The sequence below is a fragment of the Pongo pygmaeus genome, chromosome 18, assembly GCF_028885625.2.
Source record: "Pongo pygmaeus isolate AG05252 chromosome 18, NHGRI_mPonPyg2-v2.0_pri, whole genome shotgun sequence".
Lineage (NCBI taxonomy): Eukaryota > Metazoa > Chordata > Mammalia > Primates > Hominidae > Pongo > Pongo pygmaeus.
The window spans coordinates 31,083,686-31,185,638 of NC_072391.2; the positions used below are offsets into that span (position 1 = coordinate 31,083,686).

General features: G+C 52.7%; 5 protein-coding genes across 13 annotated transcripts in view; 1 reads left to right on the plus strand and 4 right to left on the minus strand.

Annotated features, from left to right (window-relative positions):
* SPNS1 (SPNS lysolipid transporter 1, lysophospholipid) overlaps nt 1–4,986 on the minus strand; it is a 9,874-nt gene extending 4,888 nt beyond the window's left edge. For 2 of the 3 annotated variants that reach the window (XM_054454395.2, XM_054454393.2), the window contains exons 1-6: nt 4,850–4,986; nt 4,321–4,612; nt 4,153–4,218; nt 1,643–1,779; nt 381–532; nt 216–282 (exon numbers count right to left, since the gene is read on the minus strand). In XM_054454395.2, the coding sequence (XP_054310370.2) occupies nt 216–282; nt 381–532; nt 1,643–1,779; nt 4,153–4,218; nt 4,321–4,612; nt 4,850–4,933 (798 nt within the window). In that variant the 5' untranslated portion in view covers nt 4,934–4,986. The remainder of the gene's footprint in view (nt 1–215; nt 283–380; nt 533–1,642; nt 1,780–4,152; nt 4,219–4,320; nt 4,613–4,849) is intronic. The other variant, XM_054454394.2, reaches the window with a different exon arrangement.
* Nucleotides 4,987–10,067: 5,081 nt separating this feature from the next.
* Nucleotides 10,068–26,223, minus strand: NFATC2IP (nuclear factor of activated T cells 2 interacting protein). Of its 2 annotated transcripts, XM_054454396.2 has the most exons (8): nt 25,801–26,223; nt 24,996–25,068; nt 22,503–22,620; nt 21,133–21,213; nt 20,854–21,040; nt 18,311–18,455; nt 18,072–18,181; nt 10,068–13,484 (listed from the first exon to the last, which is right to left on the minus strand). In XM_054454396.2, exons 1-8 carry the CDS (start codon nt 26,185–26,187, stop codon nt 13,326–13,328), a joined length of 1,260 nt encoding a protein of 419 aa, XP_054310371.2. In that variant the 5' UTR covers nt 26,188–26,223; the 3' UTR covers nt 10,068–13,325. The 2 variants fall into 2 exon arrangements, with proteins under 2 accessions (XP_054310371.2, XP_063510298.1); XM_063654228.1 differs by lacking the exon at nt 21,133–21,213.
* An 11,512-nt stretch (nt 26,224–37,735) lies between these two features.
* On the minus strand, nt 37,736–50,912 carry CD19 (CD19 molecule). The gene is made up of 16 exons (XM_054454414.2): nt 49,960–50,912; nt 44,972–45,419; nt 44,447–44,713; nt 43,947–44,150; nt 43,549–43,827; nt 41,494–41,604; nt 40,847–40,895; nt 40,448–40,536; nt 39,911–40,024; nt 39,672–39,776; nt 39,524–39,592; nt 39,367–39,423; nt 39,222–39,278; nt 38,314–38,406; nt 38,104–38,210; nt 37,736–37,941 (listed from the first exon to the last, which is right to left on the minus strand). Exons 2-15 carry the CDS (start codon nt 45,057–45,059, stop codon nt 38,119–38,121), a joined length of 1,674 nt encoding a protein of 557 aa, XP_054310389.2. The 5' UTR covers nt 45,060–45,419; nt 49,960–50,912; the 3' UTR covers nt 37,736–37,941; nt 38,104–38,118.
* A 52-nt stretch (nt 50,913–50,964) lies between these two features.
* Nucleotides 50,965–72,330, plus strand: RABEP2 (rabaptin, RAB GTPase binding effector protein 2). Of its 4 annotated transcripts, XM_054454411.2 has the most exons (13): nt 50,965–51,208; nt 51,673–51,885; nt 56,324–56,481; nt 61,892–62,002; nt 62,088–62,438; nt 65,503–65,598; nt 65,696–65,794; nt 67,987–68,142; nt 70,553–70,730; nt 70,871–70,882; nt 70,990–71,045; nt 71,237–71,353; nt 71,707–72,330. In XM_054454411.2, exons 1-13 carry the CDS (start codon nt 51,148–51,150, stop codon nt 71,806–71,808), a joined length of 1,710 nt encoding a protein of 569 aa, XP_054310386.1. In that variant the 5' UTR covers nt 50,965–51,147; the 3' UTR covers nt 71,809–72,330. The 4 variants fall into 4 exon arrangements, with proteins under 4 accessions (XP_054310386.1, XP_054310388.1, XP_054310387.1 ...); XM_054454413.2 differs by lacking the exon at nt 71,237–71,353; XM_054454412.2 differs by lacking the exon at nt 70,871–70,882.
* On the minus strand, nt 72,279–98,137 carry ATP2A1 (ATPase sarcoplasmic/endoplasmic reticulum Ca2+ transporting 1). 3 transcript variants are annotated; one of them, XM_054454397.2, is made up of 22 exons: nt 97,924–98,137; nt 97,589–97,606; nt 97,122–97,204; nt 95,695–95,799; nt 94,114–94,252; nt 92,061–92,141; nt 89,439–89,524; nt 88,991–89,288; nt 87,757–87,923; nt 82,474–82,562; nt 82,110–82,212; nt 81,764–81,895; nt 78,601–78,726; nt 78,275–78,493; nt 75,831–76,166; nt 74,659–74,879; nt 74,356–74,558; nt 74,077–74,162; nt 73,831–73,964; nt 73,595–73,712; nt 73,302–73,419; nt 72,283–72,571 (listed from the first exon to the last, which is right to left on the minus strand). In XM_054454397.2, the coding sequence occupies exons 1-22, from the start codon at nt 98,039–98,041 to the stop codon at nt 72,546–72,548; spliced, it is 3,006 nt and encodes a 1,001-aa protein (XP_054310372.1). In that variant the 5' UTR covers nt 98,042–98,137; the 3' UTR covers nt 72,283–72,545. The 3 variants fall into 3 exon arrangements, with proteins under 3 accessions (XP_054310373.1, XP_054310372.1, XP_054310374.1); XM_054454398.2 differs by lacking the exons at nt 97,122–97,204; nt 97,589–97,606; nt 97,924–98,137 and adding an exon at nt 96,433–96,690 and having other exon boundaries at nt 72,279–72,571; XM_054454399.2 differs by lacking the exons at nt 97,122–97,204; nt 97,589–97,606; nt 97,924–98,137 and adding an exon at nt 96,612–96,659.
* Nucleotides 98,138–101,953: the final 3,816 nt, after the last annotated feature.

The window sequence follows — 101,953 nt, forward strand, 5'->3', positions numbered from 1 at the left end:
CCAGCTACTTGGGAGGCTGAGGTGGGAGGATCACTTGAGCTCAGGAGTTCAAGGCTACAGTGAGCTATGATTGCACCACTGCACTGCATGCAGCCTGGGTGACACAAGACCCTGTCTCTTAAAAGAAAAATGGGCATTGGGAAAGGGTCCAAAGGTAGGAAACAGGGATCAGTGAGAATGTCACTGACCCACCCCCAGGCCAAGACCAGACTCACCCTCAGAGCCCAGTGCCAGTCTCCAGCCATATCCTTCACTTTGGAGCCTGCAATGTAGCCCAGACCACTGTGGGAGGGAGAGAGGGGAAAAAGGGGGGACAGCCAGTCAGTCCAGTCCCCCACACCAGGCCCTTCTGCCTTCCCCCAGGCCCCAGGCCCACTCACCTGCCCACCGGAATGGCAAAGTAGAAGATGCTGAGCATCCGACTCCGCTGGTCGGCCACAAAGAGGTCGGCAATGAGAGTGGGCGCGATGGTGGAATAACTGGCCTCCCCGACCCCCACCAGGCCCCGGGTCAGGAGGAGCAGCCAGAAATGCTGGGGAGAGAGACCGGGGAGAGGTGGCACCCCAGCCTGCAGCCAACCTCCGGGCTACCTCACCAGCCCGCTCCCAAGAGGCAGCAGGGATGGCAGGAGATGCCTGGGTTTTAGAATCACACAGACCTGAGCTTGCATCCTGGCTCCACCACTTACTAGCTGCGATTTGGGGAAAATAACTTAACCTCTCTGAGCCTCAGTTTCCTCATCTGCAAAAGGAGGATAACAACAACTTTTCACAGAGCTATTGCAAGGACTAGACAATAAAAGGTCTAAATAAGACAACCCCTGCTTGCCTGGTAGGGGCAAGTTTTTTAATTTTTTTTTTTAATGAATAATGACCTTAGATGGGAGTTTATGTGTCTACTAAAGACACCTGAAACTAAGGACGGGTACAGTCACCCAAGGAAAGTACGTAGGTCCTGGGGCTGAGGACAGAGTTCTGGGGTGGAGTGAAAACAGACAGAGGAGGCTTCAAAGGAACAAAGAAGCACCAGCCAGGGAGGCAGGAGGAAAACCAGAAGAGTGTGGCATCGCAAAGGGAGGAGAGAGTTTCAGGAAGGAAGAGTGGGTTAACAGTGCCAGAGGATCCTAGCATGAACAGGACCAGGAAGTTGGAGCTGTGTTTAGCAACCAGGAGGCCACTGTCGACTTTGGCAAGAGCAGAGTCCATGGAGTGGTGGGAGCAGAAGTCAGCAGCAGCACTCAAGGGGTGAGCAGGCATGAGGAAGTGCAGGCAGAGTGACAGCATCTCCCCGGCCGCTCTTTTACCCACACTGGTGCCACGCTCTTGGGGCCCTTCAGGAAGTCTGATCAGGAATGAGAGGAGGGAGAGAGGGCAGGCCAGGTAGGGTTTGGAGTGTTTAGGTATGGAGTAGAAGGAGTCAGTGGTCAGGGGAAGAGGGGATGATGAACAGAGAATGCTCTAGAAGAAAAGGGGAGAGGGTGGGGTGGGGCGGGTTAACTCAGGCAAGGAGGGGTATAAAATGGCATGGACCAGGGAAACTGCAGGAGTCCCTGAGGCCCAGTCTGCCATGGCTCCAAGGAGCAGCAGCAGAGACTGACAGGGAGGGGGTGTGGGCAGAAGCGGGAGCCAGCTTGGGGCCTCACCTCTCCAGGGATGAAGGATGACCCCAGTGTCACCAGGGACCAGAAGGCAATGCCCCCGCACATGAGATACTTCCGATTGTACCTGTCACCCAGGTAGCCAAACACAGGTGCCAACACCATGTAACTGGAGATGAACACTAGGGGGAAGGAGAGAGTCACAGCTCAGCCCAGGTACCCCTACCTCCCACTCCCATCCCAGCTGGAACCACTAAAGCACAAGAGATGCCTGCCTTCTCCTCACAGAATTCACAACACCCCCACATCCCAGCCTGAAGCCCATCAGAGCTTCCTGCCAGGCGGATGGTCCAGCTCCACCTTGAACACCTTTCCAGACTTCCCATTGTATAATGGATGGTCCCACTACTTGTCAATTCCTTCCACCTAGCCAAAACAAGCTCCAAATTCCATACATACCATGGCTCACAATGCCCCTGTCCGATCTAGCCCCTGCCTACCTCTCTACACTCATGGCCAGCCTTTTTCCCTTCCTCTGTCTGCATCCCAATGGCCCAATTGTCAAGGCCAATACCACTAGGGGTTTAGGCACCTGCTGTCTCCTCTATCAAGGACAGTCTCTCCTCTCCCCCTGAAACTTCACAGAGCATAGTTCCTTCAGGTTCCAGCTCAGATACTTGCCCAGGGCCAAGGGTCAAGCATGCTGCCCAGGTGAGCACACATCCAGTACCTGACTCTCACATTTACAATTTTCTCTCTTTTTTTTTTTTTTTTTTTTTTTAGACGAAGTCTCGCTCTGTTGCCAGGTTGGAGTGCTGTGGCGCGATCTCAGCTCACTGCACCCTCCGCCTCCCAGGTTCAAAGCGATTCTCCTGCCTCAGCCTCTCAAGCAGCTGGGACTACAGGGGCGTGCCACCATGCCCAGCTAATTTTTGTATTTTTAATAGAGATGGGGTTTCACCATGTTAGCCAGGATGGTCTCAATCTCCTGATCTCGTGATCCACCCGCCTCGGCCTCCCAAAGTGCTGGGATTACAGGTGTGAGCCACAGCGCTTGGCCTGTTTTCTGTTACATAACACTTATCCCTATGGGAAAACTGTCCCACTTTAGTTTAGGGTTTTACTGGCTGTTGCTCCCTCATGCATAGCATACTATCAGCTCCCAAGGCAAGGTCCTTGCCTGTATTGGCCATGACTGTGTTTCTTTCACTTACTTAACACACAGCCTAGTGCAAAACAGGTGCTCAATAAGCATGTGAAGAGAGTGAATAAATGCGGCTGCCTAGAAAGAGCTGCTGCTCTAACTCAACAACTCTTCAGATGTTTGAAGACCTTGCCCTACGATCCCATTCTCATTGCTCCAGACTTTGCCTCAAATACCTCCAGTTCCTCATTGGCCTGGAGTAGAGAAAAGAACACTGCAAGACCTGGTTTCAAATTCCTGTTCCGCCTCCAACTGGTGGTGTGACCCTGGGCAAGTCTTAACTCTTCTCCAAGCCTCAGTTTCTTTATAAGCTGTAGATATCACTACCTACTTCCTCTATAAAATAGGAACAATAACACCTATTTTTGGCTGATAGAAGGATTAGAAGACAAGGGGCATAAAAGTTCTTAGCAAAGTCCTACAGGTGTAATCATCACTTCCTCCAGGCCTGGCACACAATGAGTACTCAGAAATGGTTGAGAAATGAATGAAGGAGGGAAGGAAGAAAAAGGGCTTGGCTCTAGCTTTGCCTCTCCCACAAGTCCCAAAGTTGTGAACAAGTAAAACACACCTCTCCCCATTCCAGACACCCTCTCCTGCCTTTATTTATTTATTTATTTATTTATTTATTTATTTATGAGATGGAGTCTCGCTCTGTCACCCAGGCTGGAGTGCAGTGGTGCGATCTTGGCTCACTGCAACCTCTGCCTCCCGGGTTCAAGTAATTCTCATGCCTCAGCCTCCCAAGTACCTGGGATTACAGGCGCCCGCCACCACGCCTGGCTAATTTTTGTATTTTTAATACAGATGGGGTTTCGTCATGTTGGCCAGGCTGGTCTTGAACTCCTAACTTCAAGTGATCCACTCATCTTGGCCTCCAAAGTGCTGGGACTACAGACATAAGTCACCACACCCAACCCTCCTGCCATTATTTACTGGGTGTCTACCATGTGCCAAACACTGCACTAGGCCCTTCACAGGCAATCTTTTAGTTAATCTTCACATCAGTCCTAAGAGATGATTCGTGTTATTACTTGTTCCATCTTATAGACAAGGAAAATGAGGCTTAGAGAGGTTGAGTGCCTTGCCTACCATCACACAATAAGTGGAAGAGCTGAGATTTAAACCCAGGTCTGTCTTCATCTGGGTGAAGTTATACTTAGTTATACTAAACTGACTCCCTCTTTAAATGTGGTGTCCCGCTGACCCCCGAGCGACATCAGGGCCATCACCTCCCCTAACTGGCCACAAAACCTCCATTAATGAGCCCCCAGACAGGCCAGCGCGTGGCCCCAGTTGAAACAGAACAGAAAGAGGAGCGGCTGTGTGACCAGGAGGGGTCCCCACTCACCGGTCTGGATGAGCCCAGAGCTACTGTCCCCGATGTTGAAGAACTGCTCGATGTCGGGAAGGACGCCTGAGAAGGAGAAAATTCAGGACGGTCCGGCAAAGCAGCGCCACCCTCGGGACCCTGGCTCCCCTCTCCTAGACTATCTTCCTCCCAGAAGTGAGTCCCTACCAGCCACGGTGAAGCGGTCCATGTAGTTCAGGAGATTGATGTAGCACAGCACCGCCACTATGAGAGCCGAACGGCCGGGAGACAGGCCGGTGATGCGCTGCAGCCCCTCCTGGTCCGGGACCTCGGGCTCCTCGGACTTCGGGTTCCCCGTGGACCCTGGCAACCTTGGGGTGCCAGGCACTGGCCTGTCGTCCGGGTCATCCGCCTGGCTGAGGAAGGGCGCGGTGTCGGACCCGGCCATGGTCCCGGGGGGCCGCGCCCGCCCGCGCTCCGGTCCCACCGACGATCCCACCTGCGAGGGGAGGGGGCTGGAGAAAGGAGGATGGACCCAACACAGGCGAGGGAAGTGCGCCCGGAGACGTGGAGCTTGCCCCGAAGCACAGAGCACCACTGAGAAGGGACCCGGGCCCTGTCACGCCTCTCCGTCTCAGTAGACACACAGCGCGGAGGGGACGTGCGGAATACACGTGATGTCGGGGACAGGAGCGGGCTGAAGAGGGCACGATCCCACGCGAAGGCCACCCCTCACCCGAGGTAGGAGCCCGCTGCACTTGCTGTCGATCAGCCCGGGCGCTGCACCACGGCAGCCGCCATGTTGCTCAAAGCCGGTCATGTGACGCGGGAGCCAGGGTGGAGGGTGTCCCCGAGGGTAAGCCCTCGACACGTGACCTGCCGCCCGACTACGGAAGCGTCTTGGGCGTTCCGCCCGGGCTCACACGTCATGTGACGGCCGGCCGGTCGCCGGAGTAACCAGGAACTTTCCCAGACCCTGCGGTCCCTGGAGCGTCAAAAAGGGCGTCCCGGTGACTAGGTGGAGTCGCCTGCCCTTCCGAATCTCAGCTGTCTTATCTGGAACCCCCACGTGGCAGACTCCATCTTCATCAAACGGGATAATGGGGTCTCAAAAGGTTTTGGAAGTAGTAGATACCTCTAAAAGCCAAGGAGCAGCCCTAGTTCTCGGGAACCATCCTGCCTTCCTCCCAGGGTCTGGCTGGCGGCTTTTTACTCTCAATAAGGGATGGATGGATGGATGGATAAATGGATGGATGGAGCTCGAGCAGCGCGATGGATGGAGGGATGGAGGGACGGAGGGATGGACAGACGGACGGATGGAGCTTGAGCAACGCCCCGCCCTTTGTTGAGATTCCCCAACCCTGCTAGCCTTATAAACTCCTGAGCCTTCACCGTGGACACTTAAATACCTATTAAAGGAAGCGTCTCCACCCGCCGCTCCTGGAGCATGTTCTTCCTCACTCCAATCGGGAATGGAGCCCTTGCGCCCTCCGGTGGGCTTTTGTAGGGCAGGCAGGGGCTCCTAGCCTAAGGAGACTCCCAGCTGCAGGACTGGGGTCAAAGGGATAACTTGGAGTGGTTCTTTAGTGGCACCCTATAATCTCCAAGCTACATCTAATAAAGCACTCTAAGTAAAATTAGTATAGTTCTGTGCAAATACAGCTTCAAGACCCATCTTTCAACCAGCCCTTGAAGGCCCTCTACTGAAATTCTGGAATCTCGTGGGGAGAGCATCCCCCCACCCCAAAACGCCTTGTTAGAAACTATTTCAAGTCCGAATACCCATAATTGGCTTTGACCCCCCCATATTAGGTGCCTCGTGTTTCAGAACCTTAAGCTTGGTTTCCCCTGGCGGACAGGAACTTCAGGTTGCAGCCATTTAATTCCCTCAACAAAATATTATTGAACATGTATGTGCCTGGCATTTTACCAGGTTTCAGGGAAAGGCAGACTTACTCCCTTCCCTCGTGGAGCTTATCTAGAGAGTGATACGCATTGTAAATTGCACCTGTGAAGTGAAAAGGCAAGCCACAGGTTGAATGAAAATATTTACAAAGCATCTATCTGCCAAAAGACTTGTATCCATGTAAAGAACTCCTTTTTTTTTCTTTTTTTAGAGACAGACGCTTGCTCTGTCACCCAGGCTGGAGCTGGAGTGTAATGGCGTGATCTCGGCTCACTGCAACCTCCACCTCCGGGGTCCAAGCGATTCTTGTGCCTCAGCCTCCCAAGTAGCTGGGATAACAGGCACGTGCCACCACACCCGGCTATTTTTTGTATTTTTGGTAGAGATGGGGTTTCAGCAGGTTGTCCAGGCTGGTCTTGAACTCCTGACCTCAAGTGATCTGCCCGCCTCAGCCTCCCACCATGCTGGGATTACAGGGGTAAGCCACCATGCCCAGTGTCATTTTAATTTTTATGTTTGTAGAGATGAGTTCTCGCTATGTTGTCCAGGCTAGTCTGGAACTCCTGAACTCAAGCAATCCTCCCACCTCATCCTCCCAAAATGCTAGGACTACAGGTGTGAGCCACTGCACCCAGCTCTTTTGTCCATTTTAGCCAGGCGTAGTAGCACATGCCTGTAATCCCAGCTACTTGGGAGGCTGAGGCAGGAGAATGGCTTGAACCCGGAGGCGGAGGTTGCAGTGAGCCGAGATCGCACCACTGCACTCCAGCCTGGACAACAGACTAAGACTCCGTCTCAAAAAAAAAAAAAAAAAAGAAAGAAAATATCATTCTGGCTGCAGCATGGAAGATGGATTTGAGAGGCCAGAGGGGAAACAGCCACCCGTGAAGCGGCTGTGGCACTAGCCTAGGCTGCAGGCAGTGGTGGCTTGGCCTAGGACAGCATGGAGAGGGGCAGAGGGAGCTGATTCGGGAGGGAGCTGGGGCTATTAAGTTGAATGGGTGATGCAGTGGGTGTGGGGGATGAAAAGGGATCAAGAGTGAAACTTTTCTGGCTCATGCAGAGATGGATGGTGCTGGGATTCTTTGAGACAGTTTAATCATTCAACAAACATTTGTTAGGACACTATTGTGTCAAGGTGTCAGACACCAAGCAAGAGACTTTTTTGAGATGGAGTCTTGCTCTGTTGCCCAGGCTGGTGTGCTGTGGCACAATCACAGCTCACTGCAGTCTCGAACTCCTGGGCTCAAGTGATCCTCCCACCTCAGCCTCCTGAGTAGCTGGGACTACAGGCATGCACCACACACTTGGCTAATTTTTTTATGTTTGTAGAGATGGGGTCTCACTAGATTGCCCAGGCTGGTCTGGAACTCCTGGCCTCAAGTGATCCTCCCACCCCAGCCCCCTGAAGTGCTGGGATTACAGGCATGAGCCACTGCGGCCCAGCCAAGAGATTTTTAAGAAGAGTTTATTTTCAAGGAGCTTACAGTCCCATAGGGAAGAAAAACCTGGACGCGTGGATGGGTGTACCAAGCCAGACTCCAAGCAGAGGTGGGACACACAAAAGACAATCTGACCAGTCCTATGAGGAGCCTTATGGAGGAACTGACCCTGAGTTGGAGGGGGTGACGGGTAGGGAGGTGGGAGACAGTAAAGGCATAGAGAAAAAAAGGCAAAATGGTATGTTGCTACTTCAAGTATGATCAGCTGCATCGCATCACTTGGGACCTTGCTGGAAATGCAGCATCTCACGCCCCACCAGAGCTGCTGATCCAGCATCTGCACACTAACAAGGTCCCCAGACAACCTGTGTGCACACTGACAAGAGATAGTCTCTGGTCTCCTTGAGAATTTTGAGCCATACATCAGACCCACCTGCATCTACACCGGGCTGTGCAATGGGAGGCCCTGTGGTCTAGAGCAGGTTCATTCATCTTTCTAAGCTGCTGTTTTTCTTTCTTTCTTTTTTTTTTTTTCCCCGAGACAGCGTCTCACTCTCTCACCCAGGCTGGAGTGCAGTGGCATGATCTCAGCTCACTGCAACCTCTGCCTCCTGGGTTCAAGCAATTATCCTGCCTCAGCCTCCCAAGTAGCTGGGACTACAGGCGTGCGTCACCATACCTGGTTTTTTTTTTTTTTTTCTTTTTGTAGAGATAGGGTCTCACCATGGTGGCCAGGGTGGTCTCGAACCTCTGACCTCAAATGATCCATCCGCTTAGGCCTCCCAAAGTGCTGGGATTACAGGCGTGAGCCACTGCGCCCAGCCCTAAGCTTCTGTTTTTCTTCTGTAAAATGGGAATAAGAACACCTACCTCACAGGATTGCTCTGAGGACGAATGAGGTTATGAAAAGAGCCAAGGCTGGTATGTGGCACTGAGTAAAGACGCATTAAAGTTTCAAGGGTCTCTAATCAGGAGAGTTTGAGGAAGATTATCCAGAGCCAGCTGCAGTGGTTCACGCCTGTAATCCCAGCATTTTGGGAGGCCAAGGCAGGAAAATTGCTTGAGGCCAGGAGTTCCAGACCAGCTTGGGAAACCTAGGGAGATTCCATCTCTACACAAAAATTTAACAATTAGCAGGTGTGTTGTCATTCACCTGTAGTCCCAGCTACTCAGGAGACTGAGGGGAGGATTGCTTGAGTCCACAAGATCGAGGCTGCAGTGAGCTATGATAGCACCACTACACTCCAGCCTGGGTGACAGAGAAGACCCTATCTCAAGAAAACAAAACAAGGCTGGGAAGGATGGCTCACACCTATAATGCCAGGACTTTGGGAGGCAGAGGCAGGCAGACTACTTGAGCTCAGCAGTTCAAGATCAGCCTGGGCAACATAGTGAGATCCCGCCTCTACAAAAGATACAAAAAAATTAGGTGGGCATGCTGGCATGCACCTGTGGTCCCAGCTAACCAGGAGGCTGAGGTGAGAGGATCACTTGAGCCCGGGCGGCAGAGGTTGCAGTGAGCCGAGATCACACCACTGCACTCCAGCCTGGGTGATAGAACAAGACCCTATAAAAAAAAAAAAAGAAGAAAAGAAAAAGAAAAAGATCACCCTAGATATTATTTTAGACATGTGAAAGGATGAACAATCTCATCATAAAAGATAAAGAAATGTAGTCTTTCCCATACCCTTCCCAGATTAAGTCAGGGGAGGGTATGAGGAAACTGTAACCTTCCAGCACTTGCTAGGGGACATGTAAAAAGGTACAGGCACTTTGGTTAGCAATCTGACAGTATTCAAGAATTAGTGACCAGTCATTCCACTCTCAGATGGAAGCCCCCGAGAAAAATCCCACACAGGTACCCCAAAGGGAACACTACATTGCTTGCAATAGCAACATCCTGGAATTTGAACTGGGTTTGGTTATAAGTGATAGAAACCCTAAAATAAGTGATGTAAAGAGGGGCAGCAGTCCCTCCTTCATGTAAAAGCCGAGTCAGCACTGCCAGGCCAATGAGGTGCTACACGGATGTGATCCAGGTGCCTTCCCTCACCATCCTGGCCCATGTGGCTTGTTCCAGAGGTCACCTCAAGTCAGTAGGGCTGCTCCACTTCCAGTAAGCAGGCAGGAGGCAAGCAAAAGAGATGGGACAAGCTGCCTGCTATGCACACTTCTGGGAAGTGATACCCCATTCCACTTACACCCCAGGAGCCTGTATTGGCACTTGGCTACATCTAGCTACAATGGAAGCCAGAAAGCACTGTCTTAATTTTTTTTTTTTTTTTTTTTTTTTTTTGAGACAGGGTCTTGATTGTTGCCCAGGCTGGAGTGGGTTGGCACAACCATAGCTCACTGCAACCTCAACCTCCTGGGTTCAAGCGATCCTCCCACGTCAGCCTCCCAGGGTGCTAGGTAGGATTCCAGGTGTGAGCCCCCACGCCTGGCCACTGTTTTTATTCTGAGTGTCTCTGTGCCTCGCTAAAAACCATGGGTTCTAGTACCACAGAAGGAGGAAGAATGGATGTGAAGGAATAACAGTCTCTTGTCACAAGGATCTTAGTGGGCGTCACATGAGGGCCACAAAGACAAAAATCCTCCAGTATACACAAGTTGAACATATTGCCATTTATTCTCTTGAGGTTAAACATATAATTTTAACGTATTCAAACTTATTAATGGACATTTAAAAAGCTGAAAAAGTGAAGAGCTGTACCATGTCGTGGATTATTTTAATGTCATAAAATTCAAAGGAATGCCACATTTCAATGAAACATTTTGAGAAGCTGACGTACTTTTGTTAAAATCATGCAAATATCACAGAAAGGTTAATGGCTTTTTTTTTTTTTTAGTAGACATTACTGAGAAAACTGGCTCATTATATCACAAAAAGTGAAACTTGGATCTCATATACAAAGCTGTATTTCAATGAATTTTTTTTTTTTTTTTTTTTTTTTTTTTTTTTTTTTTTTTTTTTTTTTTGAGACAGAGTTTCACTCTTGTCGCCCAGGCTGGAGTGCAATGGCATGATCTTGGCTCACTGCAACCTCTGCCTCCTGGGTTCAAGCTATTCTCCTGCCTCAGCCTCCCGAAGTAACTGGGATTACAGGCGCCTGCCACCACACCTAGCTAATTTTTTTTTTTTTTTCAGTAGAGACAAGGTTTCAGTCTTGAATTCCTGACCTCCGGTGATCCACCTGCCTCAGCCTCCCAAAGTTCTGGGATTACAGACATGAGAAACCATGCCCGGCCGATTTCTCTCTCTTTTTTTTTTTAAGAGACAAGGTCTCGCTGTGTTGCCCAGGCTGGTCTCAAATTCCTGGGCTCAAGCAATCCTCCTGCCTCGGCCTCCTGAGTACAAAAGTGCATCTCAAATAGTTTTAAAATGATGTGCAATATTTAGCAACCAGTACAGCCCAGCATCAACCAATGAGAAGTGTCTGACTGTTGAGAACAGATGCAGCCAAGGTGCCACCCCTGTGTGCACCAGCTGGACTTCAGCACTGTGTAGTGTTCTCAATATGAAAGGAAAAGCTGAACAGCTAACAGAAGACGTAAAATATCTTAACAACTCTATTAAATAAGCAATCAAAAAGCAACCAACTGCAAAACAAGATAATTCATACTGTCTACATTAAAATTAAAATTTTCTTTTTTTTTTTTTGAGACAGAGTCTCTTTGTCACTCAGGCTGAAGTGCAGTGGCGCTGTCTCGGCTCACTGCAGCCTCCACCTCCCGGGTTCAAGTGATTCTCCTGCCTCTGCCTCCCGAGTAGCTGGGATATTACAAGCATGCGCCACTGCACCCAGCTAATTTTTGTATTTTTAGTAGAGATGGGATTTCACCAAGTTGGTCAGAGTGGTCTTGAACTCCTGGCCTCAAGTGATCCACCCACCTCGGCCACCGAAAGTGCTGGGATTACAGACGTGAGCCATCACGCCTAGCTAAAATTAAGAATTTCTGTTCAGTGAAGGATATCCCTAGATACAAAGAAAATTTCAATTTTTTCCCCTTTAAATTTTTTTTTTTTTTTTTGAGACGGAGCCTTGCTCTGTCGCCAGGCTAAAGCGCAGTGGCGGAAACTGGGCTCACTGCAATCTCTGCCTCCTGGGTTTAGGCGATTCCCCTGCCTCAGCCTCCAGAGTAGCTGGGACTACAGGTGTGCTCCACCATGCCCAGCTAATTTTTTGTATTTTAGTAGAGACGGGGTTTCACCATGTTGGCCAGGAGGGTCTCAATCTCCTGCCCTCGAGATCCACCCACCTTGCCCTCCCAAAGCCCCCTTTTTAATTTTTTTTGTAGAGACAAGGTCTCACTATGTTGCCCAGGCTGGTCTCAACCTCCTGGGCTGAAGCGATCCTTCCTCCTCGGCCTCCCAAAGTGCTGGGATTACCAATGAACCTCCATACCCAGCCCAAATATGCATTCTTGGAATTATTTGCAATTGCCCAGGAATGTACAAGCAACTCCTGAGAATAAACCAAAAAAGATAAGAAACTCCATGAGAAAATGGGCAATGCACAGGAAGGGAAACCAGAAAGGCTAAGTGAAAAAATTCCCCAAATTAATGCTGATCAGATGAATGTATATTAAAGGACAGCACCACTTTCTACCCATCAGACTGGCAAAAATTAGGTAGTCCGGCAATACAAGTGCTGGCAAGGATAAGGAGAAAAGGGCGGCCTACTTTCAAGTAGGAGGGTCAGTCACCGTTCTAAAGAAAATCTGGAAAACCATAGAGAAACTGACCTCTGTGACCTATAAGCCCATCCTGGGTACACATGCCACACAAGCACAGAAGGGAACACACGAAAGGATGTTTATCGTGGCCTGTATCTGGTGCCAAGGGGTCAGGGGCACCCAGGTGTCCCCCACTTCAGGCAATGTGTGTAAACTGCAACCGACATTGTGGAGTGCCACATGGCAGGTCAAAGCAATACTGCATTTCTAGAAGAGTCAATAGGGCTAGATCTTAGCAAACACTGAGTGAAAACAGCATAAGACCTATTGCACAACAGCACTATGTACAGTAAAAGCACATATTCACACATGAAACGTGGTATTTTACAAATACATTCATATTCAAAGACGTGGGTGCCTATGGGAGAGGATGGTGTAAAGAAAGGGAAAAAAGCCACAAAACCAGAGAATCTTTGCATGGGACTGTATTCCTGAGATCCCAAACTGAAGGGATGAATGTGCTGTTATGCCTTAAATGTGTGCACCAGGAAATGTAAACTAGAAAGGGTGGCTCTGAAGGGTCCTCGGGTGAGGAAGACCCCCAGGGCTGAGAATCCACCACCTTCATCCTTCAAAAGAGTACCCCAGTTGTCTGCTTACCCTTCTGCCAGCATGTGTGATCTTGGTCATTTCCTGCAAGCCAGGCAACCACACCAGTGTATAAGCCTCAAGCAAATGTCACTCCCAAGCCCCAAATGGGACTAAGGTCTCTGCTGGGCTAGGCGTGGTGTAAATCCCAGGCCTGGAAGCTCCTACCCAACCCTCATTTGTTTCAACTCACTTTCAATATGTGCATAGTTTCATAGAGCAGACATTTCCATGAGGGAGAAAGGATGATGGTGAAAGGGGAGGGGTGAGGGGACATCTCCATGTCACAGAGGCTGCAAAACTCAGCATGACTTGTGGACGGAGCCACAGGCCACCCAGGGCAACAACACCCACATAACTCACCAAGTGGTTAACGGCTCTAAACCAGGGTCAACAGGAGAGGGGACAAAAGTCACTCCTTGATTTTGCTGCAGCTTAAAGATAAGTTCTACCTCAGCGTATGCTAGTCCTTATGGGGCAAAAAAGGGAAAGTCATTCTCCCCAAGTCCAGGCTGGGCCGTCAAACAGGAAGTGGGGTGTCAGCCCCAGACCTCAATGAGGTCCCCAGACTCCATGCCCAGGTCAGCTGGCAGCTCCCTGCCTGAAAGCTTTGTCCCATCAAAGAAGAAGGAGAGCTTCCGTCCCGACAGTCCCATGGCCTCCTCATAGTGGGACATGAGGGTCTTTAGAGGGGAATCCTGGATGGAGAGAAATGAAAATGGACGTCAGAACATGAAAGGGGGCGGGGATCCTGTAGGGATAGACAGGGACCTTGGGACAGGGAGGATGGGGGCAGGGGCGGAAACAATAAAGTCAGGGCCCCATGCAGGGAAAGGAGAGAGGACAAAGAAGCCAACCCAGCCAGGCTCCTCTCTGGGAGCTGGGACGAATCCTGTCATCCCTCTGGGCTCCAAGTTGCTCAGGTAGAGGATGGGGGCCACGAGCCCAAGGCTTAGGGGTGTAGGCTCTGAGTCAGGCAAGTCCTCCTAGCCTCAGCCTCCTATCCTATGAAACAGAAGTGTGTACCAATGACTAAGAGAGCCCAGATTCTAGAGTGAGGATGAGCCGAGCTGGAGGCCAGGCTCTCCCGCCTATTAGATGTGTGACCTTAGAAAAGTGTTACAGGTTATGTTCCCCAGAGAAGACACCTTGTGGTCTTAACCCCTGGTAAGTGTGAATGTGATGTGATTTGGAGACGGGGCCTTTGCAGATGCAATCAAGTTGAGGTTGTACTGGATTAGGACGAGTGCTAATGCCGTGGGACTGGTAGACAGCTCACTGCAACCTCTGCCTCCTGGGTTCAAGCAATTCTCCTGCCTCACCCTCCTGAGTAGCTGCGACTACAGGCACAGGCCGCCACACCCAGCTAAGTTTTTGTATTTTTGGTAGAGACAGAGTTTCTCTATGTTGCCCAAGCTGGTCTCAAACTTCCTGAGTTCAGATAATCTACCCACTTTGGCCTCCCAAAATGCTGGGATGAAAGGCGTGAGCCCCCGCACCCAGCCTGGGACTGGTATGCTTATGAAACAGACACAGAAACAGACATGAGGGGAGAGCACGTGTGATGACAGAGGCAGAATGGAGTGCACCTGCAAGCCAAGAACGCCAAGGACTGTGGGCAGCCAGCAGGAGCCAGGAGGAGACAGGGCAGGTTCCACGAAGAGACCCTGAGGGACTGCGTGATGTTGTCAAATATATATTTGGTCTTTGTATGTTTCCTGGTATAAAATTCCTAAAATCCTTGGGAAAGAGTTAAGTATCTTTTTGCATATGCTAATGAGTTGACTGGTGGCTGGCAGCCCCTAGAGAGCTTCAGGAATGGTGCTGGCCACTATAAAGACCAAGGTAGGATAAGAGAGTTGGGACTTTTTCCCCACCCCTCAACCTCCAAGGAGGGAGAAAGTGAAGGTTGAGTTACCACCAATAGCCCATGGTTTAATCAGTCATGCCTATATAACAAAGCTTCCATAAAAATCCAGAGGACAGGGTTTGGAGAACTTCCCAATAGTTGAACATGTGGTGATACCTGGAGAATGGTGCCCAGGGAAGGTATGGAAGCACTGCGCCCTTTTCCCGTGCCGTGCCCTACGCATCTCTTCATCTGTATCCTTTGTAACATGCTTTATAATAAACCAGTAAATGCAAGTAAGTGTCTCCCTGAGTTCTGTAAGCTGCTCTAGCAAATTAAACCCAAGGAGGGGGCCAGGTGCAGTGGCTCATGCCTGTAATCCCAACACTCTGGGAGGCCGAGGTGGGAGGATCGGTTGAGCCCAGGAGTTTGAGTCCAGCCTGGGCAACATAGTGAGACCCCGTCTACACAAAAAAGTTGAAAAATTAGCCAAAGGTAGTGGCACACACCTGTAGTCCCAGCTACTCAGGAGGCTGAGGTAGAAGGATCGCTTGAGCCCAGGAGTTTGGGGCTGTGGTAAGCCAAGATCGCACCACTGCACTCCAGCCCAGGCAACAGAGCAAGACCCTGTCTCTCTCTCTCTTTTTTTTTTGTGAGACGAAGTCTAGCTCTGTCATCCAGGCTGGACTGCAGTGGCTCGATCGTGGCTCACTGCAACCTCCGCCTCCCAGGTTCAAGCGATTCTTCTGCCTCAGCCTCCTGAGTAGCTGGGACTACAGGCGCATGCCACCATGCCCAGCTAATTTTTTGTATTTTTAGTAGAGACAGGGTTTCACCATGTTGACCAGACTGGTCTTGAACTCCTGACCTCGTGATCCGCCCGCCTCAGCCTCCCAAAGTGCTGGGATTACGGGCGTGAGCCACCACGTCCGGCCCTGTCTTTTTGTTTTTTTCAAAAAAGAAGAAAAAAATCCTGAGTTTGTTTTCTTCCCCCATACCTTCAGAGACCCTGGCTCTGCTAACACCTTGATTTCAGACTTCTACCCTCCAGAACAATGAGAGAATAAATTTATGTTGTTTTAAGCCACCCAATTTGTGGTACTTTGTTACAACAGCCAAAATACAAAAGTGGGGTGCTGCTGGAATAAATGCTTAAATGTAACAGTGGCTTTGAAATTGGATCAGGGCTGGAAGAATTTTTTTTTTTTTTTTTTTTCAGATAGGGTCTTGCTGTCTCCCAGGCTGGAGTGCAGTGGCCCAATCTCAGCTTACTGCAGCCTCAATCTCCTAGGCACAAGCCATCCTCACACCTCAGCCTCCTGGGTAGCTGGAACTATAGGCGTGCGCCAGCATGCTGGGCTAATCTTTGCATTTTTGGTAGAGGCAGGGTTTCACTATGTTGACCGGGCTGGTCTTGAACTCCTGAGCTCAAGCAATCTGTCCGTGTTGGCCTCTCAAAGTGTTAGGATTACAGATGTGAGGCACCGCGCCTGGCCGAAGCTGGAAGAATTTTGAGGTGTATGTTAGAAAAAACCTAGACTGCCTTGAAGACTGCTGGTAGAAATATGGACATTAAAGGGAATATCCCTACAGGCTCACAAAGAGGAGAGGTACAGAGAAATCTCCTATCATCTTAAGAGGATGCATATATTGTTATGAACAGAAGGCTGCTAGAAATATAAATATTAAAGGTGTTTCTGATGAGGTCTCTGGAGGAAATGAGGAATGTGTTATTGGTAACTGGAATAAAAGTTTCCGATAAAGGTGGCGCAATCATGGCTCACTACAACCTTGATCTCCCAGGCTCAAGCAATCCTCCTGCCTCAGCCACCTGGGGAGCTAGGACTACAGGTGCTGGGATTACAGGTGTGAGCCACTGCACCTGGCCCAATTTCTCCCTTTTGAAATGGGAACGTCTATCCTATGTCTGTCCCATCACTGTATTTTAGAAGCAAATAGCTCATTTTCTAGATTTCACAGGTCCACAGAGAGAGAGAGAGGAATTTTGTCCCAGAATGGACCATACCAAGTCTCATCCAAAACTGATCTAATGATTTAGAAAATAAGATTGGGACTTCTTGAGTTGATTATATTTAAATGAGATTTTGGGCTTAAGAGTTGATGCTGGGATGGGTTAAGACTTGTAGGGACACTGGAATGGGATGTATATATTTTGCAGATGGGAAGGCCATGAATTTGGTGGGGGCTAGAGAACAGTGTGTTAAGGGTTGAACTGTATTCCCCTGAAAAGGCACTTTGTGGTCCTAACCCCTAGTAAATGTGAATGTAACCTTATTGGAAAGTAGGGACTTTGCAGACATAATCAAGTTGAGATGAGGTTGTGCTTGGTTAGGGTGGGGCCAGCCCAACATGACCTATGTCTTTCCAAGAAGAGAGACGAACACAGAAAGAAACACATGGAGAACACCGTGTGATCACAGAGGGAGAGACTGGAGTGACACAGCTGCAAGCCAAGGAACTCTGGCCACCAGCACAAGCTAGAAAGAGGTAAGGAAGGTTTCCACTCAGATTCTCAGACGGAACCAGGCCCTGCCAACACCTTCAATTCAGACTTCTAGCCTCCAGAAGTGTACGGGAATAGGTTTCTATTGTTTTAAGCCACCCAATTTGTGTATTTCGTTACAGTAGACTTAAGAAATGAATGCAGCAGGCCAGGCGCGGTGGCTCACACCTGTAATCCCAACACTTTGGGAGGCCAAGGTGGGTGGCTCACTTGAGGTCAGGAGTTCGAGACCAGCCTGGCCAACATGGTGAAACCCTGTCTCTACTAAAAATACAAAAATTAGCCCAGCACGTGCACCTGTAATCCCAGCTACACGGGAGGCTGAGGAAGGAGAATCACTTGAAACTCGGAAGGCAGAGGCTGCAGTGAGCCAAGATCATGCCAGACTCCAGCCTGGGTGACAGGGCGAGACTCCATCTCAAAAACAAAATAAAAAAATGACTGCACCAAGTTGCTTATTCCACCTCTCTAGAACAACTCAGTCTTCTTATTGCCAAATGAGGATAACAACAGTGCTTTGTGGCCCACATCAGATTGTTGTGAAATGAAATAAGATCCTGAATGTGAGGAAATTATCCTCGGCATGGGGACTGGCACTTAGCCATGTGGCCTTCATTGTTATTTTGATGGGTTTTATTGATTACCATCTAAGGGTCCTTTCTGTTTTAATCAGAAGGAGTCAGGAGACCAAGGGGGCACCCAGACTAGGGCAGAGGGTACCAGCAAAAGTGGGGAGGGAAGTTGAATGATGGGTTTTCCCACTACCTAGGATGGCTGGGAACCCAAGAACATGGAGGGCAGTGTCTCCTGCAAGTCAAGATTAGGGGAATCCATCCTCCATTAACTGACAAGAGAGACAAGAGGCAGCAGAGGACAGGGTGAGGGGCGTGGAGAGCCATCTCTCCCACTCACTCGAGACAGTGAGACTTCCAGTGTCTGCTGTTTCTCCTTTCCCTGCACCCGGAGCTGGAGCTGTTGGGACGTCTCTGTGGCCTCTGGAGAACTTGCTAGTACCACACAGTCTGTGGGAGGCAGAATCAGGAAGCCAGGGCTAAGTGGGGGCTTGGAAGCAGGGCCTGTGCTGAACCTCTCCCCATATCCCCTTCCCCTGGCAAATGCCTCAAGGCCCCACCTCCCTGCCTTCCTCTCACCAATGATGTCAGCCACTCCGAGCTTTAGGGTCCTGGGAGTGGCAGTAGGTGATAGCTCTGTCTCTCCAAAAAGCAAAAGGATCCTGCTTGGGGACACCCCAAGGTGGGTGGCCATGTGGTCCACCACACTCTGCAGAGGCTCCGACTAGGGATGGGGACAAGCAAAAGAGGTCTTCCTGCCTCGAAATCCACGCCCCCAGCCACACCACCCAAACACAAGCTCTGGCCTTAGCTACTTGCTAAGCTCCTCAGCTGTGAGTTTCATCATATTTACCTGGTAAGGTATAGAATAAAATTGTGTCAGCAAAGGGTACAGGCGAGTAACACAAAGAAATATAGCAGCCATGGGTTAGAACAAAGAAAGGGGTGGTGGGGATTGCAGCAAACTGGAACTCACATGCCACCTAGACAGGCTGGCTGTTATGCAGCTCCAGTTGATTGGCACTATGTGGGAACGTGGGCCAGTGTGACATCTTCCTATATTTTTCTTTTTTTTTTTTTTTGAGATGGAGTTTCGCTCTTGTTAACCAGGCTGGAGTGTAGTGGCGCAATCTCAGCTCACTGCAACCTCCGCCTCCCGGGTTCAAGTGATTCTCCTGCCAGGCTGGTCTCGAACTCCTGAATTCAGGTGATCCACCTGCCTCAGCCTCCCAGACTACAGGGATTACAGGTGTGAGCCACCGCACCTGGCCACATCTTCCTATTTTTTAAAAGAAGCCAGAAATCTGGACCTTTTTTTTTTTTCTTTCTTTCTTTGTATTTTTAGTAGAGGTGGGCTTCACCATATTGGCCAGGCTGGTCTTGAACTCCTGATCTCAAGTGAGATCTGAGGCAGAGTCTCACTCTTTCGCCCAGGCTGGAAGGCAGTGGCACCATGCCCAGCTAATTTTTGTATTTTTAGTAGAGATGGGGTTTCACCATGTTGGCCAGGCTGGTCTCGAACTCCTGATCTCAGGTGATCTGCCTGCCTTGGCCTCCCAAAGGTGCTGGGATTACAGGCATTGAGGCACTGCACCTGGCCAGAAATCTGGACCTTTGTATGAAATCACCCATCACAAAGGTGACAACAAACTCATATATTTTTAAAGCACTTGGTCAGGCATGGTGGCTCATACCTATAATCCCAGCATTTTGAGAGGCCAAGGCGGGAGGTTTGCTTGAGGTCAGGAGTTCAAGATCAGCCTGAGCAACAAAGCAAGATCCCATCTCCACTTTTTTTTTTTTTTTAGAGACAGCGTCTTGCTCTGTCACCCAGGCTGCAGTGCAGTGGCACAATCCCAGCTCACTGCAGCCCCCAACTCCTGGACTCAGAAGATCCTCCTGCATCAGCCTCCCAAGTCACTGGGACTACAGGTGTGCGCCACCATGCCTGGTTAATTTTTTTATTTTTAGTAGAGACAAGGTCTCACTATTTTGCCCAGGCTGGTCTCGAACTCCTGGCCTCAAGTGATCCTCTCACCTTGGCCTCCCAAAGTGCTGGGATTACAGGAGTGAGCCACCATGCCTGGCTCCCATCTCTATGTTTAAAAAATAAAATAGGCCAGGCACGGTGGCTCATGCCTGTAATCCCAACACTTTGGGAAGCTGAGACAGGGGATCACTTGAGATCAGGAGTTCAAGACCAGCCTGGCCAAGATGGTGAAGCCCTGCCCCTACTAAAAATACAAAAACTAGTCGGGCATGGTGGCGGGCACCTGTAGTCCAAGCTACTCGGGAGGCTGAGGTGGGAGAATCGCCTGAACCTGGGAGGCGGAGGTTTCAGTGAGCAGAGACCGTGCCACTGCACTCCAGCCTAGGCGACAGAGTGAGACTCCATTTCAAAAAATAAAAATAATAAAAAATAATAAAATAAAATAAAATAAGTCTACAGGGCAAAGAAAGCAGACACACTGTTGGAAAAGCCATGGGCTGCCAGTTTGCAGCCTCTGCCTTAGTTGCTTGACTGATGCACTGTGCATCAGTAACGGTAATGTCTGTTATCATTCCTGGTGTTGAAACAGGGTCATCCTTACAAAAATATCAGGCTTCGCCAGGAAGCTGGCAGAGCTCAGGGTGACTGAGTGACATCTGCTGTGTCCAGGGCAGTGAGAGCAAGCTCAGGAGGGAAGCCCAGGTTCCTAGGGAGGAAGGTAAGAGAGACTACCAAAAAAAGCTTCTTAGAAGACAGGATGCTTCACACCTGGAATCCCAGCACTTTGGGAGGTCAATGAGAGACGATCACTTGAGCCCAGGAGTTCGGAACCAGCCTGGACACAGTGAGACCACTTTTTGAAGGAAAAAAAAAAAAAGACACAGGATGCTTATGAGGAGCCTTGAAGAATGGGTAGAAAGTTTGCCAGAAAGAGAGGGGAGCATTGGGAAAATGCAGAGAGAGGAAACAAAAAGCGTGAAGGCAGGACAGACTGAAAAAGAATGATGGGCAGCTCTAGAGAACAGGATGGGAAAAGGATGACAGTCCCTTCTGCCAGGACACCCCTGCTGGACACCACCATCTCTCCAGAAACAGCTCCTGGGTCCTTCTCCCATGGGCCTCAGGCACTCACCATTCTGAGGGGCAATCTGACCAGGTCAGCCCGGCAACGGATTTTGAGTGGGAAGAGTCGGGGGGTCTCTGGGAGGGTGGGCCCTTCTACCAAGACCACTTCATCCTCTTGGCCCTGTTGCTCTTGGCCCTGAGGTGGCTTGGGGCTCAGACAGGAACGGAGATCCTGGAGGCGCTTGTTCACCTCACTGCAGTGCAGACAGGACTCTGGGTCAATTGGAGTCAGCCACCCTCCCGGATTGCCCTTTTCCATCCCAGCCAGAGCCCCGGCGCTTGGCACCTTAACTTCTTGAGTGCCCGAGTATGCTTTCTGCTTTTGGTCCTTGGTGAAGGTGGGGACAGAGGAGAGTTGTCCAGATCCCTGTAGAAGCAAGAGACGGCAGGACGGAGGCAATGGAGAGAGCCTGGCCCCACAAATCCTAGAAACCAGATCCTCGGACAATCAAGCATAGTTGGACGCAATGGCTCACACCTGTAATCCCAGCACTTTTGGAGGCTGAGCCAGGAGGATCGCTTGAGCCCAGGGGTCCAAGACCAGGCTGGGCAAGATGGGGAGACCCTATTTCTACATAATTAGCCAGGCAGAGTGGAACACAGCTGTAGTCCCAGCTACTCAGGAGGCTGACGTGGGAGGGTCGCTTGAACCCAGGAATTTGAGGCTGCAGTAAGCTATGATCACACCACTGCACTCCAGCCTGGGCATGGAGTGAGGCCCTATCTCTAAAAATGTAAAAATACATTTAAAAAATAAAGAGGAAGCAGATTCCAATAATCCCCATTTCACTGGAAGGCAGGGGTAGGGGAGAGGGAAAGCCTGAGGCATCATTTTTATATTTACGTGACCTGAATATTAGGGAAACAAATGCCTCATTTTTGAGACTGTCACTTCCCAGGAAAATGTCCAACAATATCCGACAGACGGCAAGAACTTACCATATGTCCAGTGTTGCCCAGGCTGGTCTTGAACTCCTGGGCTCAAGTGATTCACTCCCCTTGGCCTCCCAAAGTGCTGGGATTACAGGCAAGAGCCACTGTGCCCAGCCAAGTGTTAACTCTTGATTGACTCAGCAATTCATTGAAAGTGCCACTGTTATCCCCAGGTTTGGGGGGATTTTTTGTCTGTCTGTTTGTTTGCTTTTTAGAAACAGGGTCTCACTCTGTCACTCAGGCTGGAGTATAGTGGCACGATCATGGCTCACTGCAGCCTCTAATTCCTGGGATCAAGCGATTTTCCCACCTGAGCCTCCCGAGCAGCTGGGATTACAGGCGTGCACCACCACGCCAGGCTAATTTTTTTTTATTTTTTGTAGAGACAGGGTCTCTCTCTGTTTCCCAGGCTATAAAACGGGGTTTTATAGATGAAGAAAGAGAAGCACAGAGAGGACAGGGAAGCTGGATTGGAACCATACCTTAAGCTCACATTACTAGGGTCTCAGAATCCACTCCCAAGGGTGGTCCTGAAGGGTTCACTGTCACCCCCCGGGTAAGCCACCTCTTTTCCCAAGTGATTCATTCCCCACATGAACCTCGACAGTCCGTCTATCCCTTCTTCTTACCCTTTCAGGAGCCACCCAAGAGTCCTGCCTGCCTCCGCTTACCCCTCCAACTCACTTCCTGCTCCCAGGGCCCAAGGGCCCTGGCCTCACTCACAGAAACTCTGTCTTTTTCTTCTCTTCTTTATCCTTAGTCCTCAGCTTTGTCTTCCAGGGAGAGCCTGGTGATGGGGAGCCCTCATGGTAGAGACCACTCGAATCTGCCAGCTCCGCCTCTGGGGGCAGAGGAAGAGAAGGTAGAAGGGGGTTATCCAAGGGAGGCCAGCGAAGGCCAAGAAGAAACAAGTCAGGGGCTTCAAGAAGGTCCCAGGAAAGGAGGAGACCACGGAGCCCCCGGCACACACAGGGCCACACGGTAATATTGGGAAAGGAGGCAGGGGATGAGACTGCTATTTAGTATAAAGATAGCTCATATTAACTTAAAATCAACTTCAATTTCTCATGAAAAGAAACCAGGTACTATTTTCTATAATATAGAAATTTCTTTCTATTTGCCTGCTGTCAATAAAAGATCATCACAAACCACGAAAATAAATACTGTGAAAATTAAAAAATGATAAGAAACCCTAGATCAGTGGCTCTCAACCAGGGAAATTTTGCCTCTGAGGGGACATATAGCAATGTCTAGAGACAATATTGGTTATCAAAATGTGGAGGGCAAGGGGGCTGAGGTATAATACTTCCCAGGGATGGAAGTCAGGATGCCGCTAAACTTTCTACAATGCACAGGACAGTTTCCAACACCAAAGAATTTTCCAGTCCAAAACAATGCCAGTAACGCTGAAGTCGTGAAATCCTGTCCTAACTAACTATGGCAGCTGCGAGAGGCCTGTGATTCTGCATTTCTTTTTTCTTTTTTTTCTGAGACCGGGTCCTACTGTGTCACCCAGGTTGGAGTACAGTGGCATGATCATGGCTCACTGCAGCCTCGACTTCCTGGACTCAGGTGTTTCTCCCACCTCAGCCTCCTGAGTAGCTAGGACTACAAGTACACATCACCATGCCTGGTTAATTTTTTATTTTTCTGTAGAAACAGGGTCTCATCATGTTGCGCAGGCTGGTCTCGAACTCCTGGGCTCAAGCAATCCTCCCATCTCAGCCTCCCAAAGTGCAGGGATTACAGCACTTTGAGCCACTGTGCCCAGCTGATCTTGCATTTCTAGCAAGCTTCCAAGGGATGCCATATATAGCTGGGCCCACGTTTTGAGTATCAGGGATAGAGGTACCTTTTACATAGCACTTCTATGTCCTAGGTACTGTCCTAAAGCATATACCTAGCCAAGAGGCAGCTCTCTCTATATTCCCTTTTGTTAATTCTCACCAAAATCTGTACCAAAATGGGGTCTACTATTATCCCCACGTTGATAATGAGGAAATTGAAGCACTGAGAAATTAAGAAACTTGCCCAGGCTGGGCGTGGTGGCTCATGCCTGTAATCCCAGCACTTTGGGAGGCCAAGGCAGACAGATCACCTAAGGTCAGGAGTTCGAGATCAGCCTGCCCAACATGATGAAACCCCATCTCTACTAAAAATACAAAAAAGCCAGACATGGTTGCGGGCGCCTGTAATCCCTGCTACTCGGGAGGCTGAGGCAGGAGAATGGCTTGAACCTGGGAGATGGAGGTTGCAGTGAGCTAAGATTACGCCACTACACTCCAGCCTGGGTGACAGAGTGGGACTCTGTCTCAAAAAAAGAAAAAAAAAAAAAAAGAAAAAAGAAACTCGTCTAAGGTCACACAGCTATTAAGAGATAGAACTGAGGCCGGGCACAGTGGCTCACGCCTGTAACCCCAGCACTTTGGGAGGCTAAGATGGGTGCATCACCTGAGGTCAGGAGTTCAAGACCAGCCAGGCCAACATGGTGAAACCCCATCTCTATTAAAAACACAAAAAATTAGCCAGGCGTGGTGGGAATTAGTCAGCTACTGGGAAGGCTGAGGCAGGAGAATCACTTGAACCCAGGAGGCGGAGGTTGCAGTGAGCCGAGATCGCGCCATTGCACTCCAGCTTGGGCAACAAGAGTGAAACTCTGTCTCAAAAAAAAAAAAAAAAAAAGAAAGAGAACTGAGATTCAAACCCAGGCCAGATGGCTCCTGTTTTGCTTTTAATCACCCCACCATTCTCCCTCATGGTACAAGAGTCTTGGTCCAAGGTCTCCATTTACCCACTGGCTTATTTTCTCATTAGACTTGATTCCTATTCCCCGCCCTTGAGTTGTTTGCAAAAAATGCGTCAATGGGGGAGGACAAAGACAGGGCATCCCTGACAAGATTCAGAGAACACCCTGCTGGCTCCAGTGTTCCCAAAGAACTTGCTGTAGATGTAACAAGATGTCACAGATTCTCAACACCTTACCGCCTCCCGCCCCGCCCAGGACTACAGAATCAGCATCTCTTCAGGTGGCACCAGAAATGTATACATTAATACATTCTATGCTTGTTAACAATCCAGCTCCTGTGGCTGGAATGCAGGAGTCCCCTCTCCCACGCTCTTCCCTTGAGCCTCAGGAGACAACGGACTGCAGGAATATAAACCCCAAGAAGTCTCCTAAGAGAAGCCAGCGCTGCGTGCCTCTCGGCCCTCCCTTACCTTCCTCATCTCCTGGAGGGTAGAGTTTCAGGAGGGATAGGTCATCTGGGATAAGGTGAAGGCTGCTTTTAACCTGCAAAGACAAGGAGGGAGAGGGGTCAGGCCCAAGTCCTCCCCCTACCGAAAGAAACAATTGGGGGTGATTCTTCCCTGACACCCAGCTCCCAAATCCTCCCTAAGATCGTGGACACCTTGGCCCTCTCCTGGCAACCTAGAAGTCTAGCTTCCCCAGGATTCAGAATGGAAGTACCCTTCACCCTTTCCTCCATCTGCCTAAGACACTCTGAAATGTATGTTTCCTTGTCCTTTTTAACTAGGTTACTAGCCGCCCCTCTACCCCTGACTCTTAGGGATCTCAGCCCCCTAGCTCACACGACCATCGGGGGACCCCAGCCTTCTGGAGCCGCCCAGTCCTCTGTGAAGCCGCATGGACCCCAACCCCAATACCGCAGCTCCCTGGCTTCATTTGCCATGGGCCCCAACCTCAAAATCCAATGGCCCCAGGTCCTCCCAGTCCCTCTCCAAAACCTCAGGAATCCCAGCTCTTCAGCCTCTCTGTGCCCGCAAGACTCTAGCTCCTAGGAATCCTAAACTTCCAACGCATCCCACCCTCCTTCACCACCCCAGTCTGCAGAAAGTCCCGGTGCCCTGCCTCTCCCTGCCTCCAACACCCTAGCGCCCGAGGACCAGCCCCAGGACCCCAGCCTCAACACCCCTATAGCCCTACCCTCCCCGAACGCCGGCCCCTCCCTGGAGGCCAAGCCCTTGGCCCTTCCGCCCGTCCCCTCCCCGGGACCGGGCGCACCTTCCCCGAGTACACCGGAACCAGCGGCGCCTCCCCCGGATCCAGCACCAGCCGCCGCCGCCGCCTGACCGGCTCCCGCGGGGGTCCTGCGGGCCGCCCGTCCTCCCCTTCGCTGTCACTGTCGCTGTTATCCCGGGACGCGACCGGCCCCGAGGGCTCCGGGGGCGCAACCTCAACCTCGTCCGCGGCACCGCGAGCGGTGGCGACCTCCAGAATTTCCTCATCGCTGTCGCTGACCAAGTCCACAGACACCACGTCCAGCGTGCCCCGGGATGGAGACCGCTGGGCCCGAGGACGCCGGCCCCGACCGCCCCAGCCGCCCCGACCCCCTCGGCCGGCACCGCTACCTCGGGACCAGCGGCCCCGCTTTCCTACAGGCTCCGCCATGGCACACGTTCCTTCACAACACACGCCCGCCTCCTCTCGCCTCGCCCCGCCCCCTTCAGCGACTTTCGCCTTGCATTGGACAAACAGCCTGCTCGTCAGCACCTCTTCGCGCTCCACGCGTGGGATCCGCCTTCCCGCCTTTTCATTGGTCTCTGTACCCGCTCATCATGCGCCCACCTCTGAAACCAAGGCGCCAAAGATTCCAATCACCTAGGCGCAATCACCATAGCTTTCGATTCAGTCGGCCTCACCCATTGGCTGGGCCTCCCCTCCACAGACGAGCCTCTCCCGGACCCGCCCACCCAAGACAACCGTCTTCCGGCTTGGTTAGTGGCAGGGCATCCTGGGAAATGCAGTCCTCGAGCGGTAAGGTTTCCGGGAGGAGGAAGGCGGGCTTGGAATTCCCTGTGGAAACCGCAGCTTTAACCAGGCGCGGTGCCTCACGCCTGTAATCCTGGCACTTTGAGAGGCTGAGGCGGGCAGATTGGTTGAGCTCAGGAGTTTGAGACCAGCCTGGCCAATGTGGCGAAATCGCGCCTCTACTAAGAATGCAAAAATTACCCGGGCTTGGTGGCACCCCTCTGTGGTCCCAACTACTCAAGAGGCTGAGGTGGGAGTTTCGCTGGAGCCCGGGAGGCGCAGATCGCACCACTGCACCCCAGCCTGGGTGACAGGGCCAGACCCTGTCTTAAAAATGCTTTAAAGAAATAATAATGCTGGCTGGGCGCGGTGGCTCACGCCTGTAATCCCAGCACTTTGGGAGGCCGAGGCAGGCGGATCACGAGGTCAGGAGTTCAAGACCAGCCTGGCCAACATGGTGACACCACGTCTCTACTAAAAATACAAAAATTAGGCGGGCATGGTGGCGTGCGCCTGTAATCCCAGCTACTCAGGAGGCTGAGGCAGGAGAATTGCTTGAGCCGGGGAGGCAGAGGTTACAGTGAGCCAGATCCTGCCGCTGCACTCCAGCCTGGCCACAGAGCGAGACTCTCTCTCAAACAAAAAAAAAAAAAAAAAGAAAGATAGAAAGATAGAAATAATAAGTTTGGGCGCGGTGGCTCATGCCTATAATCCAGCACTTTGGGAGGCCAAGGTGGGCGGATCACCTGAGGTCAGGAGTTCAAGATCAGCCTGACCAACATGGTAAAACCCCGTCTCTACTAAAATACAAAAATTAGACAGGCGTAGTGGCGGGCACCTGTAATCTCAGCTACTCAGGAGGCTGAGGCAGGAGAATCGCTTGAACCCAGGAGGCAGAGGTTGCACTGAGCCAAGATTGTACCACTGCACTCCAGCCTGGGCAACAGAGTGAGACTCCGTCTCAAAAAAAAAAAAAATCTTATGTATTTATTTATTTTTAAATTTTATTTTATTCATTTATTTAATTTTGTTTATTTATTTATGTTGAGATGGAGTTTAGCTCTTGTTGCCCAGGCTGGAGTGCAATGGCTCGATCTCAGTTCACTGCAACCTCTGCCTCCCAGATTCAAGCAATTCTCGTGCCTCAGTCTCCCAAGTAGCTGGAATTGATTACAGGCGTGCACTACCATGCCCAGCTAATTTTGTATTTTTAGTGGAGATGGGGTCTCACCATGTTGGTCAGGCTGGTCTTGAACTCCTGACCTCAGGTGATCCACCCCCTCCCCCGCCTTGGCCTCCCAAAGTGCTGGGATTACGGGCGTGAGCCACTGTGCCCGACTATTTTATTTTTTTCTTTTTCTTGAGACGGAGTTTCGCTCTGTGGCCCAGGCTGGAGTGCAATGGTGTGATCTCAGCTCATTGCAACCTCCACCTTCAGGGTTCAAATGATTCTCTTGCCTCAGCTTCCCGAGTAGCTGGGATTACTGGTGCCTGCCACCTCGCCCAGCTAATTTTTGTATTTTTAGTAGAGACGGGGTTTCACCATGTTGCCCAGGCTGGTCTTGAACTCCTGACCTCAAGTGATCCACCTGGCTCGGCCTCCCAAAGTGCGGGGATTACAGGTGTAAGCCACAGCACCCAGCCTGGCATATGTAAATCTTCATGATAGCTACATAAGCCACTTGCCAGTCTCCGAATTCAGGAATTCAAGGACCTGGGAGCCCTGACGAAATGCCGTCGTCAAGGCAGTTAACTCTCCTGTCTCCCATTTCCCCTAGGAGGGAAAAGCTTGGCTTCAGTCGTGCTCCAAGATGCAGGCTACCTCCTGTCCTAAAGATATGAAAAGTTTGTGTCTACCCACCCCTACCATACAAGCCAATTCGATAACACAGGTGGTCACCCCACTTACCATCATAAAGTTAGACTGGGGCCAGGCGTAGTGGCTCACGCCTGTAATCCCAGCACTTTGGGAGGCCGAGGCGGGTGGATCACTTGAGGTCAGGAGTTCGAGACCAGCCTGGCCAACATGGTGAAACCCCATCTCTACTAAAATACCAAAAAAAAAAAAATTAGCTGGGCATGGTGGTGCACGCCTATATTCCCAGCTACTTGGGAGGCTGAGGCAGGAGGATCACTTGAACCCAGGAGGCGGAGGTTGCAGTGACCTGAGATCAAGCCATTGCCCTCCAGCCTGGGTGACAGAGCCAGACTCTGCTGCAAAAGAAAAAAAAAAAAGCCATGCGCGGTGGCTCACACCTGTAATCCCAGCACTTTGGGAGGCCAAGGCAGGCGGATCACAAGGTCCAGAGATTGAGACCATCCTGGCTAACACAGTGAAACCCCGTCTCTACTAAAAAATACAAAAAATTAGCCAGGCGTGGTGGCGGGCGCCTGTAGTCCCAGCTACTCAGGAGGCTGAGGCAGGAGAATGGCGTGAACCCAGGAGGCGGAGGTTGCAGTGAGCCAAGATCGCACCACAGCACTCCAGCCTGGGCGACAGAGTGAGACTCCGTCCCAAAAAAAAAAGCTGAACTATGTTTGACTAAAGGTGTTGTCAAGTCCTCTGACGTGAGGACTAGTCATTGTTTATCTTGAAAACATGGTATTGCAACCACTCCTATAAACTTGAGAAGAAGGGAGAGGGAGAAATGAAAAGAAACCAAGCTTGCGGTGCACTCAGCATTGATCTCAGGGCAGCTGCTCCCTGACCTGCTTCCCCAAAGCCATCTGGTGCCTGTTGCCCCACAGTCACATAGCCCTTGTCACAAGATTATAGTTCCCCCTAACTGCTCTCGAATCACAGCTTGGACATTACATTAGGTGTTCCCTTTGAGATATTCCTTCAGGTCTTGATGGAACTACTGACTCAGCTGACCTGAAGGGCCCCACAAAGAGCTGACTCCCCCCAAAATGCAGCTTCTACACCCTGATGATTTCATCCCCCTTCCCAACCAATCAATGACCCCAATTTTCCAGCCCATCACCCCCCACAAACCCCTTAAAAGCCCCAGCCCAGAACTCCTTGGAGAGAGATTTGAGGGTCTCTTCCCATCACCTCGCTCGGCACCCTGCGATCATTAAACTCTCTCTGCTGCTTCCCCACTGTCTCAGAGTCACAGAGCTGTGACTGCACAGTGGGCATATGAACCTGCAGCTCCTGTAACAATATGGAATTTGAAATTTTATCTTGAAAACAGGATAATGGTTTACACCTGCTTGGCTGTAACGAAGGATATTTCTTTTTGCCTTTGCAATCTTTTACCAGATTGCCAGTGATGTGCATCACATTCTGACTTAATGCTTATTCAAGCCGGGTGCAGTGGCTCACGCCTGTAATCCCAGTACTTTGGGAGGCTGAGGTGGTTGGATCGCCTGAGGTCAGGAGTTCAAGACCAGCCTGGCCAATAGGGTGGTGTATTTTTCTACTAAAAATACAAAAAATTAGCCAGGCATTGTGGTGGGCACCTGTAATCCCAGCTACTCCGGAGCCTGAGGCAGGAGGATCACTTGAACCCGGGAGGCGGAGGTTCCAGTGAGCTGAGATTGTGCCATTGCACTCCAGCCTGGGCAACGAGAGTGAAACTCCATGTCAAAAAAGAAATAAAAATTATGCTTATTCAATAATAAAACCAGCCCAGGCACGTTGGCTTATGCCTGTAATCCCAGCTCTGGGAGCCTGAAGTGGGAGGATCACTTGAGGTCTAGGGTTCAAGGCCAGCCTGGGCAATATAGCAAGACCCTGTCTCTACAAAAAGTAATAATAATTAGTGGGTGTGGTGATGCACACCTGTAGTCCTAGCTACTTGGGAGGCTGATAGAGCCCAGGAGTTCAAGGCTGCAGTGAGCTATGATCTCACCACTGCACTCTAGCCTGGGCAACAGAGCAAGACCCTCTCTCTAAAAATAAATAAATACATACAATTTAAGGCCAGGCACAGTGGTTCACGTCTGTAATCCCAGCACTTTGGGAGGCCAAGGTGGGAGGATCACTTCAGGCTGAGTGTTAAGATACGCCTGGGCAATATAGTAAAACCCCCAACTCTACGAAAAATAATAATACATTTTAAAACTTTTTCTTTTTTTTTTGAGATGGAGTTTCACTCTTGTTGCCCAGGCTGGAGTGCAGTGGCGCAATCTTGGATCACTGCAACCTCCACCTCCCTGGTTCAAGCGATTCCCTTGCCTCAGCCTCCTGAGTAGCTGGGATTACAGACATGCGCCACCATGCCTGGCTAACTTTTTGTATTTTTAGTAGAGATGGGGTTTCTCCATGTTGGTCAGGCTGGTCTCGAACTCCAGACCTCAGGTGATCCGCCCGCTTCAGCCTCCCAAAGTGCTGGGATTACAGGCGTGAGCCATCACGCCCGGCCCATTTTACAACTTTTTAACCAAAAATAATAATAAAACTGTTTTCTGTCTCTACTACCTTTGTGGAGAAGTTTGTTGGGTTGAGATATTTTGTTTCTTAATTATATTTCCCGAACACACTCGCCAACACCTCCTACCAACAATATTGTGCACCTCCGAGACTACACGCCCTCCACACATCCACAGCGTTGGCAACTCCTGCACAACATATATCCCAACACAACACAAACACGCCCCTTCAACACTTCACTCTTTCCCACTTTGCCTCCAACCGTATAACCCCCTTGCCGCCTCACACTTACGTCCCACGCCACACGTCGCGCAGGATACCCACACGGCACACACCCAATACCACATGCTGCTCACACACCCACGGTGCTCACAAAACTCGCGCCTCATACATCCACGCAGAACGGCATGTCGACCTCTGCCCTTGTCCCATCCCATACGCCTCCATCCCAACCGCGGCACCGATGTCCCCTCCAGGCGCCCCCAGCTGGACCAGCATGCATTTCCCTTCCCCGTGCAGACTCAGCCAAGGTCAGGACTGCAGGCGCACAACAGCCAGCAGGTGGAGCTGTTTTCCAGGAAACGGAGGCTCCTGGACTCCACCGACTTCCCAGCCCCAGGCCTTCAGCCACTGCAAGCCGCAAGCAGGAGGTGGCCCTGAGAGTCTAAAATTTTCAAGTCTCCTTTCCCCAAACCTTGCTCAAGAGCTGAAAGTGCACCTGTAAGTCCCAGCTACTAGGAATGCTGAGATGGGAAGATTGCTTGAGTCCAGGAGCTCAAGGCTAGCCTGGGCAAACATAGCGAGACCTCATCTGTTTTTTGTTTTTGTTTTTGTTTGAGACGGAGTCTCACTCTGTTGCCAGGCTGGAGTGCAGTGGCACGATCTCGGCTCACTGCAACCTCTGCCTCCTGGGTTCAAGCGATTCTCCTGCCTCAGCCTCTCAAGTAGCTGGGACTACAGGCGTGTGCCACCAGGCCAGCTAATTTTTGTATTTCTAGTAGAGGTGGGGTTTCACCATGTTGGCCAGGATGGTCTCGATCTCTTGACCTAGTGATCCACCCGCCTCAGCCTCCAAAAGTGCTGAGATTACAGGTGTGAGCCACCGTGCCCAGCCGAGACCTCATCTCTTAAAAAAAAAAAAATTATTTTTTGGCCAGGTGCAGTGGCTCATGACTGTAATCATAGCCCTTTGGGAGGCCGAGGTGGGAGGATCACTTGAGGCCAGGAGCTCGAGTCCAGCCTGGGCAACATGGCAAAACCCCTTCTCTACCAAAAAATACAGAAGTTAGCCAGCCGGGTGTGGTGGTGCACGCCTATAGTCCCAGCTACTAGGGAGGCTGAGGCGGGAGAATTACTCGAATGCAGGAGTTCAAAGTTATGGTGGGGTATGATTGTGCCATTACCCTCTAACCTGGCCTAGCCTAGCCTAGTGAGACCATGTCTCAAAATAAATAAATAAATAAATAAATAAATAAATAAATAAGATGTCAAATAATAAGAGTTCATGTTTGAGTCGTTGCTAAGCCACTGTTGTATGCTTTACATGTCATTTAAGACTCATTGATAATGTCCTCATTTTCTGAATTACTATTTCATGGTGTATTTTACAGACCAGGAAACTGCAGTTCAGAGAGCTTAAGTCATGTAGCTGGGAAGGGGTGGAGCCAGGATTCACATAAACCCAGCTAGTCTGGGCCAGGCACAGTGGCTCATGCCTGTAAACCCACCACTTTGGGAGGCTGAGGCAGGCGGATCATCTGAGGTCAGGCGTTCAAGACCAGCCTGGCCAATATGATGAAACCCCGTCTCTACTAAAAATACAAACAAACAAAAAAAATCTAGCCAGGCATGGTGGTGTGTACCTGTAGTCCCAGCTACTCAGGAGGCTGAGGCAGGAGAATTGCTTGAACCTGGGAAGTGGAGGTTGCAGTGAGCCAAGATTGCACCACTGCACTCCAACCTGGGCGACAGAACCGGACTCCATCAAAAAAAAAAAAAAAAACAAAAAACCAGCTAGTCTGATTCCAGGGCACTTGGTGGGAGGCAGCACACCTCTGTTCCAACCTCAGCTTCCTGGGAGACTCCCCAAAGTGGCAGAGCCCACAAGGGTGTCTCCTTCCTCTGCACCCCAAATGCATAAAGCACCCATCACAGCACTTCCCACAGCCCTTCATTCACTCCTCCTCCTCCTCCCCCACTCATTCCCTGACCCTTCTCATCCCCCAGCTGGGGAGGAGGGGCACAGAGATGACTTGGACATGGATCCGATCCCAGCAAGACAGGATGTGTTCTTTTTGTTTTCTATTTTTTGAAACAGAGTCTTGCTCTGTCGCCCAAGGTAGAGCGCAATGGCGCGATCTCGGCTCACTGCAACCTCCGCCTCCCGGGTTCGAGCAATTGTCATGCCTCAGCCTCCCTGGGACTACAGGCACAAGCCACCATGCCTGGCTAATTTTTGTATTTTTAGTAGAGACGGGGTTTCACCATGTTGGCCAGGCTGATCTCGAACTCCTGACCTCATGATCCACCCGCCTCGGCCTCCCAAAGTGCTGGGATCACAGGTGTGAGCCACCAAGGCTGGCCAGCAGGATATTTTCACCAGGAGTCACAGGCTCAGGTGCTTCAGACAGGCAGGAAACCAAGATGAATGAAGCAGGCTGGGAGAAAGGTAATAGGGAACGGCATGTGAGAGCTTATTTTAGCTGAAGCTTAAGGTAGGGGATTATGGCAATGCGAACAGCTGGTGGGGAGCAGACAAATGCTGCACCAGATGATCTGGATTTTTTTTGGAGTCTCAGAGACTTGTGTTCAAGATGTAAGCATAAAGAAGTACTAGAGGTTTGTATTCCAAATGCATGCATACACTAAGCAAAATATAATGAGGAGTGCTGCTTTTTTTTTTTTTTTAATAGGTAGCTAAGCTCAAAAGGAAGACAGAATCTTCTTGGTTCCAGAATAAGGAGGAAAATCAAAGCCACAGTGATGGGAGCAGTGGGGACGGTGAAGTCAAGCAGCCTACAGGAATGCAGGAATCCCCTACGATTGGCATTTTAACACCCACAAGGGGACCGGGCAAGGTGGCTTACGCCTGTAATCCCAGCACTTTGGGAGGCCAAGGCGGGTGGATCAGGAGGTCAGGAGTTCAAGACCAGCCTGGCCAACATAGTGAAACCCCCCCCTCGTCTCTACTAAAAATATAAAAAATTAGCCAGGCATGGTGGCAGGCACCTGTAATCCAAGCTACTCGGGAGGCTGAGGCAGGAGAATCACTTAAATCCAGGAGGTGGAAGTTGCAGTGAGCCAAGATCACACCATTACACTCCACCCTGGGCTGTAATCTCAGCACTTTGGCCTTTGGGAGGCTGAGGCGGGTGGATCACTTGAGGCCAAGAGTTCGAAACCAGCCTGACCAACATGGAGAAACCCCGTCTCTACTAAAAATACAAAAATTAGCTGGTATAGTGGCACGTGCCTGTAATCCAAGCTATTCAGGAGGCTGAGGCAGGAGAATCGCTTGAACCCAGGAGGCGGAGATTGCAGTAAGCCGAGATCGCACCACTGCACTCCAGCCTGGGCAAGAGCAAGACTTTGTCTCAAAAAAAAAAAAAAAAAAAAAAAATCCATCCCCAGGCCCTGGCGCACAATGTAGAAGTGAGCCACCTGAGAGTGGATGGAAAAAGCCATCCAGACACTCAGAACCCCAAGGCGGACCAAAGTATAGGCTTGGAGTTAGCCCAAACCTCTGGTGCAGAAACCTGTTCTGAGGAACTCATAAATAAGATGGTCAGAATCTTGTTCAGCCTGTAAGACTGTGGCAGGAGCCAAAGCAAGCCAGCCCCAGGGGTTGTCCGTGGGGTCCCAGGAACCCATGAGGCTGTCACAGGCAGGAGAAACACAAAGAAGTCAAAGATACCTTCCGTGAAATCAAAGAAACCTTCCATGGGGACGTCCATTCTCATGGCTCACGGGGTCACCATGGAAGGTTTTTCTTGTTATTATTTTGAGACGGAGTCTCGCTCTGCCGCCCAGGCTGGAGTGCAGTGGTGCCATCTCAGCTCACTGCAACCTCCGCCTCCAGGATTCAAGCAATTCTCCTGCCTCAGCCTCCCGAGTAGCTGTAATTACAGGCGCCCGCCACCACGCCCAGCTACTTTTTGTATTTTTAGTAGAGACGGGTTTAGCCATGTTGGCCAGGCTGGTCTCGAACTCCTGACCTCAGTTGATCCTACCCACCTTGGCCTCCAAAAGGGCTGGGATTACAGACGTAAGCCACTGCACCCTGCCTCCATGGAAGGTTCTTTGACTTCTTTTACATGCCATGTAAAGGTAATAGTAACTACAGCATGCCTCTGCCTTAATGGGATTTTATAGCTGAGGCAGTGGAGGGTCAAGTTAAGTTGCCTAAAGTCAGTTAGCAATTGAAGTATTTAATTTATCTGTGCCTCAATCTCCTGAGCTGTAAAATAATAATAATTTTTAGTGTACTTTCCCCATAGGACAGTGGTAAAGATAAAATGAGTCACCACCTGGAGAATGGTACAATGCCTGGCACATCGTAGTAATGTTAATACAGATGAAAGAAGTTTTAGGGGCTGGGTGCCTGTAATCCCAGCACCCTGGGAGGCCAAGGCAGGCAGATCGCTTGAGACCAGGAGTTGCAGTGAGCTATGATCGAGCCACTGCACTCCAGCCTGGGTGACAGAACAAGACTCTGTCAAAAAAAAAAAAAAAAAAAGATAGGCCAGGCGCAGTGGCTCACGCCTGTAATCCCAGCACTTTGGGAGGCTGAGGTGGGCGGATCACCTGAGGTCAGGAGTTTGACACCAGCCTGGCCAACATGGTGAAACCCCGTCTGTACTAAATATACAAAAATTAGCCGACTATGGTGACGCATGCCTATAATGCCAGCTACTCAGGAGGCAGAGGCAGGAGAATCGCTTGAACAGGAAAGAGAGAGGTTGCAGTGAGCTGAAACGGTGCCACTGCACTCCAGCCTGGGTGACAGAGCGAGACTCTGTCTCAAAAAAAAAAAAAAAAAAAAAGATGAAGTAAGTTTTACATGCTCAGAGATAAAGAAGAAATTTCTACAACAAAAACAGGGTGGGAAGCCGAGGCAGGGGGTTGTTAACTGGGGGCCAGGAGACAGAGACTAGCCTGGCCAACATGGAGAAACTCCATCTCTACTAAAAATACAAAAATTAGCCAGGTGTGGTGGCACAGGCCTGTAATCCCAGCTACTTGGGAGGCTGAGGCAGCAGAATCGCTTGAACCCAGGAGGCAGAGGTTGCAGTGAGCCAAGATGGCACCACCCACTCCAGCTTGGGTGACAGAGTGAGACCCTGTCTCAAAAAAAAAAAAAGAAAGAAAGAAAGAAAGAAAACAAATGGCGAAAATAATATTAATAGTATACCTACCTCATAGGGTTCGTAAAGATAAAATGAACGAATATACACAAGCATACATAACATGTCCATAAAATATACATAAAATATTTGAATATAATCCTGGCACATAAGTGCTTACTATCTTTGTGAAGTTATTATAAGGATAAAATTTGCTCATTGATATTAGTGCTTAGAACATAGTAAGGTCCGGCACTGTGGCTCACGCCTGTAATCCCAGAACTTTGGGAGGCTGAGGCAGGTGGATCACCTGAGGTCAGGAGTTTGAGACCAGCCTGGCCAGCATGAGGAAACCCCATCTCTACTAAAAATACAAAATTATCTGGGTGTGGTAGAGGGAGCCTGTAATCTCAGCACTTTGGGAGGCCAAGGTTGGTAGGATCACTGGAGCCCAGGCGTTCAAGACCAGCCTGGGCAGCATGGCAAGACCTCGTCTCTACAAAAAATAAAAAATGAGCTGTGACCGGGTGCGGTGGCTCACGCCTGTAATCCTAGCACTTTGGGAGGCCGAGGCGGGTGGATCATGAGGTCAGGCATTCGAGACCAGCCTGGCCAACATAGTGAAACCCCGTCTCTACTAAAAATACAAAAAATTAGCTGGGCATGGTGGCGGGCACCTGTAATCCCAGCTACTTGGGAGGCTGAGGTGGGAGAAACTCTTGAGCCTGGGAGGTCGAGGCTGCAGTGAGCCATGATTGCACCACTGTACTCCAGCCTGGGCAACAAAGCGAGAGCCTGTCTCAAAAACAAACAAAAAAAAGAAGAGTATAGTAGATGCTCAATAAATAAGTACTCAGTGACAATGAATAGCGTCTTCTAACTAGACTGCTAATTCCTGGGCTGTTTTTCCTCCACTGGGCACCCAGCGTGCAACTGCTGAATTAATGATAATGGGGTAGCTGGATGGTGGGAGGGGGCTGATGGTGAGGGATCTGTGGGCAGTGGGCAAAAGAGGGCAGTAGGTGAAGACTAGGCCATGGAAGGGGAAAGGCCCTTTGTTTTATTTTTATTTTTGTTTTTTGTTGATACGGAGTCTCGCTCTGTCGCCCAGGCTGAAGTGTAATGGCACCATCTCCGCTCACTGCAACCTTTGCCTCCCGGGTTCAAGTGATTCTCCAACCTCAGCCTCCCGAGTAGCTGGGACTACAGGCTCGCCATCACACCCAGCTAATTTTTGTATTTTTAGTAGAGACGGGGTTTCACCAGGTTGGCCAGGCTGGTCTCGAACTCCTGACCTCAAATGATCCACCTGCTTGGCCTCCTAAAGTGCTGGGATTACAAGTGTGGGCCACCGCACCAGGCAAAGGCCCTTTGTATGCAGAAGGCAGCCCTCCTTCTTCCATGGGATTCAAGATGCCTTTCCTTCCCTTCCTTTTCCTTCCTTTCCTTTCCTTCCCTTCCTTCCCACACAATGGCACTACTTCATAGGATTGGAAGAGCTCATTGAGTTTATTTAAGGACTGGAAGTGTCACTGGCATGTATATACACACACACACACATATACACACATGCACACATCCTAAGCAACATTGGTCCAGAGGTTGGCATCATCTGCTCGAGGTCTTCAGATTTCAGAGTCAGGTGTGGATCTTGGGGACTTGAGGAGATCCAGGCTATGCAGAAGAAACGGTGACGGGGAGGGGTCCAGCAGCCCTCCCCCTGCCTACCAGGCCCTAGGAACCCTGTTCCCTCTCCCTCCCTGAGAGCCAGCAGCCACTGCCATCCGTGCCTATCTCCCTCCCTCCCCCCTTTCCCTAGGGGCAGTCCCAGCTCACCTGGCCACCTGAGGATCACCTGGTGCTCCAGGTGCCCATGCGGCCCCCTCCTCCCCAGGCTGGGTCTGGCCCGTCGGGATTATCCATGTTCTCATAAGAGTCTGCATCTGGATAGGACCAGGGAGGAGGAGAACACGGGTGGCACTGGAAGTAGGCTGGATGGCAAAGTCAGCCCAAGGGACAGCACGGGACAGCAGCAGAAGCACCCACCTTCCTCATGATTGGGTCCAGGCTGGCCCCGAATGGAGCGGAGCTGGGGGGCTGCATACAGGATTCCTCTCATATCCTCGTAGGACTGGGACCCTGCTTGGGCGGAGGATGGAGAATTGGAGGCTAGGGCATGGGAAGTACAGCCTACGGTAAGGAGGAAGACCGAGGGGCAGAGGAAGGTGAGGGGCATCACCCATGCTGTGCTGGGAAGGGGTGATTCGGTCAGCATCGGGTTTGGGGCCCCGGTTAGCTGTAGGTCAGGGTTAGATATGGGTTAGATTATGGCTAGGGAAGGGGTCAAGAACAGAACTGGGCTGGGCGTGGTGGCTCATGCCTGTAATCACTAGAGGCCAGGAGTTTGAGACCAGTCTGGCCAACATGGCGAAACCCTGTCTCTACTGAAAATACAAAAATTAGCCAGGTGTGGTGGCAAATATCTATAATCCCAGCTACTCAGGAGGCTGAGGCATGAGAATCGCTTGAACCTAGGAGGCAGAGGTGGCAACTGCACTTCAGCCTGGGCGACAGAGCGAGACTCCGTCTCAAAAAAAAAAAAAAAAAAGAAAAAGAAAAAACTGGAGGGAGTCAGAGTCATGAAGAAGCTGCAGAGTGAGCTGGGGTCCAAGTTGAGGTCTGCACTGGGGCTGAGGTGAGGTGGAGGTCAAGTCCAGGCTGATACTGCATTGGGATCGGTGTTGATATTCACAGTTAGGGAGGGGGTAAATATTGGGGGTCAGGATGGGGGATGGGGCTCAGGATGGGGGATGGGGCTCAGTGTTGAGGTGAAAGGAGTCACAGGATTGGGTTCGGGTTTGGGGTCAGGGTCAGGTCAAAGTTGGGTCTGGTGTCAGAGCTGAGGCCAGGTCACCCAAGCTGGGCAAGGCAGTCTGATCGAAAGCATCTCTCACCCAGGGAGGTTGCTTCCCGGCTGGGGTCCCAGGCTGACCCATGAGGGCTCAGGAAGTCTGGAAAGGGAAGAGGGAGATTACTATTCCTCCTGGCCTCCAGGCGTCCTCCACCTCCCCCCTGGACTGTTGCCATCCTCACACACACCCATTGTCCTGGCGACCGGCTGGGTCAGCTCTTCATCCTCGTTCTCGTAAGACTCAGCTGTGGCAGAAGAGAGAGAACTCCAGGGACCCCTTCTAGGGGTGTCACAGCGCTGCAATTACACCTAAGTCTCTGAGGTCCCACAAAGGCCCCAAGTTACCGTTGGAGAAGGAGTCTTCATCCTCAGGACCCAGGGGCTCATCCTCAGGGTTCTCATAGCCACTGCCATCTGGTGGAGAAGGAGGGGTGTCCATGGGAGTCCACAGGCCACCGCAGAGGTGGGGGGCCACGGGGGAGGGCAGCCTTACCCTGGGAGAGCTGGTCCTGCCCAAGGTTGGAGTCGTTCTCATAGAACTCGGAGCCCTCCTCACTGTCAGGTTCCTCATAGCCCTCCCCTTCCTCTTCTTCTGGGCCTGGGGGTTTGGGGATGGGGATGGGGAACCGAGTCATGCCCCCTCTCCTCCAGGCCCCAGTCCACTATTCGGGCCACAGACCGCTCCAACCCCCTCCATGTGGGGAAAGACCCTTCCCTCTCCCAGTCATTCACCCACTCCCGGCGGGCTCCGGGACCCCACGGCTCCATCCGCCTGGACGTCGCTGCTCGGGTTTCCATAAGACGGGGCAGTGCCCCCCAGGCCTGCGGCCCAACGCTGGGCGCGTCCTGGCGAGAGGGGCGTTGTAAGACGGGGTCAGAAGAGATGGGGGCGGTCAAGGCTAAGGGTCCGCGCGGCGGAGCACGGCAAGAGGATGTTTTGGGCTCTGCGAATGGACTCTGGGCCTAGGAACCCGGCCTTGAACCCTGGGGCGGGATCTAAATCTAGGGCCGAGGCCTTCAGTTCTGGGGCGAGGTTCTGCTCTTGATCACGACTTCAGGCTCTGGGTCCTGGGGGCGTGGCTCTGAGCCCTGGAGGCGGGGCCTTGTTCTAGAGGCGGGGCTCATAGCTGGGTGGGACTCCCCGCCCCGGGGGGCGGAGTTCCGAGCTCCAGAAGGCTTGGCGCACAGCGGATTGGAGGGATGAGGACAGTGGGGGTGGAGCCCCAGATCTGGGGCGGAGCTATAGGCTGGAGGGGCGGTGCCTCTTACCGAGGCCTGAGGTGGGTGTGGGGAGAGACAGCACGTTCCCGTACTGGTTCTGGGGCCCGCTTCCTGGGGGAGGCGTCACTTTGAAGAATCTGGCGGGAGAAGAGGAAGTGCACGGTGAGGGCCGACTTGGAATGGAATGGCGGACCCACTCAAGATTCTGTCCAGGCCTTGAGAAGTTAAACGTGATCACTTGTGCTGGGACAGCCAATAGAGGAGTCTGAGATGATCATTTCCAAGGAGGTCTTCACAGAGGAGGTAGCTTTGGAGCTGGGCTTTGAGGTTGGGCAGTATTTGAAACAGTAGAGACGGAGCAAAGAACCCCTGGGCAGAGGAAACAGTAAGTGCAAGGCATAAAGGGAAGGTGGAGGGTGTTACCGCGGGGTGCACTGGTTGCATTACCTCCTGGTGGGGTCAGTCATTCGCTTTCTTTTCCTCCTCAGGACCAGGGCTGGTGGGAGTTAAAGGGAGTGATCAGAGGAGGGACTGCTTGGCAGGGTGAGGATTTGTGGGGCCAGGTGCTGGGGAGGTCACTTGGTTCAACAGAGGAGACAGGAGTTCAAATTGCAAGGCGGACTGGCGCGGTGGCTCGTGCCTGTAATCCCAGCACTTTGGGAGGCCGAGGTGGGCGGATCATTTGAGGTCAAGAGTTCGAGACCAGCCTGGCCAACATGGTGAAACCTCGTCTCTACTAAAAATATAAAAAATTGGCAGGGTGTGGTGGCATACACTTGTAGTCCCAGCTACTCGGGAGGCTGAGGCACAAGAATCACTTAAGCCTGGGAGGCAGAGGTTACAGTGAGCTCAGATTGTGCCACTGCACTCTAGCTGGGGTGACAGAATGAGACCCTGTCTCAAAAAAAAAAAAAAAATTGCAAGAGGCTTGGGAAGTTTGAGGGAGGCTAGAGGAAGACTGGGGAGAACAGGATTCTGGGGTCTTGAAAGGAGGGATGGGAGGAAAGAAAGGTGGTTGTCAGACTGGCCAGAGACGGCTTATCCTGGGGAAGATGGAGTAGGGTTTGGACAGACCCACTAGGGACATGACTCACCTCTTTGAAGATGAAGAATGCCCACAAGGGAACACAGGCAGAAGATCAGATAAGCCAAAGTCACAGCTGAGACCTTCCAGCCACCAGTCCTCAGCAGCCAGTGCCATAGTACTAGGGGGAAGGGGCTATGAGACGAGGACCCCAGGCTGGCATCTTACGTCCCAATCCCGAGACCTCAAGGAACCGCAAGTCTGGGGCACAGAGGCAAGACACAGACTCGGCCAGGCGCAGTGGTTCACGCCTGTAATCCCACCACTTTGGGAGGCAAAGGTGGGTGGATCACCTGAGGTCAGGAGTTGGAGACCAGCCTGGCCAACATGGTGAAACCCCATCTCTACTAAAAATACCAAAAAAAAAAAAAAATTAGCTGGGCGTGATGGCACATGCCTATAATCTCAGCTACTTGGGAGGCTGAGGCAGGAGAATCGCTTGAACCCGGGAGGCGGAGGTTTCAGTGAGCCGAGATCACTGCACTCCAGCCTGGGCAACCAGAGCAAAACTCCATCTCAAGAAAAAAAAAAAAAAGACACGGACTCAAAGTCCCAAGCTGTGAGAAAGGCTCTCCTCTCTCTAAGAAGCCACGCCCCAGGAGGTCAGGGATTGTCACAGAGCCTGGCACAGGACATGGGGCAGTGTCTTTTGAGCAAATCATGGACAAACCATGGCTGTACTCAGAGGCAATGTGTGGATTGAAGAGAGCATAATGATCAGTTTCCTGCTGCAATTAAGGATAGTCATGGTCAAAGTGAAGGGCAGAGTTGAGTTTGCAAGGTTACAGTTGGGATCCAGCACATTGCTTGGATCAAGTTTGGAGTGAAAGTTGGGGTTGGGTTTGTGAATTGCAGTTAAGACAGCATGATAGGATTGCATGGAGAGAGAACTGGCAGAACACTGTGACCAGTTTGTTGGACCGGGTGAGGAAAAGGAAGGATGCCCAGGTTCTTAGCCTGGGCAAGGGAGCAGGTAGTGGTGCCCTCTGCTTACGCTGGGCCACCAAGAAGACTATACTTGGGGAAGACATTGAGTTTGATTTTGTATCTGTTGAGCCTGAGGTGTCCATGGGATATCAAATGGCACAGGAGATGGCTGAGTATGGAGCCTGGAATAGAGTCACCAAGGCATGGTGACCCAAGAAGCCATTGGGAGTCAAGGTCAAATGGGAAAGTGTGCAGACAGGGATGAGAAGAGGGCCCAGGGCTCCAAGAGTGAGGAGTTGGGGAGGAAGGAAGACTCCACCCAAGCTGGTGGGCAGGCGCAAGCAATGGTAGGTGAAGACCCAGAAAAGTAGTGTCTTGGAAGTGAGGGAAGAAAGACTTGAAGTCTAGGCCAGGTGCGGTGGCTCACACCTGTAATCCCAGTACTTTGGGAGGCCAAGGCAGGCAGATCACCTGAAGTCAGGAGTTCAAGACCAGCCTGGTCCAACATGGAGAAACCCCATCTCTACTAAAAATACAAAAATTAGGCCTGGCCTGGCCCTATGGCTCATGTCTGTAATCCCAGCACTTTGGGAGGCCAAGGCGGGTGGATCACGAGGTCAGGAGTTTGAGACCAGCCTGGCCAACATAATGAAACCCCGTCTCTACTAAAAATACAAAATAATTAGCCAGGCTTTAATCCCAGCTACTTGGGAGGCTGAGGCAGGAGAATCACTTGAACCTGGAAGGCGGAGGTTGCAGTGAGCTGAGATCGCGCCACTGCACTCCAGCCTGGGTGACAGTGCAAGACTCCGTTTCAAAAAAAAAAAAATTAGCCAGGCGTGGTGGTGGGCACCTGTAATCCCAGCTACTCAGGAGGCTGAGGCAGGAGAATCGCTTGAACCTGGGAGGCGGAGGTTGCAGTGAGCCAAGACGAGATGGCACCACTGCACTCCAGCCTAGGCGACAGAGCGAGACTCCATCAAAAAAAAGAAAGACTTGGAGTCAATGTTCTGTGTGGAAGTTGGGGTTTGGGGTGAGGCTGGGAGTAGCCCTCAGGTTGGGGGAATCTAAGATTGACTGGCTTCCGCTTCTTCCCAGTACCCCCACACAGATGCCTCCCAGTTGAGAGAAACTCTACCTGGCCGAGCAGTGATCTCCAGGTAGAATGACATGGTCAGGTTGCCACGGTGACAATAATACTTTCCAGCGTCCTGAGCTGTGGCCCGGGGCAACAACAGACCCGTCTCCATTACCCACATATCTCTGGCCGGGCGATCGTCCTTCAGCTCTAGGCTCAGCAATGAGGACTTACGCCCCTCGGGGTGCACATGGGTCCAGGAGAGGGGGCCCCTGGACACAGAGTCAGGGGGTACCCCACAGGACAGCCAGAGTGTGGAGCCAGGGGCCATGGTGAGGTCTGGGACAGGGAGAGATAAGACAAGGAAAGCCTGATCCTCAGGGTTTCACCACATCAGTTTCCCCTTCCCTCCATCTCTGGACCCCCGCTTCCCGGCATCTCCCCAGTCATCACCTTACCCTGGCTGAGGCTCTGGTTCAGGCTGTCCCTTGGTGGGCCACATGGAGGCTCTCCCTCCCAGATCTTAGGGCGGTCTTTGGCCCACACATACAGCTTGGGGCTCCTGAGCTTCCCGGAAGGGGAGCTGGGGCCCTCTGAGGACCTGTTCTTCAGGCCACAGCCCAGGCCACCTAGGTCCGAAACATTCCACCGGAACAGCTCCCCTGGGAAGAGACCCAGAACCAAATGCAGAGACACCCAGGAGAGGGAGAGAGATAGAGACTCAAAGACAGAGATAAATAGACACAAAGACCCACAGACAGAGAGAAGACAGTGAGAAGTAGAGGGACGGGAAGCAGCTCATACTGAAGCCACGAAGCCCCAGGAGTCCGCCCACCTAGCTCCGAGTTTCGCCCTCAATCCCTCCAGCCCCTCTCCAGCTCCATTGTGGCCGCGGACCTCTTCTGTCCACGGTGGCCTCCCTTCTCTCCTCCTGCCCCTGCCCCAGCCCGGCCCTCACCGCTGCCCTCCACACTGACTGTCCAGCCAGGCTGCCAGGCCTTCTCAGAGGGGGGCCCCTGCTGGCACAGGTAGAAGCCCCCCATCTGTTGAGAGACGTTGAAGATGAAAAGCCAGATGGCCAGGGGCCTCATGTGGATTCCCAGGCCTGGCAGCCCCAGGCTGAGTTTTAAGAAGGGTTTAAACGGGGACTCCCGAAACCAAGTCAGCTGCTGAGTGGGGCCATCTGAGGTCCCCTTGAGGCACTGCAGCACAGCGTTATCTCCCTCTGTGGAGAGAGAGGGAGAGAGGTGTGGGCATGGGTGGGGGGGGACCTCCAAGCCCCCCCACTCCTCACACCGGGTTATAGAGCAGAGGACTCCAAAAGCTGGGAGTGGAGGAGCCGACAGAGTCCTTCCAACCCCTCCCTGAATTTTACAAATAAGAAAATGGAGGCTCAGAGAGGGTAAGTTACTCAGCCAAGGACACCCAGCCACAACTCAAGTTTCCAGCCTCAATCTCTTCCCTTTCTGCCCTTTGGACATACCTTCCACCTTCACCACTAGAGGTTCCTCGGGCCTGACTTCCATGGGGGTGAGGAAGAGGAGGAAGAAGAGGAGGCGAGGAGGTGGCATGGTGGTCAGACTCTCCGGGGCACCCAGCTTCGCGCAGGGGATGCTGGGGCAGGCAGGGGCCTGGAGGGCACTCAACCATGGGTGTCTGCGGGGGCGGCAGGCAGTCCCCCCAGAGAGGAAGGGGGTGGTCACGCCTCAGGCCCCATTCTCCAGGAACCCTCCAGACTCACAACACTTGCCTCCTCCCTGCCATGCTGGTTTATTTTCATCCCAGCTCTCACCACCATGGGAAATGATCTTGTGTGTTTATTTGTTCATTTCTGTTTTCTGCACAAGAATGTGAGCCCCTTGGAGCAGAGACCGTGTTGTTCACCACTAATTGCAAGTGCCCCAGAACAGTGCTGGGCACATAGACTCCGTCTCAAAAAAAAAAAAAAAAAAAATTAGCCTGGCATGGTGGCACGCGCCTGTAATCCCAGCTACTTAGGAGTCTGAGGCAGGAGAATCACTTGAACCCAGGGGGCGGAGGTTGCAGTGAGCCGAGATCACACCACTGCACTCCAGCCTGGGCACCAGAGTGAGACTCTGTTTCAAAAAAAAAAAAAAAAAAGAAAACAGTCCTATACAAATATTGTTTGTGAAGATTAAAAATGACAATATGTTCAGCACTATTAGCCCAGTGTCCAGCACATAGTAAGCCCTCAGTTAATGAGATACAGCATCAATTAATGGCTAAGAGCTCAAGTCATACTGCCTCAGTTCAAAACCAGGCAAAAGCCAGGCACAGTGGTACACGCCTATGGTCCCAGGTCCTTGGGAGGCTGTAGTAGAAGGATCGCTTGAGCCCAGGAGTTCAAGGCTGCAGTGCACCATGATTATGCCTGGGAATAGCCACTGTGTTCCATTCCAGGCAACACAACAAGACCCTATCTCTAAAAGAAAAATTGTTTTAAAAGAACCCAGGAGTTCTAACTCCTAAATCTGTTCTTATTCTGCCCCATGCCTCTCCTCTGTCTCTCTCTTTCTCTCTCTCTTTGTCACTCTCTATGTGCCTCTGTGTCTTTTTCACTGCTGCAGGGACTCAGAAAAAGAATTCAGGGACCCAAGAGACCCACTTTCTCAGTGGCTGATTCCCAGGCCCATCTCACCAGGCTGTGACTTCCTGTTTGCTGTGGGCAAGCCCCAGGGGACCCTCCCTACAGGTGGCAGGGCCTCCACTTCCCTTTGGCCAGTTGAGGGGGCTGGGAGGCGGAAGAGTGAGGCACTGGGGAATGAAGGGGGCGAGTAGCAGGACTCGATCTGCCTTTCATTCAACAAAATCTCTCTAATCCCCTCATTAGCTACCCAGCTGCCCAGACTGGCTTTCACTAGAGCATGTCATTCCCCTGCTTAAAACATGTCAGTTACAGCCAGGCACAGAGGCTCACGCCTGTAGTCCCAATACTTTAGGAGGCTGAGGCGAGAGGATCCTTTGAGGACAGGAATTTGAGACCAGCCTGTGCAACACATCGAGAACCCATCTCTATAGAAATTTTTTAAAAAACAAAAAATGTCAGTTGCTTTTCATCTACCTAAAATAAAAACTCCAACCCAAGGCCTAGTAGGCCGAGTGTTGCTGACCTACCTACATTTTCCACCTCGTGCCTCCACCACTCTCCTTGCCAAGTGCTTCCCTGCCTCAGGGCCCTTGCACTTGCAGCCCTTTTTCCTGGATCTCTGCTGGGGGCTCTGGTTCTTTGCTGGACTGGTTCTTTTCATCACTCAGGTCTCAGTTCAAATGGTACTTCTTCAAAGAGGCCTTCCCTGTGCCCCCCGGTGCTTCAAAAATCTATATATTATTATTTAAAAAAATATATCTCAGGCCACGCAAGGTGACTCACACCTCCCAGCACTTTGTGGGGCCAAAGGAGGCAGATTGCTTGTGCTCAGGAGTTGGAGACCAGCCTGGGCAATATGGCAAAACCCATCTCTACCAAAAATACAAAATATTAGCTGGGTGTGGTGGCACATGCCTGTGGTCCCAGCTACTTGGGAGGCTGAGGCGGGAGGATCAGGGGGATGGAGGTTGCAGTGAGCCGAGATGGCACCGCTGCACTCCAGCCTGGGCAACAAGAGCCTGTCTCTCTCTCTCTCTCTATATATATATATCTCGGCTGGGTGCGGTGGCTCACGCTTGTAATCCCAGCACTTTGGGAGGCCCAGGTGGGCAGATCACTTGAGCCCAGGAGTTCAAGACCAGCCTGGGCAAAATGCAGAAATCTGTCTTTACTAAAAATACCAAGAAAATGTATCTGGGCATGATGGCGCATACCTGTAGTCTCAGCTACTCAGGAGGCTGAGGTGGGAGGATGACTTGAGCCCCGGAGTTCAAGTCTAGCCTGGGCAACATGGTGAAACCCCATCTCTACAAAAAATACTAAAAAAGACTGGACACAGTGGTTCATGCCTGTAATCTCAGCACTTTGGGAGGCTGAGGCGGGTGGATTACTTGAGGTCAGGAGAATGAGACCAGCCTGGCCAACATGGTGAAACCCAGTATCTACTAAAAATACAAAAAAATTAACTGATGCCTATAATCCCAGCTACTCGGGAGGCTGAGGCAGGAGAATTGCTTGAACCTGGGAGGCGGAGGTTGCAGTGAGCCGAGATTGCATCATTGCACTCCAGCCTGGATGACAGAGTGAGACTCTTGTCTCAAAAAAAAAAAAAAAAGAAAAGAAAAGAAAAGAAAAAAGAAAAAGAAAACCTCCTCAAATTCCCTTTACTCACATGCTTTTTTGATCACATGCCCCTATTTCATTCCCAGCACTTGCCCCAATCTCAAGTTATGCATGTGTATTTGCTAGTCTTCTCATCTGCCTCCTGCACCAGAATGTTCTTTGAGAACAGAAATCTTTACCATCCCTAGATGTGCACAGGCATCTAGTAGACACTCAATAGGTGTTTGCTGGATAAAGGAAAGAAAAGAAGTTAGGGGCCAGGCAAGGTAGCTCATGTAATCCCAGCACTTTGAGAGGCTGAGCGGGGGCAGATCATTTGAGGTCAGGAGTTCAAGGCCAGCCTGGCCAACATGGTGGAACCTCGTCTCTACTAAAATACAAAAATTAGCTTGGTGTGGTGGTGTGCGCTTGTAATCCCAGCTACTTGGGAGGCTGAAGCAGGAGAATCGCTTGAACTTGAAAGGCAGAGGTTGCAGTGAGTGAAAATCGCGCCATTGCACTCCAGCCTGGGAGACAAGAGCAAAACTCCATTTCAAAAAAAAAAAAGGAGGCCGGGCGCGGTGGCTCAAGCCTGTAATCCCAGCACTTTGGGAGGCCGAGGCGGGTGGATCACGAGGTCAGGAGATCGAGACCATCCTGGCTAACATGGTGAAACCCCGTCTCTATTAAAAACACAAAAAATTAGCTGGGCGTGGTGGCGGCGCCTGTAGTCCCAGCTACTCGGGAGGCTGAGGCAGGAGAATGGCGTGAACCCGGGAGGCGGAGCTTGCAGTGAGCCGAGATGGCGCCACTGCACTCCAGCCTGGGCGACAGAGCGAGACTCCGTCTCAAAAAAAAAAAAAAAAAAAAAAAAAAAAAAAAAAAAAGTTAAAGAAGTTAGGAAGAAAACTCTCTCCCTTTTTTTGTAGAGGCGAGGAAAACTCCTTTTATTCTCCTTTCTCACTATATTGCCCAGGCTGGTCTTGAACTCCTGGGCCCAGGTGATCCTCCTGCCTCAGCCTCCCAAAGTGCTGGGATTACAGGCATGAGCCACCGTACCTAGCTGAAAGAAAATTTTATTTTCTTTTTTTTTGAGACAGAGTCTCACTCTTGTTGCCCAGGCTGGAGTACAATAATGCGATCTCGGCTCACTGCAACATCTGCCTCCCAGGTTCAAGTGATTCTCCTGCCTCAGCCACCTGAGTAGCTGGGATTACAGGTACACACCACCACGCCCAGCTAATTTTTCTATTTTTAGTAGAGACAAGGTTTCACCATGTTGGCCAGGCTGGTCTTGAACTCCTGACCTCAGGTGATCCACCCATCTCAGCCTCCCAAAGTGCAGGGATTACAAGCATGAGCCACCACATCTGGCCGAAATTTTCTTTTCTCTTCCCCCACATGCACTCTATCATCAAGGCTAGTCCATTTTATATCCTAAATATTGATAGAATCAATTTTCCCCTCTGAATCCTTCCTTCACAATCAGAAGCCATTCAACAGCCTCTCTCCTGGGCTCCCTGTCCCCTGTATCTTTTGGTTCCCATCTATACTCCGCATGTCAAGAGAACTTCTTTGATGTTAGTCATGTGCTTCCCCTGCTCAATGGCCTTCAGTGGCTCCCAGGGCCTGCAGGATAAACTCAAACCTGAGAGCTGTCAGGAAGGCCCTCCCCAAACTGACTGGAGACTGATTTCTAGTCATCATTTCAGCCCCTTCCCCAGAAACCCTGCTGCATGCACAAGGAGTCTGGATTTAATTTTTTTTTTTTTTTTTTAGACAGGGTCTTGCTCTCCCTCAGACTGGAGTGCAGTGGCACAATCATGCTCACTGCAGCCTCGGCCTCCAGGGCTCAAGTAGATCTTCCCACCTCAGCCTCCTGAGTAGCTTGGACTACAGATGCACATCACCATGCCCAGCTAATTTTTTTTCTTTGAGACAGAGTCTTGCTCTGTTGCCCAGGCTGGAGTGTAATGGCATGCTCTCAGCTCACTGCAACCTCTTCCTCCCGGGTTCAAGCAATTCTCCTGCCTCAGCCTCCCAAGTAGCTGGGACTATAGGCGCGTGCCACCACGCCCGGCTAATTTTTTTGTATTTTTAGTAGAGACAGGGTTTCACCATGTTAGCCAGGATGGTCTTGATCTCCTAACCTCGTGATCCGCCCTCCTCAGCCTCCCAAAGTACTGGGATTACAGGCGTGAGCCACCGCGTCCGGCCATGCCCAGCTAATTTTTTAATTTTTTGTAGAGTTGAGGTCTCACTATGTTGTCCAGGCTGGTCTCGAACTCCTAGGCTCAAGTGATCCTCCTGCCATCGGCCTCCTAAAGTGCTAGCATTATAGGCATAAGCCACCACACTCAGCCAGAGGTGGTTATTTTAGTTAGGGTGATCAGGGAAGGCCTCACTGAGGAGGTAACATTTGAGCCGAGACCTCGGCTCAGATAATGCAGTGTTTTGCAAAAATCACTCCAGGTGCTTTACGGAGAATTAATTAATTAAAGGGCCGAGTAGACACTGGGGAAGTTCAGGAGAGGTGATGGGAGCTGGGACGGAGTGTTAGCGCTGGAGATGGAGAAAAAGGGGCACATTCTGGAATAGTCAGCACATTGGAGTAGAGTTTACGGGACTTGCAGGAGGACACGTAGAATCAAGGACTTCCAGGTTCCTGGCGTGTCCTTTACAGAGGGAAAAAAGGTTTGGGGGAAGGGGAACCAAGGCTCTGGACATAAATCCGAATTGCCTGTCACCGTCCGGGTGGAGGTCACAGATAAAGAGCCTGATCTACACACAGGCGGACAGGAAAGGAGGGATTTGAGGGCGTTGGGAGGGGGAAAGGGGGCCAGCAGGAAGCGGTGACTGGCTGAGTAACAAAATGGGGGTGGGGACGTGCAAGTTGCAGACTCCGACTAACTACGCGGGGACTCCGAGGCGCTCAGAAAAATGAAGCCGACCCGGCCCTGCCCCGAGGGACGCTCCAAGAGGGCGGAGGTGCAGGGAGGGCCCCGCCACAATTCGCGGTAACGCAAGCCAGGTTCGGGCGGAAGAGTGGCCGGAGCGGATCAAAGGCTGGCTCTGGGCAGGAGCAGCGAGGGAGCGAGGGGGAGCGCTCCGCAGGCCGGTGTCCCGGAGGAGGCATAATTGGAGCAGGGCTTCCAAGGTCACGGAGAGACGCCGGGCAACACCTCTGAGGGATCCTCTTCCGGGCTTGAAAGGCAGGCGTCCTCCCGAACCGCGCGACCTAGCCAAGAAGAGCCGGGGCGGGGCCGGGGCCGGGGGCCGACTCGGGAATCTTCGGCCGAGGCTCGGCAATCCCCCCATCCTCCGTCCGGGGCCTCCAGCCCGGGGCCGATCCGGAAACAGCCGAGCGGATCCGGAAACAGCCGAGAGGACCCGGAAGCGGTGCGCTCCGTCACCAGGGAGTGCGGGAATCCGCCGTTTGCGCTGAGGCAATGGCGGCAGCTGCGCCGGTGGCCGCGGACGACGATGAGCGGCGGCGGCGGCCGGGGGCTGGTACGTGAGGGGGCGTCCCTGCACGCGGGGGACGGTGAAGCTGGGGGCGGGGCTGAGCCAGCCACCTGCGGATGGGCGGTGGAGAAGGGTGATGGAGAAAGGGGCGGGGCCTAGAGCCACCGGCAGAGGGGGGCGTGGCCCGGCCATTCAAGGGGTAGGGCCAGTGACAGGTGCGAGGTGGGGGCTGGTGAGGAAGGGGCGCGGCCATTAGGAGGGCGGGGCCGAGTGGGACCGAAGAGGGGATTGAGTGAAACTGGCCACCGCGAAGAGATGGAGTGTGGGCAGCACCCGGCGGAGCGAGTGGGAAGGGGGCGGGGCATGGGCGGGGCCAGGTGAGCCGGGCGGGCCCAGGTGAAGGAGGCCCCAGGTGAAGGCAACAGTACTAGGTTGCAGGACTTGCTAAGCCGGTAGGTGGCCTGGGGTGTTAAGAGATGGGAAGAGACGCTGATCCCTGTCCCCTACAGCACTGGAGGACTCCCGGCCCCAGGAAGGGGCAAATGGTGAGGCCGAGTTAGGTGAGCTCAGCCGGCTTCGGGCTGAGCTGGCAGGCGCCCTGGCGGAAATGGAAACCATGAAGGCTGTGGCAGAGGTGAGCGAGAGCACGAAGGCCGAGGCTGTGGCTGCGGTGCAGCGGCAGTGCCAAGAGGAGGTGGCTTCGCTGCAGGCCATCCTGAAAGGTAAGACGAGGGACTCACCTAGACTCCCCATCAGCCCCATACTGGGGAGTGCATGACGAGAAAGGGATTGGGGGCACAGATAAGCTATGGGATAGGTTAGCAGCGCTGCCTGGCACAGGGCATGCCTATGGGCCAGAGGAAGGGCCGCCCTTTTAAAATTTGCATAGAGGCCCTCCCTCCATGTGATAGCAGCAGCTCTGTCAGTTACAGCTAAGTTTAGCTCCCAGCTTCTATCTGTTGCCTTGTCCCATGTCATTTCTTGTCCCTCACTGATGATTGATCAACCCTGAAGATGGGCGAGAAACTTCTCAGTTCCCCAAACCAACCTCATTTTAGTCTGGACTTCTGGGAAGTAGAATCAGCCCTGGCCCAGTCTCTGTGAGTCTAATGCTCTGCTCTCTAGCCTTCCCCAGACACTCCCCCCTCCACCCCACGCCATGCACCAGCTTCCCCACCTCCGCCCCACGTTCTTTGTACTTGCTCCTCTGGCCCCAGATGCCCCAGCTGCTGATCCTGTTTTCTACTCTCCTTCCTCTAGCAGAAGCCAGAGACTCTGAAACAGATGTCAGAGCTGCCCCCACTGCTATGCCCCTGCTGCGGTAGGGCTTTTGTCAACTCTGTCCTGGACTTTTGTCCCAACCTTCTCATAGATCTCCCTCTATAGTCTGGCCTTGACATTGGCTTCCAGAGTAAACTTCCTAAAATTCCCTTCCCAACAGGCGATTTCCCTTTCTAACAGCTGCTGCTGGCTGGAGACTTCTCTGGGGCTGTATTTCCCACATTTCAGGATCCACGTGCCTGTGCAATGTAGACACATCCTTGTACAACTTACTCTGCTGTTTACTTAATATTTGTTCTTTAAATAGATCCACATTTAAAAAGTTTACATATATTTATTAAGGGAAACTTGTTATCTCTACTATATAAGAAAAGCCAGGTGTGTCCTAAATAATAACAGTAGCTAGCTTTTTTTTTTTCTTGAGTCAATGAGAGTTTCACTCTGTCGCCCAAGCTGGAGTGCGTCACAGCACACTGGTGTGATCTCAGCTCACCGCAACCTCCACCTCCTGGGCTCAAGCAGATCCTCCTACCTCAGCCTCCCAAGTAGCCAGGACTACAGGTGCAAGCCACCATGCCTGGCTAATTTTTAGTATTTTTTTGTAGAAACAGGGTCTCTCTATGTTACCCAGACAGGTCTTGAACTCCTGAGCTCAAACGATCTGCCTGCCTTGGCCTCCCAAAGTGCTGGGATTACAGGTGTGAGCCACTGCGCCTGGCCAGGTAGCATGTTTTGAGCACTCACTATGTGCCAGGCACTGAGCTAAATGCTTTATGAGTAACTAATCTTCATAACAAACTCTGTGAGGCAGGAACTATTATCCATCTCCATTTTACAGAGGAAGCTCTGAGGCCCGGAGAGGTTAAATAACTTGCCCAAGGTCATATAGCTGGAAAACAGCCAAAGATTGGAAACCAAGCAGCCTAACAGCTGAACCATTTTTTTTTTTTTTTTTGAGACAGTGTCTCACTCTGTTACCCAGACTGGAGTTCAGTGGTGCAGTCTCAGCTCACTCCACCTCCCGGGTTCAAGCGATTCTCCTTCCTCAGCCTTCCAAGTAGCTGGGACTACAGGTGTGTGCCACCACACCTGGCTAATTTTTTTTTTTTCTTTTTTTTGAGATGGAGTCTTGCTCTGTCGCCCAGGCTGGAGTACAGTGGTGTGATCTTGGCTTACTGCAAGCTCCACCTCCCGGGTTCACGCCATTCTCCTGCCTCAGCCTCCCAACCAGCTGGGACTACAAGTGCTCACCACCACGCCTGGCTAATTTTTTTTTTATTTTTATTTTTAGTAGAGACGGGGTTTCACTGTGTTAGCCAGGATGGTCTCAATCTCCTGACCTCGTGATCTGCCTGCCTCCACCTCCCAGAGTGCTGGGATTACAGGCGTGACCCACCACGCCCGGCCCCATTTTTTGTATTTTTAGTAGAGATGGGGTTTCACCATGTTAGCCAGGATAGTCTCGATCTCCTGACCTTGTGATCCGCCCACCTCGGCCTCCCAAAGTGCTGGAATTAGAGGCGTGAGCCACCACGCCCAGCCCAGCTGAACCTTTACTTCTACTGTTAGTGCACTATTAATAATAGGTCAATATCTATACATACAAAAAATTACCACGTTCTTCCAAAAATCAAACAAGTCCATGTTACTCAAGTGAGGTCAGGAGTTTGAGACCAGCCTGGGCACCAAAGTGAGACCCTTAGCTGGGTATGGTGGCAAGTGCCTGTGGTCCCTGCTACTTGGGAGGGTGAGGTGGGAGGTTCACTTGAGCCCAAGAGTTTAAGGCTGCAGTGAACTATGATTGTACCACTGCATTCCAGCCTGGGTGACAGAGGGAGACCCTGACTCTCTTTTTTTTGTTTTTTTTTGTTTTTTGAGACGGAGTCCCGCTCAGTCACCCAGGCTGAAGTGCAGTGGCACAATCTCGGCTCACTGCAACCTCCGCCTCCTGGGTTCAAACAATTCTCCTGCCTCAGCCTCCCAAGTAGCTGGGATTACAGGCACCCACCACCACGCCTGGTTAAATTTTGTGTTTTCAGTAGAGACGGGGTTTCACCATGTTGGCCAGGCTGGTCTCGAACTCCTGACCTCAGGTGATCTGCCCACCTCCGCCTCCCAAAGTGCTGGGATTACAGGTGTGAGCCACGGCACCTGGCCCTGACTTCCTAAAAAAAAAAAAGTCTATGTTCTATCCAACATCACCTCCATCTCCTGCTGACCTGTGGGATAAGTTCCAAACCTCTTGGCATCACATTCAAGGCCCTGGGGGCCACCCACTGCCTCCTTTCCAGTGTCTCTCCTTGGGCGCCTTCGCTGTTCCAGTCCCTCCAACATATCCCACCATGCCACAGCCATGCCAGCTGCTCTTCTGCTGCTCACACTGATCCTGTTAACTTATGCATCTTTCCCTCCTTCACTGTCTACCACTGTCCTCTCCTGCCTGGGCAGGCAGGCAGAGTGAGGGCTCCTTCCTCTGCGATATCCAAGCCCAGGAAGGGTCCTCTCCTGTACCTCTTCCCATACTGCATCCTAACTGTTGCCACAGCCGCCCTCTTCATTGGACTGTGAGCTCCCGGTGGCAGGCTTTGTGTTTGATTAATTTCTGTATTTCCAGAGCCCAGCTCAGAGTCTGATCCAGTGTAAATATTTATTACTACGATTAAGGGCCGGGTGTGGTGGCTCATGCCTGTAATCCCAGCACTTTGGGAGGCTGAGACGGGAGGATTGCTTGAGCTCAGGAGTTCAAGACCAGCCTGGGCAACATGGCGAGACCCCGTCTCTACAAAAAATACAAAAATTAGCCGGGCGTGCTATTGTGCGCCTGCAGTCCCAGCTACGCGGGACACTGAGGTGGGAGGACTGCTTGAGCCCAAGAGGCTGAGGTTGCAGTGAGTCATGATTGTGACACTGCACTTCAACCTGGGCAACAGAGTGAGACCCTTTCTCAAAAATTAAAAAAACAGGGGCCTGTGGTGGGGTGGGGGGAGGTGGGAGGGACAGCATTAGGAGATGTACCTGATGTAAATGACTAAATGACGAGTTTATGGGTGCAGCTCACCAACATGGCACGTGTATACGTATGTAACAAACCTGCATGTTGTGCACATGTACCCTAGAACTTAAAGTAAAATTTAAAAAAAAAAAAAAAAAGGGCTGGGAGCAGTGGCTCACGCCTATAATCCCAGCACTTTGGGAGGCCAAGGTGGGCGGATCGCTTGAGGTCAGGAGTTCAAGACCAGCCTGGCCAACATGGCAAAACCCTGTCTCTACTAAAAATAGAAAAATTAGCCAGGGGTGGTGGTGGGCGCCTGTAATCCCAGCTACACAGGAGGCTGAGGCACGAGAATCACTTGAACCCAGGAGGCAGAGGTTGCAGTGAGCCAAGATTGCGCCACTGCACTCCAGCCTGGGTGACAGAGTGAGACTCTGTCTCAAAATAATAATAATAATAATAATAATAATAATAACAACCAAAAAAATTCTTACTGTTCTTAAATATTGACTGTTCCTGGTATATATTAGTAGGAACAGTGTCATATCTTCTGTGTGCCTGAGAAAGGGCTGGACACCTTGCCTATATCATCTCATCTATTTTTAATTTTTATTTTTTTTTGTACACTATTTATCTTAGATATGTCATCTCATTTAATCTGTAGCCACCAGAAGGATGATCAGTAGTGTCCCCATTTTGCACCTAAGGACACTGATGCACAGAGAGGCTGTGATTGCCCAGGTCAATTTCTGCAAAGCCTGCCATGGCAACTGCTATGGTAGATTGTCTTACAGAAAGAGTCAGTGCATCAAGAGTCCCCTGCTCACCCACAGGCAGGGCCGGCTCATTGACCCTCCCTCTCTCCCACCCTCCCTCTCCCCCACCAGACTCCATCAGCAGCTATGAAGCCCAGATCACTGCCCTGAAGCAGGAGCGACAGCAGCAGCAGCAGGACTGTGAGGAGAAGGAGCGGGAACTGGGCCGCCTGAAGCAGCTGCTGTCCCGGGCCCACCCCCTGGACTCCCTGGAGAAGCAGATGGAAAAGGTTGGGGTTGGGTTGTTTTCCCCGCTGCCCTGGGATTTGGAAGGATGTTGAGGATTGTAGATGTCCCATTCCCCGGTCATGGGGTGCAGGGCACCCAGCAGTGATTCTAGGAATAGCACAGAGTTACCAGGTGTTGTTGAGAGCTTGGCTCTGTGCTCCGTAGGGTCCTGGCTTGCCCCTTATTAGTGGGTGACCAAGTTCGCTCAGCTCCAAAATTAAGTTGTGCAGAGGGAAGGGAACTTACACTTAAGGGTAACAAAAAAAAATCTTACTGTTATTAAATATTGACTGTTCCTGGTGTACATTACCTCTTGGTAATATATTGTTACCTCTTGGCTTGGTGCAGTGGCTCACGCCTGTAATCCCAACACTTTGGGAGGCCAAGGCAGGTGGAGTACTTGAGGTCAGGAGTTCAAGACCAGCCTGGCCAACATGGTGAAACCGTGTCTCTACTCAGAATACAAAAATTAGCCTGCGGCGCACACCTGTAATCCCAGCTACTCAGGAGGTTGAGGCAGGAGGATCACTTGAACCCAGGAGGCAGAGGCTGCTGTGAGCTAAGATTGTGCCACTGCACTCCAACCTGGGCAACAGAGTGAGACTTTGTCTTAAAAAAGGATGCCTCTGATGCTTTAGGCACTGTGCTTAGTGCTTGACAGAGTCAGCCTCCCCAGTCCATTCCCTGTAAGGGAGATCTATTAGATCCATTTATCAGATGAGTACGATAAGGCTCAGGGAAATTCAGTACTTCCCCTGTTTACGCACATAAAAGGGAGTGGAGTTGAGATTTTAAAATCTAAGCAGAGGACTAACTCATGCTTATAATCCCAGCACTTTGGGAAGCCAAGGCAGGAGGATCGCTTGAGGCCAGGAGCTTGAAGCTGCAGTGAGCTATGATCTCACTACTGCACTCCAGCCTGGGCACCATAGCAAGATCCCATCTCTAAAAAATTTTTTTGTTAAATTAGCTGGGCATGGTGGTGCACACCTGTAGTCCCAGCTACTCAAGAGGCTGACATGGGAGGATCACTTGAGCCAGAAATCAAGCCTGTAGTGAGCTATGATCGCATCACTGCACTCTAGCTTGGGTGACAGAGTAAGACCCTGTCTCTTTAAAAAAAAAAGTCTAGGCAGACTGGTTTTATTTATTTATTTATTTATTTATTTATTATTGAGACAGAGTCTTGCTCTGTCACCCAGGCTGGAGTACAGTGGTGCAATATCGACTCACTGCCACCTCTGCCTCCTGGGTTCAAGTGATTCTCCTGCCTCAGCCTCCCGAATAGCTGGAATTACAGGCACCTGCCACCATGCCCAGCTAATTTTTTTGTATTTTTAGTAGCGACGGGGTTTCGCCGTGTTGGCCAGGCTGGTCTTGAACTCCTGACCTCCAGTGATCGGCCCGCTTCCGCCTCCCAAAATGCTGGGATTGCAGGCGTGAACCACCGCATCCGGCCCAGGCTGGTTCGAAAGTGTTCTTAATCTCTATGATATGTCACCTCCTTTATTATTGCTGTTATTAACAATTATGGGAAGCACATATTTATTATCAAACGCTTCATCTTTCAAAGCAAATTTGCATTGTTACTTCATTTGATCCTACAGCAGACCTGTGAGATAGATACTTCAATTAATATTCTTATTTCATGCATAAGGAAACTGAGGCTCAGGGATGGTGTCAGTTACCTAGTTAGAAAGACAAAGATGAAGACAGGAGCCCATGAAACAAAGACCTTCAAGCCACATCTTCCCAGCATCCGGGCTGCCCCGTGCATCCGGAGTGTTCCCCAGGGAGCACCTCCGCAGGTTGGTAAAGGAAAGGGCCCCGCTCAATGAAAGCTGCCCAACACAGTGAAGGGAGCATCAGGGCTGGGTGTGGTGGCCCACGCCTGTAATCCTAGCCCTTTGGGCGGTTGAGGTGGGCAGATCACTTGAGGTCAGGAGTTTGAGACCAGCCTGGCCAACATGGGGAAACCCTGTCTCTACCAGAAAAGTACAGAAATTAGCCAGGCATGGTGGTGGGCACCTGTAATCCCAGCTACTCGGGAGACTGAGGCAGGAAAATCTCTTGAACCCAGGAGACGGAGGTTGCAGTGAGCCGAGATCATACCACTGCACTCCAGCCTGGGCAACAGAGCAAGATTCCATCTCAAAAAAGAAAAAGAGATTTGGAGGATTAAACAGCTTACTTGAGAAGATTTCAAGTGATTCAAGAAGTGAAAAGGGTGTGAACTAGAAGTAGGGAGTGATGTGGACAGGGATGACTGGCAGATTTCTGCCTTGAACAACTTGTGGCCAGCAGGGCCGTTTTCACTGACCGAGTGTTTGTGGCAGGAAGAACAGCGTCCCTGAGTGGTTTGTTTTGGGTGTCTACGGTTAGAGGAGCCTGTGGGACATATAAGTGGAGATATGTAGAGGCTGTTGGTTGCTCAACATCAGCAGGATCTGAAGCTTGAAAAGAGGTGGGAAAATCTGGTCAGCTCTATGGTGGTGATGGGAGTGTGGGAGAACAAATCGATCAGGATGAGATTTGGCTGCATGTGATTGAAAACCCAAATTAACAGTGGCTTAAATGTGACATAATTTTTTTTTTTTTTTTTTGAGACGGAGTCTTGCTCTGTCCCCAGGCTGGAGTGCAGTGGCGCCATCTCGGCTCATTGCAACCTCCGCACCCGGGTCCTGGTTCAAGCGATTCTCCTGCCTCAGCCTCCCAAGTAGCTGGGATTACAGGCACGCACCACCACATCCAGCTAATTTTTGTATTTTTAGTAGAGACGGGCTTTCACCATGTTGGCCAGGCTGGTCTTGAACTCCTGACCTTGTGATCGGCCCGCCTTGGCCTCCCAAAGTGCTGAGATTACAGGTGTGAGCCACCACACTTGGCCAGAAATTTTTTTTTTTTTTTTTTTGGAGACAGAGTCTCACTCTGTCGCCCAGGCTGGAGTGCAGTGATGCGATCTTGGCTCACTGCAACCTCCACCTCCCGGGTTCAAGTGCTTCTCATGCCTCAGCCTCCCTGAGTAGCTGGGATTACAGGTGCCCACTGCCACGCCCGGCTAATTTTGTATTTTTAGTACACACAGGGTTTTGCCATGTTGGCCAGGCTGGTTTCGAACTCCTGACCTCAGGTGATCTGCCCACCTTGGCCTCCCAAAGTGCTGGGATTACAGGCATGAGCCACTGCACCCGGCCCAGAAATTTATTTTTTTCAAGTCCAGAGGTAGACGTTTCAGGACTGGTATAGCAGCTCGACAAGTTGTCAAGCAGGCTCCTCCTATATTGCTGTTTTGCCATAGGTAGCACATTGCCTCATGGTCCAAGATGACTGCTTGAGTGCCAGCAATCATGTCCACATTCCAGCCAGCAAAAAGAAGGAGAAGGAGGAATAAAGAAAGGCACACCCTCTTCCTTTGAAGAGTTGTCCTAGGCCAGGCACGGTGGCTCACACCTGTAATCCTAGCACTTTGGGAGGCCGAGGCGAGCGGATCATTTGAGGCCAAGGTGGGTGGTCTCAGGAGTTCGAGACCAGCCTGGCCAACATGGTTAAACCCCCTTCTACTAAAAATACAAAAAAATAAGCTGGGCGTGGTGGCGTGCGTCTGTAATTCTAGCTACTTGGGAGGCTGAGGCAGGAGAATCACTTGAATCTGGGAGGCAGAGGTAGCAGTGAGCAGAGATAGTGCCATTGCACTCCAGCTTGGGCAACAAGAATGAAACTTCTTATTAAAAGAAAAAAAGTTGTCCTGGGCCAGGCACGGTGGCTCACACCTGTAATCCCAGCACTTTGGGAGGCCGAGGTGGGTGGTCTCAGGAGTTCGAGACCAGCCTGGCCAAAATGGTGAAACCCCGTCTCTACTAAAAATACAAAAATTAGCCGGGCGTGGTGGTGAGTGCCTGTAATCTCAGCTACTCATGAGGCTGAGGCAGGAGAATCGCTTGAACCCGGGAGGCAGAAGTTGCAGTGAGCCGAGATCATGCCACTCCACTCTAGTCTGGGCAACAGAGTGAGACTCCATCTAAAAAAATGTAATAATAATACAAATAAAATAAAGAGTTGTCCTGGAAGGTCCCCTTGGCTTATCTGTTTCCATCTCAGTAGCTGGAACTTAGCCAGATGATCTGTTTAGTTGCAAGGAAGCTCAGAAATGTGGATGGTATTTTAGGATTTAGGCCACATGCCCAACTAACAATGTGAAGTGTGCTGGGTATTGGTGTAATCCCAACCCAGATACTGGGAATTACACTTGTAATGCCAGCACCTTGGGAGGCTGAGGTGGGAGGATCACTTGAGGCCAGGAGTTCAAAACCAGTCTGGGCAACATAGCAAGATCCTGCCTCCATAAAAAATACAAAAATTAGCTCATTGGTGCACATGCCTGTAGTCCCAGCTAATCAGGAGGCTGAGGCAGGAGGATGGCTCGAGTCCTGGAGATGAAGGCTACAGTGAGATGCAATTGCACCACTGCACTCCAGCCTGGGCAACGGAACGAGACCTCATTTTTTTTTTTTTTTTTTTTTTTGAGACGGCATCTCGCTCTGTCGCTCAGGCTGGAGTGCAATGGCGTGATCTCGGCTCACTGCAACCCCTGCCTCCCGGGTTCAAGCGATTCTCCTGCCTCAGCCTCCCGAGTAGCTGGGACTACAGGCGCCTGCCACCAAGCCCAGCTAATTTTTATACTTTTAATAGAGACAGGGTTTCACCATGTTGGCCAGGATGGTCTCGATCTCTTGACCTTGTGATCCGCCTGCCTTGGCCTCCCAAAGTGCTGGGATTACAGGTGTGAGCCACCGCGCCCAGCCGACCTCATCTCTTAAAAAAAAAAAAAAAAGCCAGGCATGGTGGCTCAAGCCCGTAATCCCAGCACTTTGGGAGGCCAAGGCAGGCGGATCACGAGGTCAGGAGTTCGAGACCAGCCTGGGCAACGTGGTGAAACCCCCATCTCTACTAAAAATACAAAAATTAGCTGGGCATGGTGGTGCGTGCCTGTAATCCCAGCTACTGGGGAGGCTGAGGCAGGAGAATGGCTTGAACCCAGGAGGCGGAGGTAGCAGTGAGCCGAGATCGTGCCACTGCATTCCAGCCTGGGTGACAGAGCAAGACTCCATCTCAAAAAAAAAAAAAAAAGGTAAAGTTCTATGACGAAAGAAAAAAATGGATGTTGGAGAAGGAAGATATGGTGAGTGACAGGGCCACAGGAAGAAGTCGTGACCTTCATCCTCGCCCTTATGTCCTGGGGCAAGTCGTGGAAGCTTCTAGAGCCTCTGTGTTCTTACCTCTGGAATGAGGGTGGACAGCACCTTCTAGGGAGGATTAGGAGAGCTGATGTGCTTGGAGAGGAAGCTCTGAACAGACCCGGGGCTTCAGCACTCGAGAGGGGGAGCTATTGCTGCCATACCCCACTCCCTCCAGGCCCACGAGGACTCGGAGAAGCTGCGGGAGATCGTACTGCCCATGGAGAAGGAGATCGAGGAGCTGAAAGCAAAGCTGCTGAGGGCTGAGGAGCTGATTCAGGAGATCCAGGTGAGGGCGCGGCTGGGGGGCGCTGGGGAAGGAGGGGTGCCAGAGGACCCTGGCCCCCCAGCCTCTTCCCTGCCCCCTTCCCTAGAGACGTCCCCAGCATGTCCCTTCCCTGCACGGCTCCACGGAGTTGCTGCCCCTGTCCCGGGACCCATCGCCCCCGCTGGAGCCTCTGGAGGAGCTGAGTGGAGATGGGGGTCCAGCAGCTGAGGCCTTCGCTCACAACTGCGATGACAGCGCCTCCATCTCCTCCTTCTCCCTTGGCGGTGGGGTCGGCAGCAGCTCCTCCCTGCCCCGAAGCCGCCAGGGCCTGAGCCCTGAACAGGAAGAGACGGCCTCGCTGGTGTCTACGGGCACCCTGGTTCCCGAGGGCATCTACCTGCCCCCTCCTGGCTACCAGCTCGTCCCAGACACTCAGTGGGAGCAGCTGCAGATGGAGGTGAGTGTTGTGGGCAGGGTGGTGGGGTGTACCATCCCCCTCTCCGCTGGATGCTTCCCCTGCACCACCTGTGTTCAGACCCAGAGCTAGAGCCAGAGGTTCCACAGGGAGAAGAGAGGCCCGCCTCCTAGTGAAGGCAGGCAGATGTAAACATGCATAGGGGCCAGGTGTGGTGGCTCACACCTGCCATCCCAGCCACTCGGAAGCTGGGTGGGAAGACTGTTTGCAGCTAGGAGTTCAAGGCCAGTCTGGGCAACATAGTGAGACCCTGTCTCTTTATAAAAGTTAAAAAAAAAAAAAAAAAAAGCCAAATATACACCTGTAGTCCCAGCTACTTGGGAGGCTGAGGCAGGAGGATCTCTTGAGCCCGGGAGATCGAGGTTGTAGTGAACCGAGATCGTGCCACCCACTCCAGCCTGGGTCACAGAGTGAGAACCTGTCTCAAAAAAAAAAAAAAAAAAGTCCGGGTGCGGTGGCTCATGCCTGTAATCCCAGCACTTTGGGAGGCCGAGGTGGGTGGATCACCTGAGGTCAGGAGTTTGAGACCAACCTGGACAACATGGTGAAACCCCCCCATCTGTACTAAAAATACAAAAATTAGCTGGGCGTGGTGGCGCATGCCCGTAATCCCAGCTACTCAGGAGGCTGAGGCAGGAGAATCGCTTGAACAGGGGAGGCGGAGGTTGCAGTGAGCCGAGATCGCGCCATTGCACTCCATCCTGGGCAACGAGAGTGAAACTCTGTCTCAAAATAGTAATAATAATAATAATGTGATACAAAAAATGAGTTGTACATTTCACATGGGTAAATTATATGGTAAAGAAATTATAACTCAATAAAGGTGCTTTAAAAAAAAATGCACATGGATGCATGGGGAAGATATTGTCACCAGGGAGATGCCCAGAGGAAAAAAACTGGGGTTATAGGATAGAGACTGGCAGTGAGGGAGACTGACCCGGGTTCAGGCTGGAACTGAGACCCAGATGGTGGGAGGAAGTGCTCTTAAAGACCGGGGCAGGCCGGGCGCGGTGGCTCACTCCTGTAATCCCAGCACTTTGGGAGGCCGAGGTAGGCAGATCACCTGAGGTTGAGAGTTCAAGACCAGCCTGACCAACATGGAGACGAGCATGGTGGCACATGCCTGTAATCCCAGCTACTTGGGAGGCTGAGGCAGGAGAATCGCTTGAACCCAGGAGGCAGAAGTTGTGGTAAGCCGAGATCACGCCATTGCACTCCAGCCTGGGCAACAAGAGAAGCAGAGAGAAACTCTGTCTCAAAAAAAGAAAAAAAAAACCGGGGCACAAGGAACTGTGAGTTCAAAGGCCCTGAGGATGGAGAGACCACAGTGTGTCTGAGGAACAGGAAGGCCACCGGGGAGGAGAGAAGAGGAGAACAGAAAGAAAGGCAGGGCCACATGAGTCCGACCTTGGGGGCCTGTTGTGCATTGTGCATCTTAGGAGACGTGGGAAGCACCTGCAGGGTTAAGCAAGGGAGAAGCCTCCCGGCTCCAGGCTTTCAAAAGCTTACTTGGGGCCAGGTGCAGTGGCTCACGCGTGTAATCTCAGCACTTTGGGACACTGAGGCGGGCAGAATGCTGGAGCCCAGGAGTTTGAGACCAGCCTGGGCAACATGATGAAACCCTGTCTTACAAAAAAATACAAAAAAGTAGCTGGGCACAGTGGCACACGCCTATGATCCAGCCTACTTCGGGAGGCTGAGATGAGAGGGTTGCTTGAGCCCAGGAGGTCGAGGCTGCAGTGAGCCGAGATTGTGTGCCACTGCACTCCAGCCTGGGTCACAGAGTGAGATCCCATCTCAAAAAAAAAAAGAAAGCTTACTTGGGCCTGTGTTGGGGTCGGGGCCACAGGAGAAGCTGAGAGGCTGGGACTGGTGCACAGGAAGGTGGTACCTTGGACCAGGGGATGGCCGCAGAGACAGGAAAAAATGGGTGGATATGGAATCCACTTTTTTTTTTGAGATGGAGTCTCGCTGTGTCACCCAGGCTGGAGTGCAGTGGTGTGATCTCGGCTCACTGCAAGCTCCGCCTCCCGGGTTCACACCATACTCCTGCCTCAGCCTCCCGAGTAGCTGGGACTACAGGCGCCCACCACCACTCCTGACTAATTGTGTTTATAGTAGAGACTGGGTTTCACCGTGTTAGCCAGGATGGTCTCGATCTCCTGACCTTGTGATCCACCCACCTCGGCCTCCCAAAGTGCTGGGATTACAGGCATGAGCCACCATGCCGGGCTGGAATCCACTTTTTTTAAGATGGAGTCCTGTCCTGTCACCCAGGCTGGAGTGCAGTGGCCTGATCTTGGCTCACTGCAACCTCTGTCTTTCAGGTTCAAGCGATTCTCCTGCTTCAGGCTCCCCAGTAGCTGGGATTACAGGGGCCTGCCACCATGTCCAACTACTTTTTTTGTATTTTTAGTAGAGACAAGGTTTCACCATATTGGTCAGGCTGGTCTTGAACTCCTGACCTCAGGTGATCTGCCCACCTCAGCCTCCCAAAGTGGTGGGATTATATGAGCCACCATGCCTGGCCCTGTTTTTTTTTTTTTTTTTTTTTTTTTTTGAGATGGAGTCTCACTCTGTCACCCAGGCTGGAGTGCAGTGGCACAACCTCGGCTCACTGCAACCTCTCTGCTTCCTGGGTTTAAGTGATTCTCCTGCCTCAGTTTCCCGAGTAGCTGAGATTACAGGTGTCCCGCCACCACGCCCGGCTAATTTTTTGTATTTTTAGTAGAGACGGGGGTTTCACCATGTTGGCCAGGCTGGTTTTGAACTCCTGACCTCAAATGATCCACCTACCTCGGCCTCCCAAAGTGCTGGGATTACAGGCGTGAGCCACTGCACCCGGTCCTGTGGAATCCACTTTGGAGGTGGACCTGGCAGGGCCTGCTGATGGGTGGGGAGTGAAGGGAAGAGAATGGATGGCTGGGCCTGTAACTCGACAGGCTGTGTGGATGAGGGCACCTCCCTGCAGAGGTGGGCCACGAGAAGTGTGGTGAGGGGGGCCAAGTTCCCGGGAGATGCAGGCTGAAGGCAGGGTCTGTGGCAGGGCCGACAGCTGCAGAAGGACCTGGAGAGCGTCAGTCGCGAGCGGGACGAGCTCCAAGAGGGCCTGAGACGGAGCAACGAGGACTGTGCGAAGCAGGTGGGTCCCTGCCGCCGCTGCAGCCCCAGCCAGCCTCTGGCTACCTGCCGCCCCCTGACATGCCCTTGCTCTCACTTTCGCCCTCCCTCCAACCCAGATGCAGGTGCTCCTGGCCCAGGTCCAGAACGCAGAGCAGCTGCTGCGGACCCTGCAAGGGACCGTGAGCCAGGCCCAGGAGCGGGTGCAGCTGCAGATGGTGAGTACCTGGGGGCCCCGGGGCAGGAGGGCGAGGAGTCCAGCAGGAATCAGTTGCATGTGGTGGAAGGGGGCACGTGGGAAGTCAAGGAACCTGTCCTGTCCCCAGCTGCTCAGGCCACACCCTGCAACCGGTGCCAGGTAGGTAAGAGGGTTTTGGGGCAGCTGGTGCCATGGCCAAAACAGGGCCCCTGCAGCCACACAGAGCTGTTTGATCTTGAGCTAATCCCAGACTCCCAGCCTCTGCCTCACCATCTATAAAACTGACATAATGGGGCCTAGTTTGCAGAGTCATGAGGATTAAAATCAAATCTGACTGGGCAAGGTGACTCATACCTGTAATCCTAGCACTTTGGGAGGCCTAGGCGGTTGGATCACCTGAGGTCAGGAGTTTGAGCCTGGCCAACACAGGGAAATCCCATCTCTACTAAGAATACAAAAATTAGCTGGGCATGGTGGTGGGCTCCTATAATCCCAGCTACTTGGCTGGGCAGGATAATCGCTTGAACCCGGGGGACAGAGGTTGTAGTGAGCCGAGATCATGCCATCGCACTTCAGCCTGGGTGAAAGCAAAACTGTCTCAAAGAAAAAAAAAAAGCAAATCACATACCGACAAAGACTGGGGAGGAGATATACGTGATTGAACAGGGCCAGGTGTAGGGCAGGAGGTTAGGAGGGCAGTAGGCGGCCTGGAACCAGAGGCCCCTGCAAGGGGCTCCTGCCTCTGGGCTCTGCTGACTGTGGCCACCTAGGAACACAGGTTTCCTGCTGTCAGATTTTCTGATTTTTCAAGAGAACCAAAAATATGAATATTTGCGTTTTTTTTTTTTTTTTTTTTTTTTTTTTTTTTGAGACGGAATCTCTCTCTTTCACCCAGGCTGGAGTGCAGTGGTGCGATCTCGGCTCACTGCAAGCTCTGCCTTCCAGGTTCACGCCATTCTCCTGCCTCAGCCTCCTGAGTAGCTGAGACTACAGGCGCCCACCACCACACCCGGCTAATTTTTTTTTTTTGTATTTTTAGTAGAGACGGGGTTTCACCGTGTTAACCAGGATGGTCTCGATCTCCTGACCTCGTGATCCACCTGTCTCGGCCTCCCAAAGTGCTGGGATTACAGGTGTGAGCCACCGAGCCCGGCCTCCTGTTTTTTTTTTTAAGAAATGGTGTGTTGCTCTGTCGCCCAGGCTGGCCAGGCTGGAGTGCAGTGGTGCAATCATAGCTCACTGAAGCCTCAACTTTCTGGGCTCAAGCAATCCTGCAGCCTCAGCCTCCTGAGTGGCTGGGACTACAGGCTCACACCACCATGCCCAGCTAATTTGTAAATTTTTTTGTAGAGTCGGGGTCTCACTATGTTGCCCAGGCTGGTCTCAAACTCCTGGCCTCAAGTGACCCTCCCACCTTGGCCTCCCCGATGGCCAGGATTATATGTGTGTGGCACCACGCCTGGCTTGTCTCTTAATTTTTAGAGTTGGCAACTACTTTAAGGTTTTAAAAATATATATGGGCCGGGCACGGTGGCTCACGCCTGTAATCCCAGCACTTTGGGAGGCCAAGGCAGGTGGATCATCTGAGGTCAAGAGTTTGAAACCAACCTGACCAACATGGTGAAACCCTGTCTCTACTAAAAGTACAAATATTAGCCAGGCGTGATGGTGGGCGCCTGTAATTCCAGCTACTTGGGAGGCTGAGGCAGGAGAATTGCTTGAACCCGGGAGGTGGAGGTTGCAGTGAGCCGAGATCACTCCATTGCACTCCAGCCTGGGTGACAGAAGGAGACTGTCTCAAAAAAATATATATTTTTTAAATTTGTATATTTATATATTACATATATTATATATATAATTTATATATAATACTGTAAATATTATAAATTTATATATATTTAAATATTTGTGTGTATATATAAAAATATATAAAATATATAAATATATATATACATATATATATATATATGTATATATACCAAGTAAAATACCTGGTTTGGGCCCTGGCAGCAGCCTGTAATCTGCGTGTTAGCAGGGACAGGGGTGTCTGAAGAGCTTGGTAGCAAAAAGTGCTCCTTCCTTGCTTAGGAGCAGAGAGGGTATGGGCTCTCTTGCTGTCAGTCTGGGAGGAGGGTTCAAGGAGGTTTGGCCTCCTAGGGACTAGAGACGCCGTGTCCTTTTCATTGCCTTGTACTAACTGTCCATCCACAGGCGGAGCTGGTCACCACCCACAAGTGCCTGCACCACGAGGTAAAGCGGTTGAATGAGGAAAACCAAGGGCTCCGGGCCGAGCAGCTGCCATCCTCAGCCCCCCAGGGCCCGCAGCAGGAGCAGGGAGAGGAGGAATCACTGCCCAGCTCTGTGCCAGTAAGCTGAGTGTGGGCACTGAGAGCCTGGAGCCACCGTGAGGGCCCCTCCTCCCCAGGCAGGCAGAGCATTGGTCAGGACCAGCCAGGGTGCTGTGTATTTGCTTGGCCAACTCATTTGCCTTCTCTAAGGCTCAGTTTCCTCATCTGAGAAATGGAACCATACACGCTTTCCAGCATTGGCATCAAAAGGAAATGAATTAACAGAATGCTTGGCAGGAAGGAAGCAGTCATTTGGTTGGTTTGCTATTTTTAAGTGACACGCGAGCCACAAGATTGAATTTATCATAATCTTTGGTTTGTAGCAAGCTGCCATCATGGATCTATGCCTGGCCTTTGTCAACTTAATTTCTTAATAATATGGCTTATTAGCCAGGCGTGATGGCTCAAACCTGTAATCCTAGCACTTTGAGAAGCTGAGGCGGGCGGATCACTTGAGGTCAGGAATTTGAGACCAGCCTGGCCAACATGGTAAAACCCCGTCTCTACTAAAAATACAAAAAAATTAGTTGGGGCTGGGCGCGGTGGCTTACGCCTGTAATCCCAGCACTTTGGGAGGCCAAGGTGGGTGGATCACCTGAGGTCAGGAGTTCGAGACCAGCCTGCCCAACATGGCAAAACCCCATCTCTACTAAAAATACAAAAATTAGCCTGGTGTGTTGGCAGGCACCTGTAATCCCAGCTACTCGGGAGGCTGAGGCTGGAGAATCGATTGAACCCAGGAGGCGGAGGTTGCAGTGAGCCGAAATCGCGCCATTGCACTCCAGCCTGGTCAACAAGAGTGAAACTCTGTCTCAAAAAAAAAAGAACTTTAGTTGGGCGTGGTGGCTCGTGCCTATGATCCCAGCTACTCGGGAGGCTAAGGCAGAAGAATCACTTGGCCTGGGAGCCGGAAGTTGCAGTGAGCCAAGATCGCGCCACTGCACTCTAGCCTTGGCGAGAGAGCAAGGCTCCATCTCAATAATAATAATATGGCTTATTAATAAATTGATTAGAAATAGATCACTTGGTGGCTGGGCGCAGTGGCTCACGCTTGTAATCACAGCAGTTTGGAAGGCAGAGGCAGGAGGATCATTTGAGCCCACGAGTTCAAGACCAGCCTGGGCAACAAAGCAAGACCCTGTCTCTACAAAAAATAAGAAGAAAAATATTAGCTGGGCTTGGTGGCTTGCGCCTATAGTCCCAGCTACTTAGGAGCCTGAGGCAGGAGGATCACTCAAGTCCAGGAGTTCAAGATCAGCCTGGGCAACATAGTTGAGACCCTGCCTCTACAAAAAATACAAAAATTAGCCGGGTGTGGTGGCCTCCACCTGCAGTCCCAGCAACTCAAGTGTCTGAGGCGGGACGCTTGAGCCTGGGAGGTTGAGGCTACAGTGAGCTGTGATCATGCCACTACATTCCATCCTGGGCCACAGAGTGAGACCCTGTCTCAAAAAAAAAAAAAAAAAAAAAAAAAAAGGCAAAAAACAAAAAAAGATCCGTGGGGTGCCTTCCCCACCCTGAGATCTGTCCACTTCCGGGCACCTCCTCCCCATTCCTTGACTCTGCTTTGCCCTTGCTGTCTTTGGTGTTTTCATCACATGCACAGTGCAGTGCTTAACTTTCATTGTTCTTGAGCTTTACAAAAGAGTTTATTTTATTTTATTTTTATTTTTTGAGACAGAGTCTTGCTCTGTCGCCCCAGCTGGAGTGCAGTGGCACCATCTCGACTCACTGTAACCTCCATCTCCTTGGGTCAAGCAATTCTCCTGCCTCAGCCTCCTGAGTAGCTGGGATTACAGACGCAGGCCGCCAACTGGCTAATTTGTTGTTGTTGTTGTTGTTTGTTTTTGTTTTTGTTTCTGTTTGAGATGGAGTCTTGTTCTGTCGCCCAGGCTGGAGTGCAGTGGCACGATCTCGGCTCACTGCAACCTCCGCCTCCTGGGTTCAAGCGATTCTTCTGCCTCAGCCTCCCGAGTAGCTGGGACTACAGGCGCGCACCACCACGCCCGGCTATTTTCTGTATTTTTAGTAGAAACGGAGTTTCACCATATTGGCCAGGCTGGTCTCGAACTCCTGACCTTACGTGATCCGCCCACCTCAGCCTCCCAAAGTACTGAGATTACAGCCGTGAGCCACTGCGCCTGGCAAGGGGCTCTTGCTGTAGGTAATCTGCTGAACTTTATGGTTGGAACTCTTCCTGAGCGCCCTCCATGGTGTGGGGCATGGTCGTGTGTCCTGAGCTTCCTCCGCTGGGCTGGAGCGCACCTGTCCTCCTCCCAGACAATGGGCATTTTGGCCTCTTCCCGGCTTTAGCCGTTTGCTTCCATCCTCCCTTCCCCGTTCCTCCCCACAATCCCCGTCTGGCTGGTGGCCCCTGCCCTCCTGCCCTCCTGCCCCGGTCCAGCAGGTGACTCCTCCGTCCCTTCCAGGAGCTGCAGCAGCTGCTGTGCCGCACGCGGCAGGAGGCGAGGGCCCAGCTGCAGGCCCAGGAGCACGGGGCCGAGCGCCTGCGGATCGAGATCGTGACGCTGCGGGAGGCTCTGGAGGAGGAGACAGCGGCCAGGGCCAGCCTGGAGGGGCAGCTGAGGGTGCAGCGGGAGGAGACAGGTGAGGGGAGGGGCACGAGCCCCCAGCCCCGAGCCCAGGGCCCCTGTCGGCCCTGCAGGGAGCCACCGGGGCCCAGGCATGGGCAGCAGTGGGGAGGGGAGAGAGGCTGGCCTTGACCTCTCTTTCTTTCCTTCCCACAGAGGTGCTGGAGGGTGAGTGTGTGCTGGAGGTGATCTTGGGGATCGCCCACCCTGGCTGGGCTAGGTGGGGAAAGGGAGAGGGCATGGCCCTGACGTCTCCCCCTGCCCTGACTTCCCAGCCTCCCTGTGCAGCCTGAGGACGGAGATGGAGCGGGTGCAGCAGGAACAGAGCAAGGTGAGGGGGAGGGCAGGGGGACTGGGAGGAGAGGGACCCAGCTGTGGAAAAGACCCTCCCCCACCCCTCCCGCCCTCTGTGTCTCCCTCAGGCCAGGTGGGAGGAAGCCCTGGGGCAACTGCTGGCCATGCACCCTCCCATCTGGTCCAGGCCGAGCCAGGCCCAGCTCAGTGTGGTGTCTGTCCCCGCAGCCCCAGCTCCCAGACCTCCTCTCAGAACAGAGGGCCAAGGTGCTGCGGCTGCAGGCAGAGCTGGAGACCAGTGAGCAGGTGCAGAGGGATTTCGTGCGACTGTCCCAGGCCCTGCAGGTATGGCCTGTCCCAGCCCCGCCAGGCTGACTGGCTCCACTCCAGGTGACCTCTCCTGGGTCTTGCAAGGACAGTTCCCTGGTTAGGGGAGTCCTTTCTTCCTCCTGGGGCTGGCATGGTCCTGTCCTGAGCTATTACTCAAAAAACCCTGAAACTCTCGTGTGAGCCTTGGTCAGTCACCTGAAGCCCTCAGTACAGGGCATGGTGGACGCTCAGGGCATTTGTGGTGTCAGCCCCACAGAGGTGGCCCCTGGGTCCGCTGGTCCCAGGCCCTGCCCTTGGGGGCTGGCAGGTGGGGTAGGGGCTGCGTTTCCCCACCAAGTGCACTCTGCTCCCCTCATCCGACCCGGCAGGTGCGCCTAGAGCGGATCCGCCAGGCTGAGACCCTGGAGCAAGTGCACAGCATCATGGATGAGGCGCCACTCACAGACGTCAGGGACATCAAGGATACCTGAGGGGTCAGGATGTCCCCACCCCCACCCTGGGAAAGACGCCTTTCCCCACTCCAGAACCATGAGGCCTGGCTCTGGGGTCTTGGATGGCTTCTCCACCGTCCCTGAGCCTGGGGTTGAGGGGACTGACGGGGGCCACCACTGCCCCGCCCTCCAGCGCCTCCTCCCAGGGTGGCTGGGCCTCCTGTTCTCAGGGATCACACCTGGGTGAGGGGCCCAAGCCCCTCCCGGAACCAAAGGTGCAGGCTCAGGCCTGCGGCTTTCTGGCTGCTGTGCTGCCTCCTGGGCTTCAGCCCTCCCCTGCCCCCAGCCTGTCCCTTGCCCAGGGCACAGCCGAGCCATGGGGGCTGGGAGTCCCCATCAGAGGTAGTGAGGTGGGCCCCGGCCCTGGGACAGGCAGCTGCCTTCTGGTCTGCATGACACTAAGACGCTTGTCCACAGCGGCGACCCAGGCCTCCAAGCTTGCACAGAGGCAAGGCAAGACTTTTCCGTCATTTATTTTCAATAAATAAGCAGCTCAGCGCAGTCGGTCGCCTTGTCCCTGCAAGCCCCTCGGGGTTGGGAAGGGGAATTTACAAGGTTGAGAGGGAGGCGGGTGGCCGAGGGGGAAGGAAAGGGAAGGGGACGTGTTTATAAACAGACACATGACAGGGGTGTGGGGGACGGGACAGGGGTCTGTGCCACAGCTCTGCCTGAAGATGCGTCACTATCGGGGTGGGGAGGACAGAGCAAAAGGATGTTCACTTCCTTCTTTCATCTTCTGGATCTGGAAGGGGAAAGAGAAAGGATGAGGCAGGCGGCGGGAGGACAGCGAGGTCCCTCGCAGGTGCATCTCCCAGGCACGCACTTACCTGGAGGCTCAGAAGCTTACCACCCTACCAGTTCCTCCCCTACTCACCTGCGTCCCCAGACACCCCGCCCCCCCACAGCAAAGACAGCCCAGCACACAGCCAGCGCAACGCAGCGCAGCAGATGGGCCCAGAGGCTGGCACTGCCCAGGGCCTGGGAGCCGAACTGACGCCCAGTGGGAGGCCAGTGGCCCACCCTGACTGGAAGCGCAGCAGCAGCAGTGGCAATGGCTCCAGGTGGAGCTGCGAGCGCGAGTGACCTTGTATGCGATGCGCAAGGGGCTGAGGGGGCGCGGGTGGCAGGGGCACAGCAGCTGGGCTGAGGGCAAGAAGGGGGTGATACCTGTGACACGGGCTCAAAGAGATGGAGGAGGGGGAACAGTTATCCTATGGCCAGAGAGGACAAGAGGCACCGTTATCAAGGCGGGGAGGCGGCATGGGGGCTGTAGGGGCTGTGGGGGCTGAGGAGGCAGTGGGGCTGCCCTGGAGATGTGGCCCCTGCAGGCGCAGGGGGAACAGGGCAGACACGGGGTCCTGCCAGGGCTGAGAAACTTACCACCTGCAAAGTAGGGGGCGGGGCGGGGGCAGTGTCATGGGGAAGGGGCTGTGGTGGGGCCAGGGCTTGGGGACGGAGAGGGCACTCCTTACCCTCTAGGTAGTTCCGAGCAACAAACTTGAGGATTTCGTCGAGCCCAATGACTGGCAGTGAGATTTTGAGGACCATGAGCCACTGGGTGAGGTCCAGGGCCCGGAGCTTGAAGATCATCTGGGGCAGGGGACAAGCGCCCTCTCAGGAGGGGGTGGGGAGGGAGCCAGAGACCAGCACTGCCCAGCCCACTCCCACCAGTCTCCCGCATCGGCGCCCCTGGTGGGAGTGGTCATGGGCCCGCCGTGGGCTCCCCAGTGCTGGGGTGGGTGGCCCTGGGCGGAAGAAACCTCACCGGCAGGGGGTCAACATAGAGGATGAGGAAGTGCAGGGACATGGAGAGACAGATGGAGCCCAGCAGCCAGATGTTCACCCAGGGTGGCATCCGCAGCAGGGACTGGTTCTCGGACAGGCTGCAGAGGGGAAGGGGAGGGAGAAGGCACAGTGAGGAGGAAGGAGGCAGGCGGCACAGTGGAGGACGTGGGCAGTGGCCTCAGGGGAGGGTGGTGGGCGTAGCTGGGGGGCCCCCACCTGTTCAGTGCATTGCACATCTCGATGGTCACCAGCACGGACAGGGCCATGGTCATGGGCTCGGGGGCCTCGAAGACCTCACAGTCTATGCCCTCAAAGTGGGTGTTGTCCTCGGTGCACTGCATGAAGTGAGTCTGCAGGGAAGGTACGGGAGACTGAGGTCCAGGGCCACCTCCATGCCACCCTCCTGGTACCCTCCTGCATCCCCGCACCCTCCTGGTCCCCTCCTCTGTGGCCTCCTCCTACCAGCTGGCTGTAGTTGACATGAGGCCCATCCTCAGCGTACAGGAACCACCAGGCAGCTGCTCCCACGGTGGCTGCACCCACATAGCCTGTGGTGGAGAGAGGGGAGTCGGGGGTCAGGGCTGGGGAGATAGGGGGCATCGAGGGTTGAGGGCCTCAAGTGGCCATGGACAGGCTGGCCAAGGAAGAAGACCCTCTCAGCGCCTGCGTGGGGGAGCTGGTGTCCCAGAGAGGGGGTTAGTCCCAAGGGTTGAGGAGGATCGAGGAACCCCTCCAGCTCACCCCCGATTGCCATGTAGCGGAAGAAGAGCCAGCCACTGATGAGGGGCTCCTTGGGGCTCCGGGGGGGGCGGTCCATGATGTCCAGGTCTGGTGGGTTGAAGCCCAGGGCTGTGGCTGGGAGCCCGTCGGTCACCAAGTTCACCCACAGCAGCTGCACCGGGATCAGGGCCTCAGGCAGCCCCAGGGCAGCAGTCAGGAAGATGCTGCGGGAAGGAGGTGGTCACATCTCTGTCCTGCCTCCCAGACCTGCAGCCACCCCACCCTGACCCCGGCTTCCTCCTGGACGCCCACCCAGCTGCTCACCAGACCACCTCGCCCACATTGGAGGAAATGAGGTAGCGGATGAACTGCTTCATGTTGTTGTAGATGGCGCGGCCCTCCTCCACAGCAGCTACGATGGTGGAGAAGTTGTCGTCGGCCAGCACCATCTCGGAGGCAGTCTTGGCCACGGCGGTGCCGGATCCCATGGCAATGCCAATCTCGGCCTTCTTCAGGGCAGGGGCATCATTGACACCATCACCTGTCTGAGGGAGGAGGAGGAGGTGGGCTTAGGGCACCTTCACACATCCCTCCTTTTTAAAAAAGTTTTTATTTTAGGGATGAGGTCTCACTGTGTTGCCCAGGCTGATCTTGAACTCCTGGGCTCAAGCAATCCTTCTGCCTCAACCTTCCAAAGTGTTAGGATTACAGGCATGAGCCACCACACTTGGCCAAAAGCTCAGTTTAGAACAAAGATCGGCACACTTTGTTTTTTGAGACGGAGTCTCACTCTGTCGCCCAGGCTGGAATGCAGTGGTGCAATCTCGGCTCACTGCAACCTCCGCCTCCCAGGTTCAAGCAGTTCTTTTGTCTCAGCCTCCTGAGTAACTGGGACTACAGGCATGTGCCACCACGCACGGCCAATTTTTGTATTTTTTGGCAGAGATGGGGTCTTGCCATGTTGTCCAGGCTGGTCTCAAACTCTTGACCTTAGATGATCTGCCTGCCTCAGTCTCCTTAAGTTCTGGGATTACAGGCATGAGCCACTGCGCCCAGCTTTTTTTTTTTTTTCGTTTTTTTGAGACAGGGTCTCACTCTATTGCCCAGGCTGAAGTGCAGTGGTGCAGTCATAACTCACTGCACCCTCAAACTGTGCTCAAGTGATCCTCCCACCTCAGGCTCCCAAGTAGCTAGGACCACAAATATGTGCCACTGTGAGGCTAAATTTATTTTTTTAAAGTTTTGTTTTAGTAGAGATGAGGTCTTGCTATGTTGCCCAGGCTGGTCTCAAACTCCTGCTCAAGTGATCCGCCCACCTCAGCCTCCCAAAGTGCCAGGCCCAGCCCACAAATCCTCCAGACTCTTCCTTCGGGGTCTCAATCCCCACCCTTCTTCCATCTTACCAGGGCCCTCCTGCCCTGGGCCCCACTCTCCCCAGCACAGTCATCTGGTCATCTCCGTGGACACTAAGGCCGCAGCCACCTGGGGCCTCTCACCATGGCTGTGATCTCATCGTAGGACTGCAGGTACTCCACAATCTTGGACTTGTGCGAGGGCTCCACGCGGGCGAAGCAGCAGGCACGTCGGCAGGCTTCCCGCTGTTCAGCCAGGGGCAGGTCGTCAAACTCTCGGCCCGTGTAGGCGCGATCGGCCACCTCCTCGTTCTCCCCAAAGATGCCAATTCGCTGGCAGATGGCAATGGCTGTGCCCTTGTTGTCCCCAGTGATCATGATCACCCGGATCCCGGCGTCACGGCACAGCTGGATGGAGCCCGTGACCTCCTTGCGCGGAGGGTCCAGCATGCCCACTACACCCACGAATGTCAGGTCCGTCTGGGGAGATACAGCAGAGAGCCACAGGTCAGGTGGAGATCTGGAAAACTCCCCTGGAGGAAGCTGGTGGGGGGTGGGGATGGGGTGAAAGGTCAGGAAGTGGTGGCGGGTGGTGGGAAGCCTGAACCCTGGGCTTGCAGCCTCAGGGCCTGGTGTCAGACCTCAGTGGGGCCTTGGAAGCTCAGAGGCAGGAAATGTCTCATTCATCTAAGCACCTGCAGGTGCCGATGGTGCCAGGCCCATCATGGGTCCAGATCGTATCTTTTTTTTTTTGAGACAGGGTGTTGCTCTGTCACCCAGGCTGGAGTGCAGTGGTGCAACGGTGTGATCATAGCTCACTGCAGCCTCAATCTACCAGGCTCAAGCAATCCTCCTACCTCACCCTCCCAAGTAGCTGGGACTACAAGCATGCACCAACATGTCCAGCTAATTTTTTTTTTTTAATTTTTAGTAGAGAAAGGATCTCGCTATGTTGCCCAGGCTGGTCTCAAACTCCTGGGCTCAACAGATCCTCCAGCCTCGGCCTCCCAATGTGCTGGGATTACAGGCGTAAGCTACCACGCCCAGCCCAAATCGTGTCTTTCCTTTTTTTTTTTTTTGTTTTTTGAGGTGGACTCTTGCTGTGTCACCCATGCTGGAGTGCAGTGGCAATGGCATGATCTCAGCTCACTGCAACCTCCACCTCCCGAGTTGAAGCGATTCTCCGCCTCAGCCTCCTGAGTAGCTGGGATTACAAGGGTGCACCACCACGCCTGGCTAATTTTTTTATTTTAGTAGAGACTTGGTTTTACCATGTTGGCCAGGTTGGTCTCAAACTCCTGACCTCAAGTGATCTGCCAGCCTTGGCCTCCCAAAATGCTGGCATTATAGGTGTGAGCCCTGACACGTGGCCCCAAATTGTGTCTTTTTTTTGGGGGGGGGGGCGGGGGATGGAGTCTCGCTCTGTTGCCCAGGCTGGAGTGCAGTGGCGCCATCTCTGCTCACTGCAACCTCCGCCTCCCAGGTTCAAGCGATTCTCCTGCCTCGGCCTCCAGAGTAGCTGGGATTACAGGTGCCCACCACCACACCCGGCTAATTTTTGTATTTTTAGTAGAGATGGAGTTTCACCATATTGACCAGGCTGGTCTGAAACTCCTGACCTTGTGATCTGCCTGCCTTGGCCTCCCAAAATGCTGGGATTACAGACGGGAGCCACCATGCCTGGCCAAAATGTGTCTTTCATAGAAAGAACGTGAACTGGAAGTGAGGTACTGCTTTCTGCTTTTGGCAGTGTCACTACATGACCCACAACTTAGAAGAAATCCCCTGTACAAAATGAAAGGAGGGACTGTGGTGCCGTTCCGGTGCTGGTCCAGTACAAGTAAGGAGTCTTTGCCAGAACACAGATCAACTGTCTCGAGACAGTCTCGCTACAGAAAACACAACAGCTGAACCCTGCTATGTGCTGAGTGGCATTGGCTCCTGTTCTGGTTCAAGTGGCTCACCTTGTTACCAACCACAAATCACATTTGCTAGATGATTCCCAAGGTTCATTCTTTCTCTCTTTTGTGTGTGTGTGTTTTTTTGTTTTTTGTTTTTAGAGACAGGGCCTTGCTTGTCATGCAGGCTGGAGTGCAGTGGTGTGATCATGGCTCACTGCAGCCTCCAACTCCTGGGCTCAAGTGATCCTCCCACTTCAGGCTCCCCAGTAGCTGGGACTACAGGTGTGTGTCACCATGTCCAGTTCATCTCTTTTCTTTTAAAATTTTTAAAAATGTATTTTACTTTTTACCCAGACCCCCATGAATTTAACCAGGTAATTAAAAAAAAAATTTTTTTTACACAGATGGGGTCTCACTTCATTGCCCAGGTTGGACTTGAACTCCTGGGCTCAAGCGCTCTTCCCACCTCAGCTTCCCAAAGTGCTGAGATTACAGGCGTGAGTCATTGCACCCGGCCTCCCAAGGTTCTTTGAAACTCTAGTGTCCTGTGATTCCATGGCCTGTACCAAGGAGCCATCAGCTTGACTGACGAGGTAGGAAATGATCCGGGTGGTGGAGCTGTGAGTGGATGGCTGGGACCCAGCCCTTCACCAGCTCCACGACAGTGGGAGGCTCCCAGCTGCTTACCTCATACTCCAGGAACCTGGCAGAGTCATCCAGGACCATTTCCTCTCGCTTCGGGGGGGTGTCCCGGGTGGCCAGGGCCAAGCAGCGCAGGGTGTCCCGGCCAGTGCCCCACTCCTTGATCACCGCCATGATCTTCTCCTTCACCGACCCCGTCAGTGGCACCCGGGTGGTGCCAACTCGCACATAGTTACAGCGGTCGATGACGCCCTCAGGGGCACCCTAGGAGACCAGAACAGCATTCAGAGACCACCACTTTCCTTCCAGGGCAGTGACAGGGGGCCAGGAGTAGGAAGAAGAGGGGGCTGAGGCACATTCCGATTTCTGACCTTGACAAACATCTTGTTGCCCACAGCAGCCCGGGAAGATTTGGCTGGGGAGCAATAGACAGACATGGACTTTCTGTCTCGGGAGAACTCCAGGGTGAATTCCTTTTTCATTAGCTGGCGGATCACCTGGAGAGGAGACAGGGAGGGGAGACCAGTCCTCTTAAAATGGTCAAAAAGAATCTGGAGGTCAGAGCAGACCCCAAGCTAAGGCTGAGACGAATGCTAAGTCTGGTCCCTATAGCACAAAAGGAGAAAATCCCAAGGCTAGTGTTGCCACGGTGCTTCAGGGTCCTAGGTTAAAGCACAGAAGAAACAGGATGGCCTATTGTGGCACTGTCCCATAGAACTTTCATTATTGGCCAGGCGTGGTGGCTCATGCCTGTAATCCCAGCACTTCAGGAGGCTGAGGCGGGTGAATCACTTGAGGTCAGGAGTTCGAGACCAGCCTGGCCAACATGGTGAAACCCCGTCTCTACTAAAAATACAAAAATTAGCCGGGCAGAGATTGCAGTGAGCCAAGATCGCACCATTGCACTCCAGCCTGGGCGACAAAGTGAGACTCCGTCTCAGAAAAAAGAAAAAAAAAACTTTCATTGTTTGTTTATTTATTTTTATTTACTTATTTTTTTCTTTAGAGACAGAGTCTTGCACTGTCACCTAGGCTGAAATACAGTGACGTGATCATAGCCCACTGTAGCCTTGGCTCTAGCAATCCTCCTGCCTCAGCCTCCCAGCCAGCTGAGTAGCTGGGACCACAGGTGTATGCCACCACTCCAGGCTAATTTAAAAAAAATGTTTTAGAGATAGAGTCTCCTTATGTTGTCCAGCCTGGTCTCACTCGTGGCCTCAAGCAATCCTCTTGCCTTGGCCTCCTAAAGCATTGGGATTACAGGCATGAACCACCACACCTGGCCCTATAACTTTTAGTAATGATAGAAATGTTACGTGATCTGCACTGTACAATTGGTGCAACTGAGCAATTGCTGTGGAGCATTGGAGGTGCTCTGTATGTTATTTAATTTGAATTAATTTTTATTTATTTATATTGAGATGGAGTCTTGCTCTGTTGCTCAGGCTGGAGTGCAGTGGCGCAGTCTTGACTCACTACAACCTCTGCCTCCCAGGTTCAAGCCATTCTCCTGTCTCAGCCCCTCGAGTAGCTGGGATTACAGGCACATGCCACCATATCCAGCGAATTTTTGTATTTTTTAGTAGTAGACCAGCCTAACCAACATGGAGAAACCCCGTCTCTACTAAAAATACAAAATTAGCCGGGCGTGGTGGTGCATGCCTGTAATTCCAGCTACTCGGGAGGCTGAGGCAGGACAATCACTTGAACCCGGGATCACACCATTGCACTCCAGCCTGGGCAACAACAGCGAAACTCTGTCTCAAAAAAAAAAAAAAAAATGAAGGCCAGGCGCAGTGGCTCACACTTGTAATCCCAGCACTTTGGGAGGCCAAGGCAGGCGGATCACGAGGTTAAGAGTTCAAGACCAGCCTGACCAACATGGGGAAACCCCATCTCTACTAAAAATACAAAAATTAGTTGGGTGTTGTGGCGCATGCCTATAATCCCAGCTATTCAGGAGGCTGAGGCAAGAGAATTGCTTGAACCCAGGAGGCGGAGGTTGCAGTGAGCCGAGATGGCCCCACTGCACTTCAGCCTGGGCAAAGGAGAGAGACTCCGTCTCAAAAAAAAAAAAAAAAAAACTCGTCTCTACTAAAAATATAAAAAGTTAGCTGGGCATTGTGGCTTGCATCTGTAATCCCAGCTACTAGGGAGGCTGAGGCAGAAGAATTGCTTGAACCCAGGAGGCGGGGGTTGTGGTGAGCTGAGATTGTGCCACAGTACTCCAGAATGGGTGACAGAGCAAGACTCTCAAAACAGAGAAACAAACAAACAAAAAGAATGAAAGCCTTTTTCACCAAATGTATCATGGATACTTCTCCAAAAAAATAAAACAAAAATAAAAAGAACAAAAAATCAGTAGCCAGGAAAAGTGGTGCATGCCTGTAGCTTCCTTTACTTGAAAGGCTGAGGCAGGAGGATCACTTGAGCCCAGGAGTTCAAGGCTGCAGTGTGCTGTGATCACACCTATGAATAGCCATTGCACTCTAGCCTGGGCGACAGGCCAAGACCCCATCTCAAAAATAAATAAATAAAAATTTATGTTTGCATTATCACTTATAAATTTTAAAAATTAATCCTCCATTGACAGGTATTTAAGTTGCTTTCAGTTTGTTTGTTTATTTTGGAGACAGGGTCTCCCTCTGTTGCCCAGGCTGGAGTGCAGTGGTGCAATCACTGCTCACTGCAGCCTTGACCTCCTGGGCTCAAGCAGTCCTCACACCTTAGCCTTCCTAGTAGCTAGAGTACAGTTTTGCACCACCACACCCAACTAATTTCTTTCTTTCTTTTTCTTTCTTTCTTTCTTTGTTTTTGTTTTTGTTTGTAGAGATGGGGGTCTCACTATGTTGCCCAGGCCAGTCTTAAACTCCTGGGCTCAAGTGATCCTCCCACCTCAGCCTCCCAGAATGCTGGGACCATAGGCGTGAGTCTCTGTGTCTGGCCTGCTTTTTTGTTATATTAAATAAAGTAGCAATGAGCATTTTGCATATACAAAAAACGAGAAAGAGAGAAATGTGGGGAATATAATTCCCCAGAGAGACGTGCTTAATGGAGACGTTCAGCAAGTATCAATAGCAATAACTGGGAGTGACAGTCCTAGAAGTGGCCGGGTTCATCTGGGCAAGGAAAGGCTTTCCCTATAGGTGCAGTAGCCACATTTCCCAAATCCTAAGTCAGGACTCATGATCTGCTGAAAACAAGTGTGCTTCTAGAAACAAAGGAATAACAGATGAAGTTGGGGCTGCTCCTGGATGGGTCCCTTGTGGCTTCCGTGTCCAGCTTTGTCCACTTCAACTCAGAACACAGCGGGCAGAAGTGATCATAGATCCATCAAGGGCATAGCCGCCAGGCAGCCCCAGGGACAATGGGTCCCACCCACATCAGCCTGTGGAGAAGCTGCAGGGGCTGTCCGAGGCCTGGGTGGGGTCCCAGCACAGGCACTAGGCTCTGCCCAACCAGGGCCTCTGCCTTCCTCTAGTCTATGCAGCATAGAGTGGAGATGGCCCTGTGGCAGGGGCTCCGCAGGCTCACCGAGTTGCAGGCGTTGGCTCTCTCCACCTTCGAGAGGCTTCTCACATCCGTGTTGAACACATTCATCTTCTCCACCAGGGTGGTGAGTGCTGTCTCAGTGGCCTCGCCGACCTTCTCATAGACACCTTTGGCCTGAGATGGGCAGACGAGGAAGAGGAAGTCGGTGCCCCAGGCTCCTACCTGTCACACCCTCCTTCCACCTAGCGTAAGAAGGAAGCAAACCACTGCCTCCCTTGCACTCTGGCAGAGGGCTGGGTGTACTGGGTCCCCTTCCTCCAACCCTTTCCTCCTGGCCTTTGGAGGAGGCCGAGACTGTGAGCCAACTGGAAGGGGCAGGAGAGGTTACCTCGTTGAAGTCCAAGGAGGAGTCATTGCAGAGGGCACAGATGGTGGCCAGCTCCACCAGCCCGTCATACTGCCCTGGCCGGACTGGCTTATCATTCTTCAAGCTGGCAGCAGGGTCAGGGGAGGAAGGGACAGAGACAGTGGAGAAGAACAGGGAATGAGATGCAGAGAGGGCACAGGAAGAGCAGGCAGCAGAGGGTCAGGAAGGACAGTGGGGAGAGCCAACTTGGATATCAGGAGAGAGAACAAGGTCGGGGAGGAAGAGGAGAGTGAAAGGAAAGCAAAACCACATGGAGGGCCCCAGGGAGAAAGGGGGTGTGGGAAGGGGTGTGAGGAGCTGGGGAGAAGATGCCTGGGTGACTTACACCTCTCCCTCTGGAGCATAAGTGGAGCCGGTGATGGAGAACTCATTCAGGAGGCAGATGTCCCCATCCACCTTGTCAATGATAAACATCTGCAGGGGAGAAGGGCAGGCACACAGATGTCCACCTCTTCCCATCCCAAGGCGGGCAACTGCATCAAGGGAGGCCCGCACTGCCAACACCTACCTTCCCACCATTTCCCTCCTACTCACCCCTCCTTGTCCCCCCCCTCCCCCATATACCCTACCCACTTCCCACCAAGCTGTTGCAATCATTCTCTATCAACAGCCTTAAAACAATAGTTACTGAGGCTGGGCGAGGTGGCTCACACCTGTAATCCCAGCACTTTAGGAGGCTGAGGTGGGCGGATCACCTGTCAGGAGTTCAAGACCATCCTGGCCAACATGGTGAAACCCTGTCTCTACTAAAAATACAAAAATTAGTCAGGTGTGGTGGCGCGCGCCTGTAATCCCAGCTACTCCGGAGGCTGAGGCAGGAGAATTGCTTGAACCTGGGAGGCAGAGGTTGCAGTGAGCCGGGATCGTGCCATTACACTCCAGCCTGGGTGACAAGAGCCAAACTCTCAAAAAACAACAACAACAACAACAAAAAAACACAAATGAGTGACTGCAGGCTGTGCTGGAGCTTCTGTAGACCAGTTAATAAAATAAGATGGAACACAATAAGGTATGGTGGGGACTGTGGCAAACAGCCCACCTATTGGCACCTGGACCATCTATAGCTCCAGCTGCATGTGGCCAGATCTTCCAGTTTTGCAGGAAGAGCTAGAAATTCAGGTTATCTTCCTATGAAATCTCTTGACTTTTTCTTTTTCTTTTTTAAGATAGGTTCTTGTTCTGTTGCCCAGGCTGGAGTACAGTGGTGTGATCATAGCTCATTGCAGCCTCGACCTCCCGGGCTCAAGTGATCCTCCCACCTCAGCCTACCCAAGTAGTTGGGGCCACAGGCACATGCCACCATGCCTGTCTCTCTTGCTCTCTCTTTTTTTTTTTTTTTTTTTTTTTTTGGTAGAAATTGGGTCTCACTATGTTGCCCAGGCTGGTTTTGAACTCCTGGGCTCAAGTGATCTTCCTGCCTTGGCCTCCCAAAGTGCTGGGAGTACAGGCACCCACCATGATGCTGGGAGTACAGGCAACTACCATGCCCAGCCTCTTGACTTTCAAATATATGGGCAATTCTTTTTTTTTTTTGGAGATGCAGTTTCACTCTTGTTGCCCAGGCTGGTGCAATCTCGGCTAACTGCAACCTCCACCTCCCGGGTTCAAGTGATTCTCCTGCCTCAGCCTCCAGAGTAGCTGGGAGTACAGGCATGCGCCACCACACCCAGCTAATTTTGTATTTTTAGTAGAGACGGAATTTCGCCATGTTGGCCAAGTTGGTCCCGAACTCCTGACCTCAGGTGATCCACTCACCTTGGCCTCCCAAAGTGCTGGGATTACAGGCATGAGAATTAATTCATTTTTATGAAACATGACAGGAGCCATGTCACACGAGCCTGTGGTCTGGCTTTGTGGCCTGTGCGTTAGAGGGATGTGGAGAATGCAGTACCCAGGAGGAGTGGCCTACCCTGAATCCTGGGCAAACACAACAGAGACTAGGCTTTTCATTCCCGAGAAGAGAGATGGTTAAGATGGGTTCCAAGACAAAAAAGTTCTGTGGTCAGAAAAAAAAACTTGGGAACTTCTGGGGCAAAGCAGAATCCGTCTTCTTTACACAGTCAGCCTCCTCTAAGGCTTTCAAATACCAGCAGGCGTTGTGGGTCTCGCCCAGGAGCCAAGGTTACAGCCTTTCTCACCCTGATCTGACCACACAGCTCTTGATTCTCAGAACAGCAATTTCTAGTTCATGGGTGTAGTCTTCCACAAAACTCTGCAAAGGGCAGGGGTTCTTGGCCTGAGTCAGTGGAAGACCCCGCAAGGAGCCCAAGAACTGAGATAGCCAAGAAAAAAACGACAGCTTTTCTTGTTCTCAAGCTGACATTTGACATTTCCTTCCAGTTATGCATGTTGTCAACAGACCACATTAGTATTAGCAAAACCTGTGACTGTCACCAATTTAATCACAGATACTTTCCTCCTATCACATTACCACTGTTGCAGATCTCTCAAAATAGCATAATTTATGCTCACCACTGCTTCAACATTATGATAGTGCTTAGACCCACTGCGAGAACTCCCTAATTAATGCCTTAATAAAGAAGCATGTATGTTGCCAAATTACAAAGTTGTTTTTAAAATATTTTGATAGAACTGTATTTCACAATCATTGGTTTCCTCTGTAACCCTATGTATCTTTCCTATGTTTTTTTTTTTACTTTTTAATTTTTATTTTATTTTATTATTATTATTTTTTGAGACAAAGTCTCACTCTGTCACCCAGGCTGGAGTGCAGTGGTGCAATCTCACCGCAACCTCCACCTCCCAGGTTCAAGCGATTCTCCTGCCTCAGCCTCCCAAGTAGCTGGGATTACAGGTGCCCACCACCACGCCTGGCTAATTTTTTTTATTTTTAGTAGAGACTGGTTTTCACCATGTTGGCCAAGCTGACCTCAGGTAATCCGTCCGCCTTGGCCTGCCAAAATGCTAGGATTACAGGTGTGAGCCACCTCATCTGGCTACTTTTTTTTTTTTTTTGAGATGGAGTTTCGCTCTTGTTGCCCAGGCTGGAGTGCAATGGCACGATCTTGGCTCACCGCCTCCGCCTTCCAGGTTCAAGCGATTCTCCTGCCTCAGCCTCCCAAGTAGCTGGGACTACAGGCATGTGCCACCACGCCCAGCTAATTTTGTATTTTAGTAGAGACAGGGTTTCTCCATGTTGGTCAGGCTGGTCTCGAACTCCTGACCTCAGGTGATGCGCTCACCTCGGCCTTCCAAAGTGCTGGGATTACAGTCGTGAGCCACTGCGCCGGGTCTTTTATATATTTTTTCGAGATGGAGTTTTGCTTTTGTCGCCTAGGCTGGGGTGCAATGGCATGATCTCAGCTCACTGCAACCTCCACCTCCTGGGTTCAAGTGATTCTCCTGCCTCAGCCTCCTTAGTAGCTAGGACTACAGGCATCCGCCAACACGCCCAGCTAATTTTTGTATTTTTAGTAGAGACAGGGTTTCTACATGTTGGACAAGCTATTCTCGAAATCCTGACCTCAGGTGATCCACCCACCTTGGTCTCCCAAAGTGCTGGGATTACAGGCGTGAGCCACCGTGCCCAGCTTCCTATGTATTTTTAAAACAGAATCCTGGCCGGGCGCAGTGGCTCACTCCTGTAATCCCAGCACTTTGGGAGGCCGAAGTGGGCAGATCACTTGAGGTCAGGAGTTAAGAGACCAGCCTGGTCAACATGGCGAAACCCCATCTGTACTAAAAATACAAAAATTAGCTGGGCATGATGGTGCGTGCCTGTAGTCCCAGCTACTCAGGAGGCTGAGGAAGGAGAATCACTTGAACCTGGGAGGTGAAGGTTGTAGTGAGCTGAGATTGGGCCACTGCACTCCAGCCTGGGTAACAGAGTGAGACTCCATCTCAAAAAACAAAAAAACAGAATCCTGTTTTGTTTATTTATTTTTTAACTTTCTATTTTATTTTTTAAAAGACGGGGTCTCACTGTGTTGCCCAGGCTAGTCTAAAACTCCTGGGCTCAAGTGATCCTTCCACCTCAGCCTCCCAAAGTGCTAGGATTACAGGCGTAAGCCACCGTACCTGGCCCTATTTTATTTTATTTTTTTGTGCGTGAGACAGAGTCTCGCTCTGTCATGCAGGCTGGAGTGCAGTGGTGTGGTCACAGCTCATTGTAGCTTTGACTTCCTGGCTCAAGCAATCTCTGGGTTCAAGTGATTCTCCTGCCTCAGCCACCTGAGTAGCTGGGACTACAAGTGTGCACCACCACATCAGGCTAATTTTTTTTTTTTTTTTTTTTTTTTTTGGTAGAGATGGACTCTCACTATGTTGCTTAGGCTGGTCTCGAACTCCTGGGCTCAAGTGATCCTCCCACCTTGGCCTCCTGAAGAGATTACAGACATGAGCCACCACCCCTGGCTTATTTTATTTTATTTCATTTCATTTCATTTCATTTTATTATTTAAGACAGAGCCTTACTCCGTCGCCCACGCTGGAGTGCAACGGCGCGATCTCGGCTCACTGCAACCTCTGCCTCCCAGATTGAAGTGATTTTCCTGCCTCAGCCTCCCCAGTAGCTGGGATTACCGGCACGTACCACCATGCCCGGCTAATTTTTGTATTTTCAGTAGAGATGGGGTTTCACCATGTTGGCCAGGCTCATCTCGAACTCCTGACCTCGTGATCTGCCTACCTTGGCCTCCCAAAGTGTTGGGATTACAGGTGTGAGCCATTGCACCTGGCCTGTTTTATTTTATTAATATACATTTGAAATATTATCCTGAGAAGAGCTCAACTGCAAAGGGGTGTGAGGCACAGAAAAGATTAAGAGCCCTGCTTTAGGAAATGCTGTTCACCATCGGTGTTGGCAGTCTGGCCGGGCCCTGTCATGAGTGACCATTCTGGAGAGCCATCTACTTCACAGGCAGAAGCTCTGGGGCCACACAGACTTGGGTTTGAAGCTCAACTCTGTTATTTATTAACTGTGCATCTTGGGGGAAGTCATTTAATCTCTCAGAGCCTTTTTCCTCCTCTAAAAAAGGAAGTTAGGCTGGGTGCTGTGGCTCACACCTATAATCCCAGCACTTTGGGAAGCGAACGGGGGCACATCACTTGAGGCCAGGAGTTCAAGACCAGCCTGGCCAACATGGCGAACCCTGTCTCTATTAAAAATGCAAAAAAATTAGCCAGGCGTGGTGGCAGGCACCTGTAGTCCCAGCTACTAGGGAGGCTGAGGCAGATGAATCGCTTGAACCCGGGAGGCAGAGGTTGCAGTGAGCCAAGATCACACCACTGCACTCCAGCCTGGGCGACAGAGTGAGACTCTGTCTCAAAATAATAATAATAATAATTTTTTTAATTAAAAAAATGAAGATAATGAGACCATCCTCTGAATGGGCTATTGTGAGGGATGAGAGACGATGTGTGGCAGTGCCTGGTGCCTGGATGGTGGTCAGAGTGAGCTGTCTGGGGCACAAGGGTCCTCTCTGATCCCGTTCATGGCAGACAGGGTGGTGTTCTACTGCCCTTTGAGCATTTTGCAGGCCCAGATGAGAAGCCAGCAGTGATGAAGGGAGACCTCTAGCTTTGGAGGGCCCATTTAACCCCCACAGGCAGCCTTCTGACTGAGCGCGCTGCCCACACTGCTCCTGACCTTGCAGACAGACATCTGGTTGGTGGTGAGGGTGCCTGTCTTGTCGGAACAGATGACAGAGGTGCAGCCCAGGGTCTCTACGGAGGGCAAGCTCCTTACAATGGCGTTCTTCTTTGCCATCCGACGGGTACCCAGGGCCAGGCAGGTGGTGATGACTGCAGGAAGACCTGTGGGGAGGGAGGGAGGGCATGAGGGAACCTGCAAGGGGATGGAGGGTGTGGTCTGTAGTCTGCTAAATAGTAGCCCCCAGCTGGGCACGTTGGTGCACACCTGTAATCCTAGCACTTTGGGAGGCTGAGGTGGGAGGATCACTTGAGGCCAGGAGTTTGAGACCAGCCTGGAAAACACAGTGAGACTCCTCTGAAAATATTTAAAAATTAGCTGGGCATGGTGGTGATTGCCTGTGGTACCAGTTAGCTGGGAGGCTGGGACAAGAGGATTGTTTGAATCCAGGAGTTCGAGATTACAGTGAGTTATGATTGTGCTACCACACTCCAGCCTGGGCAACAAGAGTGAGACCCTGTCTCTATTAAACAAACAAACAATAATGGTCCGTAAAGATACCAGATCCTAATCCCTGGAGCCTGTAAATGTTACCTTACTTGGAAAAGGGGTCTTTGGGCCAGGCGTGGTGGCTCACGCCTGTTAACCCCAGCACTTTGGAAGGCTGAGGCGGGTGGATTGCTTGAGCCCAGGAGTTCGAGACCAGCCTGGCCAACATGGTGAAACCCCATCTCTACTGAAAACACAAAAATTAGCCAGGCATGGTGGCGTGCACCTGTAATCCCAGCTACTTGGGAGGCAGAGGCAGGAGAATCACTTGAACCCAGGAGGCAGAGGCTGCACTGAGCAAGGCCGGGTGCGGTGGCTCACACCTGTAATCCCAGCACTTTGGGAGGCCGAGGCGGGCAGATCACGAGGTCAAGAGATCGAGACCATCCTGGCTAACACGGTGAAAACCCGTATCTACTAAAAATACAAAAAAATCAGCCAGGCGTGGCGGCGTGCACCTGTAGTCCCAGCTGCTAGGGAGGCTGAGGCAGAAGAATGGTGTGAACCCACGAGGCGGAGCTTGCAGTGAGCCGAGATCACGCCACTGCACTCCAGCCTGGGTGACAGAGCAAGACTACATCTCAAAAAACAAAAAAGAAAAAAAAAAAGAAAGAAAAGAAAAGAAAAGGGGTCTTTGCAGATGGGATTAGCAAATGGGAGGAGAAAAGAAAAGCTTTCATACCTTCGGGGATGGCAGCCACAGCCAAGGCCACGGCAATCTTAAAGTAGTAGATGGCCCCACGGAACCAGGAGCCCCCATGGACGGGGTCGTTGAAGTGGCCAATGTTGATAAGCCAGACAGCCACACAGATGAGGGAGATGACCTTGGAGAGCTGCTCCCCAAACTCATCCAGCTTCTGCTGCAAGGGGGTCTTGTCCTGTTCTGTGGCAGCCATTTGGTCTCGGATCTTCCCAATCTCGGTGCCCACACCGGTGGTGGCCACGATGCCCAAGGCCTTGCCGGCTGCAATGTTGGTGCCCTGGGAAGGGAAAGAGGAGGCAGGGAATCAGGCAAGAGGTGACCCTCATGCCGCATCTCCCCACGCCATCTCTTCTCACACGCCATGTTTCTCTCCAACCCGGGCACCTGGCTTGACTGAGTGTGTGACAGCTGGTCCCGGATTGCTCACCGAGAAAAGCATGTTCTTCTTGTCCTGGTTGACAGCTCGGGGGTCAGGAACGGGCTCTGTGTGTTTGATGACAGATACAGACTCGCCTGTGGAGAAGGGGCCAAGGGGTTTTCGGATGACATCATGTCCTTCTCCCAGGCTTCCCGCGCCTAACTCTCTCCCTGCTCAGCAGGACAGCTCCTGGTAAGGACCAAGTAGCCATCCTGGGGGATGTCTGGACTCTGGAAGAAGCCACTGAAGGCAGCTGGAAATCCATTGCTCCTTTTTTTTTTTTTTTTTTTGAGACAGAGTTGTGGTCTTGTCACCCAGGCTAGAGTGCAGTGTCAAGATCTCAGCTCACTGCAATCTCCCGGGTTCAGGCAATACTCCTGCCTCAGCCTCCCAAGTAGCTGGGATTACAGGCACATGCTGTCACACCTGGCTAATTTTTTTTTTTTTTTTTTTTTGTATTTTTAGTAGAGACGGGGTCTTACCACGTTGGCCAGGCTGGTCTCAAACTCCTGACCTCAAGTGATCCGCCCACCTCAGCCTCCCAAAGTGCTGGGATTACAGGCCACCGTGCCCGGCCAGAAGTCCACTGCTCTTAAAAAGACCTTAACCCAAGCCCCAGCTTGACCACTAACAAGCTGTGTTTGATCACCTAACTTCCATGTGCCCCTCTGTAAAATGGGGACAAGGACATGTACACTGCAAAACAATGTCTTGGGTGAAAATCAAATAAGTGGACATATTTGGAGCCACACTTTTAACTGTCAAGCATGTTTCTGGGAGGAAGGGGGACCTACACTTAACGACCATGCCTCCCTCACCCTAAGAGCAGGGGCTCAGCAGCAAGCCTGGGCCAGCCTAGCCCTTGCCCCCTGGGACCATGGGGAATGTTTTCTGCCTCTTCTTCGCTTCTCCCTGCCAGTGCAGAAACAGAAGCAGCTATGGTGGTTTTATAGAGACAGGGTCTTGCTCTGTTGCCCAGGCTGGAATGCAGTGGTGTGATCATAGCTCACTGCAGCCTCAAACTCTTGGGTTCAAGTGATCCTCCCACCTCAGCCTCCCAAACAACTGGGACTACAGGTGTGCAGTACAATGCCCAGCTAATTTTTAAAAAAATTTTATAGAGATGGGGTCTTGCTCTGTTGTCCATGCTGGACTGCTGTGGTAATCATAGCTCACTGTAGCCTCAAGCTTCTGGGCTCAGGCAATCCTCCCACCTCAGCCTCCCAAGTAGCTGGGACTACAGGTGTATACCACCACACCCAGCTAATTAAAAAAAAAATTTTTTTTATAGAGATGGGGTCTCGCTGTGTTGCCGAGGCTGGTCTGAAACTCCTGACCTCAAGTAATTCTCCTGCCTCAGCCTCCCAAAGCACTGGGATTACAGGTATAAGCCACCACGCCCAGCCTAGCAGCCATGGTTTTCAGTGTATCTGAACCCCCTATCTTGTCCTAGAATCTCATGGCTCCTCCCTGGAGGATTTTTGAGGAGGCTGAAGGAGACAGGACAGTTCTCGAGGTGTCTGTGGCCCTATGTCCATGTGGAAGGGGTGAGCTGGAGGCTATCTAGAGAGTGGGCAACAACATCCAGCCTTCTCCCACTACCCGTCCTGTTTCAGGCTTGGGACAGAATGGAAACGTCAAGCAGGTCGGGTGCAGTGGGTGGCTCACATCTGTAATCCCAGCACTTTGGGAGGCTGAGGTGGGTGGATCACGAGGTCAAGAGTTCAAGACCAGCCTGGCCAAGATGGTAAAACCCTGTCTCTACTAAAAATACAAAAATTAGCCAGGTGTGATGGCAGACACCTGTAATCTCAGCTACTCTGGAGGCTGAGGCAGGGAATTGCTTGAAGCCAGAGGCAGAGGTTGCAGTGAGCTGAAATCGCGCCACTGCATTCCAGCCTGGGTGACAGAGCAAGACTCCGTCTCAAAAAAAGAAGAAAACGTCAAACAGTGCTGCCACTGCCACAGCCACTACTAGCGAGCCAGGGGGAGGCCTCAGTGCTGGGTTTTGTTTTGTTTTGTCTTTTTTTTTTTTTTTAGATGGGGTCTTGCTCTTGTTGCCCATGCTGGAGTGCAGTGACATGATCTTGGCTCACTGCAGCCTCAGCCTCCTGGGTTCATGCAATTCTACTGTATCAGCCTCCTGAGTAGCTGGGACTACAGGTGCCTGCCACCACGCCTGGCTAATTTTTGTGTTTTTTGTATTTTTTGGTAGAGATGGGGTTTCACCATGTTGGCCAGGCTGGTCTCTAACTCCTGACCTCAGGTGATCCACCCACCTCGGCCTCCTAAAGTGCTGGAATTACAGGCATGAGCCACCTCGTCCAGCCTTTTGTTTTTATTTTGATAGAGACAGGGTGGCCCAGGATGGAGTGCAGTGGTGTGATCACAGCTCACTGCAGCCTTGACCTCCAGTACCCAGGCGATCCTCCTGCCTCAGCATCCTGAGTAGTCAGGACTACAGGCACTCAACAACATGCTCAGCTAGTTTTTAAATATTTTTTGTAGAGACAGGGTCTCTCTATGTTGATCAGACAGTGAGGGTTCTCTGTCTTTCCACTCACCTCCCCCTTGTTGCCTCTTCCTCCCCACATCCCACCCCCATGCATCTTCCCACCCAGGCCAGCAGACCTGTCAGGATGGACTGGTCAACCCGCAGCGTGGTGGATTTGATGGCGAGGATTCGGATGTCTGCAGGGACTTTGTCCCCCACTGTGGAGAGAGTAGGGAAGAGGGAGGTCACTTGGGAATGGAATTTTCTTCCTTCCTAAGAAAAACCTAATCTGTGTCTGACTCGTTCTCCTCATCCATCCTTCAGGTCTTAGGGAGGCTCCCAGGGCTTGCATCAGGCCCTCGGCATGAGCTCCTGAAGCTGGCAACCCCTCATCGTGACACCCATCCCTTCTGCCCCCATGTCCATGGCGAGATGGAGTCTCGCTCTGTTGCTCAGGCTGGTCTTGAACTCCCACATCTCTTCCCACTGGCTGTGAGCCCTGAGAAGGGATGGGCAGGTGTACTGCTCAGCACATAGTACGTGCTCAATAAATGCCCACTGAATGACTGGAGGGGAAATTAGGGACAGTCCAGCTGTAGGACAAGAAGCTATAATTCAGATTGGGAGACAGGAGTGAGAAAGGCAAGGAGGAAAGGCAAGGAAAGAACTCAGGGAAAACAGGGTGCATTAGAGAGAAGGGGTGTCGGGGTAAGAGAATGAAGTGGACAGCCAGGGAAGGCAAGGAGAAATGGGAAAATATGGAAACTGAGAAAATCGAAGGCAACCAAGAGGAACAGTGGAGGGCAAGGCAGTAGAGGAGTGAGCGGAAGGTATGAGTGGGCAGGACTCAAGGCAGCGGGGGGTGCAGGGTGGTCATGGGGAGGACCACATATCAGGAACCTGACAGCCCGGTCTGAGCATCTCAGGGAGGCCGGGAGGCGGGGAGCCAGGGACATGGACAAGACAGGACGGGATGGGACAGGAGAGAAGCGGAGGTTGGGCAGGAAACAGGTATGGAAGAGTGGGGCAGGCAGCACAGGCTGGAGAGTGAATGGGTGGAGGTGAGGCCAGGGGGAGACACAGGTGGGCTGGCAGACCATGGAAACCACCTTGTGGGGTGGCTGGAGAGGTGGATGCCCAGCCAGACTCAGAGACCTTAGGAGGAGGCTAAGACCCTCCCAGGGCCGCTGCCTAATTCCGCACTGGTCCCACGGATGGTACTGGGGACAGGGTCCAATCGCTTTCCTTTCCCTCTGTTTCTAAGGCCCTCTCCTGTGCCAGAGGAAATGGACCGAGGAGGGAGGAGGGAGGTCGGGATGGAGTCGGGCGGGACACCCTGTCACCCAAGCCCGCGTGATATTTATAGACATTCATGGCGCTGACTCCATGCTGTCACGGCAGCAAGGCTGCCCTGTGATGGGGCGCCGGGGTCTTCAGCCTGCCCTCACTCCCTCTCCCCAGGCTCCCTGGGGTGGTGACTCGGGTGTCTGCTACAGGGAAGGAGGCCTCAGAAGAGCCATTCCCCCTGGCAGGGGCCTGGAGCTTCGGGAAGGCCTGCTCAGGGCAAATATAAAAACCGCTGAAGGGGGCAGAATCCCAGTAATCTTAGCCACCCGGCCCCCACCCCTCCCTGGCCAGGCATTAAGTGTCCCTTGCCACGGGCGGGGCCCTCCTTGAGCTCCCTCCTCCCCAGTCCCGTGCTCCGTGCCGGGCCTGAGTTTCCCTTACATGGTCGGGGGCTCGAGCCTTCAGCCTCCCTCCTCCCTTCTGCCCTCGCTCCTTCCCCTTTGAGAGGCCTCAAGGGCACAGAGAGGTCAAGACTGAAAGCTGACCAAGCTTGGGGTGGGTGGAAGGAGGGGGAAGCCAGGCCCCGGGAGGGGGTGGAGACGGGGCCATTGGCAGGGACCGGGTTCCACCTGTTGCCTGCGAGTGTGAGTGCAGGGTGAGAGGATGGGGAGCAGGGGGTCTGCCTGCAGCCTCAGGGACAGGACTGGCTGTTCCTGCTGAGACTCCGCTGGGGAGGGGGGGATGTGGCCAGAGTGGCCTGGGATGACCTTCTGAGGAGTCGGAAGGAGAAGCAGACTCCGTCATCCTCCTGGACACCCGGATCCGAGCCTGACCAGCCCCCGGCATCTCCTAGGCCTCGGCCCCAAGGCCTCCCATCCTGGACCAGCCGTCCCTGTCACTCACCAGCCACCTCCACGATGTCCCCGGGGACGATGTCCCGAGCCTTGATCCTTTGCACTGACTTGCGGTCAGCCCGGTAGACCTTCCCCATCTCTGGCTCATACTCCTTCAGGGCCTCGATGGCGTTCTCTGCGTTCCGCTCCTGAGGAGACAGGGTGGAGGAGGCAGGGTTATACACAGGAGGCAGAGTTATGGAGTTGTGGCTCCTGGCACAGGGGAGGCAACAAAACCCCACACAGGCAGGGGTGTATATATGTTGAGGAAACTGCCACCTACAGCTGAAAACAGGTGAAAGGGTTTTGGGGAGAGAACAAAGAATCAAAGAAAATCAGGCCAGGCATGGTGAGTCACGCCTGTAATCCCAGCACTCTGGGAGGCCGAGGCAGGCGGATCACTTGAAGTCAGGAGTTCGAGACCAGCCTGGACAACACGGTGAAACCCCGTCCATCTCTACGAAAAGTACAAAAACAAAACACAAAACAAAAAAACAAACAAAAAAAGCCAGGCGTAGTGGCACGCGCCCGTAATCCCAGCTACTTGGGAGGCTGAGGCATGAGAATCACCAGAACCTGGGAGGCAGAGATTGCAGTGAGATGAGATTACGCCACTGCACTCCAGCCTGGGCAACAGAATGAGACCCTGTCTCAAAAAGAAAAATCTAAATAAAAAATCAAAGAAAATCAGAGGCTGCCCTGCAGATGCTGTCCTGGACCTGCCAGCACCACAGACACAGGTAGCTCTGCTGTGCCTCTAACATTGGGGCAAAGAGAAAGTGCTATTTCTCTTTTTTTTTTTGTTGAGACCGGGTCTCACTCTGTTGCCCATGCTGGAGTGCAATGGCGCAATCTTGGCTCACTGCAACCTCCGCCTCCCCATTCAAGTGATTCTCCTGCCTCAGCCTCCTGAGTAGCTGGGATTACAGGCACCTGCCACCATGCCCAGCTAATTTTTTTGTATTTTTAGTAGAGATGGGGTTTTACCATGTTGGCCAGGCTACTCTTGAACTCCTGACCTCAACTGATCCACCCGCCTTGGCCTCCCAAAGTACGAAAGTAGCTATTTCTATCCTCAGTGTTCAGAAACCAGTGAGCACCAAAAAATGGCTTATAGCCTGACATTTCTTAAAACCAAAGCAAGGTAGCATTTGGGTTTTCACTTTGGAAACGACCTAAAAACAAAACAAAACAAAACAAAAAAACCAGGAAGCAGAGGACAGGACATATAGGGGGTGGTCAGGTCAGAGGAAGAAGGAAATCAAGCTAGCGTCTATTGAATTCCTACTGTGTGCCAGGCACATGCATCATCTTAGTCGATTTCACACTGGATTGCTAGCCCCATTTTATGGATGAAGAAACTGAGGCTCAGAGGGATGAAGGAACTTACTCAGGGTCACATAGCAAGGAAGTGACAGTGGGTCACAGTCTCCCACCTCTTCCCCACACTCCATCCCATTCCAGACCAGGGGATAGGACCAGAGGAAGAGGCAAGTATGGGGGAGGTGACGGAGGAGGAGGAGACTGGAGGGAGGGTTGGCCTCTCCTTCAGTGTTGGGACATGAAGGGGTAAGGAAGGGTCAAAGCTAACCTGCCAAACCCCCACGATGGCATTGGCAATGAGGATCAAGAGGATGACAAAGGGTTCAACAAAGGCAGTGATGGTCTCTTCACCTTCCTCAAACCAGGCCAGCACCTGGGGAGCAGGGGAAAGGAGAATGACAGGTAATGAGGCCCCAGAAGGGATGGAGAAAGGAAGGGGACCACTGCAGAGGGGCGAACTGTGCAGGAGTCAGCAGGAGGGCCGGGCACCGTGGGGGCGCTGTGGCCCCACATCCGTCTGAGGGTCTGTCCACCCACTGCAGGCACTGCCACCGCCTTACTCAGCGGGATGGGCACGCACAGACTTGCACCACTTGGGGGATTAGCTGGGAATGCTTTCAGGTTTCCCTGACCAAGCTGCTGGCTTAGAAGCGAAGCTCAGGCCAACTCCCCGCACAGCCACATCCATCCCACGGGAGCCAAAACCCGAGAGGAAAAACCCTGTGGTCTTCGCAGGCGGTCTGGCCCCCGCATCCCTCCCCCTCGGCCAAGGCAGGGAAGCTCCGGTTTCACGAGGGAGCCGGAGCGGGGATAGGGTTACCGGGCCTCCTGCGCGCGCCCCGCCCCAGCTGTTGCCACCGCCAGGCAGCAGGCAAATGTCAAGGAGCAAATCTGAGAAGGGAGAGGAGAGGCCCTGCCAGCTTGTGCTTAACGCGACGGGGCCTGCATTCGGAGACCAAGGCACAGGGAGGCTTTCGTTGCCTCCAGAGTCCCCAGCAAGACTCACATGCTGCGGAAGAACCCGCGACATGCAGATGGACTTCGGGATGGGAGGTAGCCCCCAGGGCGGGAGAGGAGGCAGAGCCCTGGAGATGCCCTGCGGGGGTGGGGGTGCCTAGGGAGCGCGGGGAAGGGCTAAGGCCAGGCTGGGCGGGTGAGGCGAGGGATGCCAGTGCCCTCCCTGACCGGACGCCGGGCTCCTTGGAGTCATCCTCACACCGCCGCGCTTTCCCGCCACTAGGAGCGAGTCCTCCCCTCGACCAATCAGCGTCAGGCGGCTGGGGAGGGCGGGGCAGGGGCGCCGACGGGCGCGGGGATTGGTGGAGCGGCCGCACGCCCGGGGCATGCCGGGAGTGGCACTGGCCCCCGAGCTGCAGCCGGCATCGCGGCGGGACCCGGAGCCCGGAGTTCGGGCGGGTAACCCGAGCGCTCCAAGCTCTTGAAGCCGCGAGGGTGGCTTAGCTTCGGTGTTTTGGCTGAGAACACCCTTAAAGCTTAAAATAAAACCTGCCTGTGGGGTGCGGGGGAGGAGAGAGGAGGACGCGAATCACACCCGCTGCTGCCCCCCAGCTCGCCCCGTCTGTACAATGGGATGCTCGGGACTCGGACGGGAGGATCCAGTGACTGCGAGCCCCGTATTCGCCCGATCCCAGCCTCACACCCCCAGCCAGCCCCCAGAGACCCTCCCACACTTACGAAGGAAATGCATGCGGCCAGGAGGAGGATCCTCACCAGGAGGTCTTCAAACTGCTCTATCACCAGCTCCCACAGGGTCTTCCCTGGGGGAGGAGGCAAGGGGAGGGCCCCGGGTTAAGGTCTAGTGGGTGAAGGTCTGGGATGGAGCGCCCTGGACTCCGGCCTGCAGTGGGGAGGTTCTAGGGTGGTGGGCAGACAGCTTGGTGCCCAGAGAAGGGCTAAGAAGCTCGCCTGGAGTCCAGAAACAGACTCGGCAAAGTGGGGGGCAGTTCAAGGGTTGGCTGCTTCAAGGAGAAAGCGCCTGGGAGGCTTCTGCCCCGGACAGGACTCTAACCTTTAGGGAGGGAGATTTGCCTTTTGGGAAGGGGTATTTGCTCAAGGAATCTAAAGAGGCAGGGAGGAGGGAGTGGGACAGGGCGGGGTGGGGGGTGGTCATTTATGAGAGTTCAGGGATTTCAGTAACTTACCTTCCTCAGCAGGGAGCTCTACCCAGGAAAAAGAAGAAAAGGACAGATTCATTTGGGGTTCAGCCTCATGCCCCCCACACCCCCCAAGACTTTGTGGCTAAGGTAAGAGAATCAGGCCACCTTGAGGTTCATCAAGGTCATCCCATTAAAACCTCCCAAAACTCTGGATCTCGGGACTCTGTTTTCTCAGTATCTTCTTCCCCCTGCGAGCATTGGACAACGGCCCAGCTCTTCCTTAAGAAACCCTGAAGGGAGAAACGCGTGCATGCGTGTGCGTGTGTTTTGGGGGTGCAGGAGGGCATTAATTACCAGCCTCTCTTCCAAGGGACACTTACCATTGGGGCCGTATTTCTCCAGATTCCGCTTAACTTGGTCCGGGGTGAGGCCCGTGGTCTCACTCACCCCAAAATAGGCCAAACATTCCTCCGTGGTTTTAGCATGAGCGGCCTCCATTGCGCTCCCTTCCTGGGGGCCGGGGCCGGTGTGTTCCTTCCAGGGGGTTCCCACTCGTGGGGGGTCTTCCTCAGTGTGTCCAACTGCCTGTCTGCCTGGGTTTCTTCTTTTTACTCTCCTGCCCCCTCCAGGTTTTGCTTCCCTCCACAAAGCTCTGACCCCCGTCCCACTTGAGCAGCCGGCCACCCCCCGGCCCCCAGCTGGTCCTTATGAGGGAGCAGGGGGAGGCCGGGCTCCCCCCTCCTCCAGATCAGGGATTGGCTGGCTGAGACTCCAGCAGGAGGGGTCAGAAAAGAGAGATATTTCTGCTGACAGAGGAGGAACAGTGGGGCTGCAGCCTGAGATGTCACTCATGAGGGACGCAAAGGTAGCCCCAGCCCCAGGGAAGTGGGGTAGGGAGAGACTTCACTTTCTGTCATCTGCTACTGACCCCGCCCCCCCATTGCCTCGACTTCCCCAGCTGCATTGAATTTCCCATTCCAAACTCATCCCCCCTTCTTCCCTGAGCCCTCTTCCATCCCTGGCCTCACCTGTCCCTTTCCTCACACCCCTCTTCCTGCCTCATCTGCCCGGAGCCTGTTTCCATTGCCGCAGTCTCCTTCCTCCTCACCCAGTTTGCTGAAACAGTGGCAAAGATACCCCAAGCCTTTGGGGGACTGATGAAGGGAGAACATCTTTTGGGGGCTAGAGGAAGTGGCTCCTAGAGGGACAAGGGGAAGTGAGGGGAGAGAGTCAAGGGGACAGGGCCGAAGATGGTAACCCTACCCTAGGGAGGGGTTGCCACAGCCATCAACAAGGGATTTAGTGTCCAGGCCCTGGTGAGCAAAGCCAGCACTGCCTGTCTCTCCCCAAAACTGCCCCCCCCTTCCCCATCACTCTAACTCAGCCTCTGGGAACAGAGCCCTCAGGGCCCCCCCATCCTGGATAGGGAATCCCCACCCCCCCAAGAAAATGGGACACCAAGGCAGCCAAGTAACCCAAGAGGCTACAGAATGTGCTGATGGCAGAGGGGAGGGGTAACTGTCTCAGGATGGGGGCAGGGGTCACCCCAAGTCGTGCACTGAGGATCACCTCATCCCACACTGTGCTCTAACCAACGGGGTTTCTGTGGCCAGCCCCAGAGGCCTGTGGTCTGTGCTGCACTCTGCCCTGCTGCATCTGTCCACGAGGGAAACAGGATCAGGCCCGTGCTGTGTGCGCGCAGGAGCTAGGCAGGCCCCACAGAAAGGTGTCGGGGCCTGGGGAAGCTGGACCAAGCAGGGGCTCCAGACCAAAGGAATGGGGAAGGGTGGACTTCTGGGGACAGGTCTGGGGGAAATAAGGACAGATGTCTAGACTAGGGGGAAAGGGAGCAGAGACACACAGCCACCAGGGTCAGAGGGAAGTCCGAGGAGCAGTGGGGAAGAGGGACAGCAGGGAGCCAGGTGGGCGGGGGCCCCGGTGCTGGGTGCAAAGCCACAAGTTGTTGCTGAATGCTGGCCTTGGTGTCAGCTTCCTCAGAGAAGCAGCTGCTCTGAGCTGCCCCTCCCCACCCCTGCTCCAGGATGGGGGCATCTCTTGGTTACCACCAGGGCAGCTGCTGGAGGAGCCGAGGGAGGGTACCAGGGGTGCAGGAGGGGGAGGACAGGCAGGCAGAGAGGCTGGATGAGTCAGGGTGAAAGGTCAATGAGGGGAAGGGGCCTGGTGTCCTGGGCTCAAGTCCGTCCTCCGTCTAGGCCTGTTTCCTGAAATGAGCAGAGGCGTGTGGACTTCCTAAGTGTGGCTTCTTAAGGCTGCTTTCCATTGTGGGGCTCAAACTCCGAAGCAGAGGACAGAATAGGAGACAGCAGAGCAAAGAAAAGGGAGGCCCCCACTTTTGGGGAGGGGGATGGCAGCAGGGGTGGATGGAACTTGAGGGTTCAGCCTCCCAGATGCATCCCTTCTGCCTGGACTTGGGTGAGGCGCGGCCTCTTGGGTGAGTTGAGGACAAGGTGCTCCTTCCTGCCTCCTTTTCACAGTTCCAACAAACCCCTCCCCTGAAGCAGAGTCCTGCTGTGACCTGAGGGGAGTGGGGGACAGTGGGCTGAATTGGGGGTGCAGGAGAGCATTAATTAGCAGCCTCTCTTCCAAGAGACACAGCCCCCGGCACCTCCACGCGGCCCAGCACCCACCGTCTCCGCTGGACTCAGGCTCACACCCGCCAAGGCTTTTGGCACTGGCCGGCGTCTCCCCACCGGCACCTGGAGGAGTGACAGGGGCTACTGTCTTACAGCAGTAGGAATGCCCAAACATGGAGAGGGGCAGATGGAGAGATGGGCAGCTTCGAGGGAGTCGAGAGCCTGAGACAGAGGGCAGGGGGCAGGCTTGGCAGCACATTCCTGCCAACAGGCCTTTAAGGTTATTCATTTCTACCTCCCCCGTCTTCCCAGAGGGGGAAACAAGCCAGGGAGGGAAAGCCACCCGCCAGGAGCTGCAGAAGGGCCGCTCTCAGGGAGGCTGTGGGTGTGAACTGCCATGGAGGGAGGCTGAGCCAGAGGCGCCCTCGGGGATCCCTTCCCACAGGGGTCTCCACGCCCAGGGATGGAATGTGATCCTCCAGTCACACCTGAGGGCTGGAGCTAAAAGCATGGGACACGGAGACACCCTGGCCAGTCCCTGATGAGTGCAGAACTTCGGTTTAACCATCTGTAAAGAAAGGCTTAGAGGGAAAGTCTCTCAGGCCCCAACAGCCAAGACATGCCGGTCTGAGGAGTGGGTGGGTGTCCTCGTCCCCCTCCCCTGCCATCTTTGGAAGGCAGGTCCCTGAAGGCTGGCAGGGCTGGAGGAGGGGGAGCCTCAGAGCACCAGTTGCTGCTGGAAGATTAGGAGGGGATCAGGCCCTGCTTACCCCGGGGCGCCACAGCCTTCACTGGCCATCTCACTAACAACACAGCACCCGGCTCTCCAAAGCTTCCCCCCCTTTCAAGGCCGGTCCTATCCCCAGTCTCCTGAGGCCAAGGTTTGGGGAGCCCCAGGAATTAGAGCAAGCAGGAGAGCCAGCAGGCTTCCCTCGGCTAGCCCCCCACCTGGGTGGCCTGGAAGCCCAGCTGTCTCCTGTCCATCTCCCGACAGGACACAAGGCCCAGAATAGCAAGGTCATGAGCGTGGGTAGGGCCTCCTGGAGGTGGGGGCTGAGGCTGAGGGGCATGAGGGTGTGGGCTCCTTGCTGCCTGGGTGGGGAGCGAGGCAAGATGCTGAAAGGTGGAGCTGGACAGTGGGGAAGGGAGAGGGCCGAGCTCGGCGGGTGGGATTCTTCAGCCCCAGGCCCCTCCTTGTTGGCACCCACTGCCCCCAGAGCTGGGAAGCCCAGGGGTGCCCTCTGTTGGAGGGCACAGCCGCAGATCAGGAAGACTGATTCCAAGAGCAGAGTCTGTGTTTAACCGGGTGGAGGGGTGTGCCACAATGGGGGTGGTGTTATAAACTCAAATGCCCACAGGGCCAGGCCCTCCCAGGGAGCAAAGTGAGCTGGTGGGGATGGGGCAGATGTGGAGGTGGACCCGCACCACTGGATCTTCTGATTTTTAAGAGAAGCCAGTGATTTTTTTTTTTTTTTTTAGACAGAGTTTTGCTCTGTTGCCCAGGCTGGAGTGCAATGGTGCGATCTTGGCTCACAGCAACCTCCACTTTCTGGGCTCAAGCAATTCTCCTACCTCAGCCTCCTGAGTAGCTGGTATTACAGGCGTGCACCACCACGCCCAGCTGATTTTTTGTATTTTTAGTAGAGACGGGGTTTCTCCACGTTGGTCAGGCTAGTCTCGAACTCCTGACCTCAGGTAATCCACCCACATCGGCCTCCCAAAGTGCTGGGATTATAGGCGTGAGCCGCCACACCTGGCCTGTGATCTGAGTTTTTAATGTGAAACTCAAATGGACACCATGTCCAGGCCAAGCAAA

What these genes read in the sequence shown, in the direction of transcription:
- RABEP2 (XM_054454411.2), top strand. Translation starts at nt 51,148, where the DNA reads ATGGCGGCAGCTGCGCCGGTGGCCGCGGACGACGATGAGCGGCGGCGG. An exon ending in ACGAGGACTGTGCGAAGCAG is followed by an intron (nt 65,599 to 65,695) that starts GTGGGTCCCTGC and finishes CCTCCAACCCAG; the next exon opens with ATGCAGGTGCTCCTGGCCCA. An exon ending in AGCGGGTGCAGCTGCAGATG is followed by an intron (nt 65,795 to 67,986) that starts GTGAGTACCTGG and finishes GTCCATCCACAG; the next exon opens with GCGGAGCTGGTCACCACCCA.
- CD19 (XM_054454414.2), bottom strand. Translation starts at nt 45,059, where the DNA reads ATGCCACCTCCTCGCCTCCTCTTCTTCCTCCTCTTCCTCACCCCCATG. An exon ending in CATTCTTCATCTTCAAAGAG is followed by an intron (nt 40,896 to 41,493) that starts GTGAGTCATGTC and finishes AACTCCCACCAG; the next exon opens with CCCTGGTCCTGAGGAGGAAA. An exon ending in CACACCCACCTCAGGCCTCG is followed by an intron (nt 40,025 to 40,447) that starts GTAAGAGGCACC and finishes CCCTCTCGCCAG; the next exon opens with GACGCGCCCAGCGTTGGGCC.
- ATP2A1 (XM_054454397.2), bottom strand. Translation starts at nt 98,041, where the DNA reads ATGGAGGCCGCTCATGCTAAAACCACGGAGGAATGTTTGGCCTATTTT. An exon ending in TGTGGCTGCCATCCCCGAAG is followed by an intron (nt 87,924 to 88,990) that starts GTATGAAAGCTT and finishes CCCTCCCCACAG; the next exon opens with GTCTTCCTGCAGTCATCACC. An exon ending in ACGATGAGATCACAGCCATG is followed by an intron (nt 74,880 to 75,830) that starts GTGAGAGGCCCC and finishes CTCCTCCCTCAG; the next exon opens with ACAGGTGATGGTGTCAATGA.
- NFATC2IP (XM_054454396.2), bottom strand. Translation starts at nt 26,187, where the DNA reads ATGGCGGAGCCTGTAGGAAAGCGGGGCCGCTGGTCCCGAGGTAGCGGT. An exon ending in AAGAAAAAGACAGAGTTTCT is followed by an intron (nt 21,214 to 22,502) that starts GTGAGTGAGGCC and finishes TTGCTTCTACAG; the next exon opens with GGATCTGGACAACTCTCCTC. An exon ending in CGGAGTGGCTGACATCATTG is followed by an intron (nt 18,182 to 18,310) that starts GTGAGAGGAAGG and finishes TGCCTCCCACAG; the next exon opens with ACTGTGTGGTACTAGCAAGT.